Source organism: Stigmatopora nigra, chromosome 9, assembly GCF_051989575.1.
Source record: "Stigmatopora nigra isolate UIUO_SnigA chromosome 9, RoL_Snig_1.1, whole genome shotgun sequence".
In the NCBI taxonomy this organism is placed as follows: domain Eukaryota; kingdom Metazoa; phylum Chordata; class Actinopteri; order Syngnathiformes; family Syngnathidae; genus Stigmatopora; species Stigmatopora nigra.
The window spans coordinates 3,238,648-3,382,826 of record NC_135516.1 but is presented as its reverse complement, the minus strand read 5'-3'; the positions used below and the strand labels follow the sequence as shown (position 1 = coordinate 3,382,826).

At 37.3% G+C, this 144,179-nt stretch overlaps 1 protein-coding gene across 1 annotated transcript; it reads right to left on the bottom strand.

Moving 5' to 3' along the window:
• Window positions 1-56,585: 56,585 nt before the first annotated feature.
• brinp2 (bone morphogenetic protein/retinoic acid inducible neural-specific 2) lies at window positions 56,586-143,705 on the bottom strand. The gene is made up of 9 exons (XM_077724363.1): window positions 143,025-143,705; window positions 97,622-98,050; window positions 89,255-89,445; window positions 85,367-85,548; window positions 83,662-83,767; window positions 70,590-70,826; window positions 63,704-63,926; window positions 61,139-61,445; window positions 56,586-60,332 (listed from the first exon to the last, which is right to left on the bottom strand). The coding sequence occupies exons 2-9, from the start codon at window positions 97,981-97,983 to the stop codon at window positions 59,511-59,513; spliced, it is 2,430 nt and encodes an 809-aa protein (XP_077580489.1). The 5' UTR covers window positions 97,984-98,050; window positions 143,025-143,705; the 3' UTR covers window positions 56,586-59,510.
• Between the last annotated feature and the right edge of the window lie 474 nt (window positions 143,706-144,179).

The following is a 144,179-nucleotide window of genomic DNA, read 5'->3' as shown; positions in this document are numbered from 1 at the left end:
CGACATACGAGTGGAGTGACATACGAGAAATTCGGGGCAAATATTTATCTTGAGATATGAGACAAATTTTGATATGGGAGCAGACAGCGGACACGAGAGGTTGCTCATAAGGACATCATGGGTGCTGTCACTATCCCCGCAATGTAATGTCTCTGTGGTCGCAAATCCCTCTTTGTAATATCTCCGTGGTCGCAAGTCCCTCTTTGTAATGTCTCTGTGGTCGCAAGTCCCTCTTTGTAATGTCTCTGCGAGCACTGGGCGGAGCGTTGCATTTTTTTCAGTGTTTTTTTTCCCCTTTAGTCATTGCGAATGGCGCTAATACGAGTTATATATACTACTCGTTGAAAAGTGGTCGTGCGTTATCCTATTGTGAGGATATTTGTTTGCATAATTTTCGGAATATTTTGAAAGGAATACAAACGCAAACTACCATCGATAGGTTACATCTTAAAGTCAGGGTGGAGGCGGTGCAAACAGAGCCAACCCGGCCGGGAGAAGAAAGGTATAAAAATGTAAAACAAAATTAGAATTAAGTCTAGTATAACATTTGATTAAATCTATTTTGAGTCTGTCTTCATCGTAATCCAAGTTAATTTACATTTGTTTATGTTATATTCCGATTCACCAGTGCAAAAAGTCCTGGAACGAATTAAGCTCATATCTCAAGGTACAACTGTGCAGGAAAATACATTTTAGAAATAAATACATACATAGGTAATAAATAAGTTAATAAACGAACAAATATATACAAGGACAGCCATGTAAAAACTGGATCAAAAAATAATGCCAGATATTCTCAAATTAGTCTTTCAAAGAAGTAATAGAAAAATGTTTGCATAATGAAAATCCCCCACGCTGCAATTATTCAACCACATTCAGACAAAAAAATCCATGGCATCTTTGTGTGATAAAGACAACATGGTATACTGTACGACCACTCTCCCACCTAGACGCAGTAATTGCAGTAATTGCAATATAAATCTGTTTTTGATAGTCTAGCACAGTCAATTATTATTATTATTGTTGTCAAATTATGATACAATACCACATTGATATGAGAGGTGTGCAATTGTATATTTAGTTTAATAATGACCACTTGGACTTACAATATATTGCCTTCATGTCTGTAAATAACCATATCTACAACATTTTACTTTCATTATTACTCTATACATTTTATTTCTGATTGAGTAAACCAATTCAAGAAAATGTGGCATAGTGGTACACTCGCCTGACTTTGGTGGGGCAGGCGCTGGCTCAATTCCCACTGATGGCAGTGTGATTGGGGGTGTGGTTGGTCTTTTGTCTCTGTGTGCTCTACGACTGATTGTGGACCAGTCTAGGGTGTAGTCTGCCTTTTGCTGGGTAGGCTCCAGCAACCCCTTCGAGGATGGGCGATATGGAAGATGAATACATGAAGATGGATAAATCATCTCACTGGCAGAAAACACATCTGAATTTGACTTGATTTGGCATTGATGTACACATTATTTCCTGTTGGTGGCAGCGTTGCTTCTCACAATGTTAACCAGCTCTTGTTTTTCTCTTGCCCTTATCTGGAACAGTATGACATTAAGGGAAGTGGTTAAAGGTTAAGTACTTTTCTCAAGAGTGCTCCACACAATCCCTCATCATATGCTAAACTCCACATACAAAAAGCTGCAAGCTATAAGCTCAGAGATCGCCATTTTACAACACCATTATCAACTGGAATGCTGATGTTCAGCTTTAAGGCTATATGTTAATCACATGGCTCAGACTCAACTACAATTATTAAGCCAGCTATTCGAAATGTAAATAGATGTAATATTTTGGGGAATGAGGCTGGTTGGCCACTCTGTTTATTTCCGAGTGCACGTTCTTTTATATAACTGCTCCATAACAATATTCTAAGCTCAGTGGTGTGTAACAGATCCTCCTCAGCTATCACAACACTGCTAATTAAAGGAAGGCATTCATGAATTGAGTCTTTGTCGACAGATCCACAGTTAGTATGAATGAAACACCAGGACATATCTCCCATGTGTTTAATCTCTTATTGTCATCATTTTAAAAAGACGATGTGCTACTCGGTGAGTTTTACACAATTTAACAGCAGGATGTGTCAGTCAGCATTCACGTTGAGATAATATTCCTACCCAAGTGTTGCTCTGAAAATGCCTGTGGAGTTGAATTTTCTGAAAATTGAGATTCCATTAACAGACACATTCTAGCCGTGTTGATAGCTTCTGTTAGGCCATTTCCACACCAGGAACGATTCACAGGGGATGAAGAGGCCTTGGCAAAAAAGAAAAAAAATCTATAACGCTGCCAGACATGTCGGAGGCTACATTATAAGTGACCATGGCTTAAAACACAAGAAATGGGTGACTGCAGGTGAAGAACAAACAAAAGCTGAACATTTCTGACAGAATACGTGGATTCATTTATTGGTTGTGTAATCAAACGCTAAAGTACTAGACATACGCATATCAGTCTTTAATATTTGGTATTCAATGCAGTATTTTTTTAGGTCTACAGACATCCAATGTAATGATTTTGAATTAAAAACACGAGTATAAAAATAATAATAATAATAACAAAAAATGGATGTTTCCATTATAGTAAGCCAGTCAGATATTATGTTTGTGTTTAAAAAAAAAAGTTCATTCATTTTGTGAACCACTTATCCTCACAATGGTCATGGGAGGTGCTTGACCCTGTCCCAGCTAACTATGTGTACGAGGCAGGGGGATCCATGAATTGGTTGCCAGCCAATCGCAGGGCACAAGGAGACGGGCAGCCATTTATGCTCACAATCATACATAGAGGCAATTGCGTGTGTTTATCAAGCCAAAGATGCATGTTTTTGGAATGTGGTAAGAAACGAGAGTACCTGGAGAAAACATGCAAACTCCACCAAGTGAGGACTGACCTCAAATCGAACCCTCGGGTCCAGAACTGCGGAAGCAACGCGCTAGGCATTTCCCCCTCGGGCAGCAAGAAACATGCTCCACATATTAAGTATGAACAAATTGTCCTTCTATGATGTTTCATGCGTTTCACTTTGGATAGTTGACAGCAAAGACTTCCTGAACTGGAATGCCTGGAATTAACAACCATCAGCCAATCAGGGAAGATACAAATGTCAAATAAGAGGAACATTCCCAGTATTTGCATTTGCATTACATTAAAATGATCAATCAGAATAGCAAGGCCACTGATTCAGCTAGTCCCCCACCTCTTGCCCGAAGTTAGCTGGGATAGGCTCCAGCACCCCCCGCAACCCTAGTGAAGATAAAGCAGTTCAGAAAATGAAATGAGATTTATTTGGGACAATGTGTAAATTCTATTTCGGATTAATATATGTACATTGAGTCTTTTGGACAATGATGATATGTTTACTAGGGAATCATTTTCCATTTAAAGTTGGATGTAATGTTTAGAAACCAGTAAAAGAGTTAAGATGTTCTAATCTTGATTATACATGTGGTAGATACTTGGAGGAGCTTGCCATTCTAGTCTTGTTACTGCAACAGCATGAAGTATGCCAGGCTAACTGAGCAGCCATATTTAGGAATAGCAGCTGGTGAGCCTACAAACAGGCACAAATGCACACTTGCTTATCCCTGCTCAATTTGCATCACTTTCTCTCGTTTACTCTCTCACCCCATCAGATGTTCTCATCAAGAAGAGAAGAATCAGAAAAATCTTGAGAAGGAGCACTCCCAAATTCTCCCCAGGTTTGAATCACACAATTCAATGAGGCATTTGTACCAACTTGCACCAAAGCGCCGAATTGACAAAGAACTTCTGTGAGGCCATTTGTTATACTTTGAGGTATAAAAGCTAGGTCAAATGATTTATTATGCCGACCTGACAATAGATCATGTCAGTCATCACTCCTGTCCAGCAGTTCTCCTATATCGCTGTTGCGAGAATTCATCCATTTTCTTTACACCATGTCAGTATTGGGTCACAGGTCTAAATGTATAGACAGAATTGGTAGATTGTCTTTAAATTGGAAGAGCGACTCTGCATATTCTCTACCTCGGTCACAGCCTACAAAAGTTCTGCAGCGGTTCCAGTTTTTGCTCAACTTTACAGCGTCTTTTTGAGTCTATCCGTTTTTGCTACCGAAACCAAGATGGCGCCGTTCAAATGGCAGCCGGTGGCGGTAGCTCCGTCCACTCTTGCTCGTTTTGTGTTTTTACTGTTTTTCTGTCGTAATGATTTGATTTGGTGATTCTTAATGATCCCATTGAATTTGATTTGCTTTGTACTTTGTGCTTTTACTTTGTGCTTTTACTTTGTGCTTTTACTTTGTGCTTTTACTTTGTGCTTTTACTTTGTGCTTTTACTTTGTTGTTCTGCGGCCTTTGCGACTGTATTATCTAACTTACAACTATGCCTTTTCTTGCTACTGTCACAATGGCATTTCCCGAATACGGGATCAATAAAGTTATCCAATCCAATTCCTGGCAAGTAGAACATTGAAGAAATTATTTACATTTCAAGTGGTGTGAAAATACAGTATATTTTCTGTTAGGGTTGCTTGGTTTTATGCTTTTTTCCCCCTGGTGTTCTGTCTGAGTGATTGCCCGTCATGTTCAGCTGTCGTTTTTCCGCCACTGGTGTATTCCCCGCATGTGTTCCTAATTGCCTCGTCCATTTAAACCCCTCTGATTGTTATGTAATTTGTCGGATCACCTGCTTTCGTTCGTCCTCGCCACATTTCTTCGTTACCTCCATCCATGTTCCATCTGCCTTGTTCCTCGCTTTCCCGCATCCCCCCATGTCAGTTTGGTTTTGTGATTTGCTTTCTAAGTCTTTGTTCCTGATATCCTGCCTAACTTTCTAAAGTTTAGGTATGAGTACTACTTCCATCGTCCTGAAATGATATTTACCTCGCTGAATAAGTATGTTCCTGGACTACAAAAGAGTTATTTTTGTCTTTGTCCCTTTGGTGGTTGGTAGAGCTGTAATGCTCAAGCTCATGTTTTGAGTTGCTATTTAACAAAAAAGAAGTTCATTATTTAGTGCTATACATCCATTCATTCATCTTCCATACGTGCATCCTCGTAAGGGGGTTGCTGGAGCCTATCCCAGGTGACTTTGGAGGAATGGCAAACTACAGCCCAGATTGGTCGCCAGTCAGCTCGAAGGCACACAGAGAGACAGATGACCATTTGCATTCAACCATTGGGAATCAAGCCCGCGCCTGTCCGCGCCGAAGTCAGGTGGGTGAACCAGTACACCATCAGGCGACTCCATTAGGTGTATTTTTTTCTTATTTAATATCCTTCTTTATAAAGCAGGTCTGCAGTAAAAACTGAAAAATTGCTATAATTGTCTTTTAGTATAGCATTAAACGAATCGAATTCATTGAATTGAGTCATTACAGGTGAATCGTAATACAAATCAAGTCACCAAAATACTCATCAAATCGATTAGGCTTTAAAAATGTGTACATTAGCCATGCTAAACTATAAGATGTTGGATTCCAAGTGGAGGCTTGGGTTTGCAATTTATGGTCCAATTTTCTAACGACCAAATACTTCAGTTGTACAGTCCTAAAATAAATGAATCATTGTGAATTTTGCATTCTGATTTAGAAAATCTTATTTTCATTGGTAGTGTGATTAAGAAAATCATAGAAATACATATGCAGCATCACTCAATAGCCACGCCATAAGGGGTCAAATGTAAGAAAATGTGGGAGCTTTTAGAACAGAATTTACAGTAAATATTTTGACTGAAAAAATAGGCTTTGGATAATGTTAAGTATCAGTGAAAATAATCAAAAAATGCAACTGTAGACAAGGAAATGCATAGAAACCCAAACAGGGTTGTCTTTTCTCTGCTCTGAGGGGGAGGCAATGTGCAGAACATTTTGCCAACACTTATTGAATCCAGGATTGTGATGTACAGAAATATTCCTATCCTGGCTGCAGGCACGCTTCCCTTCATTTGTACATTCTGACAAGCGTCATCTCCCTGCTCATGTGACCTCAGGTCAGTGATTATTATATGAATTCGGAGACCTTCTTGGAGGAGGACAGGGGATGAATTCGTATACAGGAAATCACACTGAAAAGATCAAGAGGTCATGGAGAAGACAATGACACATTAAGCCATAGCGGTGAGTGAGCGAGTTCAAATAGCTTCCAGTCAATAATAAGGGGTGGACACAATTTCCTTCTGACCTGTGCAATCAAAGCCATTCATCCCCACAGTAAGCTCTGATTACAAGCTTTGAGTTTTTAAAGACTGAGTTTAAGAGGTGTATTTTTGAACTTTTAATGTTTAAGGAGGTGCCAAATGCAATCACTTCTTTTAACAATTAATTTAACAATTACTTCTAACAACAGCATTTAAATGATTATTTTTGACCATGCCCACCTTCAAGTAACATTCACCACAACGATAAACACAGCCTTCTCAGAAAGCAGTAGGCGGGCAGACATGAATATGATGTATATTCCGGATATGCAGGTGTACACAGATAAAGTCTACTAATGTTTTTTTTCCCCTTAATACTGCGGCAGAAAAAGTGTTGGTTTGTTTGTGCCTATAGAAATGCAATATGTTGTCCTCCGAGTGGAGACATGACCTCGAGGCCACCTACCCACAGGCAAACATACACCCACTCTGTGTTAGACAAGAGACTGTGCTGCCCATTTACAGCAAGTCACTCAACCTGCAAGGATGTTGAAATTGGTCTTGTGAAAAAATGTTATTAACTACTCAGTACAAAGTCTCAAAGTGAAGACCAACATCAGTAACTGAGCAACCGAAGCTACTGGGCATCAGTCATTAAATGGTCTATTCCAATAACTGATTTAAAAACATGCATTGTGGGTTGGTTGGACACTCTAAATTGTCCCTAGTAATGGGTATAGACATGAAGGGTTGTCTGGCAACTAATTCCCCGTGTCTCCCACCTGCTGCCCTTGGTTGGCTGGGATAGGCTCAAGCACCCCCCTATGACCCTTGGTATGGAAAATGAAATGAAATGAATTTGTAGGAGAGTCATTAATACTTACCATTATTCATCTCATCTCATTTTCGGAACCATTTATCCTCATTAGGATCGTGCGGGGTGCTGGACTATCTCAGCTGAGTCCGGGCCAGAGGAGGGCGATTATACATGTCAAATCAATTTGATAGCCCCTCTCATCTTGAAAATCCTGTTGACTTCACCAGAATAAACCTTTATTGTAAAGCATTTACCGAAAACACCCATTTATGCATTCTCTGTAACTCTTCTGTTCACACAGACACAAGTTTGTTCATTAATACAAACTAAGGCAGACAATCTTTCAAGCTCACACTCATACATAGGAGCAATTTAGATAGTAGCAGCCTATCAGGAAACCCTAAAAGAACTGGATTAAAAACCCTTAATATTCAGTTTTTATAGATCTAAAACAATATTTATTGTAGCTTTTTTCATTTATTTTTAGATTTTCCAAAATGATTTCTGAATTAAAAACACAGAAAAAAAATATAAAAATGACAATTATTAATTTAAAAGGGGGAAATCAGGAAATTTAATATACATCTATACTCTTCATTTTAATTTGATCCTAAAACAGAAAGTCGACACTCATGATTAACTTTCCCGGGCCACACAAAGTGATGCGGCGGGCCAGATTTGCCCGCCGGACCGCCACTTTGACACATGCGACTTAACTGCTGAGCTGCCTGCCTCTGTTCACTTATAGTAAAAGAATGACATGGGAAAAAATCATGTTTATCGAGGATATGATACATTACAAAGCCTTATATGTTTACATTTCAAACAGTGTGAAACGTGTGACAGCTGGATGTCTGTTATCCTGTCCTTGTGTTATGATTTATTTCAAGCCTGGCAGACATGAATTTTAAAACACAGTTTGCAGTGCTTATTCCAGGATTTTATGTTCATTTGGGGACTAATAATCCAGCTATGTACACTTTGAAATGAAAGGAGTTCTTAGTAAGAGTTCAAATGATAAACAGCACGGCACAGTCAGCTATTTATTGCTTCTCTCTGGTTCTTTCTTTGGAGTGTTACATGAACTGAAGGAAGGCTGCATGATATTTGTTGCTATGTGGGCGTAAATTGTAGTTTGTTGATCAAAGCTCTCTGAGGTTTCGAAGCAAAGCCAAATACTTTTTTTTAATGGTTGGAGCTTATTACAAAAGGGAAAAAAATGTTTACCTCATGCTGGTGAAACAGAAGGGTCATTCAAGTTTTGTTTTTTTCTTGTTGGTGGTTAGTGATCAGACTAAACATTGTCCATTAAACTTGTTGCATTTTGCTAATTAATATGGATATATTTTTCAAGATTTTAAAGGCGAAGCAATGGATGGACATGGTAAAACAACAACAAGGCCCCAAACTGAATCATTTGTAATGTAATTATTTATTAGCGATTGTTCCCTTTATTTTCTGGTCTTTATAATGAAGGGGAATACATTACCAAATACATACCAAATAGTGTATATGATTGTGATAACTTCATAATTTCAAATGTTAAATTACAAATAAACAACAACATTAATCAGGTTGGGCTTTTAGCTGCTAGTCAAACTGCTGATGGATGAGACACCATTACACAGATAAATTGCTTGATGCAGTCTTCTTCTCATGTCAACTGTTATATAAATGTCATCTTTTCTAATGGCTCTTTATGGATAGTTAGTTTTCCCATTGAACTACTGCACTCCAATAATTACTGCTGCAGCAGCATTTATTTTGGGATCTGAACCTCAAGGAAACTTCCCCCAAACATCCATTCGTTCACTTTCCGAACCGCTTATCCTCACAAGGGGTGCTGGAACCTGTTCCAGTGAACTACGGGCATCTGCTATTTCCACATAGTAAGGACCTACTGGGATCTAACCCTTGACCCCAGAACTGTGGGGCTACATGCCAACCTCTCTCCATCGGGAACCCTTTATCCCAACACAAATCTGTTTAAAAAATTGAAACATTTACCTCTGTACAGGCAGATATATTTAAAACTAATGTACTAATTTAGATGCTGCTGCACTTCAGTAAACAGCTCTAAGACTTGTGTTTGGCATTACTGGGTATCCTGTCTCCCTAGACAATGTGCCAATTCGTTTGTTTCACAATAACTTTCATGTTTTCTCATTGTAATATTCCATGTTCCCTATCTTTTCTGGCAATTAGTCTTCATCTGCCATGTTTTCTTTGTATCCTAGGCCAAGAAAGTCCCTGTATACACTTGCATTCTCCCCTTAGTGTCTCCTGTGAATTGCGAATGTTGTTTTCATTGGTCCCCTTATCTATCCTTTGTCTGACCTTCATTCGGTCAAGTAACTTCTATTATTAGTTTACCTTCTTTTTATTTAGTCTACTTTCATTCTTTATTTGGTTCGCCTGTTTAACCAGTCCTATCAATGCTCTTGCTATCTCAAACGATTCACGTCATGGCCTTTACTGAAGGTTGCATCTTGGGAAAGCCATCACCACATTTATGGGATTGCTACTATGAAAAATGAAAATTGAAAAAGTTGACTCCTTCCCTCTCTCTTTTACTAGAGAGACCAAGTCACTAAGTTACACTCATACCTATGGGCAATTTAGAGTTTTCAACCATCCTACCCTTTATATTTTTGGGATGTTGGAGAAAAACGGAATATCCAGAGAAAACCTACGCAAGCAAATGTTCAAACTCCATACAGACAGGATCAACCTGGGATTGAATCCACAACCCCAAAACAGTGAGGCCGAGTGGAGGTCATTTTATTTATTTATTTTTTCTTTTTACCATTCAGTAGCTGACCGAGATCACATGATAATGAAGCCCAATATTCTTCCATGCCGGTCACTGTCTTTTCTCTTTCGTTTTCCTTCACTTCAACTGTAGTTTGAACTTGGATGGTGAATTCTTCCGAGGATCGTGTTCTCCAAGACCTATTTTTTCTTCTGACCTGCTTTCAATTTCATATTGCCATATTGGTTTGCTGGAACCCTTACCTTTGATTACATAATTGGTTTCAACTATGCAGAGGCAAACTTACATACATATTTTTCTTGCACAATTTAAATGGTTATGGATCTTTGTATTGATAACTTATGTCTGAATTATCGTTGACAAGATTCTATCATTTATTAGTGTGTAAATTCTCATGATAGTGAAACTTTAAGGCCTGAAGAACAACAACACAGAGAAAACAACTGCGGGTCTCAGCAACTGCAGAGAAATCAGAACATTCTTTTACTCACTGCATGGTCTCGTGGTGTCAGTCAGACTGGCGATGAACAAAGCAACATCAAGCAGGCCAATGCCTTGAGCCTCCGGCTAGGTCATGGCCTTGTTGCGATGGAAGCGAGGTTGGTAGTAAGAAAAATGCAAGGAGTGGAAGAATCGTGATGTACATAAAGTAAAGACTCATCATATGTGATGCGGACCTAAATACAACTGAACAGAAAGCAGCAAACAATAGAGAACATCCATGAAAAGCTACAGGTGAAACTCATAGCGCGATGGTTGAGATAAGTGAGAAGTACCGCAATGGCGTGTAATTATACATTGTAACAACAAAAGTTCAAGAAGCGAACTTCAAATACAAAAGTTACAAAATGGCCTATTGTTAGAATTGTGTTTTTTGATCATGCAGATACAGTAAATGTGATAATAGATTGGCATGGTCATGCGTCACTGACCATGTTTCAAAAAATCATTGTTGATTAGATTCAGCACTAGGGTCAATTACTCGCTCAGATTAGATGCTTTAAATACCAACTTGAAATTCGATCAGTCTTTAGATTATAAGAGTGATGCCGTCAGCGCCATTTAATTAGGAAACCTCGAAAGCAGGTTTTCAGCTCTAATGACCAACTCCTGTGCAAATTTAAATGTTAGAATTACACGTGCACAATTTTTGTCATGAAACCCCTTCAAATTAACTCTAAGTTAACAAAATATCAATCTTATATTGATCAGGGCCTCTTTATCTACAACTGCTTTTACAGCACAAATCATTAGAGTTGATGAGAGTTGATGTACTACCTTGCTTTGGGACTTACTTATTTATTTTGGATAGTATTTAAACAATGCATACTTTTGTTTGCCGTTCTTAAATTGTTAATGAATAGTTTTCATGTCCAAATAATCAGAGCATCTAAAACCAAGTGATTTCAAATTGCATATGAAATAAATTTTCATTTCCATTTTACTATACATATTGTCATGTTTCAACATACGAAACACTCAAATGCCTAAAAAATAACTAATTAGATTGGAACTTTATTTCATCCTGTATTTGGGAAATTCCTTGGTTGCAGTAGCAAGACAGACACAAGACACACAAGACACTCTAGACCTAGGTAAATTTGAGAGAGATCCATTCTCCCCTTTACAGGACATCAGTTTATGGTTTTAAGCCAATTGCACTGGAAGCCAAAACCTAAAACAGGAATGTACATGTATTTCATATGATAGAGAGTGTTTGATATTGTCTGTACTCTAAACCAAAATTAAATGTAAGTAACTAAAATGCATATAGTCCATTTCACTTAAAGAGTTCAATTAATTTTAAATGAGTTACATACTAATAAGACTGGCAGTTGCCTGCATTCAGTACTGCTTTGCACTGTAGAAAAGTGAGGTCTGCAGAGATGAACCTGGATTTTAATGTTGAAAGAAAATTGGCAGAAAATGTGTATGCTATAATGTGGCTGAACAGTTAGCTGATGTCAGCATTGTGGTTTGGATTACTTGTGCTGGAGCTGGGCTAAAAAAACTGAATCTAAACTATGCTTTTGGAATTTTCGGTCCATAAATCAACATTATTGCTAAAATGTTGCAATGTGTAAAAAAAAGTTATTGGTAATTTTTTGACATCAGGTGCTGACTCCATAAGAACCACTTATTGTACCACTTGTTATAATAATTAATATAAAATACATTAGTGTAGTTAGCCCAAATTCTCAGGCGCAATGTGAACTAGATGTATATTTAGTCCGCTGAAATACTAAAATGCCCATGAATAACTACGTTTTAATTTGATTGAAGTATTTCAAGAAAATAAATCAGTTATATTGAGAAATTATTCTGGTAATTTGAACTATAGCTGAACTTTAACTTAATCACGTGAATTCCAACTTTTGATAAACATTTCCTTTCAAGGTCATTGACTTTTGCATCACCAAATACTACTCAAAAGCAATGTTCGGGAGTCTATGCTACAGTGCCAGACTGCTCTACTGTTCTTTTCTTCAACAGTTATCTAAATATTTGTAGACTTACTGAAATATGACCTAAAAGTAGGCTAATATAAAGACTACCAAGTAGTACTCATTGCATCCTTTGGGAATCAATATTTTACAGTACACTTATTGTAAATAACTGTAACTGTAATAAGCTGTCATCATAGATATTCTACTTCCCATACTGTATCGCCAACATATTCAGTATTTGATCAAATATGTACCATGGGAAAGAACATGTTTTATTCTGTTCATATTTGACTCTCTCTCTCAGAGTTGACGAGAATTTCCTTTTGCCAATTCCCTTTGCTAAATGCTAATGTATACAGTATATGATTCAGTGCAGTGACAAGTGTGTGTTATCTGATTACATTCCAGAGCAGATGATTAAAACATGCCTCTCCTTTCTGGATACTGCAAACTCTGTGTGAGGTTGGCAAGTGTCTTAGTGACCAATTTACATTTTATGTCCAGCTTTGCCCCCAACAGGAATTACTTTGACCTCCCTCATTGATTGGCTGGAATGTCATTTCCAGGCAGCTCGTAATTAGGATTGGAGTTAATCCCCTTCCTTCTTGTCCCTGTTGAATTTTTTTCTCGCTCAAACTGACCTCTGCCAAAGATAAGAAGCACACCTTCCTTGTCTTGTGCTTTGTTGCTTTTTCACCCCAAGACTTCTAAGCTGTGTTGATAAAGCTAGGCTTTTAAGGAACGCTTTTTCATTGGCGCCTGCTACCTCATTACCTACTGGAAAGTCAGCTCGCCCATTTAGTGTGACATCCAGGGCAGCATAAATGAAATTTACATGAATTGTATTTTGTATATAAAATAACCTCCAGAGCTTCCTATAAACGTATTGATAATTTAACAACCGAAAAAAAAATCTTCCACTAAAGTAATCATGATTTTAAAGATTTTAAATAGGCAGCATATACCTCATCTTATCTCATTTTCTGAACTGCTTTATCCTCATTAGGGTCACGGGGGTTGGGTTGCTGGAGCCTATCCCAGATGAGGCAGGGGACACCCTCAATTGGTGGGCAGCCGATCGCAAGGCACAAGGAGACAAAGGACAACCATGTACACTCACACTCAATTTAGCATGTCCAATCAGCATACCGTGCAGCATAAAACATTAAATTGAATAAAGAAGAAAATAGGTTCAGGGTTTGGACTCTGTCCTCCCATGTTTGCATATTCTCTGGGTACTCCCACAACTTCCCAAATGCGCATGAATCATCAACAATACATACAGTTATGATGCACAAGTGACATTTCTAGACATCATTGGCAGTGGATGATTATTCTAACACTATTTTTAAACTGGTGCGAAATTGTTCATGATATATGTGCCATAATTGATTGGTGAGCAAGCCTGACTCTTGCCCAGTGAGAACTAAAAGAAGGTCTTACTCAATCAAGACTCCCATAAAGACATTGGCACAAATTATTTAAATTTACATACTATCTTCTCTACACTCTCTATAAATCCACATTAGCCACCCATTGCATAAGTTTTGGCTCTGACCAAGCTAAATGTAGCTGAGGTTGAATTTAATTCCTGCCTCTTGAATCTCTCCTGATGTCCCCAGGCAGCCACAAGAGAGCCACTTTGAGAACTGCTTGGCGGGGTCATTAAAGTGATTACAGTTAAATAATAAAGCTTTTCAAACAGCTGACAATTAACATGTATCCATATTGTAGCACTAACTGCTGAACACTGCATTGCATTTCACGCTATATCCCATTAAATTCTCATGAGAAACTCCTCTATCAAGTCATGTGGATAAATAGAGGTAATGCAGCATCTTGCAGATTCAGGTCCATCATCTTATGACTGTAGTCTGCAGAGAGTTTTCATTTTCAAGCATTCAATAATGACATCTGAGATTTGATTCCCTCCACAATATCTGTGCTTCTTGTTCGTCAGTTCATAATCTATGTAACCATGGGAACTTCTATTTTTTCAGTGTGTCTGTGTTGAGTGTAATAAAGTCCAACACACTTAAACCTACTTCAGGTCAGTAGCATGGGAAAGGTAGGGGTACACAGTTGATTGCCATTGATGAAAATAACAAAAGATAAAATAAAATATGTACATATAAATCTGTTTAACGGTGGGCAACTAGTTAACATGTCTCCAGGTTCTCCTGTTTGAGCGTGAATGTGTGTTTTGACTGTTTGTGTCTTGCAATTGGCTGCCAACCAATTTAGTCCCCCACCTACTTTCCATAGTTGGCTGGCATAAGCTCCAGTAACGCTGCGAAACGTTATGGAAAATCAATGAATATTTAAAACCCATTTTTTTTCATAGAGTTGAGCCTAGCAATCTACAATATTTAGATATGGCAGAATGCCTGGAAGTTGAGTTTTTGAGCACTGTCTGTTTAGTTTTAGCACATATCAAATTGTATAAACAGTATCAAACTGAAAGCCAATGAATGTAATTGTTCTATGGGCAATGATACTCACTCCCTCCCCCTTTGAAGGGGCGGGGGCCGAAAAAGAGCCAAAGAAGCGAGCGAGCCGCGTCGATCTCGGAAGGCAGCCTGCCATTTCACCACTCCGGACGGCTGACAGAGTCTAAAACTATTCCGTGCTTGATGCTTCCTCTGCTTGAAGATTATTTTGATGTTGGGGATTAGCCTCCCAGACACCTTGGCCAGCCAATCACAGGGCACAAGGAGACGGACAACCATGAACACTCACCCATATCTCGAGGCAAATTTAATGTGTTCAATCAGCCTACCATGCATGTCACTGGAATGTGGGAGGAAACTAGAGTACCCGAAAGAAACCCACGCAGGGCACTGTCAGGGAGAACATGCAAATTCCACACAGATGGACGTGACCTGGATAATAACCCAGGACCCCAGAGTTGTGAGCTCTAACCACTCGCTCCACCGGGCTGCCTCACTTGGCGACATGTAATTGTAACTCTTGCTGTTTCTTTGCAGCACTCTACAAAGTTGAGTACATTATCTTTGTCACTCAGTTCATTGCAAACCCATAAGTACCGGTATGTTATTTTAATAGTCACAGTTACACCTTCTTTATTTTATACAGTAGTTTGAGTGTGCTGCCCCTGCTGCTGCTGCTATAAAAGATCAAGAATTTATGCATTGTTAAAGAAATCAATCAAAGTGTCACAGTGACTTGATGTTTTTTCCTTTTTGTGGGCTTGCTTATCTTGACAAGTCTCTGCGGGCTTTTGGTAATGTGCAAGTGAGATTGACTATATTCTTTGGGCCCGTAAAAATGCTTTGCACTTTGTTTAAACGAGTGCATGATTTCAACTTTTAACATGCTTTACTTGTGATGAATCTATCTGTATTTTAGGATGAAAAAATTACAAACGCGATAATCTAGCGAATGCTGTTGAATGACTCATTGGCTGCCATCTATAGCAGTGGTCTCAAACCGGTTCGACATAGGGCCGCAGTGGGTCCTGGTTTTTGTTCCAACCGATCCAGTGCCGACATTTCAACCAATCAGCTGTCTTTAAAATAAGTAGCACCTGACTCTAATTAACTAATTGCACTTGCAAAAGGTATCCTTGTTGAGTTGGAATGAAAACCTGCACCCACTGTGGCCCTTTGAGGACCGGTTTGAGACCACTGATCTATAGTGATGGAGGTCAAATCCATATTAAATCTGTTCTAATGGATTCGATTTATATTGCTGTGAGTAAGTGATTAATCATTCATTCATTTTCCATACCGCTGATCCTCACACGGGTCATAGGGGGTGCCGAAGCCTATCCCAGCCAAGCATGCACAGCAGTCGGGATACACCTGGAACTGGTTGGCAGCGAATTGCAGGGCCCACTCAAATCTGCTCACATTCATATCTAGGGTTCATTTAGTGTTCAACCAGCCTCCGGTGCACGTTTTAAAGGATTTAGGACAACACTTTTACTAAATAAACAAATACATTTACAGTGCCACTGATGGCTGGTAGACATCCAATCAATTAATTCAGCTGATACTCAAGGGAGTATTGGTACCTGGGAAGAATCTTCTTCTTTTTGGAAATTCTGTCAATCACTAATGCATGACTCTACTGTATTTCAACTGTTATCAATTAATTCTGATTTATTAAATCAGCAGTTACCCTTCAAATGCAATGGTTTACAGAAAATACTGATTGGGCCTATATTTACAGTGCCATGGCAGGATTTAAAAGGAAAAAATTACAGAAGAGGAAGGACTGCAACATAATAAAGGCGAGACGCGTGTTATCACTTTGTTTTCCTGAGGCAAACAACCTTGAATATCAATCATGCATTTTGAGCAATTGTTCAACACTGAATGTAAAATACAATTAAATTAAGCCTTGGTTGATAGAGTATATAAAAAAATTCAAAGTCATAACAGGGAGGTTTGTGGTGGTATCTTGTTATCTTGTCATTGACTGCTTGAAAAGAGTAACATCATTGGTAGGATACTAACCAAGAAGGATACAATACAACTAATGAAAGGACATTAATGATAAGCTATCTGACAACATAAAAAAATCTGAAGTGAAATTGAATGTACAGTATTTAAAGTAGACAAACTAATGTAAACTGGATTTACTGCATAATGGAACAAGGGAGGAAATTAATAATATTCTCAAAAGGAATGCAATTTTGTATGCGCTTGCCTCGGTATATCAAGATTTTTGTCTATATTTCAGATCTTATTTAATGGAAAAAAAGACTTCAAGTGTGACAGTAAGTCATGGTGTTGATTGTTTAATGCCTATTCCTGTTGTAGTACAGAAAGGCAAAGTAAACATTTTAATGAGAAAACATTTAGGCTGCTGGCAAATAGTTCCCTTTTGCAGGGTTGCTTTTTCTACCCTCTAAATTGTCTTTATTGCTGCTTTTCTTCCCTAGTAATTGCCATCGAGTAAATCAATTGTCCACAAATGAGTTGTTCAATAACAACATTCACACAAAATTAAATTCTCTGATTGCTTTGATCAAGATTTAACTTTTTCTTTGATGTTCCACTTTGCTCCCATACTTTGCATCAAAAGTGATGAACACAAAACAATAAAGACAATAGTCTTTATTGTTTTGTGTACATTTGTTTGTTATCAGGGCCATGCAGTTTAGGTGGCCTGGGATTTGCACAATGCAAGAACCAGAGTCAAATCATCACAAAGGAAATAAGCTAGTCGTATCATTTCTAAGAAAGGATGTATCCATTATCAACCTATATTATGCCTGAAAAGTAGGGTGCTTCAAACCTTTCCACAAATGACTTCACAGAGTGCAGGATTTTATTCCTAACAAGCGATTCACCAATCTGCCATTTTCAAGTGTAATAGATTGATTACAGTCATTCGCTGTCTGTTTTAGCCAAAAATAAATAAAATAAATAAAATAAATAAACCCAATTGGTTAAATTAGCTGTATTGGATTGGTTGAATAAAAAAAATCAAACCCCACAGCACCTGCTGAAAATGTGACAGTCCTCAAGTTCATGTTGCGTTGATTGGAAGTGTGCATCCTTTTGTCGGAGTACAGTCAGTAAGGACTAAATAGAAAATACTAGATAAACTATATACATGTGTAAGAGCCTTGTGGATGGAAGACATACAATGCATCAAGAATGTATTCATACTTTACAACTGAAAAACTGGTAGGTTGCCTCAAGCTGCTGAGCGCCTAGGATATTACTGATTTTTCATGTGAAATCACAGTAAGACACTCAATAAGATTGGCAGTAGAAACACACAGATTGTAGAAAAAGAAATAAAGTCTGTCGCCAATGCTCATTTAATAGCTTTATTGAACATGTGGTGATCAGACAAATGAGTTATTAAAACTGCGTCTGCCACCATCTGCTATATAACAATGATTTTAGAAACAACTGAATGGTTTTGGAGATCCAAAATCAGTTTTTCAACATCTATGCTGGCTGACTTGCGAATCTTGAGTTGAAAACTCGGCTTACTTTCACGGGAAGAAGAGGTCAAGGTATTGACTTGATTTAATTTTGAAAATCAACCGGCCATTTTACTCTCTAGCGCGATGTAACTTTTGCTGCTATCCGTGCTACGTTGTGCGGAATCGATGTTTGGCTTGCGGTGTACGACAAAAATAGATCTACCGTTTGTGTTTAGCGCACAACAATCATAGGACAGATGGACAGTTTACACACATTTGTTATAATAGATGCAAATTTATTCTAGCTGATATCAGAAGATACCATCATTTAACTTGTGTTATATTGAGACTTTAAGCTATGTTTACACTGCATATGAACATGCAGTATGATTATTCCAATTTTTTCCCCCAATCTGATCCCGGCCTCGTTTGTATGTGCTAGCACAGTATAAAAATGTAGGCAGTGCTCATCAAACCTGTTACGGTGGGAAACTGGGAGCCTGTTTGGTGAACAGAGACAGAACATAATAAGTTGAGGAACCAAACTTCAGATATGTGTTTATCTTTTTTCACTGCAAGTGATGTGGGTGTTGTCCGGGGGTGGCATTAGTCTTCTATTGGGCAAAAGGAGGTGGTGCATCCCTGTGGTCAGGGCAAAGCTGATCATCTTCTCTAAGCGTTCTTTGGGTGTGACTGGCTGTCTCGGAAATGTCATTTTTAATGTCATTCCCATTAATTATTATCTGTTTGCGTGGTTCTATAGTCTTTTAGCATACTGCAGAGCTGCCAACTACTCCGGAATTTTAGGAGTTTACCCAGAAATGCAATGCAAACTCACAAACAACCTCCCTATACGGCGGAAATCCCCAAAAAATTGTCTATTAATTTTTTTTGGAAGCAAGCATTTCCGAAAAGTACCATGTTTCCATTTCAAATGCCTCGAAATTCACATCATAGCTACGGCTTCCGCCATGTTTTTTTTTTTTTTTTTTTTTACCTGGGTCTGCAATGTCTTGTTTGTCTTGTGTCTGTCTTGCTCCTGCAACCAAGAAATTTCCCAAATAGGTGATGAAATAAAGTTTGAATCTAATTTTGATTCAACTGCACTGTAAACTGGTAGAATTTGGTAACACGAGGGCATTGTGAATCATCTGAGTTACAAGTTCTGACAAATGATTTGTCTTGTCCGACTTCAGCGCATATCGATTTTGCGTGAATCGCATTCACTCCGGATAAACTCCTGAAATGGGGTCGACACATTCGCATTGACTCACTTTATAGATATCCTTTATTGTAGGTTACAGTACAGTTTTAATATCTTTACTTTATTATGTACTAAAGTAATAGAAGCAGCCATGACAAAGTGTGATTACATTGATAAACTATGTTAGCCAGAGAGGAGGATGTTTGGCAAAGCTCATATCCACCATGAACAACAAGCCCTCTGTCTCTGCATGGGACTGTAGAAGCTACAGTCTCAGACTCCCACCCTGCAAGAAATAGCACTACCGCAGGTGATTTGTTCCATCTGAAACAAAACACTGGAACACCAGAATCACTAACTGATGCTTAGATAAATTGAACTTCTCTGCCTGTTCTGAAAACAATTGAATTATATTGTTTTTGCACATAATTATTATGAATACTTCTTTTAAAACTACCTATTATGTTATTGCTTTTTTATATATTCCATACATTATACTTTATTTATATTACTATATTTTTCTATGGAAAGTGAATTTGACCCACGGGAGATTTATAAAGAATTATTCTTAACAGAAATGCTACTTTTCTTTAGTTGTGATGCATAGGAAGAATCATATTATTATTATTAATGGAAAACAATGGCACTCTCGGGGTGATTTCTGCAGTTTCACAAGTGATACTTTGGTAAACTTCATTAAGCCATTTTGTAGGCATGAGCACAGAGGGAAGCTGTTTGAAGAAGCAATTACCACAAAAAGTGTGCTCCAATAGGGATTTCTAGTTCAGTTAATGTGCACTGAGGGGGACAAAAGAAGGAGGCTGTTTTGTGAAATACCCACTGAGGTATATGAAATTTATGAAGTTTGCCAACTCATTCAGCTATGCTGCCTCTGCAGGTGGTGCTCAACTTAACAAGGAGACGCATAACAACTTCTCAATTAAAACCAAACTGTTTACTGTCCATGCACTATTTTGATGTTGATGAATGATTATGACCGTCTGATCGTATAGAGGTTCCCTCGCCTGACTTTGGTGCAGGCTCAATTCCCACTGGTGGCTATATGATTCTGACTGTGTATCATTGTTTGTCTCTGTGTGCCCAACGGCTGACTGGTAACCAGTCTAGGGTGTATTCTGCCTGGGCTAGGCCTCCGGCAAGCCCTTATGGCAGTGCTTCTCAATTATTTTCTGTTAGGCCCCTCCTAGCAAGAAGAAAACTATGGTGGGTACAGGTGTTCCTGTGTGGAGTTTGCACGTTTTCACTGTTTTTCCTGGTATACTTAGATCTGCTACCACCTACCAAAATTATGCTTGGTAGGCTGTTTTAACACTCAAAATTCTCCTTAGGTATGAGCATTTGTGTACCCGATTGTTAGTCTTTGTGTGCTCTGCAATTGGCTGGCAACCCAATCAGGGTGTAGCCCTCCCGCTGCCCGTTGTTGCCTTGAATAGGCCTCTAAGCACCCACCCACGACCATTGTGAGGATAAGTGGATCAAAAAATGTATGCATGCTGACATGTATGATTGATACTTTTAGATTCTTTACCTGCATGCTAAGCAACAGGACCAAATCTTTCTGAAAAGGACAGTTGAAAACAAATTCCAGGCGTTGACCTGCTCAAGTGGAAATACTTCTTTACCCCTTGTGATCTTTCGGTAAAAAAACATTTTGAGGCAACACCTATATTTTTCATGGACTCACTGACTAACACCATGCACAAGCCCCCTAAAAAGTCAAAATGTCTACTATGTAGTATTTGAGGAGCTGTTGAAAGAGGTTGACTCATTTCACATCCCACACTGTTTTTTAATCCATTTAGGCAACAGTTTAACAATAAAATTTAACAGTGGGAATTATCCTATTTGCATCCGCTATAAGTATGATAAAACACCAAATATAAATCTTTATACAGAAAATATTTAAATATTCTTGTCATAAATAATAGTGAATGTGTTGATTTGAAATATTAGACTTTCTTAAACCTTGGTTAGTGTAACTCAAATAAGCAATTGCATATTTATCTTCTTAATCTTTACCTAACAATTGGCTTTCTTATTGTAGTCTATATTTTGAACAAAATAACATACGCAGTTGCTATTTTGTTATGTATCAACTACATTTGCAGATTTGTGATAATTGAGCCTTGAGAGTCTTTCATAAACGTAACGTCTGACTATCTATTTTTTGTTTTTTTAATTAATGGCTCCAATTTCGAGCATCAGGCGACCCGGTGGTCGAGTGGTTAGTGCATTGGCCTCAGCTCTGGGGTCCTGGGTTCAAATCCGCGTCAGTCCACCTGTGTGGAGTTTGCATGTTCATGCATGGGTTTCCTCCGGGTACTCCTGTTTCCACCCACATTCCAAAACCATGCACGGTAGGCTGATTGGACACTCTAAATTGCCCCTAAATATGAGTGTGAGCGTGAATGGTTGTCTGTCTCCGTGTGCCCTGCGATTGGCTGGCCACCAATTTAGGGTGTCCCCCGCCTCTGGCCCCAGTCAGCTGGGATAGGCTCCAGCAACCTCCGCGACCCTAATGAGGATAAAGCGGTTCAGAAAATGAATGAATGAATTTTGAGCATATTATTGAGTTTGAAATGCAGTATTTTTGTATACGATCCATAGTACAATTTATAATTTGCACAATGGCAATACATTTGAGAGATTCACAGAACTTTTATTTTAAGGAAAAATTACTGTTTGTTGATGTTTTTTATAGTCAGAAAGACGTTCCAAGAATCTATCATAAAAGTAACTTTAACTTTTTCCATATTGCAATGAAGCTCATGTCAGCGAGAAGACATTTCATATGCTGAAAAGTCAGCATTGTAGCAGCTTTCATCATCAGTCAGCATCAGTCGTCAGTTCTTTTAATGCTGAACCGACTGCCTAGAAGCACAAAACTGTGACAATGTATTCATTTATTTATGGTAACACGCCCGCTCGCTAAATTGCTCATTTTCTGCCTTTCCAAGCACAAGTAAATGCTACTGATTATTTGCAGCAGTGCAAGCAGACATGAAGAGTAAAGTGAGTATTGTGGAAGGAGCAACATTTTGAAATCTGTAATTGAGTGAGATAAATGTACTATGTACTGTTAGCTTCATGTGGGAAAGAATGCCAAAGCACGGTAGATGAGGTCATACATCACTTGTACTCATGTTTTTTTATTAGGCCTTTTCTTCCCACACTAATCAGTGCTTTGTTAGCAGTAAAATAACAATTTTCTATTTTTATATTGATGAATAGAATAGCATTTGGGTACTTAGTTTTTCTTCCAGTTTTGTCAGAAACAAAAATCAGTAAAACACAAAAACACTCATAAAACACAGGGTTTAAATACACAGATGTGGTTTATGACAATAACAAATCCCTAGGTCAGAAAAGGAGAGCCAGAAAAGACACAGCAAGTGATACTCAGACACAATCACTTGGACAGGACACACAAGGAAAAAAATACCTTACCACTAAACCCCAACAAAACATGACAGTTCTGCTCTTTAAATTTCCAGAGCAGGCTTGGAATTGGACTTGACACCCACTCCTTTAACTCAAAGAGTTCGGGTTGATTCATGCTCGTCTAAGAAATGGTTTGCATTCACATCTTCACCTTAGATTCTGTGTTGACAATGTTTGACCTTGTCAAAAAACAGGGGGTGTACAGTACAGTCATTATAAACCGAATGCAGTACTTTATGGCAGAGACTTTTTGATCCTTAAAGAGGGAAGGTGATAAACATGCACGGTATGCATGAAGTGCTGCAAAACTGAAACTTCATTCATTATTTATATCTTCAGCAAACTGACATGATCAGTCAGGGTCTAGTGGTAATTAATTTTCAGTGTTCTTCAGCTCATCAAAAGGTCACATGATTAGAGAGACTGCTTCCAGTCATTACAAACCTTTCTATGTATCCAGAAATACCCCTAAAGCAACTGCCACTTGAGATTTTAGCCAGAAATATCCTCTGACACAGGCGAGAGGATCATTAATTCATAGACCAGTAAAAAGCCTTTTACGTCATTCAGATCATTTTCCGCACAGATTACGCATTGTTAAACATTGTGGAATGCAATGGACATGTTATAGTTACACACTTCATTTCAAAAGGTAGAGTAAGCCTTCTTCAGTGTGCGTATGAGTGTTAAGATGATAGTTTTTTTACTCAAATTATGCAACAACCAAAGCTAAAAGAAGCCTGAAAGACATGTGGCGAATCAGGCAATTTCAAAGCGTCATCATTTGGTAGAATGGCTTTGTACCTCTAAAGTCCATTTTAAAAACAAACAAACTCTGTTTTGTTACTTTTCAAGACCGTCTTGATAAAATAACCAACCCTTTCTCAATTATGTTGTTCATGTCCCCACTCTGAATAAAGTGCTGTGAAACTTTCGCACAACTGACAATAAAACAAATTATATAAGGAAAACAGCAGTATTTTTTCTTCAAACAGACAAAACCAAAATAACAATCAGCTTGGTTAAACGAATGTTAAATTGCAGATCCTGCACAGGATAAATTCACATCGGTGGTCAGTAAGTAACAAAAGGCCGTTGTGCAACACCCTGTACTAACATTGCTACAGTAATTGTAATCAAGTACATCAGCCACGAAGAAATATGACTATAATAACTACATGGAAATTTAAAGATTTTTCAATGCAGTGAACAAGAACAATTTTTTTAGATGAGGTTGTTCTAGTACCTGGTTAACTCATAGTTAACTCCATGGTGAAATTCCCCTGTCGTGTTACCTTGGGAAGAAAAAGCAAAACACAATGGAGAACCAAAGAGCTCTGTTTTCCTAGGAAGGCAACTGTGATTGGGGTGCAAATGTTGCTGATTCTGTTTTCCGTTCCACTGCACAGCTCACTGTGTGTCTGCCAATTTGGCAGAGTGTCGCCGCAAAGCTGGGTATGCCAGTGCTGCAGAGGTAGTGTCATTGGAGAGGTCCTCAGAGCAAAGACAATTTGGTGGTAGAAAATGATCTAAAGTTACACCTGCTCTGACTATATCTGAGCATTGGCGCAGGGTAGACTGTTTGTCCAATGGGAATTGGATGAATTTGAATGACACACTCTTAAGTGTGTACAGTGGATAACAGATGTATTCCATTGAGAAATACATCTAGACTTGGCTGGAAACCAATTCATGGTGTCCACCGCCTTTTGCCCGTAGTTGACTGAGATTGGCTCTAGCATCCCCCGGGACCCTCGTGAGTATAAGAGGTATGGGAGATGAATGATTGATGAATCAAAACATATGGACAGCGGACACCTGCCTATTCGCATTCACTACATAACTCATTCGTGGCTTTTTATCGAGGATTATTTGCGCTTACGCATTGGGTACTTTGCTCATTAGTGGATTTTGCAAAAAAATATGTTCTATTCTGTATTCGCCTGAACTAAATGGTTCTTTGCATTTTTCAGAACTACTCATTTGCTGAACTACTCATTTGCTGAACTATCGTTAGCGTTATAGCATTCTGGGGCAAGCGTTTTGTTGGAGGGACAACGCATATGCATGTTTATTTTCCCACCTCTCTGTTACGACAACCGGTATGTGTTTTGGCTGATGAATAAATGTCAATAAAGCATTACTGCTTGGGGCCTTGCACCGCCAGTTGGTTCGCCTCCCACGCTATGCTGAAAGCCCAGGTTAGCAGTCCAGCTGCCAGCAGCATCTCCGAAAGGCACCAGGTGGGCGTTTCCACAACATAAAACGCACACAACGAACTGTAGCGCAAATGTCATATTCACTTCCTGAAACCTATTTGTCCCCCTAGTGCCATACCAGAAATCACAGCCGCGCCGAAGAGCACGATACTTGATCACGACTCCAAAGGCCCGGACTAGCTGCCATCGTCTTCTCTTAAAGGTATTGGGAAGTTTCTAAGGTATATGTTGGGAACTTTAATTTACAATTGTATGTTGTTGTATTTTACGAAATGGAAGTGCTAGTGCATTGGTTAAGTATATTAGCTTGTAAAAAGTTTTAAATAAAAGTGCTGGGTATCTACTATATATAAAAATAAATAAATATAAATGTATATATATATATATATATATATATATATATATATATATATATATATATATATAGATATATATATATATATATATATATATATATATATATATATATATATATATATATATATATATATATATATATATATATATATATATATATATATATATATATATATATATATATATAAATATATATATATATATATATATATATATATATATATATATATATATATATATATATATATATATATATATATATATAATTATATATATTATTATATATTTTTTGGGATATATTTATATATATTTATATTCAAATTTAGACAACAGACATAGGCAGTTGTTCCGACAAATTTAGCCTTGAGTTAAACCCACAGTTTTCATGCCTCACTCCCCGAGTGTCGAAATAAAACACTTTCTGTGTTAAAAGCCAATGCAATGTCATATGAGAACCATTTAATGAGCAGCATCCTGGAGGTTGCACGGACAGCAGGGGGTGTGAATTGCCTGTCTATTCTGACAGGTAAGTCATGCCTTCATGAAACAACAGCTGATGAAGACGCCTCACACATACACGAGTGACACTGATTAAGGAGGAGGTAATAAGTCAAAACATGTCAGGTAAGAAAACGACCGAAAAATCATTGTCTGTGAAAAAAGAACAAAAAACAGTCAACCATTAAATGTGCATGTGACTAACCTGTGTTGAAGAAAATTAAAAGTTTTGTTGTGCAACTCTGTTCACCCATGTTGCACACCTCTGTCACATCAAAAGCTGACATTAGAATATTTTAACTATCTACATATTGTTTAAAGGTGTATTTAAAGCCTTAAGATTCATTTCCCAGAGTGTAGAGAGTGTTTTAGATATCAAAATAAGCCATTGTGAACATTTTTAAGGATTCACGATATCGGCATATCCGCTAGGTCCCTAACCCCAACAAATTTGGAGGGTCGACTGTATTAAAACACGCACATTTAATTGATTGCATAATCATGATTATCATTGTTGTTGTTATTATGATTATTTTTTTTATTAGCAGTAAAGAAGATGACTGCCCCTGTCTGACACAATGCTTCCAAGATCAGTTGTGAGTTCACATGTATCCAAAAGGAAGTTAGATTGGAGTAAACAACAAATTTAAAAGAAAGAAAATATAGGAACTAATAAGGGTCGCGGGGGTGCTGGAGCCCACCCGAGCTGACTTTAGGCTGGAGGCAGGGGACACTTCTCTCTCTCTCGCTCTCTCTTTCTCTCTCTTGCTCTCTCACTGTCGCTCTCTCTCTTTCTTTCCCTCTCTTGCTCTCTCTTGCTCTCTCTTGCTCTCTCTTGCTCACTCTTTCGCTCTCTCGCTCTCTTGCTCTCTTGTTCTCTCTTGCTCTCTCTTGTTCTCTCTTGCTCTCTCTTGCTCTCTCTTGCTCTCTCTTTCGCTCTCTCGCTCTCTTGTTCTCTCTTGCTATTTCTTGCTCTTTCTTTTGCTCTCGCTCTCTCGCTCTTTTGCTCTACCTCCCAATTCAGGCTACTGGAAAAACCCTGCTAACCTGGTAAAGGATAACAGTACGGAAAATGAATGTCTGCATGTTCTCCCCAGGCTTGCGTGGGTTTCCTCCTACATTCCAAAGACATGCGTGGTAGGATGATTGGACAATCTAAATTGCCCCTAAGTATAAGTGTGAGTGTGCATGCTTGTCGATTCAGTTGGGGATAGTCTTCAGCACCCCCCGTGACCTCAATGAGGAGAAAGCGTTTCAGAAAATGAGATGAGATGAGATATTGATATGATATATAACACTCTTGAACACAAATGTCGGAAGTGGTAGGGAATAGATAGAAGACAAACAGAGGATTATCTCGCAAGTATTCCCAAAACTGGGCCGTGGCAAAAGACATTTATGTATTGTCACAACGGTGTTTTGACATTCTTTTGTTGTTGGATGAGCAAGGAAAACTGTTTCCATAACAGAGTTTATACTGTATTTACTGTATTGTCAACGTATTTGAAGTCACCAGGTTTAAACAATGTTTGTGAGGAACAGGTTGAAATGAACATTAATCAGAAGCAGATGTTCCTCATAGCAGACTGAGAGCAATCATCATCGAATTGAAATCATAATATTATGTATATTTGTTTTTGTTTTCATGAAAGGAATGTGTTCTATTATAGTAATGCTGGAGGAGTTTTCATATGCAAAGCCAAAATCCATTAAAAGCCTCCTGATAATTATGAAAAAAAGAGTCCAAAAGATTGGTTTGCCCCAGATCCTGACCTTCAATAACTCATTCGCTGTTCTTTGGTAGTTCTCTTTCCAAATTAAAACTGCTAGGGAAATTTCATAAAAACATGCTGTGCAGTTTCAAAAGATTTAACAGCATCTTTTTGTTGGCTCCTAATGCAATAGCGGTCAAAGTCGTTTTTTGTTTCATGGTTTGGGATTACTTTGTAGTGTGACGGCCAATCTGGCAACATAGTGCATCAGCAGGAACAATGCCAAGCCCACTCCAAAACTGGGGAGAAGAACAATTGCAAAGCCTCTATAAGGATACAATCATTTGTTAAAGGCTTTCAGAATGCCACAATCAAATATATGTGCCATATTCAATACGGTATAAAATTGAGCGTTTGGTCAGCAAGCAGACTTGTATTACATTTGGATTAAAAAAAAAAGTTGCAGGCGGGGATGGCCTGAGATTACTCGAGAGGTTTAGCCAATAAATTTAGAAGAAATGACATGTCATTTGTTAACGTTTGTTTGAACATCTATGCTGTTCCTTCTAATCTAAATGTACTTAATCAACCTTATATTCACATACAGGACAGATGATTGAACATTCAGTTTCCCACCATCGAATATCCAATAGGCGAACATTGCACTAAATGGTTCAAGGTGAAAAAAGTAATCATCATTTAATCATCATCAATTCTGGCTGTGATATGCTTCATGCTGATCAAAGAGTCGAAAAAGAACATGATCCACCTGAATTATTGTAATATGGGTGGCGTGGTTTGATCATTTCTTCTTCACTCCATTTTAATGAACCAAAATTAAATGGGAAAATAAATGACACATGAATAATGGTCTATCATAAAAAGCCTCTACATTTTGCCGAAATGAAAACTTACTTGCAAGAATCGTATTTTCTCACAGATACCGCCCAAAAAAATTATGAATGAATTAAGGTTATGGCTTATATGCGCACAAATTCGACTTGACATGCACGAAACAGCAAGGTGACCATAACACAAGACAATGCGGCCGGTACAATCATTTAGTTCAAAATTAATCAAAGATTTACATATGAAAAGATTTAGGTTACGAAAAGTTTTGATGTGAAACCCTTTGTTCCAAGATTTGAAAAACTTTCCACATTGCGAAAAATCAAACAAAATTAAACCCCCTAACCACAAATAGACTCCAGAACAGTGAGGTCAATTGGGTATATTATTACATTTATTATTTGTATACATATTGTAACGAATCTTGACCGCAACGTGTGAGTGACATGAAAGAGAGAGTGCGACAGTGCTAAAGAGCTGGATTTTCAGGTTAAAAACAAAACCTTAAGGAACCAATTAATTTCTTAAGGAGAGGTACCACTGTATGTCATAATAGACGTGTATTCAATTTATTAAGGTTTGGAAGGTCAATTTTCAATCAGGATATATTTGTGGGGTGGCCCGGCGGCTGAGTGGTTAGCGCGTCAGCCTCACAGTGGGAGACCTGGGTTCAAATCCAGGTCAGTCCACCTGTGGGGAGTTTGCATGTTCTCCCTGGGCCTCCGTGGGCTTTCTCCGGATACTCCCACAATTCCAAGACATGCATGCTAGGCTGAAACGGACACTTTAAATTGCCCCTAGGTATGAGTGTGAGCGTGCCCCGCGATTGGCTGGCCACCAATTCATGGTGTCCCCTGCCTCTTTCGAGAAGTCAGCTGATTGGCCCGAGCACCCCCCGCAACCCTAGTGAATGATAAAGAAAATGAGATGAGATGAGAGGCCATATTTGTGAAAATATCTTTCTAATGGGATTCTTCTATTTCATGACCTGGTTATCAAATGTTCATGTAGTTTTTAATTTCACGTTATGTATCCTATTTTTGGGGAAATTGATTATTTGGAATGCAGAGCTCAAAATATATGATCTATAAATGTTTGCCCCTACAGAGACTTTCCAAGTAGAGAAATAAAATAACAGTTTATAGATAATGATAAGATTCATATGCCAAATTAACTGGAGGGGTCATTTTGGAGTAGCAGGAGGTGGAGAGTTAATACGGTGATATAACTGGGTTGATTCAGAGCAGAAAACACATGCACAGATGAAAAAATTACATTTAGCATACAATATTCATATTTTCCCCCTTCACCTTGCCCTCCTATTTTTCATCTCTTTTTCATTTGAATTTATTTCTACTTCACACCCCTCTCCTCTGTACTCACATCCATGGGATGAGGTGATGTGCACCGGACAAGCCATTTTGATGTAGTGTGAAATAACTACTGGTTTTGGGTCGGCAGATGTGCAGACGAATACAAATTGTGTATGAACCGATGGAAGGCTCAAGGTCATTCCACAGGGTACTATCCAAAAGTAATTTCTTTGTTAATTCGGTAATCAGAACATGGACTTCCTTTACAATACAGAATGCATTTTTTTAACCTTTACACATTTGGGCTCTATCATTTACCTCATTATAACAATAATCAAGATTGATGCTCTAAAACAGGAGTGGATGCTTATTACGTAGATCGCCAAGGTACTATTGGACAATAACATTCTGATCCCCCCATCTGTGGGTTTCCTTCACTAGGCTCTTATGAATATTGCATGTCTGCAGTAAGCTTTAGCATGAATTAAGAGTGGATTGTCACCCCCATTACTACTTCCATATATATGTTGATAAAGTTGAATGCAAGGTATATCAACATAAATATTTGCTGAGTTTTGTCAGTGGCCTGGAAAAAAATGGTAGAGTGTGATAGGTTCACTCCTTGAGAAGTAGATCTTGAAGCAAAAAAGTTTTTCTTATCCATTTCTATATTTGTAGTTTTTTCATACCGTAAGCAATCACGCTGCCCTCAATGTTTTTCATATATTACAAACCAAGAGCAGCCGGGTCAAGGCTAAACCAATACATTATAGGTATGCAGTTAGTCTCAATGTGGTACTTGTGTAATAGCAATTTTGATGTTACATCCCAGCTAGATGAAAATCTAGACGAAATGGGCTTGGAAAAAAAGCCTAGCACAAATAGATTGCATTATAAATGGCATTTCAACATTCCATTAGTAACTCACACAGCAGTCCAATAAAAGAGATACAAGACCCTGCTTCCCTTTTTCAATAATGCGACAGTCCTAGGTGAGTGACACTGTTGACTGCTCGTCTTTCCTCCCAACCATTTTTTTCCCTTCCAGAACATCCACAGTTTACCCACTTACTCTTGCATGGAATGTAAATGTTTCATCTTACAATGCATGAAGAACTTAATACATTAATGTGAATTTTGCAGTGTAATGGAAAGTATACTAATCAGTTTGGAAACTCACATTTAAAAACTGAGTGTCCAGCACATCAAGAGTATTTAGGCCTTATTGAGGTAGTGTACAAAAGGATAATTTATTAGGATGTGTATTATAGATGTAAATGTAAAAGTAAATGTAAAAGCTGCAAGTTTCTTCTCATTACATGACCCATGTGAAAAATGTGTCTTAAATTTTTCATCTTGTTTACTTTTAATTTTAGATATACAGCCAATTATGGGACATTAGCGTTGGATCAACTCAACATTATATCAGCAGCAAATAGGGATACATTGCCAATAACTTTTTGCCGCTGTCAATACCCTATTCCCATTTTTTTTTAAATGAGATTTTACTCTGCACACCTGGGGGAAATGAATAGTATGATATCTGTCCTGATCAAATATAAATTACTTTTATTACAGACAAAAGCAACAATAGTAGAAATGCAGGTTTATTTCAAAAGTAATAAATATAACTCTAAGGTATATTTGAGTGCATGATTTAAAGATGAATGTTTTGTTCATTCAAGTAATTAAAAATAGACAGCTATGGACCAATGATTTGACATGCAGGAATGAAATCATAGAACACAATTGATCACCCTGTGGGTGGTCCTTTACTTTGATGAAATAATCCCTTTAGGTTTCTGTACAGGATGCACATGGCATCCACAAGCTGTTTTGAAAGGCTTCATAACGTGGTGTAACAAGGACTACACAATGAAAATGTGCATTGTATTCAAACTAATGCAGACCAAAAAAAAAAAATGAACATGGCAAAACCTGTACCCTGATGCCATGTAGACTTTAGTTCTTCTCTATGTGCACAGCTACATTAAGCATTTCAAAAGGAAATGAATGCATCCTGCAAATGCCTATAATGAGTCTAATCAACAGCCAAACAATTTTTCTCTCTATTACGATTTCAAGAATTTGACCTCATGTTATGTATTATCCTTGTGAAGCGTGATTTATGGGTGTGTGAGTGTTTGTGTATGTTAAGATTCTCTCGCTACGTTTGTTCAAACTGTGCAACATAGAGAGTTGAAATCTTTTATGGTGGCCAGAAACAGCTGTCGGATCCCAATAGACAAGTGATTGCATTTCCTTACCTTCTCTAAGTGTGTAAACTCAATCATTTATTTGTTAAACACCCATTTTTCAAGAGATTTTTTTAAATTGCGCTACAATTTACTTTGGTTCTAAGTGTTAAATATAAAGAAAATCTTTTATCAGGTTGCAAAAGAATTTTGGTCAGGAATACCCAGGATTCCTCTTTTTCGTTAAGTTATTCTATTTATTAATTTTTACTCTGCCATATCCCCAAAAGGTTCATATTGTAGGTCAGTTGAACACTCTAAAACTGTCTCTTGGTAGGTAGGATTTTACAATGTTTAAAAGTTATTTATGTATCCTGTGTAGTCAGCTGGTATATGTTCCAGCATGCCCTTGCAATGCTTATATAAAAGTGTGGCCAGGCAGAAGTCACTCCCGAGTAAAAGGCACATTTGAGCTTCCTTGGAGTTTGCCAAAAGGCACCTGAAGGACATTCGAATCATGAGAGAGAAAATTATCAGGTCTGATTAGACGAAGATTGAACTATTTGGCCTGGATGTCAAGCGTCAATGTTTGGAGCTTCCACCAAGCATCATTCATCACCTGACCAATACGAATCCAACAGTGAAAAATGATGGTGGCAGTATCATGCTCTGGAAGATTAAAAATAAATAAAAAAAATATGATAAAAAACATTAAACAAGATTTTCAATACATTTAGATAATGGAATTTTTACCTATTTATTAGATGAATTATTAGAGTTATCGATCGGATAATAGATTCTAAAAGTAGTCAATAATACACAGACACACACCAACCAAACAAGGTCTTTTGGGCAATAGCCAACTCATTATTTTTGCCAACAAAGAAGAGGACAAACTTGAATATTTAAACAGTGCTGATTGCACTTGGAACCTAGTGGTGCAATTATCCAGTGCTGACATGTCTCCCAGAGGAAGCAAAGCCTTAAGTTGCATAGTATATTAAGTTCTTCCCGTACAAATAATATGAAATAATAACTAACCAATGAAAGATCATTATATCATAATCAGTACTTTACTGTGAACTAATTAATTCTGACAAGTTTGATAATAATTCTATTGTCCAGCTGAATGTAGAAAATGTAATTTAATTTGCGCAATTCTTTGAGATAATGTATTCAGGTGATATGTCTCATTATTGCACTTCACAGTTCTCATATCAATTGAAAATACTGCGTCTGAATCCATTTTTTCACCTTTGTTTTTGGGGGGGAAATAAACAATAAGTTCTACTCCCATTGCGTCTACTATGCGGCAAAAGTCAGCCGCCTTACCCTGACATCTAATATCTAGATATCTTATCATGCTTAGATGCACAATGGCACCGTTACCCTTAGGACCTAAAGCTGGATGAGTTTTCAGAAAAAAATGTAATTAATGTATTTTTATGTCAAGTTTGATCTGTTTTTTCTAGTGATGTACAAGAGTAGCAATAATCGTCTTAAAGTGTTGTATCAGGACAAGCACATTATAGGGTCAATATCATTAGTAATTAATTCATCCAGTTATTGTTGTTTTGTTACTGCAAAACAGAAAATAACCAACAAATAGTAAATGTTACTTTGCCGACATCAACTAGTGAAAAAGCATAGCAAATCTTGTGCGCATATAAGCCATGAACTTGATTCAGTATTTTTTGTTACAAATACGGATTATATGCGAGAAAATACTGTCATATATTTTTTTACATTTAGTTTTCAAAACTAATTTGCGGGGACTTGTCTATCAGAGACCCTTGCATCCACTGGGAGTACACGCCGTTTTCTTTGCTTACTAAGTAGTATGCATTTTTGTGTAGATCAAAAACACAAATCCAGTGTTTAAAATAAATAAAACAGCTATCTTAAAAAACTTTGAACATAGACGTAGAAGCATCTTGACTGCTGCTTCTTTCATCTTTCTCTACCTTTATAATGGCTCATAGCACAAATTACATGTATAACGTATGGAACATTAGCCAGAAAAAACAGTGAGTATAAGTTTCAGTTGATACTTTCAAAGTACAGAGAATATTTTTTTAAAAACATAGCAGAAGCATTTTACCAAGTATGTGAATGTGTTGGCAGCACTTAATTTAATTCAGTCTTGAGCTCCTGCAGTCTCTTAGGCCAGGTTCACTTCTAATCTCCAAGGTCTACGTTTGTCAGGGGCTTGCCTGTCGTCAGATGTTCACTCCTCAATCGATCAACATTTGGTGCTCAATAGAGCAAAGCACACTGTTCTTTTTTTTCTCTTTTCAGCCACAAACTCAGTTTTCACTTAGAAATGGGCTAGTGGGTTTGTGGTGGTAGAACAGGGGAGAGAGGGAATGTGTAAGTGAAACAGGATTTGTGAAAGTCAAGTTGAATATATTTATATAGCTCTTTATCACAACTATAGTGTTCATTGTGTGGGTAGAATGTTTGAAGGGCTTCGCTATAACCATACGTATACCTATACCTGTACCGATACCTATACTATACGTATACCTATACTATACGTATACCTATACGTATACCTATATGTATACCTATACGTATACCTATACGTATACCTAAACGTATACCTATACGTATACCTATACTATACGTATACCTATACGTATACCTATATGTATACCTATACGTATACCTATACGTATACCTAAACGTATACCTATACGTATACCTATACGTATACCTACACGTATACCTATACGTATACCTATACGTATACCTATACGTATACCTATACGCATACCTATACGTATACCTATAGGTATAGATATACCTATACCTATAGGTATACCTATACGCATACCTATACGTATAGGTATACCTATACTTATAGGTATACCTATACGTATACCTATACGTATACCTATATGTATACCTATACGTATACCTATATGTATACCTATACGTATACCTATACATATACCTATACCTACACGTATACCTACACGTATACCTACACGTATACCTACACGTATACCTATAAGTATACCTATACATATACCTATACCTACACGTATACCTATAAGTATACCTATACGTATACCTGTATAAATTATTATAGTAAGTGGAACTAGTGTGTTGTACAGTTTTTGTCATGGTATTTGGAGCAGGTGTGGGTGATTAATCACGTAGTCGAGTTTGTTACATATTGGAATATTTGTAGATAGGTAGAGTGAATATAAGGTATATTCCCATTAAGGAAACTGTATTCATGGATCATGGATTTCACCAATTTGACCAATGTGGTATTGGAAGGAGGAACATGGAGCCTCCAAAATGAAACCAATGTTTTTGATCATTGGGGAGAGGTTGAATGTGCAACCACCAGTAGGGGGTATGAAATTCTTAGGGGAGAGAAGAGCCATTTAAGCCTAATGATGATAAATGTGGCTATATTGCCTTTTGAGTTGAGGAAGTTGATGGTTATTTATGATGATGTTGCAGTGAAGAAAGAGACTGTGTTTGTGTTGAGTTTAAATGTAGTTGCAGTTGTAGTAAAATTAATACAAATAAAATCCTAGCTTCATTCTGTGTGTATCAGAGCTTTGTGGGCGTCTTTTTGGTGTGTGTAACCTTGTCCCAGACTTTCTGTCTTTTGTGCTTGTGGATATTTCTTTTCATGCTGTATCTTCCAAGAATCAGAGGAAATAGTCGGTGAGTCACACATTAAAACACTGCAACTGAAGGGCTTTAACTGATGCAGGAAACAAATACAAAAGTAAATCAGAAAAACTTCAAGACTCTGGAGTCAATTCTGAGTAGACTGACTAAGTTAGTGTCTTATTTTTCAACATTGGAGTGCAAGGAAAGAAATAGTTTTGAAGTTTAATTGGGAGTCGGAGCAACAGTATGAGAGCAATGACAGTATCCGTCTTTTCGTATATTGTAGGCAAACGTTTGATTTTCACTCTATGAAATGGATAGAAATAGTTACTAGTCAATGATGTATATTGTTAGAGCTACTTGTTGAATACTGATGTGAAAATTTAAGACAATATTGGCCTTTAAATATTTTTTTGTAAATAATTAATAATATTAATTAACGAAGAAAATCTCGGACATAATTCATCCATCCATTTTCGTTTTTCCGAAGTCAAGTCTTCGGTAAGGAAGCCCAAGATAATATACCACTTCAACTAGCTACTCAAGTGTTCTCTTACATTGATGGTGTCTGTGAGCATCGTTTCTAACCTATCTTCTACTGCATGAAGCAAAAAATCAGTTTTATCTTCTAAAGCATACCACTCTTCAGTTTATTTACTTATTATAAATGGTGCAGTAATAGAATAAAAAGGGTATTAATTGAAGTTGAACTTTTTCTACTGTATTTTTACAAGCTATCAGTCTTTCCAACTAGAAATTAATAACAGGAGAATTGAATGACAGTACAATGCAAACATTAGCTTAGTGGTAACTTCAACTGAATATTTTATCACAAATGAGCAGCAGGAAGTATTTCCCCGTGTACTGGATTTGTGAGCTGCATGCATCATGTTTGCCTCTTGAGAAATTCTATAAGAATTTATCATTAGTATTCTGCTCTGGCAGCTGCATTCTCAACATGTGTCCCTACTCTCCCGTGTGCGAATATAGATCAGCTACTATGTTCATATGCACAATTCGAATGCTCCATCTCCCATGGTGCCTTTAAAACGTGACCTTCAAATGACATACTGTATGTTTTTTGCGTCCCGACAACCAAGATGAGGCTATTCCCTGAAAACACCTCAAATATTTCACCTAGGGATTAAGATGCGAATACACTACATTCTCACATTCAGTGACATATCTTTAAAGAAGGATACTGCTGGGAAAACAGAAACGAATGGCACCATTTTTATCACACATAAGTGGTGGGAATAAAAAAATAAGTCCTATTTAGTTTTGGGTGTTTGGCAGGTCTGAAAAGAAACAAGTACGAATAAAACTCATTTGATCAGTCATTTTTTATACATTATTGCTATGTTCAATTTCAGTGGTACCTCAAGACACGATCTTAATGTGTTCTGAGACTGAGCTTGGATATCGATTTTCTCGTAACTCAAATGAATGTTTCTAATAGAAATGAATTAAAAACAAATTAATTTGTTCCAAACACTCTGAAAAAACACCAAAAACAGATTTTTTTGTATTGGAAAAACATTTGTATTTGTTCTAATTTCGCCATCAAAGTAACAAATACCTAGTGGTTAAATAGCACTAAATTGTGTTTGATATTATTAAAATTAGACAGATTTCACAGAGGGGAGAGAGAGAGGGAGGCAGAGGGAGGATTTTTTGCACGACAACACGTTTGTAAAATAACATAAATACATTTAAATGAACTTGGATTACGATGCAGACACACTCAAAAATAATTTTAATGTAACCTTACACTAAGCGTAATTCCATTTTACTGGGTTGGCTCTATTTGCCCTGCCTCCACCCTGACTTTCAGATGCAACCTATCAAAGGTTGTTTGCTTTTGTATTTCTTCAAAATATTCAGAAAATGGTGCACACAAATGTCCTCACCATAGGATAACGCACGACCACTTGCCAATGAGAAGTAGTATATACGCCATTCGCACTGACTAACGGGAAAAATAACCCTAACAAAATGCAATGCTCCACCCAGTGCTTGCAGAGATATTGCACGAGGGAATTGCGGGGAGAGAGACAGTGCTCATGATGTTCTTATGAGCAGCCTCTCGAGTCAACTGTCTGCTCGTATATCAAAATATGTCTTGTATCTCAAGATAAACATTTGCTCAAAATTTTACTCGTATCTCAAATTGCTCATATGTCGGGGCACTCATATGGCGAGGTACCACTATATCATTATTTTCCAAACATGTCTTGTTGTTTGCCACAGAATGGTTACGGTCTTTATTTAAATTATACTGAGTCATTAACTTCAGGTGACTACAAAACTGAATCTGAAAGAAACAAGGTTTTTGGTATTAGAGGGTCAGTGTGTCTTTAGGGTTACTTTCTGCTTGCGAATTGTGTTCTGCTACTGCCATGTCATTCCCAGAAATATTTTAAAATATTCAAGAATGCATCATGAATAATATGGCAATTCAGGCGTATGCAGTATGTCATTAATTCCCCATCTGTAGAAATTGAATTCTTCACGTTAAATGAATTATATATTTGCAAGTCTAACTTCAATGTTAGTACAGAGTATTTCTGAATGGGTAAAAAGACTTTAGCAAAGCTGAAATAATTAAAATGTGTCTGGGGAAAAAAACAAACCCTCTTTTAATTTATCATGCAGATCTCAACACTCAAAATTAATATGCAACACAATAATGCAAACAAACAAAATTATCATATCTAATAAAGAGCAAATATTGTGACCATGATTAACTTGTCAAAGCTTACATTGACAATTATTCTTGTGTGTGTGTGTGAATTCAGTATCGCTATTTCATTTATTTTGTTTTTAGAAGCACGAAAGGCTAGACAACACGTAAGTAATAAAATAGAAACTTCCAAATAGTTAAGATTTAGATTAAGATTAATTTGCAAATTCTCAAGTTCTCTTAAGTACATTGTTATTTTTCCTGCTTTCTAACTCATTGATCATGTTACTGGTGAACTTCATTTTTAGTTGAATTAATTCGATCCAGTTTGTAATAATACCTGCATTTCTGAGTAAAGTTGAAATGATATATTGTCAGACTCCCAATGCCTTCAAAAGAGAGCACTGGCAATTTGGCAAACAACCAGGTGTTTTCCTCCATTGTTTACTCATTCCATTGCAGCGGCCTGGGTCCAGTAACCCCACAAAGCAAATGAGATTTAGTATATAGGGCGGCCCAATGGAAAGTGGTTGGGTTCTCTGCTCTACAGTTCTGAGATTGACGGTTCAATCCCCAGTGAATTCCCGACATTCTTATATAGAGTTGACATTTTTCCCCGGGCTTGTGTGGGTTTTCTCCGGGTTTCCTCCCATATTTCCAAAACATCCAGGGTATGCTGGTTCAACACTCTAAATTGCCATTAGGTATGACTGCGAGTTCAAAATGTTGTACCTCTCCTTGTACCCTGCGATTGGCTGGCAACCAATGCCGGAGGCCTCCCACCTGCTACTTATAGTTGGCCGGGATTGGATATTAAAAGAATGATTAAAGGAATCAGTGGCAAGCTGTCAATAAGAGGGCACAGAGAAAGATCACCTTTTAAAAGGGAGAAAAAATGAGAAAGCTAAATCAAAACAGGATTAAAGCACTTCAATTTTGGAATAGCTGGATGAATAGCATACATTTAATGATGAGTAAAGTTGGTTTGTTCAAACTTGCAAACCTCACCCCTCCAGTAGAATGATCAATTTCAAAACATGGAAAATGTCACCGTTGTCAACTCCCAGGCTTTGCTTGTTTGAATCATCAACTAAATATATGCAACTGAACCCTCTTCCATCATCATAAAAACATGGATTTTTAAAATGACTCTGTTACATGTTTTACCACCTGAATTACAGTGGTACCTCTACTTTCAAATGCTTCTACATAGAACAGGTTACGAAACACTTTGATGTGCAAATTACTGTTCCGATATACGAAAACCTGTCTAACTTATGGGAGATCAAGGGAAGGACAAGTCCAAATACTTTGATATATAGCAGCGTTTAAAAGTGTTTCTCTTTGAATGCCCTCTCTGGACTTGGCAAGCAAAACAGGCTCACTAGCTTCTCACCTCACTCACAAATTCCTTGCAGCATAGCCATCTTGACACTGATTTACAGTCATGGGCATCAGTAGCCATCAGCGCTTAGCACCTGTGAATGAATCACATCGTCACAGACAAGCGACATTACAATATACTTCCTGTATCTGCTTTTTTTTTCTTTTTGAATTGTCGTGCTTGGGTTTATTTTTCAGTTTTATTTCCCAACACCTTTCCTGCTTCCCATTTGCAGTAACTCTGAATATGTGAGGTTACAGGTGTGTAGCGGGTAACCAGTTTAGCAGAGGAGCCATCGCGTCAAAGAGTAATTAGTGAGTGAACTTATGATCCTCCTTGTCTCTATGGCGGTGAGTTCCAGATTCTATTGCTGCGCCTCGTTTGTCAGTGTGCCGAACATGATTTGAAGTTGTGGGTTAATTATTGAGTATAGTAGAGTTTATCCAGAGTAAAAGCGATTCACGCAAAATCGATATGCACTGTAGTCACGCAAGACAAATTATTTGTCAGAACTTGCAACTCTGATGATTCAAAGGGCACTCTTGTTAGCGAATTCTTCCACTGCAGTTGAATCAAGATGGTGGAAGCTGAAGCGATGGTGTCAATTTTGAGGCATTTACATTGGAAATTTGGTACCTTTCTGAAATGGTTGCTTAAAAAAAATGAAGTGACAATTATTGGAGATTTCTGGAGTTTAGAGAGGTTGTCCGGAGTCCAGGAGTTTGCATTGCATTTTCGGGTAAACTCCTGAAATTCCGCAGTAGTTGGCAGCTCTGCATATTGTAAAGAATGGTCGCCAGGGTGGTTCGATTAGTTAATGCGTTGGCATCACAGCTCTTAGGTCCTGGGTTCAAATCCAGGTCACGTCCACCTCCGTGGACTTTGCATGTTCTCCCCGGGCTTGCGCGGGTATCCTCCAGGTACTCTGGTTTCCTCCTGCATTCCAAAAAACATGCATGGTAGGCTGATTGGACACTCTACATTGCCCCTAGGTATGGATGTGTTTGTGTGGTTGTTTGCATCCTTGTGCCCTGCCACTGGCCACCAATTCAGGCTGTCTCCTGTTTCTGGGCCGGAGTCTGCTGAGATAGGCTCCAGGACCCCCTGTGATCCTAATGAGGATAACAAAGTGCAGAAAATGAGATGAGGTATTGTAAAGACTTGGGTTTTAATAGTGATTTAAATGGTGTTCTTGCTACTCTGTGTGAATGAGTGATTACCCCTAGAGGTACAAAACACAGTTTAATTTCATTGTTGGCCAAAAATGGCACAGTCAGTTACAAGAAGACTTTAGCTGTTGGCCCAGGCAGTGCCAAAAAAAGAAATCCAAGTTATAATATTTTCAGAACAGGAATTATTAATTTTTCGTCACTATGGTTACTTGTAGAGTTGAAAGGTGAAAATGTCAGCAAAGGAGCCTTATCCATTCGCTAGAGTGGGCTGAAGCTCAGGGCCTACGGTGGAGAGGGGGTCGTCTGCATAAAAGTTTCATTACTCCAGAATGCCTCAACTGTGGAAATTAGAGAGGCTCCCTCAATGAAAATGTTTTAAATCTAGCCTTAAGCCTTGCTTCTATACACTGGCTTGAAGTTCAAATCATATGCTGGCCACAGCGTTATTAATTCAATGCAATGTTATTGTCGCAAAGGCAAAATAATAACAACCAATTACATACTGAAAAATATTCTCAGAAATAGGCTAGGTGGCATCTGGTTGAGCTCTCGACTGAGTTGACATACAAACCCCTGGCTAGTATCGTACTGTATAAGGAAAAAGAAAAAGCCATCAAATTAATGAGCCAAACCTGTCACAGCTTACTCAACCAATGAAAATGATGCGCACATCCATAATGACAGTATGTTTTCTTTTTCTATGCAATTTACTGACAGCCAGTCGAGATTGCGTTGTGCTTTTTTTACTACGGTTTTTACTTTTTTTCTACTATGGTTACCAGCTCTCTACAATCCCAAACCGGAAAGGCACTGGAGCAGTTTATCAAAATGATAGGTGAATAAATAATGTATTATAAAATGAATATAAAAACTGAATTCGTCAATATACACCAATTAGTGATATTTATGTCGACTTTTTACTCCACGTTTATACACTGTGAATACCATAAATGCAATTGAGTGGAGGAAGCTTACAACCATTTTGTGTCAGGTGCACTTATGTTAATTTGTTGGATTGAGAATTGTCTTCCAAAGATAGAATAATTGGCGAAGAATTGAATAAACACATGCACAGGCTCGCACACACCTCCACACTCAATTTTAGACAATGTAGTTGTTTACATGACCGACCTGGAGTATGTGTTTAAATCCTGAATATGCCTATCTACTCCATATACACTTCTTCAGAATGATTGGCGACCAATCAAGAGTTCTGCCTGCCTTGCGCCCAGTCAGCTAAGATATGGTTCATCTTTTTCTTAGCCTGAATAGGATTAGCAGTTCAGTAAATGGATGGATGGACCAAGACCATTTTACCCATCCCAGCTCTTGATACTGCTTCATGATAATATACAATTTTCTCATTGCAGAAAAAAATGAAAGCACGGATTAAATGCACCTTCTGCCCTATAGTGAAGAGCATTTAATTGTTCTTTAAACGTTCGCAGCTGCCATGGCAAGATAAAGAAACGCAATCAGAATTTTTGGACTGATAAAGTAAAATTAAGGAACTTCCTATACCATTACCATATACTTATAATGTGACTGGGCATAAATATTTAAAACCTCTACATCAGACCAATATTGCTACATCCACACTACGATAGATACATACTTAAACTTTAACTTATTTCACCAATAATTCCTGTGTACACCATATCTATCGTTTAAGGATCCCTTCTTCAGATACTATATTTTTGTATAGGGTAGTTAGGCATCTAATTTTAGAGACTATGCAGCCATGTCTATTATACTGAAGTTTACCACCACCCAGTTCTACTTAAAATAAATGGTGTCATAAAACAGTACAGCAATCTTTCGGTTGGAATTACATAGTCAAGACAGATCGTCGAAAAGAACAATAGGCCACAAATTAGCCCAGATCGAAGAACACCTTCATACCACTATGGTACTGCTGCCAACTCATCGTGTTCAAATTGAAGTTCAGTGTTTTATCCAAGGGCATTTTGATGGTAGGAAGTCAAAGGGAGGAATCACACAATTTACTTTTCAGTACCTCCAACAACCATTGCCATACATGAAACAATCATTGGAGAGTTGCTCAACCATATGGTATCAAAATCCATGTTTAAAAAAACTGTTCTCTCAATTTAAAGGGGTGTTTGCATGCAAATTTCACTTTTTTATTTTTTATTTTTTTAGCTTTTAATCATGCTACATATAAATATACTCACTCCCTAGTTAAAACGTGGAAGGGGCACAGGAGACAACATGGAAACAAGCTGCACCACATGTATTCATGGTTTTATATGATAGTTTTTATGTGATATCTATTGTGTTTTTATATGAAAGGATTTACATTTTTACATAGTTGTTCTCAATTTGTTACATGTTTTTATATGATGGTATCATGTTAAAACATGATAACTATCATGTTAAAATGTGATACTGGATTTTTGGTGTTGTTGTTAGGGCAATATGCTTTTGTAGCATCATGATTGAATCCACTCAATATTTCATCACATATGTGGCAGGACTGCATAATTTCAACTGTCTGATTAGTTCGATGGCTTTGAAGCCATTTATGAAAACAAACCATGTAGCAGTATTATTTTTTGCACAGATACTAAATTTCCTTTAGGGAAGCTACGTATTTGTTTTTTTATTTCTTTAATAAAGTGTTGAGACATTGTTGTTGCAGTGAAAGCTAATGAAAATGCTTGTCAAGATTGGGTGAGGGATCAGGAGGCACACAAATGATTATCTGATATTTTTCTTGCTCCCCTGAAACACACTCTTGCAGACACTATTTTCCATCTTCTTCACAGCAATCCTTGCCTCTATGGAGATCTGATTGTCGATTCGCTAACCCCACTACCCAAGCCTCTAATTGCTTTGCTGGCCTTTCTGTGTAATGGCCCCTTCCAGAGTAAATTCTACAACTCGGCCATTGCTAAGTCCGTGACAAAAGATTGCTTTATTGATGGCTCCTCCTTTTTTTTTATTTCAAAACTTTCTTTTATGGGGGTTTTCCTTTACCTTCCTCTGAGCTCACTTCCCCTCATGCAATGAGTAGTAGGTGCCCTAGATCATTCTTTTCTGCACAAATATGCTTTACTTTTATTCTCGTTTCTTCCGATTTAACGATCCGGATACCCCATTTGCTTTTGTAAGAATGGATGCTTCCACGCTGCAAAATCTAAGCAGCAGTATTGATGCTCCTGACAAAGCTAGTACTGTAGTTTGTAGAATAATATAGCAGGATGGAGCAGTTAAAATAGGATTAAACACTTAAAGATATTTAGGAAATAAAGAAAAGATTTTGCGCACAAAATTACTGATAAACTCAGCAGTGCACAAAATATCTGTCCCAGGGTTTGGTTGAGAGACTAGAAGTTAGATGTTTTCACACCAAATGCACCGGACAATACCCTGATGTAGCCCTGTTCTCATATCCATTTCACAGTCATTTTAACAGCAAGATCCAGAAGGAAATCTTTTTTTTTTTTTTTTTAACCTCAATGTCGGCGGCCCAGCGGCTGATTGGTTAGCGTGCCGGCCTCACAATGGGAGACCTGGGTTCAAATCCGGGCCGGTCCTCCTGTGTAGAGTTTGCATGTTCTCCCCGAGCTTGTGTGGGTTTTTCCCGGGTCGTCTGGTTTGCTCCCACATTCCAAAGCTATGCATGGTAGGCAGATTGGACACTCTAAATTGCCCCTAGATATGAGTGTGAGCGTGAATGGTTGTTTGTCTCTTTGTTCCCTGCGATTGGCTGGCCACCAGTTCAGGTTGTCCCCCACCTCTGGCCTAAAGTCAGCTGGGATAGGCTCCAGCACCCCTCCCACCTTCTACCCTTGTGAGGATAAAGTGGTTCAGAAATTGAGATGAGACCTCAATCCCTTCAAGGGATGCCCAATATTTTTTTGTAATTTTAATTATATTCTTTAGTTTAATGGAGAGAAAACTACACTAATTGAGTGTGAAAACCATGTTTTCCATTCTGGGCTAAATAAATGCATTCATTGCTAAACTCTTCATGAATAAAACAGAATGTAAAAAAAAAAAAAAAGAAAGCACGCTGAGATGACGCCTGATTCACAGAATTACCTTAAAACAAAAAAATATCAAACATGCACAAAGCACATTAGCACCACCATCTTTACAACATGCATAAGACTTCAGTTTAATTGTCTGTTCCATATAAAAACACATGCGTACAACATGGAAAACAATTTGTAATTGTGCTTATAGTCAGAAAAGGCACAGCCAAACAAACCAAAAAGAAGGCAGGCGTAGGAGGTGTAGTGCTGTGTGGGAGGAAGGGGGAATAATGCCGAAGGTGGACCTTGCCCAGTGTGAGCGTGGCCGACATTGATGTAATCGAAATGGAAGTCAACATGGAGAGTTATCTGCAAAATTGCAGTTTTTAGTGGTTCAATTTCCAGGAGTGTGACTATGTACTAGAGGCTTCAGTGTTATGTAGTGATTATTGAAATTGAACATACCAAGGCCAGGCGTGTCCACTCTGTCCATATCTAATCCAGGCAGGATGTGATTGCGCACTCACCGATTCTACACATAACCACTACTTAACCCTAACCCAGTGTTTACATGCTCATAGGCATGTGTAAGAGGTTATCTGCCAAGTGATGCTCCTACAGATGAGTCTTTTTTCTTCATGTATTATAAATCAAATGTAAATGGTAAAGAGCTATATTTATGTCTTTAACTTAACTGTGTACAGTGGTACCCTGACATACGAATGCCCCGACACACAAGCAATTTGAGATACGAGTACAATTTTGAGCAAATATTTCTCTTGAAATATGAGACAAATTTTGATATAGGAGCATACAGAAGACACGAGGGGCTGCTCATAAGAACATCATGGGCACTGTCTCTCTCCCCGCAACTCCCTCGTGTAATGTCTCTACGAGCACTTTTTTTTCCGTTAGACATTGCGAATGGCGGATCGATTGCTAATACGAGAGCAGTAAATACTACTTCTTGTTGGTGTTGTACCCCTGAATTTAACACCTGCACTCATTTATAACTTCACTTACTTCACCTTGTCACATTGGCCGTGCGTTATCCAATTGTGAGAACTTTTGTGTGCATCATTTTGGGAATATTTTGAAAGGAATACAAAAGCAAACAACCCTCAATAGGTTGCATCTGAAAGTCAAGGTGGAGCCGGGGCAAATAGAGCCAAACCGGGAGAAGAAAGGTATCGAAATTTAAAACAAAATTAGAACTAAGTTTAGTGTAAGGTTAGATTAAATGTATTTTTGAGTGTGTCTGCATCGTAATCCAAGTTAATTTGAATTTGTTTAAGTTATTTTACGAGTGCCTTACCGTGCAAAAAGTCCCCCCCCCCTCTATGTCCACCCCTTTCCCCTCTACGAAATCTGTCTAATTTTAACAATATTAAACACATTTTAGTCCTATTAAACCACTAGTTTTTGTTGTTACTTTGTTGATAGAACTAGAACAAATAAAAATCCTTTTCCAATCCAATATCCTCTTATTGGTGTTTTTTCAGAGGGTTGGAACGAATTAATTTGTTTTCAATTAATTTCTATGTGAGACGTTCATTTGCGTTACGAGTAAATCATGATACGAGCTCAGTCCCAGAATGAAATAAGCTCTTATCTCGAGGTAGTATGGTAGTAATTTTAAGGATATTATTTATCCACTTTTTATTTCAGCCATTTTTCAAAACATTTCCCAAATGGAATTATGATCCATTTTTTTGGTACTTGCTTTGAATTTACAATTCTATAATTTCATGGTCCCATCCCACCCATTAATCTGGAAGGCTGGTTTTATTTTTCTTTGTTCCGATGGTATAGCTGGAAAACCTGCGCCGTTATCAAATTTTTCTGCTAATAAGGAAATGTATCTCTGTTAATTTAATTACATTTAATTCTGAGGAATGCAAATGTTAACCCTAGTCTTCTTGTAAAGGGATGTAGTGCGTTTAGTCAAAACTGCTGTTGTATGCATGGTGGTAATAAACATTAAGATGTTTTCTTGTGTGTGTAGGAGGGTAGAGTTAGTCCACTTGAACAATGTATTTGTCTGAGTATTTAGAAGAGAAACAATTCCACTTTGTATGTAGAATTCTAGTGCGTTCAAAAATAATACTTCACATGCATAACGACCACTTCAACCTCTCCAACTTTGTTTACATTGTGACAGAAATGGGAAAAAACCTTTCCTGTCAAGTTCTGCATTTTGCACAAAGTAGAGGAGTGTGATCCATTGACAAGTAGTGGCTTGAGAGGCATGTAGGCCACATTTCAAAGACTGGGTCTATATGTATACTAGTCATTTTGAATTCTGGTTAGTTACTGTTGGATTCATCAATAATTATACCTTAATATGATTATAAAACACTGCAGGCAGAAATCTGATTGAATTATTGACATTTAATTAAATTGGTATCTCTGATGATCAGCTTGATCAAGCGAGAACATTCCGACCTCGTCTCCGCCGCTAAATGGTTCTACCGTGCGGTCATTTCTCGTACAGATTTAAGGCCATGAATCAAAACAATTACAAGATTATTGATTAATCCACTGCGTAAGCAAAAACAACATCTGCAACAATCATAACATATCAGGTATTCAATAATAACAATTGAGGGGAAACTAAAAACAAACTCCAAAGGAATTTAAACAAACAAGCCTTCATTGGACAAAACAATTCCATATAGAAGCAAAAATGGCGTCACGCTGTAAGAACAATATGCAAGTATTCCCGGAGCTGATTGATAGCCATCTGATGGAATCAAGAGTCCTTCACGGCTTTTTATTGCAAACCCAGATCAACAGTCCTCGGAGCCCGGGACTGGGTGAGAGGTCAGGTCAATAGTTCTCGGAATAGGCTCGAATATGCCTGAAAATAATTAATAGCAAACATATAATAAAAACGGGGGAATATTTATATTATATAATAGTATCCCAGAATAACCCCAACAGTAACCCTTCAAGTCAGTACACGTTGTCATCCTTTGTGTGCCTAAATAACAGACAATTCAAAGAGCAATTACAGTGGGACCTTGACATACTAGTGGCCCGACATAACAAGCAATTTGAGATATGCTTAAAATTTTGAGCAAATATTTATCTTGAGATACGGACACATTTTGATATACGAGCATACAGCAAACGCGAAAGTTGGCAAGTGGTCGTGCGTTATCCTATTGTGAGGACATTTGTGTGCAGCATTTTTGGAATATTTTGAAGGGAATACAAAAGCAAACAACCCTCGATAGGTTGCATCTGAAAGTCAGGGTGAAGGCTGGGTCAAATAGAGCCAACCCGGGAGAAGGTATCAAAATTTAAAACAAAATTAGAATGAACTTTAGTGTGAGGTTAGGTTAAACTTATTTGTGAGTGTGTTTGCATTGTAACCCAAGTTCATTTAAATTAGTTTGTTACGTCACAAGCGCCTCACTCTCACTCTCCTCTCCGCCAAATCCATCTAATTTTAGTATACAGTGGTACCTCGACATACAATCACCCCGACATATGAACACTTCGAGATACGAGTAAAATTTCGAGCAAATAATTATCTCTAGATACGGGACACTTTTTTTCAGAGGGTTGGAACAAATTAATTAGTTTTTAGTTTATTTCTATGGTAAACGTTCGTTGGAGTTACGAGAAAATCGACGTACGAGCTCAGTCCCGGAACACATTAGGCTCATATCTCGAGGTACCACTGTATATATTAACTATTATAATCTTTTTACTTGGGTAGCCGCTCTCCACAAAGAAACGGGATAGTGTTAGTGTATCAGGAATTTTTTTTCATACACTGTCTATCAGGAGGCAACATGTTTCGTAGCATTTAAATTTCCAGGTAATTTGGAAGGTTTTTGTTGCAAATGGATGAAGCTTGGGCATAAATGAAACGTTCGTGACCAATTATCACTGTCAAAAATAGTTGACATGTTAGTCATATGTGTGCTGCAATGCTATCTTATTGTCAGGAGTGGCTGGACTGCCTCTCCTGGAATGACGTCACGATAATTATCAGCTGTGGCTAATTACGTGATTAGATTATTTTTGGTATTTAAGCATTATGGTTTTCTGTAGACGCTGTCGGATCGTCTGGTTTCGTTCCTGTTTTTCCTCGTAGTCATTGCCGTTTCCATTGACGCCACGCCGCATGTTCATTTCGTTTGTCAAGAGAGATCAAGCTAAGTTGCTATGTTATGTTACCACGTTTATTAAATCAACCTTCAAGAGCAACAGATCTGCCTTCCCATTCCCATTTACTTCGGCGACTCTGCATCTGGGTTCAGCTTTCCCTCCGATCGCGTCGCACTACGCGGCGCGATCAGAACAGCACGATCCGACCGCGTCTACAGAAAACCATAATGCTTAAATACCAAAAATAATCTAATCACGTAATTAGCCACAGCTGATAATTATCGTGACGTCATTCCAGGAGAGGCAATCCAGCCACTCCTGACACTTATCTTATTATTGCTGTTTCAGCTCAGTAATTCGCACCTCAATAATAGGTGGCGGTAACACTTCATGACGCTTCTTTTTTTATGCTCAGGGTTCTTTTCTTTCTTTTCCAGTGACTTTCTGTGTGTAAATTAAAGCACCTTTTCAGGCTTGTCACATACATTAGAGTTTTTGATGTCTTGCTGTGGATGCACAACATACCTTGGAAGGATTGGCGCTTACAAGTAACAACTCTGTCAATGACTGAAGCGTTTGGGGTGATGCGATGCGTGAAAATCCTCCTCTTTATCCTTTCGCTCTGGGAGAAATGATTGAACCTTAAATGCGAATCACATTGCAGTAACCAAAAGGTATAAAGAATGCCTACTGCGTCAAACAAAATGGAACAGAACAGGTGGCCTTCCAGAGATAACAGTAGCCAATGTTAAAGTGTAATCACTGCCCAACTAATTGTTCAACATTCACAACCATTTCTTTCATTACAATGTGGAATATTGTCAAGCCTCAAGTTGCCAAAGGTCAAGTATGTGGTCACTGAAGCATAGTGCGGTGCTTCATTTCAAATATAGAGTGAGATTAAGTGATTAAAAATAAGATTCAATTAACATTGTTTCATTTTGTAGTTGTGTTTTGTTCTTTTAAACCTACACCTTATTAATAATCTAACAACAGCTAAGTAATAACGGGCATACAGGCATAGGAAAAAAAAATAGTACATACTCTCATGAAAAGATTTATAGCGTAGCATTGCATTGATGAAAGGGCAAATGCGAGAAGAGTCTGGCCATTGTTAGAACAGAAACTTCCACTTTTTTTATCACTTAGCTATACTCTGACTTTTTTGTTCGTGCAGTTTGAATTTATTCTTCGCATATAGCATGACATTCTTTGTTATAAAGCTTGTGGTTACACAAAGAGCCCTGTGGAACATCAAGTGGTGACTTTCGAAGCGGGGTTACTTGACTGACCTCAATGGGGTTCTCTGATGCTTTCTTTGCTGTCAAAGAATCACTTCTATATTCTGCTTTTCTCCCCTTGGCTGTCTTCTTTTGCTTTGAATAAAAAAGGCAGCAACTATTGTCGAATATGCTTTCACACATCGCTTCTTTTTCTTCACTTTAGTCTCTTTCTCCCTCTTTTCATTTTCTTTTCTGACTTTTCTACTCATATCCTAGAATATATGTGCATACATTTTGATTTTATGAAAATAAACAGCATTAATTCCATCTTCTTCATCCTGCAGCAAATTTAGCAACAAAATGTATCTGTGACCAATGCACGCATTTTTTACCCTAAATGCAAAATTTAAGGTATCGTGTAGTATATTCTTTTTAGAAAACAAGCAAAAAGCAAAGTATATACTGGTCAGAACCTGTGATTCACTGCTAGACTCAATGCAATAAATTATATCAATTCAGATTCATTTCTGTATTAAAAAAAGAATAGGTTATGATAGAAGAATATGGTTCTATAACCAAGGGAATGTGAGGGGAATTTAATGTACACACTGTTGGCAGTCTACATTAATGCTTTCTTCATTAATATCATGTCGATTTTAAAAAGTACAGCCAAACTAAGCTAAATTCTCCAAATTCCATATTGCTTAGTCATACTGATTAAGGAGAGCTGCCTTTGAATTCATTCATTGAGTTCTTCACTTGGGGAATAACTATCTTGCACCATAGAATTAATAATGGATTGGTAATTGTTAAGCATATGTAGCAAACAGTTATGGCATTCTAGGTTGGAATCCATTCTACAGCCTCCTTATGTTGAGTTAGGATGTTCTCATCATTCGTGCCTGGATTTTGTGTTGCTCCATACTTAAAGACATGCATAGTAGATTCAAACATGAGTGTGAATTACTTGTCCTAATTTGTCCTGCAATCGGCTAGCATCCTTTATGTCGATGATCCTAAAGAATATACGTGGATTGGATAACAGATGTCCCTGATTACTAATATAGGTTCTATTGTCATCCATACGTATATGCACTTCCACCACCATGTTTCCCTGATGATTTAGTTTAGATGGCAGGTACATATGTATTAGGTCAAGGAACAAATTAACAAGATTGTTTTATTTGAGGTTCACAGTAACGGCCTGGTGAAATCTCAGTGGTTAGTGCGTCGGCCTCACAGCTCTCGGGTCCTGGGTTCAAATCCAGGTAATCTGTTACGAGTTTGCATGTTCTCCCCGGCCCTGCGTAGGTTTCCTCCAGGTACTTCGGTTTCCTCCCGCATTCCAAAAACATTCATAGTAGGCTAATTGGACACTAAAATGCGACTAGGAATGGGTGTGAGAGTGCATGGTTGTCCGTCTCCCTGTGCCTTACGATTGGGCCACTGATTCAGGGTGTTCCACTGTCTGGTCCGGAGTCAGCTGGGATTGGCTCAAACACCCCCTGCGATCCTAATGAGGATAAAGTGGTTCAGAAAATGAGATGAGATGAAGTTCACAGTATTTAGATCAGAATCAGGTGAACGTATAGGAATTACAACAGTTTGAGGCTCCCAGATTTAAACCGTACTAGTAAATGTAAACACAATTGGGCATTAATGAAGCGAAGTAGGATAGCTTACAAAAGCTGCAAGAATAATTCTGAATTGTTTGAGGCAATATTATTTGTGCATATTCAGTGAGATGCTTCAGAACAGATTGGTAGGTGCTTTCAAAAGGAATGCAGTGTTCCCTCGCTACTTCACGCTTCAGCTATCGCGGACTCAGAGCTTCGCAGATTTTTTTCAGGAAAAAAAAATAAAACGTTTAAAGATATTAAGTTAAAATTATAAATTACATCATTTTACAAGAGGTGGAAACAAAATATTCAATAAGAATTAGTAATTGCTTCAAAGAAATGGTCAATAACATGGTGAGAGTTCAGGAATCGCATTGATGACGTCATGGCTGTTTACAGGCGCATCTTCACCGCCCAAAAAAACAATGTTCACAACTCCCAATAACGAAGTTTCTTACGTGCAAAAAAACAGCAGAAGATCCACCATCCGGACTACTATGGTGTTTTTGCTTGGTGGTGCTTTTGTGCACGTGTTATACGTTTCTTTAAGCATTTTCGAAGGGGCACCCCTACTTCGCGGAAATGCACTTATTGTGGGGGGTCCCGGTCCCCATTAACCGCGATAAGCGAGGGAACACTGTAGTGGCCATCTAGTTTTTCAGGGTGAACAATAGACTACATGCAAAAAATGGGTAAAAGTGTGCTTTTAGAAGGGCAATTCGAGTACAAATTAGGAATTGTGTTTGTGATTATGTACAGCAAAACTGAATAAGGGGGTTGGTGCATGGTATTTTGGCTCCCAAACCAATGTACGCAATATACATCCCAGTCAATAAAGAAAAGTTACATACACAACAACAGAAGACTTTACTGTGTAGAACAATTACAAAACAACAATAGCAAAAAAATAAAACAAACAAAGCAAAAAATCATGCGGCATCCCATCTTCTTTAAAGTAATTTAACGTCTTTCTCTGAAACTCACCTCTCTTACTGTGTTTAGAATGTCGGCATCCATTGTTCTGGCTGAGCGACTGGAGGGGTTTGCACCAGTCAAATCAAAGTGCCACATTTTGGGCTAATGCCCACCCTAACATTTGCCAACAAAAGAAAATCTGTTACAACAGATATTCTCACTATATTAACAAGAACACAAGGAGCATCATATTTAAAGTTTTTTTTAAATTTTTTTTTAATCTTTAATTGAAGCAGGACAGCATGGTTTCATGAATTTCTTCAAACTAGAGCAGGGGTGTCAAACTCCCTTTGGTCTGCGGGCCGAATACAGCTTAATTTGAGATCAAGCAGGCCGGACCAGTAAACTCATTGCAAAATTACATAGAACTAACAATAAGCCCACTGTTTTTCCTTTGTATTAGTCACTAATACTAATATTTAGTGCAAAGAATGAGTACATTATCAAAATGTTTATTAACAGAATTGTTCTTTTACATTATGAACAATACATTATGGACAAGAGAATAACATAAGAACATAATTAAAGTATGTGCAATTTTAACAACACTTTTACACAGTTAAACATATATTTAAGTGTGTTGTACATAAAACTGATCACAGAAATAGTAACAATACCACCAGACGGGCCGGATCCGGCCCGCGGGCCGTATGTTTGACACCACTGAACTAAAGACTATTTTAAAAGGTATTGTGTTTTGTGTAAAAATAATCAAATTTAAATTGACAATTATATTGATTGATCTATTAGTTCTTTAGATTTACAACTAGTGTTAAAATTAAGAGCGTCCAGGCTACCGAATGGTCAGTGCATTGGCCTCACAGTGTGGAGTTCGCATGTTTTCTGCCGGCTTGTGTGGGTTTTCTCCGGGTACTCCGGTCTCCTCCCATCTTGCAAAAACATGCATGGTAGGCTGGTTGAACACTCTAAATTGCTCCTATAAAAGAATGCGAGCGTGAATGGATGTCCGTCTCCCATGCGCTATGATTGGCTGGGCACCAATTCAGGGTGTTTCCTCCCTTGTGCCTGAGGTCAGCTGGGATAGGCTCCAGAATCCTGGTTCAGAAAATGAATGAACATTCATATTGATTTGCTGTTCTGTGGGGTTCCAGTTTTTGTCCAACTCTACAACGTCTTTTTCAGTCCGATTCAGTTACCGCAACCAAAATGGCGCAGTTTGAGCGGCAGCCGGCGGCAGCGGTAGCTCCGTCCACTCTTGTTCGTTTTGTGTTTTTGCTGCTTTAATGTTTTAATGATTTGATGATTCCATTACATTGATTTGCTTTGTACCTAGGGCTTTTGTTTTGCAGTTCTGTCTAATCACCCTCTTGCTACTACCACAATGTAATTTCCCGAATACGGGATGAATAGTTATCCAATCCAATATTCACAATTGGACGATATGCTAATCAAAAAGTTACTTTGTTGCACATTTCACATTGTTTTCTTGGGCAAGTTGCTTGTAGAATGTGGCATCATCCTCGGTCAGACCAGCATGATAAACTAGCCTCATTGTTATATACACCATCCTCCTCCACTCAAGAACTCACAACACTGATAGGATTGCAAACACAACAGACAGCAAGTTCCACTTGAGAATATTTGCATCACAGTGGGCATGTCTACTTCTTTCTTGCTTTCAATTTGTCATGCTTTCATTAGCCCGCCTCCCCTCCAATCCCATTTTTATTTCATCCCACAAACCCTTTCTGGCACCTGGCTCCCCTTGGCCATGGATGAAAAGGGAAGGCCCTACTGAGTGAAATTAATGTAGAAATTGGTCATAATGTGATGTGAGCTTGATGAAAGTGGCAACATGCCTTTCACCGTCTAATTACCATGCATGGTGATGCATTAAATGCTGCAAGAAAAAAAACATTAAAGCTTATTTGTAATGATCATATTATTGGAAAATACACCCATTGTGCTTAAACCTCAACTTAAAGACTAAATGGGCTGTGCATGAATTATAAAAGCCCAGAAAATATATACTCTGAATATATTTTGGTGGACCGTCAGGGCCTGCAAGACCTTCTCTGCTGGCCTAAAAAATATCTGAATCACAGACCGATGTTAATTATACTTTGGCCATGAATACTTATTAAAGAAATACAAATTGTCTGTCAGATTCCTTTCATTGCTTTCCCCCTGGTTGTGCTGCTTTTAGATGTGTGCCTTCATATATAAGCATTTAACCAATCACATTTCAGCCATTATTTGTTGCTAGTGTCAGAAATCTACCCGAGGGGCTTCACAATCATTTCTACAGCATAAATCACGCGTCGATAAAACTGTTGCTTTAACCAATCAGATTTCGAGTTGGCGATACCAATCCACTCTCGCAGGTTTAGGGACATGTCACCGCTTTCACAAACTATGATTGGCTAGTGCTAGAGTGGACGGGTCAAAGCTACCAAACTGTATCTGTAGCGAGCTGCACAAGCAAATATATTGTGTTGATTTAATAGCGGTGCAGAAGAAATAGTTATGGTTTCAGATTTAAATACACGTTATCATGAAAACTATGTTCTTTGTGTTTATTTTTAATAAGCGTGGCCGAGGTCAGAGTTTAAATGGCCTTTAAAAAATGGTGGCTGAGCCAGGAGTCAGTACGGGAGTGGACTGGAGAGCAGCTCAGAAGTGACGATTTAACAAAGAAAGACCTGATAAAGCTCTCACAGGAAAATGCAGCACATTCGGTACGTTGTCAGTTGGGGATTTTGAACCTCCAGTTTTCATTTTAAGAGTGCTTATTTTTTGAAGCTAGCGTGCTTCTTTCGCATGCTGTAGTCCCATGTGGATGGAGACAGAAAAATGTTTGCTAACACATTGGCTACATTGCCTTAACTATAACCTTTATGTTTAAAAAAGAACAACTGGACGGACAACCATGCACACTCAAAACCATACCTAGGGGCAATTTAGAGTGTCCAATCAGCCTAACATGCATGCCTTAGGAATGTGGGAGGGAATAGAGTACCCAGAGAAAACTCACGCAAAAGAACAAGCACACACACTTTCATTTTCCGTACCGTTTATCCTCACTAGGGGCTTCTGCAAACAAAGCGATGTTGTAGCAGGGTTTGGGAACAACAGGCAATTGCTTGCAATACATTTTTGAGCTTTCATTCATAAATAAATAAAAATAAAATAATAATAATTAAAAAAAAAGATCTCAGCTACTCCAAAGTAACTAAGGAAAACTAATACACAAACTTTCCAAGTTCAAAATTGACCCAGTGAGCTGTTGGTCTACTGACTTAAACATAAATACAATACATTGTAGACTATATTAGTGTTCATTTAATAATAATAATCGGACCTAGGCTTTGTCATTATCATTGACTCAACAAAAGCCTAATTGTCATCATACCCAGCTGCGTTTGACAAAATTGGTAAAATAATTGTATTGATTGTATTTTTTTGCATTTTCAAGTGTGAAATGGCTGAGTATCTTGTGACCAAAATGAAAGAACTGGGCATTTAAGGGAATGTGCGCAATATAACAACGTTAGGGTAATTTTGTGTACGGGAAAAAAAAAAGAATGATAATAAAATAAAAAAGCCCCCCCCCAGAGCTAATTCCATGGTGATAAAAGATTCACTTTTTTATTATTTGACTCAATGGTGAAAGGCCAAAGTATAAACAACATACAATGTAGTTACAAGAGTATTTAGTGTCCAGTTCTATATAATGGGTATTTTGTATCACTTTTTATAGTTTAGCGTTTTATGTTAAATCTTCATTAATTTAAAAGAATGTTAGTAAATAAGTTAGACCACCCACAAACACCCTAAAAAAAGCTATGATGAACATAAAATGTTCCATATTATCAACATTGAAACATTTAATCCATTAAAAAAAATCTCACCAGTGGAAGTAATAACATTTATTGTAATAATATAACAAGAGAATTTGTTTGGGCAATAAGACATCAGTGTCATGTTGTAACATTATTAAAGAAGCTAAAAAAAAAGTGAAATAGAAACCCCCCTGGGCTGTCGGTGTTGGGGTAGAGCCAAGAGACGGACGGAGATGAAACGTTACAGTTGGTTTACCGAGGACCAATGAGATAAGCGATTGGCAGGGGGTGGAAAACATGAAGTCATGAAAATGAAAACATTGATATTAGAAGGAGAAAAAAAATGGGAGTGTGCTTGGCTCCAAGAATCCTGACAGACGGAGGACTAGACAGAAAATGTTTTTGGATAATGTAAGGGAACACAAGCGGTGATAAGACTGTGAAAATCCCAGCTGCCTCAGCTGTCCATATCCATAATGATGCCAAATGTTACAGCATACTTCTGCTTCATACTTCCGTCAGTCTTCTTTCAGGTCACCATTTCTTTTTAACTACCAATTTTATCAATTGTGGCACTAATTAGAATATGATTGTTTTTCTTTACTAGAAATGTTGTATAATTTGGATTAACAAACTAAACTTCCAACAATATGAACATTAACAGAAATTATGATTACTATTATTATTATTATTATTATTAATTCGGTGTACGTGTATTGTAATTCAAATGAAAAAAAAATCCCACAGTGAAGAAAAACGGCTAAGAAATAAAAATGTATCACTTATCTCAAAATATTAGCTCAAACATTCACTGTAGAAAAAATATCTGTTTAGATGTCCTCAGGGTTGTATAAAATACAAAATCAAATAATATCAACAATCCTACAAAAGGGTGTTTTTTTGCAGTTGATAGAGTCACACTATCACTGCCCTTCAGAAACCTTGAAAAACAAACATTTTCTGCTCATGGATAGTAATGGGTCCACACTTTTACAATCAATTAAAATGTCAACAGTATGGTTAAATATTTTGAAATATTCACCATATCAGCTAATGAGAGCATCTCAAATTGGCAGTACTGTAATGATGAATGAATGGAAGGTCATGAACTTATTCATATTTTAGATTAAACTGAATTACATGTATTTCTGCATGATAACAGCAAAACATGCTCATTCTGGCATCTGTTAACAATTTGAGAACAACAGTACATTTAGGTTCCTCGGCAAGCTCGGTTTCATGAGACTGCCAGGAAAAACTGCTAAATACACTGTAAACGAGCCGTCACGTACGAGGCGAGAAATACAGTATCTGGCAACCTCAACTAACGGAATCAGTTCCAAGGTTGCATAAATTACTAAATTGCAAGTAAGGAGTAGAAAATAGCAACAAAACACTTGCATGCAACTCAAACCAGCATCCTTCCCTTTGCCTCTGCAAATGATAAGTTACATAAAGATTTATTGATCATATTTGAATGTTTTGAGGCACATCTTTAGTTTCCTACTATAGCCTGTTTGCTTTCTCAAATTATGTCTGTTTTGCACATTACATCTCTTGTCTTCTATGTTTTATTAATCTATTTATGTATTTTTTTTATAAATTAAAATTAAAATTATTTCCTCTAACTTGACATGACTGTAGTGTGTTGGGTAGGAGTATAGCTGGGTTCTAATATGGATAAATGTATGGCAACAGTGGGGTAAGTAGTATTTTTATTATGATTTACTTAAAAAAAAAGAATTATATATTAACAGAACTGAGCAATCTCACATTTAAAATAACAAAACAAAAGAACAAAACTTACTTTCCCACCACTACCAGTTGGACCGAGAGGGACTTTGCTGAATAATTACATTGCGTTATGTACTGGTGAGGACTGTAAACAGTTTCACATCACCACTCTGAAGCAAATGTTGTATTGTGACCCGCATTTACATGGAAAAGCTACATTTTGTGAAGAATGTTTTTTTTTTCTTTTTTTTTTTTTAGAAAATTTTGAAATCTTAACAGCGATATATCACCTGCCAGTAAATGAAACACCAAAGCTCAATGTGCTTCTCACAACACTGACTCCATATAAGGCATGAATTGTAATAAACATTTCTGTCTTTTTTTTTTGGTCTTTGCAGTTAGATATTTAAAAAGCAATGTACATATCTTCACATCTCAAGTTAGATGGTGCGTTATTTACAGCACTATACCGCAAATCTTTATTTTTAGAATCACTTCAGAATTTCCTTCAGGTTTTATCTCAAACAAATCAACAAAAAAAGAAACATCTAAGCTATTTTGCTCTTTGCTTTGCCAATGTGTTCAACTTTTTTTTGGTTAAGACACACCACCAAGTACAGAGATAACACTAATAGACTCATCAGATTTTTAGCATAAATAAATTATCAAACATAAGAAAAGAAATGAAGGGAGTGATTGAAAAGAAATATTCAATGATCGAAGCAACTTTGGGGTTATCAAAATTGAAGCATAACATCAGTCAAAGCACATTTAATTGTCTCTATTATTTTCGTCTCTAGATTTTTCTGTAACCAAAGAAGAATTATAAAAGGACAATCTTTCTCTATTTAAGGGTGATCCTTCAAGACTTCCTCTATACACGTTTAATCACATTTCTCTTTGCAAGACAGGGTCATTGGTACCTTGATGAATCCCCCAGATGTTATCCAGTTTGCAAAAAGAAAGGCAGTTATAGCAAAACTAAGCCTGTGGGCAAGTTCAGTTGAGCACTTGAGCAGAGCTTCATGTTCTCCAATAGTTCTAAACATTCCTTAAATTATGGCCTCAAATAGTCAATATGTTCATAATAATAATGACACTTGAAGAAACAGCAAGAGATTTTGTCATTTCCATTGGTCAGTCTTGTAAAATATTGATCCAGAAAGGAGCCAAGGTTTACTGAGAGAAATGTTCCTTAAGCCTATATTGTTCCTTAATCTCATTTCAGCGGACATTTCAGGTATTTATGGAGTGCTAATCCAGTTAGCTGCAGAGCTGAGCTAACTCGGGTTCAGGAGGGGCATTGGGGAGTTTTGAGTTGAAGATCTGAAGGGCTTCCTTGATGCGCATCACTTCACCAGCTGACAGCTTGAGTCGGTGCCGCAGAAGGCAAGAAAACAGGTCAAGCGGCTGTGGAGCTGGTGGTGCCAGTCTGTTAACGCGGTCCCTCATTTCCAATAACATCAAAAAGGCAGAATCTTGTGTACCCTGTGTATATGGATAGTCGAGCTGGAGTATCAAATCCTTAATACCCTCGGGGTCAAAGTGCATGCTGTAACCAAAAACTTTGATAGTATTGATCTTCATGTACCCCAGGTTGGAAGTCTGTTCATCCATCTCTAATGGCTCATAAAAGAGCGTTTCATTAACTGTAGGATCATCTGTGACAATGCGGCTTCGCAGGTAGATGTGTACGGTTTCAAAAAAGGATTTCCATGTGTTACCAAGGGTTAATGTCCAGTTGTAACATTGTGCAGTAGTCACAGCGTCCAGTCGAGTTCTCTCCCAGATGGGGAAGTCAGGCTGGTTTACAGGCATGAACCAGCTCTCCGAGTGACTTCCCCCAAAAGGGTTAACGTAAATTGCCGGCACAGGTTCCAGTGTTGAATTCTTAGTTAAGCATATCTGGAAAGTCATACCCATCAACATGTGGATAAGATTGGACTTATTTTTATTACTCTTGAGGGTAAGCAGCATCCTCTTTCTCCAAGCAGGATTGAACCAACTTCCCAGACGGACGTCATTGCTAATGTAAATGGCATGGACCTCAATTCTGCTGTCAAGCTGTTGAAGTAGGTACTTCACCTACAAAAATGACAACAGTTACTTTTACAGGTAAATGAAAGGACAATCATTTTACATAGACAATGGTTCTCAAACCCAGACGTAGACCAAGAGTGAATGTACAGACTTTCTACCAGACATAAACTATTGTTTTTGAAGGGGTCTGAACAATTATTAGCCCCATGTCCCAAATTTTATTGGTAATGTGAATTTTTTTGTCTTTCCTTTTTATACTGGGTCAGGCACCCTTTCAATTCCCTCTAAATGGCAGTGTTAATGTACATCTGAATGTCTGTGCGTCTTCACTTGATACCTACTCGATACTTTGGTAACTATCATAAAGCCCAATATTAAAATCATTTAAAAATATTCTAGTAGAGTATACCCTTTAAACCTACGCACCCTAACCCCCAGGGGGACATGTTCAAATTTCATACGCAGTCACTTTTCTCTGATTGGTTGAATCTTTGAAATGTCTTTATTCTTCAAAGGTCAGTGGTTGTTGTCAAACCAAACAAAGAGTCTGTTATCGATTCCTCCAACTTGTTTAATTAATGAGCATTGAGTGCCACAGTGACAAAAGAACAACATTGATGCTAAGCCATTTGACGGCCAAAACTGTAGGGCTTCAACTTCGATTTAGGGTGTCCTCCACCTCTGCCCCAAATTCAGCTGGGATAGGCTTCAGCAACCCTAGTGAGGATGAAGTGGTTCGGAAAAGGAATGAATGAAAATGTTAATATGTGGGCTTCAGTAATTCATTAATATTAATATCTATGACCACTCAAGGTTGAGAACCACTGAAATGTTCAAAAAGCTTTAGATACTTCAGCATCTGGAATGTCGAGATCGAAGTTGAGATAGTGGTCCAGGGATGTTGCGACGCTTGGTCGACAAGAACCAAGGTGAAGGAGATTGCCATGGTGACAGGATCCACAACGTGTTACATTGTCAGCAGCACAGGCAGAGCATGAGGTGAACGAGGAACCAACAACACAGGGAATGGCACCCTGACAACTTGGCTGTTCTAAAGGGCAGCTGCAACTCTTAACTTCTTCAGAGAAATATCCCAGTACCCCATGGTCATTGCAGTAGAGGAATGACTGAGACTTGCTCAACCAAAAGGAAATCGGCCTGCAAAAAGATCAAACACATTTTCTTGGCAAAGACACAGAACAGTGACATTCGGTAAGCTATATCGGAACAATCCATTTCAATTCCTTCATTTTTGTTTTCATTTTTTAAAATACATTTTTCATAAAATCTGAACAGTGATTGTCCAATTATAGAGACTGTAGTTAAGGGTTAGGGTTGATTCATTTGATGTTTTGGAGATTTTTAACTTCCATAAAACTCACCCACCGGGTCACTAGAATTTTATAGAAAAATATTTTTATATATTTTGGTTTTCAACAGAAAATAATTGAGAAGGACTGTATTAAGGTAAGATTGACAATAAAATTAAGTGTAGGCTTTTTCCTTGATAGGCTGCAACAATTTCAATATAACCGCCACTGCATATTGTAAACCTTTTTGCCTCAACAAAATAAATCACCTAAAACAATATGGTGTACGTCTGCCTACAATCACTGTGCCGTCAAAAAAGCGTGTCAGCTTAGTAACTACAACTCAGTGAGGCTTTTGCAAAAGGTCCATTTAATTTTCTGCTAGTCCATATGAGGTTTACAGATGAGATAGAGTGAATTTCAGATTTCTCTGGGACGAAGATTATGGCTACTTTATTTGCACCTTCTTTCATAATTTGTCTTGGCTTCGATGTCTGAAAAAACTTTGGTAATTGCAAGTCAGATAAGTTTCACAAGTTAGTATTTAATGCAGGTCAGCCCAGTCAAATAAGGTACATGATACAATTGTTCATTCTGCCTTCGTGCTTCTCAGACTAAAATTTGTTGGTCTGAATACATTGCCCATTTCTACAAAGAAATTATTGTAGGTTTTGTAAATAACAATACAAAATGGTTACTATTTCATGTTAAATACTGTGCATTTATGGGTCTTATGTTTAACCTGTTTTCCCATTGTCAAAACATTTCCACACGATATGAGCTTTTATGTACTGCAAATTTGAACTAGAACCGGCTCCCAACTGGCTATGTTTTCCTTTGAGGCATGTTTGCTGTTTGACTGCAGATGGAAATTCATTTTTTTGCGGTACAATGGATTGCAAGGGGATCAGTTATAAAACTGGCTTTGTAGCATTTCTAACCCCAGACTAAATTCTGCAAATTGCAAACAGCATTGACGGGAACCTACAACAATTCCATCACCCGAGGTCTCTATGAATACACAGAAATAAGTGACAAAAGAGAAAATAGAGAATATGGAACTTTTGGTGGCTGTTTATGTGAGCAAGATTTAGACTGAGTGATGGTCTGAGACAAAGGCGGAAACAAAGGTGAGAGTGGGAGGAGGGGGAAAGACAAGAGGCAAGAGATAAGCGAAAGGAGACGGAGTGATTGGTAGTGGCAAATGACTGTCGGGAAATTAAAGTTCTCTGTAAACAAGGGCCAGAATGTCTGTGCAGGAAAAGACTTGATTAGAGATTACCACATATAGAGTGGCTCCTTTCACAGCCTATAACTATACCCTTCGTCTGTCTTCCACATTCTGGAGAATTCTGTCTTTTCTCATTTCGTCTTAGCTCATCTTCTTTTGACTCTTTCTAATGCTTATTTGCTTTTCTTGACACAATGACTTGCTCTGGCCTCCAGCACACCAGTAAGGATTCCATGCAAATGTAGAATGAGTGATAAATATTGAACATCAGATATCAATCATAAGCCTCAATGAATATCAGTCAGTTAGCTTTTTTCAATAATTCTTGACATAGCATCTTTACTATTGTCAACACTAAATAACTACAAAGCCATGATTCGTGAAGTTCCCAGTATTAGTTGCACAGAATCTGATTGAGCGTGGGGCCCATTTAATATTTTACCTAAATATTGTTTTGGTATTCAAAAAAAAGCTCAAGTAATGCAATGTATTGAATATTAATTACAAATCTAACATTTGGCAGATTTGCAGCTTTCAATGTTTTATTCAAACCCTTTTTATGGATAACAGTTAAATACATAAACTGTGAGAAAATGTGGTTGCTCCTTCTATCATATCTCTGCTACATCACATGTATAGCTCAGCATTTTAAATCAAATAATGACATCTTATCATGATCAGTTTTCCACAATCGTACTCTTAAGAGGAGGGTTTTGGAAAATACGATTGGGTGGCATGGTGTATTTTCCTTCCACTTAGTTACACATGGAAAATACATTTCCAGTTCAATTATTTTGTCATGATCACCGTTTCATAAGACGTCAAACATATTCGTTAGTATTCAATTCTTAAATGTTAATGTATAGAAGGCTTACCTTTCTCGGGGGAGACTGATTTGAGATTGTTTTGGACATCGTTTACTCAAAGTGAACAATTTCCTTATGATCTTCTGAGCTTTGCCGAGGATCAAGGCTGTGCTGGACTCTAAATGAGCATATCGCTTCTGGAGTGATACGTCAGCTGACCAGTACTTGGCAATCATTGAAACATTCAAGAATTGGTCAGTGGGCAAGCGTTTCAGGAAGGATTTGAATTCATCTGCAACAAGAGACAACGAGAAAATAAAAGGAAGTATTACTTCTCAATGATACGGATGATGATTGCTATTTTTCTCCAATTATTCATAAAAAACAAGGTATCATATTTGGTAGTTTTCTCTGTAGTGCCTGTGATAATAGCTTCAGTAATCATATATTTTCCTTTGTGACCATAATTCCGATGTGATCGTGATAGAAAACAAGATTGGATTTGGGATGTCTTCCGGCAAGTGTGGCAGCACATGGATTCCATTTACGGTGATGCCAGCTGGGAAAGATGGTGCAGAAAACAAAGAGGGAACAGAGCTGTCGAGGAAGCTGCCAGCTTCATGACATACAAAGCCCTTTCAATGTGCCACCCGTCATGTTTACGTTATAGTTAAACGGGAAATTTGACTCTTGACGGTCTCTTCGTCGAATGTCCATATTAAACAAACCTAATTTGTTATTAGTCAATTACCAGTATTTTCAGGCAGGAAGTCTCTGCATTTTCTCTATTTGAATCCTGCGGCTTTCATAACAAAGCAAAAGAACACTCTTCGAGGTTTCTCATTGAAAAATTAATGAATCAATTTGCTGTATCATGCTAATGGATTATTATACAGCTCAACTGCTACTTAAACACACTCCTTGACCATGTGTGCATTGTGCTTTTCCGATTCCTGACAATTACTACATTCACATGCTTGCTCTTCATTGTACCAATTGCACATTTTAGCAAGACTTCTGTAGATTCACTTTTAACTGCATTTACTGATCTAATTTCAAATATGCTAAAGAAGCACAACTACTTATTATTATGATTACATAGCAGAAATGCAAACATGCATTATGAGCTATAAATTATGGCCCTGAAAGGATTACTTTGATAACTTAAGATGTGATGAAGATCATGTGATCCTAGTCTCAAGACGGAGAGTCGTTAAGTTGAGTAAAGTTGATTCACCATCCTTACTCTATGGAATTTTCATGTTCTCGCCGTGCCAATGTGTGTTCGCTTCGGGTACTAGTTTTCTCCCAAATCCAAAATAAAGGCACGCTCAGATTTTATTGTGAGTGTTAATGGATGTTTGTCAACATGTTTCCAGCCATTGGCTGGTAGCCAGTGCAGGCTGTAATCTTTCCTCGTTTAGCAGCGATGTCCAGCACTCCCCACAACCCTCATGAGGATAAGCAGTACGGAAAATTAACAAATGAATGCTTTTCAATGTTTATGGTGAGACAATAATCCCCATACAAAATGTGATTAAAAAAAACTTCTCAAGTTTTTGGTTAAAAGATGAAGCATTAGCTCATAAGCAATTGGCTAATAGGTAAAACCTTTCTCTTGACGTCTGAAATCCATAGATATTTTACTCATGCAACCCGAGTTCAACTTAAATGCAGATGTAAACAAAACAAAACTACAAAAACTATCAAATCCAGCACAAAATCAGCACTCTGGACTGCTTTGCAATATTAGTGTTTACAAAGGCAGGCTTCTCCGATAAGGATTCCACTTTAGCCATCCCTTGGCGGAGAAAAAAGAAAACAGAAAAACAGGCAGAAAAAAATCTATTGTCTCGAGTAGTCTGGGTAAAACCGCTATCGCTGATCACTACTTAAATAGTCTGCTTACCATTCAGCAGTCAGCAATGCACTATTGGCAAAGCAGCCTGAACACTGGCCCATAGTCAGCTGGGATAGGCTCCAGCACCCCTGCGACCTGAGTGAGGATAAAACGGTTCGTAATGAATGAGAAATAATATCTCAATGTTGGCTCATTAATGAGTACCTCATTAACGCGGTTTTCTAAACTCTGCAGCTGCTAACACACACATGCACTTGCAATAAGGACACACATGCCGTGGTGACATTTGATAGGCTCTATGTTCTAATTGATTCTCCAGAGGATGATATTGACACTTGGCAATAGAGGAAGGTGCTGTCCAGCCAAACAGCAGCTGGAAACCCACTGCTAAGATGAGTGAGAGTTCATAGCAACACACTCCTTTGCCAATCATGTCACCTACTTATTTACAGTCCCCTAAAAGTTCAAGAGCTACTCTATTTACTTCACTTAATTCTTCTTCTAACTTAATCCTTAATGTTTTTGTAAATAATAATAATAATGTTAGTTTATTACTTTACCTCAGCTATTACCAGCGCGACAGGGAATAGGTGATGCAATCATTGCCAACAAATTCAGGAACTTCCCAAGCAAAGAATATGAACAACAAAACACCTTTTGAAGAAAAAATAATCAAATAAATGCTTTAGCGAAAATGCCAAAATAAGGTCTTTATGAAGAAAATACCAATAATAATTTTTATGTTACCAACAAATTAAATTGTTACACATAACCGCGAAAACTACAGCCTGTCACATGCCGTACAAAAGCTATTCTTTATCTGTACTTTATATTTTCTGTTTAATTCTAAAACTTTAAAACATGCTTGTGGATTATCAAGGTCTAAAATTGCACATCTTAAAAAGTAACCTTACTGAGCATATACCATCTATCGTTTTGCAGCCATTAACCATCATGAACCCGTGACAAGTTTTATGATTTTCTTCTTGGAACATGTCCAGTGTTAGACATTAATGACCCAAAAAGACATGGCAAAGAAAGCCTCAAGATCCAAATAATGCCAGCTTCTCAGAACATTCAGTGTACTAGTTGTTATGGCAACAAAACCTACAAAATGAACCCTTTGATACTTAATTTCTCTGCGTTACAAATCCATCAGCATCAAATATCCCCATTGCCTCTGCGAGCAGGAATGTCTCCTGTATTGCATTAAAGGAGGCAATGCTTGATACAAAACAAACCTGAATGCATAGCGGTTAGAGAGTGGATGGAGCATAAGTGAAACAAACAAGAGAGATGAGTGAACACAGCAACAGACAGCAGTGTGGGTACCTTATATTATGTAAAGCTTTTCACTATAGTATATCAGCGTGTGTTGACATATGAACCTCTAAGGGAAAAACATACACTTCTATCAATTGGTGTTATCCTCCAATTCTCTAATCCTTCACTCTTCTTATCCTTAGCTGCCAAGACCTCTCCACTCTTTAGCAAGGTTGGATTTTATTTATTGTTAATATATATTTTTTTAACGATACATGTGTTACCTTATAGGAGCATTGGAATATCCAAAGTATATTACTTGAAAAATATGAACTAAATATATCAATTTATGAAAGTACTGTATTTTCTCTTACAATTATCATCTTTATATCCACAATGACTATTACATTTTCGCTTTTGGAATACAGTCATACCTTGAGATTCAAGCTTAATAAGTTCCGGGTAGGAGTTTTCCCATAGAAATGAACTAAATACAAATTAATTCGTTCAGACCCTCTGGAAAGAACACCAAAAAAAAAAAAAAAAAAAAGAAATTACGATGGAAAAATATATTTTTATTGGTTGTAATTCACCCTCTACTAACAGAGTAACAAATAATCAGTGGTTATGATTTTTAATAATAAAATGAGACATTATTAAATACAACGCAGAGTTCACTGATGGGAGAGAGAGACTTGACAGATGCGCTCATAACATAGCAAACTTTAAATTTAACATTAAAAAAGTTTTTATCTTGCGTTACACTAAATTTAAACCTTCTTGTTCAATAACCCCGGTACAGAGGTTAATGAATTCGACCACGCCGTTCGAGGCAAACTTCTTGCTTCTCCATACGTATTAGTGAGCCAGCTCAGTCACGGTACACTAATGTTTTTCGATTATTTCGTGCTTAATATCAATTGTCCTCATACACCTTTTCTTCCCACTATCCTTCCTTGCGCCGGCTTGCTTTGGACCCAGTGCTCGTAGAGATCTTTACACGAGGGAGATGCGGCGAGAAAGAATCATTAGCCTCTCGCGTCTCGGCTACTTGGCTGTCTTATATGCTCGTATCTCAAAGCAAATATTTGTTCGGAATTGTATCCGTATTTCAAATTCCTCGTATGTCGGGGGACTCGTATGTCAAGGTATTACAGAGGTTTATGAGTGTAAATTGCAGCAAATCAACATATTGAGTGACCAAACTAGTTACACAGAAAAGCCTAGCTAGTTCGACCTTAAGGTTTTTATTTTTTTTATAGATAATTCATAATAGTTATATTTGAAAACCAAATCAAAGTAAATACTTAGACCTGACTAACACAAAAGGGCAACAAATGGAATTATCTGCTACCAAAACTTTCACATAGTATATGCAAAATGCCTCCAAGTTTGGTTATGATAAAACTCTGAAAATCACACAGCATTAGTCCACCCCCAACCCCTACCATTCATTTTTCATTTGAACTTGTTACTTGTGTGTATTTCGAAATTCCACTAGACTTGTTCTTCAAATTTAATAAAAGTTTCATAATTCCCTGAATACATGCCTCCGGGTGAACAGAATATTTGCCTTTCTGGGTTGAGACGCATATAATTAACTGCAATATTTTGAGCAAATGTGGGAAAACACTGCAAAGTTAATCTCCTTACTAAACATATGACATAAATGGAAAATTTAACAAGTTGAAATGTTAAATTACATTTTCTTTCTCTGTTTAGTAGTTGCTCAATACACTTTTTAAATGATTTAATATGCAAAAAAACATTCAGATGCTGTCAAAAAGAGTCAAATAACAAAGGAAAACAATTTCTGCTACTATAATGTGACTCGCATAACAATTCCCTATAAATGGTGTATCTGAATCCCATTGAGTCAAACAGAATGCACAGCCTACCCACCATTAACAGATGAATCTACCAAAAACGTACGTCCAATTAAGTCATGTCTATATCTTTCAAGTTGTAAACAGTAACCCTGCGTGAAAGCAAATGAAAAAGAAAAATGGTAATTTGGCTTCACTTTCCAATTTACTAAAAGAGCAGTATTGTTCAGCATCATTACCACCATTATATCACACACCTGAGCCCTTCTCACCATGTGATAAATATCCCAGCTTGGTGGAAATCCATTTTAAAACAACAAGATTGTGAACTCAAATGGCCTCTTTCAGTTTGGCTCAGTATACCACAAGACAATTTTTGCTGTCAGTATGAATTGCTGTCATAGCTCTATAATCTGTATGAAAATATAAAAATACAATATTATACATTCAAATTTTTTGGGGGTGTTAAAAGAGAAAAATCCCTGGTTGCACAAGATGAAAAATATGACTAAGCAGCACAAATGTTTCTAATAGTGGTTTTCTTGTTGCAATGACTTGTACTATAAACAGCAGAAGAATATAAAGGAGCAGAACACACTAGGGCTGCCAAGGTTACTCTAGTAGACATGATACAATTCATTTAATAGGCTGCTGTCTGAAACAGCGCCAGCCTGTCTTTTTGGCACATGTGCAGCAGTGGTGATTCACATTATGTGTGGTCAGACACATGCATAGAAATGTTCATTCGTGTTGGAAACTGAAGCGCTAACAGCTACAGTATCATTCACAACCAATGGGACTGTAACACACAAACAAACAAACACACACACACACAGTGGCCCGGAGTCAGCTTGGATGGGCTCTAGCACCCCCCGCGACCCTAATAAGGATAATGTGGTTCAGAAAATGATGTGTGTGTGTGTGTGTATATATATATATATATATATATATATATAGATATATATATATATATATATATATATATATATATATATATATATATATATATATATATATATATATATGTGTATATGTATATGTATATGCATATGTATGTGTATATATATATATATATATATATATATATATATATATATATATATATATATATATATATATATATATATATATATATATATATATATATATATATATATATATATATATATATATATATATATATATATATATATATATATATATATATATATATATATATATATATATATATATATATATATATATATACACACACACACACACACACACATCATTTTCTGAACCACATTATCCTCATTAGGGTCGCGGGAGCTGCTAGAGCCCAACCATGCACACTCGCACTCATTGCCTATAGGCAATTTAGAATGGCACCAGCTCGACCAGAAAACCGGTCGCTCAAGGCAGTCCTGGTCGGGAAAGCAGTCACGGCCGGAGTATGACCATGACTGTCTGACCAAAAGCGTTCTTTGGGGGCACTTTATCCAGGTGCATGGCTGATCAGCTTGGGCCTGTGGTGTTTCCTGATTTGTATGCCTTTGACACTTGTTCATTACCGAGTTGTTTCTTGAGTCTTTCTGAGTGTGTGTATCATAATTTTAAGTTTCTATGTTGTGAGTTTACTTGTCTTTGTACATATTTTTACTGAGCTGCCAAACGTTTGCCTTTTTGCCCCCACCTACCCACTTACGAACTCACCTCACTGGGAAATGTCTGCAGTTTTCATTTATCTTAATGATTAAATACATATTATATTCTGTTTTTTTATATTGCATATTTTATACAAAACTGGTTTACTTTGATCATTTTTAAATGGTTTATGGGGTAGTATTAAAGATCATAGAACAAATTATGTAAACTCAAAGTAAACTCTGCTTCTACTTATGAAATATCCAAAGTACGAAACCAATTAGAACCCATTAGTTTCGTGAGTAGAGGTGCCACTGAATGTTTTTCAAGCATACTAATGAGAACAGATATATATCATCACAAGATCTTATGCTCATACCTGAGTCAATGAAATCTTGGTTTAAACTCTTCCAGGCTGCTTTGCTTTTTTCCAAATTATCCTCCATGACTTTGATATCAGCAAAGGGACAGTTGCATTCTGGAAAGCGAGGAGAACATCGGCACCAGCAGTCGTTGTTACGACAAAGTAACTCTCCCTCTGAGTTACATGCCACATAGCTGAGAGCTGCTTCCACAAATCGCCCACGGAGAAACTCTGGCAGTACATCTTGCAGACCTAAATGAATAATACAATGAAATGATTTTTAAAGTTCATTCTACTTGTGCCAAATATGAATTATTAATCAATGGGGTTGGGGGTTATCAACCATTCACAAAAAAACAAATCTATTTAGATAGCATATTTGTGAATTAGCTAGAAATTATTGCTTTACATACGATGCCCATTAAGGATTCAATAAATAAACATTTTCAAATATACTTTTTAATTAGCCTGCCATTGGGCTATTTCAAAATACACGGAGAAAAATGCATTGGGAATTGATATACTATTTTGGGCAACTCTGACACAATTTGACAGTTTTGAAAGTTACTGTTTTGATTAATTTTCAGTTTACCATCTGGATGTTCAGCTTCATTGATTTCTTAGAACAGCAACTTCTTTGCTCTAATAATATTTGGCAATTTAGCCCCACGGCAGGTGAAGCTGTGAACTGAATATAATTTCTGATTTGAAGATGCACAGTCAAATTCAACAAAAATAATTCTAAAAATGCTTCGAATGCGTTACATGCCTTTTTTTTTAGTATTTGTATTCGTTACTTTTGACTCAAATTAAAGAAATACATCTCCCACTATGCTAATCAGTGAAACCTCACTGATTCCTCTACAATGTATCTCAGACTGCTGACTTTCATTGTTTTAATATAGAAAGAAATATAGATTGAGAGGCGGCCCAATGGAGCCAGTGGTGAGCCTCACAGCTCTGGGGTCCTGGGTTCAAATCCAGGAGTCAGCTGGGATAAGCTCCAGCACCCCCAGTAACCCTAATAAGAAATAAAGCGGTTCAGAAAATGAGATGAGATATAGATTGAGGTACGTGTGAGGGGATTTCGTAACTTGGATTTTCACAAGGAATGATGTTTTTCCTACAATACTAATGCAAGTTCACATCATTTCTGTGGAGTAATACCACAATGGAACTGGTCTGCACGCTTCCTCTGTGAATACTCTCTTTGCTTCTGCTGTCCCACTGTATCCTACTGTTTTAATATTCCTTGTGTTCCCTTTCTCGATGTATTTCCCCCATTGTGAATTGACAATATTTCTTTCTTTTGCCACGGATCTGATGACCTTTCCACCCTTGACATCAATGGCTGCTTGCCCATCACATCATGGGGTGTTGAGACCCAGCGTATTTTACTAGCAAGTTCAAGGCATGCTATATTTTATACTATTCAACAACTACCAAATACACCAATCTCTGAGAGTAACATCAGGTTAAATAGTATTTTAATTGTTAGACAGACAAAATCTTTTATCTGTGCTCTAGAGGGGTTAAATTGACCCACTTTATTACCATATAGCCATGGGCTGAATTTATATGTTACAAAATGATCAACATCATGATGGAATTTGAGTTGTTTTTTTTAAATAAAACATGCACTTATTTTTATCTCGTGTGCTTCTCTTGAAGAAAACATGATAGAAAAGAATCTTGATGAATTCGTAGTCACATAGCAAAACTAGTCTAGTTACCTAGATACAGGGAGTGGGTTATTTTACTCCCTAGCTCACCTTACCGCACTCAGTACTATACTCATCCTCAGTTTTGAAAAATAGATCTTTGAGTTCTGACAGTAAAACCAGGTCACCTATATCTTTTGTGTGAGATTGTAAGGCCATACGTTGAGTTTGTAATTATGGGATATACATTTCCACTTTTCTAAAACTCTATTATAAATACAAATGGCAAATGTGCCCATTTATGTTTTTCTGATTAACTTTATGCCCTTCAAAAGTTGAAATTTAGTTTGGACACTTTCTTCTACATGACGGAATGACTAAAAGATTCTCTACTAATGACTAAGTTTATCTTTATACAAACAAGGACACTTCAACCAAATGAAAACAGGTAGAAAATGCACTACAGATTTGCGTTTGCATGACCCTAGATCGATTTGATGAACGACAATGGGCATCTGTGATTATCAATCATCTAAAGCACCTACTTCCTTGACAACATCGGCCTCAGCTCAGTCTCTCAGTGAGGACATTTTTTACTTGAAAAGCTGATGGATAAAATTGTCTGGTCGGTAAAGTACAATTATTGCATTGCGTTACACTTCATTTAAAAAAAATACAAACACACACACCTCAGGACTATTTCAAGTAAATACCCACTGGGGAAAATGTTTCAACCCAATTTTATATAGCACTTAAACAATAGTTTAATAAAAACAAGCATAAATGTACACAAAATCCAGACATAAAAGAAACAATCAAGAAAAATCCATACACTAAGACAATAAAATAACTGTACGTAGAACAAAAAGAAACAGGCAAATAAAATAAAAACAAAGAGCCAAATAAAACAAACAGTAAAACAAGAGTAGCTTCTGTGTTCAGAGCCAAGAAATGAAAATGGGCTTTAAAATGAGTTTTTGAATAGAGAGTGAAGTAGCTTTTCTGATGAGCGAAGGGAAATAATTCAAGAATTTAGGAGTAGCAACACTATCACCTCGAAACTTCCGCAATGACCAAGGTACTTCCATATTGAGCAGCTAAGGGATGTAAGGTGGTGCGTAGGTTTCTTCCGAGTACTCCGGTATCCTCCCACATTCCAAAAACATGCATGGTCGACTAACTGGACACTCTAAATTGCCCCTAGGTATGGGTGTGAATGTGCATGGTTGTCCGTCTCCTAGTGCCCCACGATAAGCTGGCTACCGATTCAGGGTGTCCCCCGACTCTGCCCTGGAGTCGGCTAGGAGAGGCTCCAGCACCCTTCGCGACCCTAATAAGGATAAATGCTTCTCCTCCGACAACATAAAATTCAAGCTTCTGTTATAAGTGTAAAGAAACACGACCAAATTTTACAGGACACAAAAGAAAAGAAGAACGCGATTATTGATCACTTCATATACCCAAAATGACGTGCAATATTTTGTGATGTATTCACAGAAAATGAATGAAAAGATTATGTCTTAGTTGTTCATGTTCCCTCTGTATAAAAGCAAGGCAAATCCGTAACGCAATCCAAGCAAAATGCTGTTCCAGCATCTTCCTGTAAACACACCCCAATTCTGAAGTCAATTGGGCATTCTTGATCGAGTGCTAGAGTGATCATGAGCAGCAGGCTTGCTCAACAGAAACTGTTTCCTTACTCGAATTCTCACAAGTGTGTTAACAGGATTATCCAAAATGCAAATTTGACCTGCCATACCTGCACAATTGAATTACTCAAATAATAAGTCACTGTCTGATCCCAAAAATGTATCATTGTCTTCTGGAAGCCAAAAAAAGAGACTTTAAGATGTGTTTTTTTGTGGTGTCATCAATGATCCGATATGTTTGTTTCTATGTCTGGTAATTAGCTATTTTTTTTTTTGTTAACAGGCAACCCTGCAGTGCATTGCAATGAATAAGGTTGTCTGTTCTTTGGTACTTGCACCTTCAATGGTTTGCATGGGAGACATAATTAGTTCCCCCCGTTCTATGCCACGGCAGGTGCGCTGTAGTGCGTGCGTGTGTGTGTGTGTGTGTGTGTGTGTGTGTACGTGAGTGTTTATAGCTACAAAATTGAGTGTACTTATGCAATTGCAAATCTGGCAGGGTGACATCGGGATCTCGCTGGGTGTTCTCTTTCTTGCAACTTTGATTCTGTATTTCCAGAATTCTCTAACACTAAGTTAACTTCTGTTACTACTTTAAACACTGCAAACACCTGTATAAGTAAGATATGCAATACAAAACCATTTTCTTAGTTATTAGTTACATTGATGTGTAATGTCTGTCTACTTTTTTCTTTTTTTTTTACATAATGGTTGTAACATTACTAGGTTTGAGGACGGTTTGATACCAAGGAATTGAGGAATGCATAGAATTGCATTTAACATTCTAGCCCTAGTCTGATTTGTTAAAACTTTGTTTTCCATAGGGAAGGGTTCCCATTTCTACGGAAGAATGCGTGAACACTAACAAAGAAAGCATTTGGTTTTTGGTCACAACTCAGACAAAGCCCCCCCATACCTGGATCACTACTTTTAGGCAGGATGTTAGCTGTATGACAGTGAATAGCACTAGTAACTAGTTTATACCCAAACCTAGATCTGCGCCTCGAGTAAATCCTGTCTCACGTATCTACAGGCAGGCCTTCTGACTTAAAACTTGGTTTGTACATGATATTTGTTAAATAAAATCGTGGGAACTTAAATAGACAGATCCGTATATTTCCAAAACTAGAAAAATAATCTCACAGGCGGTGCATGAAATTAACATGATCCAAGATCAATTTTGAATAAAGTTTCTGAATATTTGTACTTGTGATCTTTCTTTATATTTTAGCCCGTAAAGAATTTTGGTCAGTGGCTTCTTCGGCAGTTGCTGCATATTAATGAGAACACAACTCTGCTTTTCGATGCGTGCTTACTAGGTTAATACATAATATCCTTCCTTCTATTATAGCTACGTATGTACAGACTGCTAGTGTCACTACTAACAACGTGAAATGGTTCCAGAATTTGTTTTCTAACTAGGATTCTTCGTGAGTAGAGAAGCTTTTAATCATTTATTTAGAATAACTTATTCTATAATGTTTAATACTAGCCACTATCAACCATTTAAAAAGATAAAGGTATTTAAGGTAGCAATTTTGTATACAATATGTATGAAAAACTGTGAAAAAATATATTTATAAATGCATATTTTTTTCAGTCATTATTTTTAAACATTTTAAAGGATAAACAACACTCAGATCATGTGATTGTTTTTCTCTTGTATTTTTGTTTTTTGAATTGTTTTGCTTCACTGGCTATAATTGTGTTTAGCGGTGCACATTTATGAAGTCGTTTATTTCCTTCCTGGTTTCAGTAGGCTGATTTTATATTTTCTGTTTGTAAACTTTAGCATTATACCTGCTTTCTGAATTTTGCTTGTCTTGGGTAGAGATTGGCAGGTTTGAATTCTATTGTGGTCCAACTCGATTCCCTTGGACCATAGCATCTCAGCCACCTGTTTCTCTGTGAACCCAAATTTGCCCACTTGGCAAAATCTTCATGTCAGATACCAAAGATGAAGACTTTAATGAGTTTGAGGATGATTGATCAAAAAGTAACTTACGTTATGAAAATGAAGCACAACCAAACTCAGTTTTCCTCCCGAATAAAGCACAACCAAACTCAGTTTTTCTCCTAAATAAAGCAAAACCATACTGGGTTTTTCTCCTGAATAAAGCACAACCAAGCTCATTTTTTCTCCTGAATAAAGCACAACCAAACTCAGTTTTTATACCGAATAAAGCACAACCAAACTCGTTTTTTCTACCGAATAAAGCACAACCAAACTCGTTTTTTCTACCGAATAAAGCACAACCAAACTCGTTTTTTCTACCGAATAAAGCACAACCAAACTCAGATTTGCTCTTGCTACTTTCTAAAACTATAAGGTTACATCCATGCTCACTCAGAATGGACAAAAAGAGCGCTTGAGTTGGTTATGCAGAGATTCTGTGTGTTTGAAGATTGCACCACACCATAGGGCACATGAAATGCCATGCCACAGTAGTATATACATCTTACCTTGGCTGGGGAAAGAGCACTGACACATCCTGTAATTGAATTTACATTTGGCAGGCAAAGGAATATAAAACAGGATCCAGTACCTTGTGATTGTCAACATCTTTACTATCTGGTAGTTATTCTTTATTTCATGATCACTTCCTCATTCACTGACCAATCAAATCCTAACCCCATTTCATCTAATTTTCGGAACTACTTTATCCTCACTAGGGTCGCAGGGGGTGCTGGAACTGAATTGGTGGCCAGCCAATCGCAGGGCAGAAGGACACAGACAACCATTCATGTTCATACCAAGGGGCAATTTAGAGCGTCCAATCAGCCTACCATGCATGTCTTTGGAATCAGAGTACCCAGAGAAAACCCACGGAGGCTCGAGGAGAACATGCAAACTCCCCACAGGTGGACCAAACTGGATTTGAACCCAGGACTCCCACTGTGTGCCCGACACGCTAACCAGTCAGCCGCCGGGCCGCTTGAAATCATAATATAATATAATTAACCTAGTTTTTCGTTAGTGCACATGGACGTCCAGTGAAAGCCAATTGTCCAACAGTTTCATGCTAACATGTCATGTTTTAGCATGCATAGGTGCTACCGTATGTTGCACTTAATAATATGGTTAACCTTAGGGATGTATTCAATACAGAAATTGCACCCGCGACTGTGAAAGTTCCTTGTTAAAAGGAGTTTTAATTAACTCATTTAGTTTTTTCCCTTTTTAATTTTTTCCCTGCTTGTTTAATAAAATATACTCTTGGTTTTGCTGTTGTTTATAAGCCTAGGTAGCACTTACATGTAGCTACTTGATGAAAGTGATTGCCAAAAGCGAATGTATGAGTAAAAGTGATTTTACCAAGCCATAGATATGGAAATTTACAGGCAGCTCGTGCTTCAACAAATCTGTTGTTGTAGTAAAAGGAACAAAGACGAATGTAAACAAATGATGACATGACAAACGGAGCCTCTCTGCTGGCAGAACAGGCGTTTACAGTTGCACTGTTTGCCTCCGCCTTATTTGGCTGGCATCCTCATCATTTAACAATTCTCCTGGAAAGATATATTGAAACATTACAGCAAAAAGTGGCGACTAAATAATGTAGTCCAGAAAATATATATTTTTTTCTTCAATAAGAGCTCACATACGTAAGTTACCCTCCGTGTTTAGATAATATTCTGTTGGCCTTGAAACAAGAGTCAAAATGCTTGAAATGAATCTGGTACCAGTTTGCAGGTTTTTTTTTAAACGCTGGACACTAAAAGAGTTGAAATGGTGTAGTTGGTATTTTAATGGCTATTATGTTACATGATGTGGATTTATAGATGAGTAGTAATCCCCATAAAAAAGCCATTTATGATTTTTTTTATTTATTGACTTATTTATTACCTATTTATTTATGTCTAAAATGTATATTCAAGTGTCTGTATTCTCACCCTCTTGCTATTGTGACAGTCAAATTTCCCAAATACGGGATGTATAAAGTAATCTAATCTAATACAAATCAGATGGCAACTTAAAGTAAAATAAAAATACAAAAAAAAAAAAAAAAAACGTTAAAAGGTTTCAGACATCACAACTCAAAATACTTATTTGTTGTATATTTTATGTTGTGGCAGAAGAGCTTTTTCCCCATTTCCTGTTCACGTAGGCGTCCCTCACTGTCCATCTGTTGATGTTAAAGAAATACTGCACTTTTCGTTTTGGGCAATTTGAAGCTATACTCAGCCTCCTTTGTGACAATGACTACTCTGATATGAGTGTCTGTAGGAGTGCTTATCTTAACATATAATGATGCTTTCACACTGTACTTTGCTTTCATGTTGTCCACTGCAGTTCAGGTTTGGAAGTAGGATGGAAAGCCTGGTGCCCTTTCTACTGACTCGGTTGGGTGTCAAGTCATTAGCAGCTTGGCAATAAGCCTTCATTAAAAATATGAAGAATGCATTGCTTTACACATAAATTATGATACTGGGTAGAGGGAGCCTTTAAACACTTAGCAATGTCTTGCTTTATTTTAAGTTTCATATTATCTAAAGAGATGGACTCTCTGTTAAATTCCAGCACCCCGTAGACAATGACAATCTGGTCTGTACTTTCTGGGTGTGGTGTGTAGCTAAGGATTAACATTGAAATTTTGATGCTGTAATATATTTATTTGTCTGTGTGTTTTGTTTCATTTTAACACGCTCACATTTAGGTTTAGCGTGTCGGCCTCACAGCTTTGGGGTCCTGGGTTCAAATCCAGGTCATGTCCATCTTTGTGGAGTTTGCATGTTCTCCCGGGGCCTGTGTGGGTTTCTCCTGGGTACTCCGGTTTCCTCCCACAATCCAAAAACATGCATGCTAAGATGATTGGACACTCTAAATTACCCCGAGGAATGGGTGTGAGTGTGCACGGTTGTCCTTTGTCTCCTTGTGCCCTGCGATTGGCTAGCCACCTATTCAGGGTGTCCCCCCGCCTCTGGCCCGGAGACAGCTGGGATTGGCTCCAGCTCCCCCCACGACCCTAATGAGGATACAGTGGTTCATAAAGATGAGATGAGACATTTAGATGACTTCAGTTACAATCATATTTGCCAATTAGCATTGACTTTTACGCAGGTATGGCTGTGACAAATCTTTAACTGATGAACCACGCACTAGGGAACGCACTAGGGGCACTTGTTACAAAATTGTTAGATGTTGAAAATATATTTGATTGCTGTATCCAAAATGCATAATCAGAATGCAGGAATACATTTGTCCTCTTAGATTTATAGAAGGCTTTTGGTATTCTATTTAAAATTATAATTTCTTACGGGCATAAGGTATCATCCTCATGTGTGCCTCAACATTTCTACTCCTCTTCAACACTTCTTTTCTTACAAGTCTATATCTATACACACACACACATTTTGCAGGAAGAGCTTCAGGTCATTGATGGCAACAATATGCAAAGAGCCAGTAATAAGAAGTAATTGAATGTAAACTATATTTACTCCATTTTCTTTCAGCTACATTCCCTGGGCTTGTTCGTAGTGCGCTAATAATTGATTCTGCTCCTCACTGGTACTGACACTACCTAACACGCCACTTACTCTTTTATGAACGCTTGGCCAAAATTTCACCAATGACCAATCAGAGCAAAGCATTTTTTTGTATTTCATTTGATAAAATCAGAGCAAGGGTTATTTGCATGCTGCATATTAATGTGAAATCTGGCTTTTATAACAGCCAGGCAAAATAATTTGGAAAAGTTTGAAAAGGAAGATTCTAGATATTTTTAAGACTTTCATGCAGACCTCATAAAATATCATCGTACATTATATAGCTCCCTACTTACCCACATAGAGTACATTTTCCTGCCTAATCTCCCAAACCATCCCATCATAGCCCATCGATTGAACCCATGCATGACCTACATCACGTCAAGTGTTTCTGTACACAGCTTACATACTCAAAATTTTATTACAACAAGCAGGGATGTAGCCATAACCTTTGTCATGCTTGTTTCTTTTTCTCATTGTATGTCAAGAATACAATTTTCAAACACTTATATGGACAAGATTGCCACTCGATGTTACAATAGTTCTTTTGATGGTGTACTGGTGGGTGGTGTGTGGGTTTGATTCCCATTAGGTGAAAGTGGGGTTGCCTTCTGTCTCTATGTGAGCCCTGTGACTGACTGCTGACCATTCTAGGGTGCAGTCTGCCTTTCACCCAAAGCATGCTGGAATAGGCCCAAAGCCTTCCACGATTCTGACTAGGATTAGCGGTGTTGAGAGTGACTAAATTGACTTTTTTTTTTAAAGAGAAAACTTGAATCCTTGGTTAAAAAAATAGACATGGTTAAAATGAGGAATAAATAAATAAATAAAACAGCCCTCAGACATCAAACAACAATAATTGTGTTGCTCAGAGTTGGTGTTCATCTCTAAACTGTGCTAGAACAAATAGGTACAGAAATTAAATATTAAGTAGAACAATCCAGACAAAATCCTTTCATTCAAATAGTTTCATTAGTGTTGACAGAGTTGTACAACAATGTAACTATGTTAAAATTAGATAAACACACGCAGAAACAATCAGACATCCCCTTAAGGTGTACAACAGGCACGGAATCAGAGTCAAAGATTAGAAAAAAGTGGGAACGATGGTGAGGCAGCACAAAGGAAATAAAAAAAATAATGTTATTTCTTTCCTGCTCAAAGAACGTGATGCAAAGACATCCAATTTTTAACCCCACAGAAGAACATAAGATTCATAGACTTTCTTTTCCATCTTTTATGATTTATCAGTAGGGCAGAGTATGTGTGAAGTGTCACATGATTAATTCTGCTACAAATGATAGAATTGGGAATTAAGAGATGTACGGATCTCAATATTTTTTCATAAATTGTACTTTTGCTTTTGCACACTTATGTGTTTCTTGCTTATGATTGTTTATGTAACCTAGAACTGACTGATCTGTCAGGTGTTGCGGTTACTCTTGTGAGTCATGTGGTCCTGTTTCAGAATAGAAAGGCAGAGTAATGTCATGTCAATATTATTTGGTATACATAAGGTAGATTTGGGTATTTTTGTTAGGAAAACAAAAACACTGTAATAGAGTCGCCATATTTTCTGCACAATAGGGCGCACCGTATTATAAGGCGTACCTTCAATGAGTGGGCTATTTTAAAATTTGTTTAATTTAAGGGGCAATGCAGTAGTATAAAACGCATTAGTAGTAATGGTGGTGGAAGTAGTGGGAGTGGTAGTAGTAGTAGTAGTAGTAGTAAGAGTATGGCAGCAGTAGTAGTAGTAGGGGATTGTGTTATTTATCCACTAGATGGAGCTGGAATACTAGCATAGTAGTATAGCAGCAGTAGTAATAGTGGTAGTAGTATAGCAGCAGTAGTAAAAGTGGTAGTATTACAGCAGCAGTAGTAATAGTGGTAGTAGTATAGCAGCATTAGTAATAGTGGTAGTAGTATAGTAGCATTAGTAATAGTGGTAGTAGTATAGCAGCAGTAGTAATAGTGGTAGTAGTATAGCAGCAGTTGTAATAGTGGTAGTAGTATAGCAGCAGTAGTATAAGTGGTAGTAGTATAGCAGCAGTAGTAATAGTAGTAGTAGTATAGCAGCAGTCGTAATAGTAGTAGTAGTATAGCAGCAGTAGTAATAGTAGTAGTAGTATAGCAGCAGTAGTATAGCAGCAGTAGTAATAGTAGTAGTAGTATAGCAGCAGTAGTAATAGTAGTAGTAGTATAGCAGCAGTAGTAATAGTAGTAGTAGTATAGCAGCAGTAGTAATAGTAGTAGTAGTATAGCAGCAGTCGTAATAGTAGTAGTAGTATAGCAGCAGTCGTAATAGTAGTAGGGGATTATGATTCATCCACTAGATGGAGCTGTAATACTAGAAGAGTAGAAGGGGATTTTGTTATACATCCACTAGGCGGAGCTGTAGTAGTAGTAGTAATAGTAGTACTGTCATCCTTCACAACATTGCAGTTACAGTGCATCATGTTTTTTATATCAGTCTTTTCGTATGGTTATAGCTGTAATATTTAATAAATACACTTCTTGATAATCTTACTTGTGTCCTTGTATTTGTGTATATACATGTACATGTAGTATGGTATTACTAAAAGGGTGTTTTTCTATAATCACGGCCATGTCTGGTCTACATTATCCACAATATTCTAGGGGTTACTGTAGTGGTTACGAGTTGCATTATATATCAACTAGATGGAGCTGTGCTAAAGAGAATTTGATAGAATGATTAACCAATATTTATCCATATACAAGGTGGAAAAGATTAGAAACGGGCAATATAGGCTCAATATAGCAATATAGGGACTGTTTATAAAATTGTCTTTTAGTTGTGTCTTATAGTGTGGAAAATGCAGCAATTGCCGATAAGACTGGGGTATTACCGTTGTTGAGGAAATTAAGTTTTACAGTAACTTTGTGTGATGAATTAGGATTGTGTTCTTTTTGTCTGTTTTAATTGCCCTATATCCCATTGTTTCAGTCAATTTCGTTGCTGTTAAGGTATGAAAGTCTTGTTAACGCTTGGAAGCACAATACATTGAGAGGGCAGGACAACCCACATTAAGTACATTTTGTTAATTGGGCCACAACCTTGAGTGCTCCAAATCATGTAATTAATTATAGAGTGTGCTTTTATTTTCATCCTATTGTTTGCATGCATTTACTTCAGGCAATTACCCTGGGGGGAAGTATGGGTGTATTTTGAATGGAGTCATTAGACTATAACCTTTGGTTCCCCTTTAGTTAAAATGAGACTGAGAAGAGGAATGAATATGGAAAATACATTTGATAAATTTCAAAATATTTTTAAAAAACATGAAGCCCTCTGGAAGAAATAAGAAAAAAAACCATAATGTTTTAAGCGCAAAGTTGAATGTATACACATTTCATTTTGCAGTAGAAAAAAGTACACGGTTGGTTTATAGATAATATACTAGGTATGTAGCTATTATTTATTTTCTATTTAGGCATTTATTAAATTTGTGGTTTGCGAGTTAATTACTCTATCATTTGTTATAACCAAATTTCAGAGAGTTTTCAGTCGGTTTTGGTATATGCAGCTCCTTTTGTTTAGTAGTTCCTTTCTTCTCAACACTTCCTGCTCCCCCAATAATATGGACACAGGGGAAATGAAGAAAAGTGGGAAACCCCTGCGCTACACTGTGTTATTTTGCCCCCAGCGAACTAAAACTGCCTGCCATTTGGCACGGATACAACAATTGTTATTGCAATGTGAAATGAGTGTCTCAGATATTCTGTGCAATAAAAATGATGTTAATCTAAAGCAGAAATACACAATTTAGAGTTTTCATTCCCATATCATCAAAATATCAGCTTTGCATTTCTAGAATTCTGAGTCTATAATGCCCACACCTGGTTCAAATATTTCATTAAATAAAATTCAAATCCCTTTATTCATCCATGAGTGCTCGATATGTAACTCCAGAGGTTGTGATAGGGTCAATGTTGCAGGACACGATCCATCTTCACAATGCTAAAATAGCAGATTGCCCATGAGACTATGAGTCAGCGAAGCAGAACAGACATATGAACTACTGCACCGTAAAATAAAGGGTCATCCTGGTCGAGTACAGCACAGGACACCTCCTGCGTATGGACTGTAAGTGATATCAGTGTCTGGAATATGTGCCTATAAGTCAGTCGAAGAAGGAAAAATGTGTGTCCAGTAAGTAGTCTTTGGCTCTTCTGAAGTTGTTGTCCATTTAAATCATGAATTTAAAATGAATAGAGGTGCATGTTTGTTTCCTTAGAAGTGTGTGGGTGAGTGTCACTCAACAATACCTTTTAGATGGATCTTATTTTCTGGACTGTGCACCAACACTGAGCTAACTGAATCCAAGCTGTCATAGTTACTGCAGCCAAGAGGACCTGTCCTTGTTTCAGTTACCTAGGAAACAGGAAATATAGATCTCGTTACCACATGTATATATATGAAAAATATCTGAAAAATACATACAATAAAAAAAATTAACAGCAAAAAATTAACATACATCTCTGTATGTGTGAATTTCAACAGAACACTGAACAAACTGATATTACATTGTCTTACTATATTGAAAACTACTATGAAGAACTAAAGAGTAATATAGTTTTGGATACAACGTGCCTACTCGTTTTAGGTAAATGGCAATTGTAACGTACAAATAATAGAAGGATCTTAGTTGGCATACTTGTATTTCCAGTGCATGTACAATTGGTTGGAGGCCAAAAATAGTATATATATATTATATATATAATGGCTAGCAATGAAGATGACCAGTTATTCAAATGTCTTATATGTACAATAGATAATGTATTAAAGATTAAGAAAAACAACCAAAAACAAGTGAAAAAAATATGTTTATAACGTAACATTCTGTGCTTTGTAGAAAATGTTCAACCATCTTCCTGAGGAGTCTTGTGGGGTGCTCAGGGAGTATGCTGTGTTAGATTTTTGTCTGTGTAGCCACAGATCAGACAGATTCATTTCCATTACAAGTTATACTCAGCCAAGGGTGCTTTGAATGAAAGATTCAGTTCACAACTTTTTAGACAGAATAGGCGAATATGAGAGCAGCAGCTGATACTGAGCGTGTCCGGTTTAGTGGTCTTTGTATTGCAGCTCTACTTTTTGCAGACTATCATCTTACAGCTTCACTCCCACCAAGTGTTAAGCGATCAGGATGAGAATGAGCACCTCCAAATCTGGGATCATGGTCCTCTGTCGGAAAAAGATGGCATTGGACAATTCAAAGTGGGGATGAGGTCTTTCCCCAAGTGAAGGTGTTTAAGTATATTGGGTTATCGTACACAAGAAAGGAAAGAATTGAGGGGGAGATTGGCGGATTGGTGTGTCGTCTGAAAAGATGTGGACTTTGCATCGGTCTGTCATGATGAAGAAGCTGAGCCAAAGGGGCAAGCTTTCTATTTACTGCTTGATCTATGTTCCAACCCATACTTATGGTCATGAATTGTGGTTCGAGACTAAAAGACCCAAAAACTTGTGTAAAATCGGCCAAAATAGCTCTCGCTTAGAGATAGGGTGATGCGCTCGGAGATACGGGGAGGGGTCAGAGTAGAGCCACTGCGCCATCGCATTGAGAGAAGCCACATGAGCTTGGTACCTGATTTGCCTGTCTCCCGGATGCCTCTCTGAGGAAATGTTCCAGGCACGTCCCACTGGGTGGAGCCCACAGGGATCGACATAGGACATGTTTGGGAGACTATGTCTCTATGTCTTGCTGTTTCTGTTTTTAGATTTTTAGGGTGTTTGTTATGAGCAAGACAGCACAGTACCTGGACAGCATTTTATAGGACAACATTATTCATAGGACTGGTATTTCATGTTGGTTTGCCTGATGAGAAAGTTTTAAATAGTGTCATATAGAAAACTATTATGCCAAACACTGGGAATCTGAGTGAAGTAAACATCCAGGATGGTAAAGCCAAACTGTGTAGCTGTTAAAAGTGGAGCTCACAAAGGATGAGTGAGCATCAAATAGATTACCTTAATTGCTGATGTGGCAATTTGCAGGTGGTGCAGTCTCCTTAGGGTGCTTTCTCGATCTGTGAAGTATGAAGCGGCTAGCTGATGGAGCAGCTCCAAAGACACCACAGTGGTATTGCTGTTGCCTTCTGACTTCTTATTTAGTTTCTGCTTGTCCAGGAAAATTGTCAATGATTCCTCACCTGCGGATAAAACACTCAATCAGACAAGCAAAATAAGTAACAGGACATGCAGTTTTCATTATTCATTGACATTATTTACATAATTTATTAACAGCTTTGATATACTACATCTGTATCCATCTCAATATGACTACTCTTAACAAGAGGACACCCTTTGGGGAGAGGACACTGAAGGATAAAAAGGTCAGATAGGATTGTCATTGAGTGAGGTTAGTGCATGAACAATGTTAGTAATGTGTAATAGAGAAAGAATCCAGCATAGAGACAAATAACCCCTGAGAATTATTTAGTCAACATTCTACTTTTATCTAGATAATAACTAATTTTTGCACCATTAGTTTTATTTACTGGTATGTGTTTATAGGTAATTAGTTTTGCCTTCACCCACCATTATCATGGTTGCCAGCAACCATTAAGACAACACTGAAAAGCGATTGTTAGGGTAGAGTAATACAGTCCACAGGTAAAAATAGGATAGCATGGTCTGGACAGCAAAAGAGAACCGCGTAAGAGTATGGTGTATGTGGTGCATTAATAGATACATAGGTGATATTGGACAGGCGGCAGGCAGGCACTTGACCAGATGCCACCCTCTGCTGACCCCAACCCCACACACTGTCAGATGTATGATGCAGTGAACTTAGGGTGTCAGGGACAATACAATTCTAGTCACCCCAAAAATGAAAATGTTAGTACCCACAGTCATTCCAATATGTTTTCGAAATTTACAAATTGTTTGGTAATAATTCCATAATTTTAGCTGCTGCCAAAATCAGCATTCCAAATGCAGCATTCCAAATGCAGCATATCATATTGATATTCTAATGTATAGTATCTCTTCATATAATACAGCCGTTGAAATTGCATCTGCCTAATGGAGAACGGTGTCTGAGTCAGCATTAGCAGTTTTTTTCTAACCATTTTATCTTATACTATCATTTAAAATGATTGTTTAGTCCTAGCTAAGAGAAAATGTTTCCTAATAATTTTGTGAAAAACGGGTAAAAAGAAAAAATATTCAATATTAAAGTGTATTTTTAACTCAAGGAAGAAAAAAATCATTTTGTAGACATTAGTTGGTAATGGTGCCAAAAAGAATTTCTGGAGTTGATTAACTGTTGAAAAAAATACACCACACATTATTTATAAGTAAATTAGTTTTAAAACAAATAAAACTAGAAACTATTTTTAAATTATGTTTTTATAAATATTCGAAATTGACTTTTCGTACAATTACAATACAGACAACCGGAGCCAAGCTTGTTAATTACATCTAGAGTCTAACTATCAGTCAGAGGCTACATCAGTCTTCTTCGGCTCTGATGCTGAAGCTCCACAGGAGAGTTGTCCATTAAATGGAAAACAAGTGATGGTTGTTTGGATGCAAAGAGGCCGCAAGGCACGAGTATCGGACATGGAGAGAGATAGTGTTTTTAATTTAAAATACCTACTTTCTCTTCCTATCAACCTTTTTATCCAATACACAAAAAGAGGCATACACACAAATAAAAAATGAATAAAAGAGACCATCGAGTGCCATATACTAGGTCTAGAGGTAAAGGTTTCCATGTTGCTGCTTATTGCCTAAACACAGGATGCAAAATTGTACATTTCAATTTTACATGAGGGAAACCTATTGATTTAATGTCACTATCAATATTTTGTGAAACTGAACAATACATATTTAGAATGATCTGAAAATAGTGGCCTAGTAAATCTGTGCCCTGTGAAGGCGTTATCAATCTGGAGCATTATGAAAAACAATAGTCATCAATCAATTCCCTCTTTATACCAACAGCAAAATTATTTTATAGTAAATGCCAAGCAGGATCTGCAATGTGTTAATATTATGAGAATGTCACTACAAACGTAGAATGCCTTGATTTGTGAGGTGTCCAAAATCAATGCCGAGGCAATTTGGTTTTGTGAGTTATTTCAATGCCTAAGAGGGGTGAAGAGGGTAAAAAGAAATCCAATGAGGTAAAACAGTGTTAGAAAGGGGTCAATTCTAAACCTTATCTGCTCTGCCCAGCATTTCTAGCTACTAATGTTTATTTAGATTTAGGATTATAGAACAATTAAAGGGGCGTCATGGCCGTTGAGTGGTTAGCGTGTCGGCCTCAAAGTTCTGGGATCCTGGTTTATAATCCAGGTCGATCTTACTGTGTGGAGTTTGCATGGGTTTTCTCTGGGTTCTCTGGTTTCAGCCCACATTTCAAAGACATGCCGTTGCTTTATTGAATTCAATAGATCAAACTCTTCTGAGCCATAACATGCTAATTATTTTTGTGAAACAAATCAAAAAGTTCAAAACACAGTTTTAATCACATTTGGGCATTCGCCTATAAGGCAGTCATTAAACCAGAAGTGAGATGCAGCCAAGCTTTAAGTTGTTTCTTCCAATAAATTCAATCATATTTATCAGTAAAATTGTTAATACAAGCCATATACAAAACACAGTTTGAAAGCTGTTTTGTAAGAAACAAAACAAACACTGCCAATATAAGCTTGAAGTTTTATTTTGCCTGACAAAGTGGTGTGAGCTGAGTGGATTGAGCACAAGGCAGTGGCCATGCTGGTAAGTGTTCTGTTGTTTTGATCAAAACATTTTACTGAAGACTGCTTTGATCATGTGGCAAATGTGTGTGCTGCCAATGTGTGCTGTTGTTAACAGAGACATGGGAATCGAAAAACAAAGCTTTAACTGGTGTTGTCTGCAAAAAGGACACCAATAAAGAAAAGATCCCTGGTTTAATATATTCAAGTTTTTTCAGTTATTCATTCATTTTCTGAACCACTCATCCTCACAAGGGTCTCAGGGGGTGCTGTAGCCTATCACAGTTGAGTTTGGGCACTGGTTAGGAGACACCCTGAATTCGAGGCAAGCCAATTGCAGAACACAAGGAGACGGACAACTATTCACACTCACTCATTAATATGGACAATTTAAAGTGTTCAATGAGCCGACCCTGCATAATTTTTTTGGGGAGGATGTGAGAGGAAACCAGAGTACCTGGAACGAATATACAAACTCCACACAGGTACGACCCACCTGGGATCGAACTCTCGACCCCAGGACTGTGAGTCCAGTGCGCTAATCAATGCCAATCAAGTTTTTATTTATTCAATTTCTATGCTTACTTTCGGAGCTGAGAAGAGTAAATGTAAGATAATAACCATTCTGTTCAGAGATCCAATTTTATTGGAGTCCCAGATGATTCGATGTCAGCCAGCTTTCTGTGTCTCACTTCCTCATACCAACTGTTTTTGATTATATTTACTCTGCCGCAATCTTTGCCCTTGAATATGTCGGTAGTTTCCACTATGCAGAGGTAAACTATTTTTGCCTACTGTTTTTGGTTATATTTACTCTGCTGCAATCTTTGCCCTTGAATGTGTCATTGGTTACCACTATGCAGAGGTAAACTGTTACAAAAATATTTTATTGCAATTTAAATACACTGACAAGATTCAATTAATTCATTACTTATTGTGTAAAATTAATCATATTGGGACATTAATCCTGGGAAGATTTACCGTGCCACTAGGGAGTATGAATTCACTGGAGTTGATTATATTATAGTGTTCAACAATATTGCTGGGCACAAAATGTTTTAAGCACAGTCACCAGTATTACTTCAGCAATAAGAATTGAACAGTCAAGTCAGTCAGTCTAATGTAATGTATACCTAAACTATATCCTTACCGCCGAGGGTAGCAGACACCAGAAAGTGGGTTCCATACTTCTTGATGAGGTTTTCGTTGATTTGCTGCAAGGTTGGTCGTCGCCCCAGTAATCGCAGGTTGCGTAGGAACTCTGGTGCTAAAGGCAACGGAGCTTTAAAGAAGTCTCTCTTCTCCGTTGCCAGGCTGTTTACCTTCCAGTGGCTGAATTCCCTTCCAAAAAAAAACAATCAAAAAAATGAATAAATGGACTCTTCATTAAGGACTCTTATATTAAAATATGACTAAAGTGATTCAGGAAACGTTTTAGACTTCTTAAGAGTTTGCCTTTCAAAATTTTTGGAATTAATATTTCAATAGGCGGCCCAGCAGATGAGTGGTTAGCGCGTCGGCCTCACAGGTGTGGGGTCCAGGTCGGACCTGCTGTGTGGAGTTTGCATGTTTCCTCCCACATTCTCAAAACATGCAACGTAGGCGGGTTGAACACTAAATTTCCCCTAGGTATGAGTGTGAATGGTTGTTGTCCTTTTCCTTTAGCCCTATGATTGGCTGGCCACCGTATCTGGGTGTCTTCAGCCTCTGCCCCGAAGTTAGCTGGGATTGGTAGCAGCACCCCGCGACCATTGTGAGGATAAGCGGTTCAGAAAATGAATGGATGCAAATGTTTAAAAAAAAATAATGCGACCGAGAGCAACATTATAACATTTCTAAGATTGTAGAACAGACTATATTGTATATTATTACAATTTTGTACCCAACTAATTTATAATATAGCACACAGAATATAGAGCCAGTAGGCATTTGAGTTTTGTGAGATCTTACAAAATGACAGAATATTCTGGAATTAAACTATTTAAATAATTGAATCAATTATTTTATTCTCTTTTATTATTATTATGATATTATTAAATTATTTAAATTTTAATTGTGTATAAACAATCGCAAACTAAATTATTTTGCACTTTAGACCATTGATCTAATTGAAATGTAACAGTTCTGGTTGCTTATATTAAAAACTAAGCAGAAAAAGAAAAATCTGAATACATTTTTCAAAATGACCTGACACTCATAAATACGCATTCCAACAAATTTGAATGACAACCATTTCAATTTAAGTAATAATGCAATGCTTAGCATTTTTATACAATCCCTAATTCAGTGAGTTTGCTGTAGCCCAGGGGTGGCCAACCCGCGGCTCGCGAGCCGCATGCGGCTCTTACGTCCATATCAAAGTTTGTATTTGTGTTTTATTTTTATTTGCGTGTGCGCTTCGCTTGAGTTCAATACGGTATTTTCGTCCAATGCGCATGTGCTTGGGATGAAAATACCTCAAAGTTTCCCAGCAGGAGCAAGGTCATTTGAGTAAACGTTTTTAACAGAGTGGGAGAGCTCCCGTGAACCAGAAGCAACAATGAACGGCGTCGCGCACACAAAAAGTATCCCAAAGCTCGAGCGTCGGCTGAAAAAGCCACACCCCCTGCGAGGCAGACCAAGGCGAGAGTGCTTAGCCGGGAGCAGCCAATAGGAGAGCGAGGTGTACACCCACGTGGTGGGCGCGCTAGTTAAAAGCCATTCATAATAAATGACAGCTCACAAGGAGCGAATGTTGCGCAAAAATAGGCTCTGATTTTATGACAGAAGTCCCACTAAGTAACATGCATAGTAAAAGAAAAACACTATTGTAAATTATTATATTTTTGTTTGTGGACTTGGTTGAACTGAGAGTTTGTCTGTGTGAGACAGTGCACACAATGTTCATTGTTGATAATGACTGGCTTGTGCTGTTAGTACTGTAGGAGTCAATTTATGTCATTACTATGCTGGTGTGTGACATTTACAATAAATCTGGCTGAGCAAAGGTATGTGTGTGATGTGGCTCTTTGCGGTAACACAGTAAAAAATGTGGCTCTTTGCGGTAACACAGTAAAAAATGTGGCTCTTGGTCTCTGACTGGTTGGCCACCCCTGCTGTAGCCCCTCAGCTGACATTGATAAGAAACTTGCTACAAATTTTCACACACATTCACAACTATGGAAAATGTAATCTTAAATTGACATATCATGTACATCTTGGGGGAAAAGGCAAAAAATGTGCAAGCCACACAGGCAGGCTGGAGTTTGGATTTGAACCCACAACCTGTCAACCATGTCCCAGATGTACAGCTATTATTTTGCTATCATTATCGACAGGACTATCTGTTGTCTTAATCAATTATGACTAACCTGATATCAAATTAGGTATCACTTGCCTCACTGAGCAATGGTTGCAGATTAATGTTTAATCCAAGAAAAATGGCAGGCATTGGTTGTACATTAGTTCGATGGGGTTGATTTTGACTGATGTGTCTGCCAGGGTTCTCCACAGTGACTGCATTATGGCAGGGAGGCTGGATGAGATGGAGATACATTTAAATGTGATGTGCATCATTTTCTTACCTTCGCTCTGAGCTTTCCAAGAGTTAACAGGCAGACTGTTGTCTGACTATTTGGCTAATGATGACAGATGATGTTAATAAAACTGTTATAGCACAGTGGTGATTACACCTGCAGCCCTGGCATTTAATTTTGCTGAAACAGTTAAAATTTAGTTTCTAAAATAGAAAAAGAAAGGAACTCTGTTGACGATGCAGAGTAGTTCCTTGGAGGTTTTTGCTGGCAACATGTTTGACAATACCACCTGGATACTATTTGCCTTTGGAAAAAAGACTGAAAATTTCGGATGGCTTCCTGGGTGGATATAACAATCACTTGACACCTTTTTTTTTTTTTTGCTTTTTTTTTTTTTTTCATCTGAGTTTTGGCATTGTGTAACCAATCATGGGAATTTGTTTAATCAAAAGGCCTCGTGGTGTAGTGTTTCACTCGCCTGACTTGGGTAGGTACGGGCTGAATTTGCGTTGGTATGATTGGGGCCTAAGAATGGTCCTTTTTCTTTCTGTGTGCCTTACAGCTGACTGGTAACCAGTCTAGGGTGTAGTCTGCCTTTCGCTCGAAGTCAGCTGGGTTAGGCTCCAGCAACCCCTGCAACCCTTTTGAGGATGTGAGGTATGGAATAAAAATGAATGAGAACATTTTTTTTATATAAAAGATTTGATGCAGCCCAGTTGTACCCACGTTTCAGCGCCCTTTAGATACGTGAACTTTCGAAATGATGCACTCAAGAACTTCAGTTTGAGAAAGTATGGTGGAAAGAAATACAAATTTCAGACTCTTGCATTTCTTTTTACCAGTAGCCTATTTGTTCCAAGCTGTGGGTTATTATGTGAGCTTTGTGAGTTGAACGTGAGCAGACCTAAAACTTTATAATGAGCAGTTGGTTGCACCTGAATCATATACAGCTTCCCCATATGAATAATAATTGACCTAAATACACATGGTGGCAATTTTCAGAGTGGAGGGTTGGTTGAGTATACAACCTTCAAGTGACAGCATGGAAATTGTTTTCCACTGCTCACAATCCATCCTCCATGGCATTGCTTCGCAATTACTTTCTGTTCCACCCTATGTAGGAAGAATTAAACGTTTCACGCCTCCCCCCAAATGAAAAATAGTGTTTTTCTATAGAATTCTAAGAACACCTCACCATAATTCCCTAATTTTCCTGAGTCACAAGCTCCCAGGTATCGCTTCACGCACCCCCTTAGGCTGCTCGCCCCGCTATTTGCTCAGTGGTAATATGCATTAATACAGAAGGACAGATATTTTCTAAACACGTCATTCAAATGTTTTATTTTCAAAGGAATCACTCCTTTAATGGAGACTACTGTGCAAAGTGCTTGATCAGTAAGCAACGTCCCAAACAATTCTGAGATCCATGGTTCAACCCAGGCTAAGGCCTTCCCGTTGTTGAGTTTGAGTGTTTTAACTGTGCCTGCCTGAGTTTTATCCATATACACTGCACTTCTTCCTACAGCCTTCAAAACATCCAAGCTTTGTTGTTTGAACACTCCATATATTCCATAGGTATACGTGCAGGTGAAGGTTATTTTTTCATTTTTTATAAGTGCTCTGCAATTAGCTGGCAGGTCAGGTGTACCCCGCCTTCGGGCTATAGTCAACTGGGATAGATTATGATCAACCAGTGACCCGGGTGGGACTAAGTATTATGTAAAATAAATTAAATGAATGGGGTTCAGTCATAATTACCATATTTTCTGCACTGTAAGATTTTATTCCGCTTTGAACTGTGATACTCATATACCAGTGCGGCTAAGTGATGGATTTTTGCTAGCCAACATACATGCCTGTTAGTATGAATATCCAAAAAAGAACTGCATATGTAGTTTAGAGTCATGTTTGTCTTATTCATTTTATTTCAAAAAGTATACAGTAATACCTCGACATACGAGTGCCCCGACGTACGAGCAATTTGAGACACGAGTAAAATTTTGAGCAAATATTTATTTTGAGATACGAGACACATTTTGGTATATGAGCATACAGTGGTCGCGAGAGAATGCTCATAAAAACATCATGGACACTCTCTCTCTGGTCGCAACTCCCTCGTGTAATGTCTCTACAAGCACTGGGCGGAGCGTTGCATTTCTTTCAGTGTATATTTTCCCGTTAGTCAGTGCGAATGGCGGATCAATTGCTAATACGAGAGCAGTATATACTACATCTCATTGGCAAGTGGCCGTGTGTTATCCTAATGTGAAGACATTTGTGTGCGTCATTTTGGAAATCATTTGAAGAGAAGACAAAAGCAAACAACCGTTGATAGGTTGCATCTGAAAGTCGAGGTGGAGGAGTGGCAAATAGAGCCAACCCGGGAGAAGAAAGGTATAAAAATCAAAAACTAAATTTAAATTAAATTTCAAAGTTAAATTTTGTGCAAGGTTAGATTAAATTTATTTTTGAGTGTGTCTGCATCGTAATCCAAGTCAATTTAAAGTTGTTTGTTATGTTACGAGCGTGTTGCCGTGCAAAATCCATTGAATTTTAGTACTGTTAAAATCATTTTAGTACTATTAAACCACTGGTTATTTGTTACTTTGTTAATAGATGGCGAATTAGAGCAAATACAAATGTTTTTCCAACTCCAATATCCTGTTTTTGGTGTTTTTTCAGAGGGTTGGAACAAATTAATTAATTTTAAGTCAATTTCTATGAGAAACGTTCGTTTTAGTTACGAGTAAATCGACATACGAGCTCAGTCCCGGAACACTTTATCCTCATATCTCAAGATACCACTGTAATTTAATTTAAAAAAATTATAAATGCGACATTTAGATGTATTATATATGGTCAAAAGACACCGTAGTTGTTGATTAGCTTAAAATTGATAAAGAAAATGGACCAGACCTTTCTCAGTGCAGACATCTGCTTGGTTATCGTCAAGGCAGATAAACATAGGATTTCAGGTCATGATGTTTAACGTTCATTGAACTGTGTGGGTGTAACCCATACACTAAGCTCTGCTGCTCAACCTTAATTAATATGCGGTCTTCATAAAAGGTGCCACTATTTAAAAAACAATATATATTATCAAACAATAAACATTCCATCACTATTCAATTTGTTGCCACAAAGCATCGTTACATGAAAGTATTTATCCAAACTGCAATTCCTTAATTTCTATGCCATTTAAAGGACAATTCTGTAAAGTCTGAACTGTATTTTTATGAAAAATGTCCCAACCTGTGCATACTGTTTGTATTTGAATCGTGTCCTAAATAAGTTAGGTGTCACCTGTCTAGTTAGGAGACTACAAAATCTAAAGCGCAAATTTATGTCAGCTATTTTTAAGTGCTGTCATGCTTTGGCAGAATCTTTTTCCGATTAGACTCCACAACAAAGCCAATACACACCAATGTGCAGTCCAATGATATGAAAACAGCAAAATAGGCTAAAGCACATATCTTTAAAAAATAAATAAAATAATAATTAAGCATTTATTCAACTATGTGTAGAGAACAAGTAAATGGTAAGATACTATAGGTTGGGGAGAAAAAAAAGAAGCAACACTAACTGTCAAATTTGCCATTAAACAACATAAACATGCATTTATAAAAAGAGAGAAACTTGCAAGGAGGGCAACCGCTGTCCAACTATGTTCTCACCTCACAAATGTTTTCTTCTGATTTATTACATTCGGTAGCCCTGATTACATCGACGTTTTAACGTTTGAGTTTGATTTCTTTTATAAAGGGGCAATACATATATATGTAAATATGGAAGATTATAGCCTCAGGCTAATTTTCATTTTTAGTCCCTTCTGCAAGTTGAATTTAAAAACCCAAGATAAAACCATTAAGGCAATAGTCGGGAGGAGGAGAAAAAATAGGACAAAAGACTAAAAATTGGCATAGAAACAATGAGACATACGCAAGTAGCACAGGTCAAGGGAGTGTTGTGATCACAATGTTGTTTATTTTTTCTTTCTTTTTTCTTTTGCTGTGTCATGTATTCTAACCCTCTGGCTACTGTGACAATTATATTTCCCGAATACGGGATGAAGAATGTTATTTAATCTAATTCCGCAGCCAGGCTTTATATGCTTTATATTGATTTGCCAAATACTTTCCATTCCATACTCAATGAGGAATGCATTACACAGGCAAGCCATTTAATGTCCAAAACGGATGTACTTTTCTGTTGGATTTTTTTGTGTTTAAATACAAACTAATTTTGACTTCTATACCAGAAACCCTTAAAAATACAGGAGGGCATGATTGTTACATAATTTTTTTTTGACAATTTATGGATATTTAGGAATGTGGATAATAATTAATAAATAACCTAAGTACTGGAAATCCTTAAATATATAGGATGAACATAATTGTTACATAACTTTTTTTTTACTTGATGGATATTTAAGAACTGTGGATATTAATAAACTTCTGTCAAATTCTCTTGTCTGCAATGACTCGATTTCTTTTCATCAGCTGATTAAGACGAAGTGGCTGGGCTGTGGAAAACAACTGCAAAGAATTGGTGCACCCAGTTTATAAGGACAACGGCAACAATCAGATCATTGTCAGAGTAACTTACCACTGTGTGTGCCCGACATGCCTTTGCTGGGTTGTATTTGTCTTTTTGATTATTTGGTACTTTGCATTTCTTAGTTTTATTTTCGACTCGGCCTTGCTGTTTTTTGGTGTGGTTGTTATTGTATCTTATTATTCCAAATAGATCAAGTGCCAGTTTAATTTGGAGTTTCCTGGCTGTGATTGAATTTTCCTTAGTTTTCTCGCAGACTTGGTCATGTTACCTTTGTTGTACTTTGTTATACTCTTGTTGTTTTTTAAGCATGCTCTTTTTGTTAAATAAATATTATTGTGCATTTTATTCCCTGCAGCTGAATTTGTATTTGGATCATTCAACGGCTTGGCATGTACAACACTTTTATGTAGAATTTATTAGCATTCATGCTTGATGTATTTATTTGAATGCAAGATTGGAGGGATTTTTTTAAATAGATGTACAATAATAATAATAAAAATGATAATAATACAAATTCTCACCAAGTGTGAGATGAAGTAAGGCATGGAAGAAGACACCAATTGTTGGTTCACTTCCACATCAATGTGTCGCATCAAAGTTTATATCAATGTTTTTGTAATTTGTATAACGACAAAAAATGTGCGTATTTCCTTTTTCCCTACTTTGGACTTTAAAAAATTACTTGAGGTTTAAAGAAAAAAAACGAAAAAGGTCATTTGAAATATAGGAAGCTTTACAATCTCAGGGTTTGTGGACATATGGGATTGCATGCCAAAGTATATTTGTGTCTCATAGACGCCTATTTATACAGCTTCCACGAAGATCCAAAGCAGACTCTCAACTTAATATTAATAATGCATATAAACTATGTATCGTGTCTGGGATAAAAGATTGTCTTTCTATTCTTTTTTTAAACAATAAGTCAATGTAGTAACTATTGTGGCAGGCCTTATTACATGTGGATATACTGTATATTGACAGTTTGACAGTGCTTTTTTAAGAATGTATACACTGTATACGATTCCCCAATCATATGGTGAACAACAAAATTGCAATATCCTAATTAACCATCAGTGTTTGTCATTCGCTTTAAAGATATCTGGCCCAATCTATCGTCGCGAATGGGTATAATGTCTAAACCCCGAAAATAAGTGGCTTGCTTTGGTTTTGACTCATACCAAACTCCTACCATCCTCCATTCATTGCCTCAGTTACCCTCTGTTTTTTTAGATCATTGTTTACCAGATTCCAAAGACTTTTGTGTTTGTGTATTTTTGGGGTATAATAAACATTGTAACATGTCTCCTTCTGTTTTAGTCGTCTGCTTCAGGATTCAAACTTACTTCTCCATGGATCCTAACACTTATTTGACCTTTTCATAGTACAAACACTTCCAGGGTTTATCAGATCCAGACAAAATACTTTTACTTCATCCATCTTCTCACCTGTAAATCTTGTATCTGGTAGAAAATCCCTGCTGGAACCGCTCTCTGAACTCCGTGTACTCAGGGCAACGGTGGAAAGGTCCCTTTTCTGACAGAAGCCAGTCCAGTTGTCCTCCACTTTGTCTCGTGCTAAAACCCCATGCTGAGGATAAAGAGGAAGATGACGAGGGGGACGACAGGGAACCAGACAGGGATTTTCCCAAATGCCCCTCGCTGGCCACTTGTTCAGCTCGGATGGGCCAAAGCAGCCATAAGAACACCCACGTCAACCATACAAGCATCAAGGATGATGCTGACCATCTAATAGGAGAGGCAGTTCCATGGGAGCACTCTTCTTTTTTGATAGGCCAATGAGTTGCCATGGTCCTGGTGATGATGTACTAGGGCACCTAGGACCGGCATTTCTTCTGGCAGACACCTACCACTGACCTGTAACAAAAATAAATAAAATAAATAAGACTATGCAGGTTCTTGGTCTTCCTAACACACATTGAATCACATTCAATTTCTATTTTCAACAGTTCTTTCTCAACAAATACTTCTTGAAAATGAAAGACTGCTGTACATTTTCAATAGTTTGCAAAAAAAACAAATATTTCAAATAATGTAAAAACATGATAATAACAGTTTGATTTATTTTATATAGATTTTGCATAAATTGATTTCACTCTGGAAAAATTCTGGAAATGGGACAGGGGTACTCCTGTAATGGGGTCAAGGGAGGTTGGAAGCTCTGCTTATGTTTATTGGATATTATTTTCAACAAGTTTTAATTGAATGCTATTCAACAAATAATGCAACCGTGCCTGTAAAAAGGAAGGATATAATGAAATGCAGTGTACCAACATACATTTCTGCCAACTTCCCACTGAGTCACTAATGCCAAAGGCTAGTGTAAATGTGGCTTGACTTCTTGGCTCATTTGAGTAATCCTTTCCTTTCATCAACTCATGAGAGAAAACATTAGGTGATGAAGATACAATTGCAATTGAAGTCTTCATGAGTTCATCAACTGTGCACTGAAATTTACCCAACCACCGAGTCACTATTGGATTTTATACAACTGGGAGTCACACGTTGCAGTGTATGTGTGCAGTACAACACTTAGTGTGGTGCTTGGCAAACACCAGAACAGGGGGAGGTTTCTCTGTCCAAAAAGGCAAGCTCTGTTCTTCCACAAAAATCTGGTTGCCACTCACCGCTTTGTATTTCTACAATTCAGCAGCATACATTACGGGCGAACACCTATCTGAAATTCTCTGTAATGCAATTATACCCCCTGCAAAGTGATGCTTCAGTTATGAGGGGAGATGTCCTCGAGGGATTATAAATCTTTGGTAGAATGCAAAGGTTTCAAGTTTGCTTCAGTAAATTTGAATTGTTGGTAGAGGTAAGAGCATGTTTTCTTATATTTAAGATAAGCTTTACAGGCAAAAATGTTTTTCACTGACTCATCTATACTGAATCTGAAACCCTAAGCTGGAATATGTAATTGAGATATAAAACTATTTTTTAATAATGTGATTTGAAATTGTATTGTTTCCTTTTAAAACATTCATTCATTCATTTTCCATACCGCACATCCTGGTAAGGGTGACAGAGGGTGCTGGAGCGTACCCCAGGCGACTTCTGGCGGAAGGCAGAGTACACATTGACTAGACTGGTCGCCTGTCAGTCGTAGAACATAAAGAGGGACAAACGACCACTTACATTTGCAATCATACCGCCACCAGCGGGAATCAAGCCAGCCCTTGCCCGCATCAAAGTCAAGCGAGTGAACCTGTACAGTTCACGCCATCAGGTTTCCAATTTAAAACATTGAAATGAAAATTGAATATGAAGAACTTCATTTGAAATTTATATTTCCCCTTCACCAAAAAATTGACTCCTTCAATTTTTACTATTTTGGTCTCACAAGACAAAATCAGTTTCAAATACAAATTCAAGTTGTAATATTCACATTCAAATTTTATGCATGCATATACTTAGGGAAAACATCAATTACACGTAACAAATATACGCCATTGGCAAATTTGGACATATTTTTCCCATATTATTTTTGGAATAAAACATGTTTACATATTTTTGTACATCATATAAGGGAGAAAAGGTAACAGGACTTGAAGGATGTGTGATTTGGATTTTGTTACGTCTTGTAGACGCAGCTGGGGCAATGTTTTCCTGAGATGCGGATTTGATTTCATTCATTCATTCATTTTTCAGTCCTCTGTCTTACCCAACTATCTTCTAGCGAAACGCAGACTACCCCCTAGACAGGTCGCCAGTCAGTCGTAGGATACACAGAGAGACAGACAACCGGCCAGTGAGTGGGAATCGAACCCACACTGCCTACACCAAGGTCAGGCAGAAGAACCACTGCAACCTTATAGTGACGATTTGATTTCAGTTTCCAATAAATGTATCTAAATCCAATAATAACAATTCAAATTACATTGTTCAGAAACAATATTCCAATTTCCACTATTCAATGAAGTATTCAAATCCACATTCAGCATTTTTAATTCAGTTTATATCTAAGATTCAGTTTGTCATGGGAGAAATATGAGCCCATAAATCCTCAACAGATATGAGTTTATTTAAATCATGTATAACCTACCATTATGAATCATCAAATCAGTGATTGAATTTTGCAGCATAATGCAGACACTGTTGGAAGAAGTGCACTACACAGATGGGTAGTGGCTGAAAACTGCTTGCTCTGTGTGCGTGAGTACATATTGAACGCATGTGCACTGCAGCCTTATTGGTGCTGTCTTTGGCTGCTCTCCAGTTGGACAAACAAACAGCCATATGGTCAATTAAGGCCTATCAATACTGTTCCTCTGTAAACATCTTTACAGCTGGTAATATACAACAACATGTCAGCAGTATGCTCAGCCGGGAGTTATTTTATCTAACCTACTGTACTCCTATTCAAAATCTGTTATTTGCACATAACCTGTAAAGTAGCAATTTGTTACCTTTAGTAATTTGCCATTGATTGTATAGAATACAGTAATACCTCATTTATTGTGGTATATAGGTTCCAAGACCTGCCAGAATAGGTGAATAACAGTGATACACTTATCTTACTTGCTTTATGTCTATTAAAACTATTTGGACTTAAAACCATCTCTGTACTAATATATAACTTACACATTGCAATACTGTTCACTATCCCTGCACTAACAAGAACAATTGCTAAAAAATAATAATAATAATTAAAATATTGTACTGTCCTTCGTTGTGGCTAGATTCGGATACCAGGCTATGTTCTTCCTTTTGCGGCCAGCTATCTATATGGCCAAAGTAACTTCCATTCAGACGATAATCTTTTTACGAGACATAACAACTCTCTGCTATATTCTTAAACTGATGGAAGACGTCTTCAAAGATGAAATGCTATGTTAGCCTATGGAAGGTAGATACTGTCACCCAGGAGCCGGTGAAATACTCTCCTATTTGCTTATTATTGTTCCTACACTATAACCTCATATATATTTGACAGATTCAAACCAGCATGTGGTGAATACACAATAGTCGGTCCCACTCCTCTGGCCCAAAGTCAGATGGAATAGGCTCTAGGGATTAGCGTCAGTCTACCTGTATTGAGTTTGCATGTTTTCCCCAGTTCTGCATGGGTTTTCTCCGGGTACTCCGGTTTCCTCCCGCATTCCAAAGACATGCATGGTAGGCTGATTGGACACTTCAAATTGCCCCTAGGTATGAGTGTGAGCGTGAATTATTATTTGTCTCCTTGTGCCCTGCGATTGGCTAGCCATCAATTCAGAGTGTCCCCTACCTTTGGCCTGAAGTAGCTGGAATAGGCTCCAGACCCCCCGTGATCCTAGTGAGGATAAAGCAGTTCAAAAATGAGATGAGAGAGATCTTTTTGCGATAATTCAATCAAAGCCCTTATGAAGCATATGTATACAGTACTTGGCTGATTTATTAAACCATGTAATGTTTACAGTTTGAGTCAAGCTGCAAGTCAAAACTCTTTTTCAAAGTGTTTTTTCAGCTTCCATCTGAAATGAAAAATGTAATCCTATCCCCTCTGTCTCATCTGAGCTCACTTTTATTGCCACTGATAACGTGCACAAACACTAGGTAAGGCTGCAAGAAATATTGCTGGTGCTGATACATGGTCCAATAAAAAACACATCATAATAGAGTATAAATGTGGAGAGGGTGTCCTATTTGTTCTAATTCTGTGAAAGGTTGTGCCAGTTGCTCACCAGGGGCAAGAGCTGTTCCATTTCAGCATTACATTCGCAAATGACTGTGGCACTCGGGGAGGCCACGACCCTGTCATCTCAGAAATATGTTCTTTATTGTAAAGTTGTTGCCGGTAGTGGTGATGCTTAATCAGGGCAAGACCATTATTTTATGCTTCTTGAAGGCAAACCGTGTTGACACCTGTCATTCTTCTGTGATTGCTCAAATAATCCAATAAAAAATCAATGGCAGATAAAAAAATGTTGTCAGTGACATGCAGTGACACAAAAATTAATGTTTGATTTCTTAAACAATCAAATTGGAAAAAAAGTCAACTGTTTTCAGGGTGTTTCTTTGTCAACAATGCAATATTAAGATAATTACGTTGAAGAGAGAGATTTGATCTTGCAGATAATGATTTGAATCAGCGCTATTAAATCCTGGTATGAAGATCTTTCAGCGATCTTCCACCTACAGGAGAACCAACAGTAAACCATTTAGTCACACCGTTTTGTTCTTGCGCATGGTTAAATAAACACTGTCTTATTGGTGTCCTCATGCAGCCTGAAGTGACAATACAGTGTAAATGAGACCAAGATAATTAGGGAAAACAAATGTTACAAGGAAAGAATTAATTTCCCTCAGAGCCATCATGGCAATATATGGGTTGACTGAGTTGGACATCTAGCCTGCGGAGGCTTTGTTCCCTGAATGCTTAAGATTTGAAATGATGAGTCCATACATAATAACCTGAAAAATAATTTAGAGTATTGCACATTTTTTGACATATGATTAAGCCTTTTAAATCAAAGACTGTCATCAAATTGTGGGATTACTTTGATTTGTTAATAGTAACACTACTACAAAAGCAAAAATAATACATTTAATTTGAAGGACTCTTTCTTGGCACTCAATGATATCATCCAAAATATATAAAAAAAATGATTAGAAGAAAGAACTAAAATGACAAAATAGGTAGGAATAGTGCAAAGTTAAAAGGAGGATCACATGATTTTAGCCTTGGATAGGCACATACCGTTGTACTTTCATTTGTGATTTTCAATTTTATATAGAAAAAATAAGTTTAAAAAAATAGCAAAAAAATGCCATACATTCTTATGCCATACATTACATGTAATCAAAATCTCATGGCTATTGAATCAAGGCAATCATTATATCACATATTTTTTTAGGGTTAAATAGCCCATTCCAAACCACCATTTGGTTCAGTAAAATGTCGATTTCAAATAACCTAGCCATATAATCCACATTGAAGTGCACCAGACTGGCATTTCTTTGCATAGTTTCCCATAATCATTTATCTAATAGAAACAAAGGTAAATAATAGTATCTGTGGCGTTCTTATTACTTACATATTGCCTGTGATTTTGTATGTTGTTAAGCATGGATGAAGAAAAATCGGAAAGTGAACTAGGAGCGGTATGATACCATCTGACCAGTGTAAAAAAAGAAAAATCACAATTGATCACAAACCTTTGGTCAAAAAAGTGCTAGGCTTAATGACTCTTCAGTAAAACTCATGATGATGGAGAATGATAATTACAGGTTAATCAATAACTTGAATCAAAATGCATCAAACTCCAGCAACTTTTAAACACAGTCATAGTAAATGGCATCACTTATTGATGTTCATTCATTCATTCATCTTCCATAACACTCATCCTCGAAAGGGTTGCGGGGGTTGCTCGAGCCTAACCCAGCTGTCTTTGAGCGACAGGCAGACCACAACCTAGACTGGCCGCCAGTCAGTTGTAGGGCATAAGGATGACCACCCACCCTCCCAATTATACCGCCACCAGCTGGAATTGAGCCCACGGCTCCCCGCATCGAAGTCAGGCGAATAAACCTCTATACCACGAGGTGGCCAACTAATTGATGTTCTACACAAAAATAAATGTTCTCTTATTTTTGAGTTCATGAAAAAATGAATTCAACATGAATAAACTATTTAATTGAGGGTTGTTAGATTGAGAATCATTCAGTGGTGAATTGCTCTTCAGGATTTTATTCAGGATGACCTAATGTGGGATCATTTCATGGGTTTATTGACCGGCCTTCACTGCTTAAGCGCAGTCAATTGCTATTCAGTGTAATTGCATCCTCCTTATTCATAACTTTGCCTTCAATCTACGCCTACAGTTTTGAACTCCTCCAAAATACATATTTCCTCAGGTATTCACATTTTACATGATTTGAGCTGTGTGTAATAACACACAGTCAAGCATCAGAGTGGTTGCAAGCAGCGATGCAGCGTAGGAGGAGAGCAGAAAGGGGAAAAAATCATTGAGCACCACCAGAAAGCCTCAGAGTCCAACAGTGCATTGAGCAGAAATGGTCAACACTATATGCGTCATGGTCGGTTACAATTCCACAAAGAATTCCAACTAAGGCAGTTTCTGCCAAAGGTTCAGTTTCTCCTGCCTGGCCGATATACAGTTGGAATCTAGCCGTTAGGCCATTCATTCAATACCCATACTGGTTTTGCTCAGAAGGGTCGCATTGGGTGCTAGAGCCTATCCCATCTTACTAAGGGGACCATGTGGGAGAGACCATATATTGGTGGCCGGCCAATGTACAACTAGCCTAGTATGCATGTCTTTGGAATTTGGGAAGAAACTGGAGTACCCAAGAAAACCTGTGAATGCTCGAGGAGTACATCCAAACTCCACACAGCAAAGTCCGAAGCTGGGATTGAACCCTCGATCTGAAATGTGAGGCTGAAGCGAGCCTTTGAAACGAGTATTTATTCAATAATAGCAAGGCCCATTTATGATGCACTGTGAGGAAATAGGTGGCGAATAATGTCTATTAAATTCTTGCATTACTTTCGTTAGGTCGCATTAAAATGTGACCGAGAGAAGCGGTTTTCCGTGGGCACATATTCGTGACGACTCGACAACATACAAGTGGGAATTTGCCAACAAACAAGTCTTTACTTTGGCCTGTCAAAATGTTTATTGATGCTGACTTGAAAGGGATTTGAGCTCCGGGAATGAAGTGATTTAGTGAAACACCATCTCACACAGTCTTTAAATCCAGAGCAAAAACACATAAAAGTAGAAGAGGCAATAATAATTTCAAATGTGAAATGACAAAACTGTCCCTCCATAAGAGACATAAGAGTCTGTCATCTTGTCTTAAAGTTTTGGGTGCTTATATTAATATATTCCTTTTCAGAATCAGGTTTTCATTTTGTGCTAACAGAAATAAATATAGATTAAATAAATATAAATAGGCAGTCGATGACCCTAACATATATAAAAGGGTAATTACTGAACTACTGAACTGTTGGAAGACATCTGTTGTTAAAGTCCATAGTTTTAGGCCTGGAATATTTACCTTTACCTGTGCACTGACTGCTCGGGGCATCATTTTATTTTATTTGAATTATTTTATTCTAAATATTAGGGAAACAATTCTAGGGCTGAAATTAAGATCTTCTTAGAAACCAAGAGTCCATGACTGGGATGCATAGCCATTGTGCAGGAAAGTAGATTTTTAAGAAATGTAGTTCATATCACTCTCAATCTATTAGTAAATGTTAAATATGATGCACTTTTTCTTACTCCTTTCAACACAATTTCCATTTTACAATGAAGCCATATTCTAGGGCAGGGGTAGGGAACCTGTGCCTCGGGAGCCACATGTGGCTGTTTTGATGGGTGCATCTGGCCCTTCGGAGCTTAGGAGGATCTAGATAAGGAAGATGATCTTTAAAACCTCCAGACTACTGAGGGACTGTGATAACCTCAGTCTGAGTCTGCAGAAGGTCCCCATCTTGTGGACTTCCTGTGTGTGGCTCTGGTTTCTTACCTAGGTCTACAATGTCTTGTGTCTGTCTGTCTTGCTACTGCAACTAATACATTTCCCAAATACGGGATGAATTAGAGTTCTAACCTAACCTAATCTAACCTAACCTGTGAGCTAAAATGTGGAAATTGCTGGTGACAAGGCTGAGATACTATGTCTAGAGCTGCCTTAATCTTCATTTTCTTTTGCATTAGACTCTTCTGGAATGCATACCATCATTGATTGGCAACTGCATAAGAATTTTGTCAAAATAATTCCGTTTTTTCCACTTTAAATGTGCTGGAATTACTACAAAAAATGTACATGTAGTATTTTGACTTGTCAATTCGGAATATGGCTCTCAAGGAATAAGATTAGAAAATATGAATTGTTAATGGCTTTCACTTTCTCAAATGGTCCCCGACCTCTCTTCTAGGGTTCGGTTGCCAAATAATAAAATGTATCCTGCTTATATTGGAGCTTGCCATCTTGTTCGATATTATGTATGACATGTAATCCAATCAATTTTTCAATAGTTATCCTTCCGTTTCTCTTTGCTATAGGTGTGTGGTTTTCAGCAGACGCTGCAACACACTGCAGAACAGTTCAAGACCCCATAGACGGCTGTAAATATCAAGCATGTTTGATTTTCTCTAAGCCTCGAGTGAATTCCTTGCAGTGGTTGTGATTGAATCTCAACTGCAAATGTCTCCCAAATGTTAGTACTTTGCTATCTTTCACTTGTTGACCTTTTTCATGTCTTTGCGTTACATCAACCACCTTTATGACATTGCCACCAACAGGAACACAATGTGTATCCCTGTCCTAACTTACAACAATATTTCTAAAGATGCCAAATGTCAAAAATCATATTTTATCGTCAGCAAAGAGAATTTTCAGATTTTGTGACCCAACAATTTGGTCCAGAAAAAAATGATAAAATCAATGTCATGATCAATGACGATAAACGATAGTAAAACCTAGAAAGACTACGTTTAATTGTCAACAACAACATTTACACAAATAATGCAAATGAAAAACAACCACTTTATTAAGCAGTGTCCCTCATATTTATGGCCCAGTAGAAATCACATACATTTCTTGATAGTGTGCAACACAAACAAATCCTGAAAGTAGTGTGTATTAACCAATTCAATGCCAGTATATGGAATTAAGAGTAAGGCAACAAAAATAAGTAGAAAATTGTTTCTTCTTTCACAGGAAAATATAAAATCAACATAACATTTAGCCGTGATAGATACCAATAAAAACAAATAAATGCAAGCAAATCAATAGTGTTTTTTTTTCTGCATCTGCACCCCCCCTCCTTATTGCTACTGTTACAATGAAATTTCCCGAATACTGGATGAATAAAGTAGCCCAATCCAATCCAATCCAAATCAAAGAAATTTTGCCCACGACAAAAGTGGTTATAAAAAGAATAGCATTTTTTAAAAATAAAAGCAGCTGGAATAATAGCCATGATAATTTAGTTTGATATTAATCAGAGTAGTTAAAAATCTATCAAAAAAATAGTGTGTTAAGAATGGTTTGGTGGAGAAGATCCCTTAACTTACTTCTTCTACCAAAGAGCCCACCATAAAAAAAACCCGGCTGTAAAGATTTTCACTGAGTTAAATATGTTTGCAGTAAATTACTTACAATCACTGCAGCAGACACCTGCCAGAGAAGTCCATTGTTTTAAGATTGCTACCAACCTTGCCGATTCCATCTTTCCGGATTATAAATTGTTTACTGCAGTGTACAAGGAGCATAAGCCTGTAAGTAATGTTTTCAAATTTAAATACTGCAATTCGATATTTTTCACTGGCGTGTAAAAGGCATTTATGTCGCTGTTTCCCAACCCATAGGTTGTGGATTTGATTCCGTGACCTGGTGAACTTGTATTCTTGCAATAAATATTGAACTCCATGTTGCGCCAGATTCTGCATCATCCTTACATAAAAGAGCCTAGCTAATGTCAATGCGCTTTGAGTAAATGTAGCATCATACAAGGGGAAGTGTATTTACCCTTTTAAATTTGTAAATTTGCAATAATCTTATAATTTATTTTATTTTTTTGTGCAACAAGGGAAAGCAAAGTGTATTTGAATGCATGATATATGTAATTATATATTTATATGTATTCTGTGATAATGTCGACCTCAACTAAATTGTAAAACATCCAAATTTGACTCTTTTAACGGAACTGATTGGTATCTGAGAAACTAGTCAGACAGCATGTCCACCACATTTGATCAAAAATACTGATCACTAAAATGCACCAATTTATGCATTCATTGGGTGGGGGATTATGATCTTGATCTTAAATCACGGAGCCCTACCAGTATGAGGGCAAACAAGATTTGGTGCACATTTATATGCATAGAAGATAATCAATTGCCTGCTTAATTAAAACTATATTACAAATTAATGTCATCTAATCTCATTTTCTGAACCGGTTTAGCCTCACTAGAATCACGGGGGTTCTGGAGTCTCTCCCTGTCGACTTCGTGCCAGAGGTAGGGGACACCCTGAATCATTGGCCAGCCCATTACAGGGCATAAGGAGACAAACAACCAATCAAGCTCACCCTTATACCTAGGGGCAATTTAGAGTGTCCAATCAGCCTACTATGAATGTCTTTGGAATGTAGGAGGAAACTGCAGTACCCGCTGGGCTGCCCTTCCAAATTAATTAAACACAATAAATGGAATGGGTGTGTTAAAATACTGTCTGCAAAGAACCTCAATTCCTTCAGAAAATAGAGGAAATACAAAAAAAATATTTTAATTCACTGGCACTACCACCTCCCCAATTTATGCATACACATCAGAAGTCTTAAGTTGCTTTTTTCAGTTTTAGCAAATATGACAGGAAGGAATAAAAATCACCTTCCCTATCCCGTTCTCTCATTTAGAGGGCTTAAAAAGCGAAGGTTTTTCATCACACTCCTTTAATCCAAACATTGAAAAATCCTCCCCTGGCTGTTTAGAATTGCTAAATCCATTTTATGAATCATTTTTCCAGAGTGGTATGAGTGTGAAGTGGCTGTGTACATGTGATTTCATTCCACTCTAATAGCTCTGAGATGGAATAAACTGGATGGGAATGAAACGGCAAAAAATTGAGCGGAGGTGTGTGATAGCCTTAAAGATACAAATAGGTAACATTGAAGAGGGGAAACATGAGAAAAAATCGTTAAGACATGCACTCCATAGAAACAAACCAATCTATTGCAACTATCATAACAATAGACATGGAGCTGTTTTATGAGGTTTTGAAACATAATGATAAGCAAAATGTTACAAGGAGGCCTCACCCTTTGTAACAAATTTCATCAGCACACTGTGTTTGCCATTTTCCACTAATTAATTAGTGTAAACTGCCTTCCTTGTTTCTAGTGTCACACAAAGACAGAAAAGACCATCTGTTTACTGTGCAGCTGCATTAGTTGAGATTCAGGTGTTCTTCATTTATTTATTTTCAATGCTTGTGTAGAATGGCAACACTAACTGCCAGGAGTCTTGCATAGAATACAGATATTTCCAGTCCCAGAGAAGCAGAAGACTTAAAGGAGGTCAGATTCTCAGGCACCAGCAAACAGATATTGATTTCATCAGAAAAAGTGTTAGAAAAGGTAGGACACTGTGAAATTGTTTTTAAATTGAATGTCCACATATCCATGTGACTCACCACAGTAAAATGAGTAACAGTGGTCGAAAACAAAGGTTTTTGGTTTAATTAAAAAGAGAATAATCTAAACTTTCTATTCATTCAACATTCTTATAATGAAAATTAGTTTGAGCAATATATCTGAGTAGTAATATGTAATTTAGAGGGTCCATATTCAAAACTGAAAGTCCATAAATAGGAGTGGTCGATAAAGGCTAATAAAATCAGCTTCATGACGTTGATCTATTGTCAACATCAATCCTCTTTGTGTCACTGAAACCTGGACTGGCTGACTTTAGGTGAAAGCACCCACCCAGCCCCATCTGGCTGCCATTCAGTCAAGGCACAGATACAGACATTCCGACTCACATCACACCATCACTGAGACGGAAGCGATCCTGCACTCTTTGCGACAATGTAAAACTACAATATCAGTGAGGTCAGTTGACTGTTATCTATGATACTATATCTGAACTACAATTGCAAAATAAATTGGAAGCACCTAAACCACATGTGTCAAAGTGGCGGCCCGTGGGCCAAATCTGGCCCGCCGCAACATTTTGTGTGGCCCAGGAAAGTAAATCATGAGTGCCGACTTTCTGTTTTAGGATCAAATTAAAATGTATAGATGTATAGATATATATTAAATTTCCTGATTTTCCTCCTTTTAAATCAATAATTGTATTTTTTAAATATTTTTTTATGTGTTTTTAGTTCAAAAATAATTTTGTAAAATCTAAAAATATACAAAATACAATCTAAAAAAACATTGTTTTAGATCTATTGAAACTGAATATTCAGGGCTTTTAATCCAGGTCTTCTAATCCATTTATTAAAAAAAAACATATATATATAAATATTATATCTAAAATGATCCGGCCCAAGTAAAATCATGTTGATGTTAAAGCGGCCCGCGAACCAAACCAAGTCTGACACCCTTGACTTAGACAGATAATGAAATAAAAGACAATAACAGGTCAGTCGAAAGTGTTGTTGTAATTCCCTCGTTAGTACTTTATTGAAGATTTTAAAACAATTACGTGCGCTAAACTTTTAGCAAATACAATTACATACACTGAATATTTTAATACAAAACCCATCACTATTTATTTGTTCTCGAAAAAGAAAAATGCCAATGTTAATACACAATGAATGACTCCATTGAAGCCCTAATCAAAATTAGCATTGGGCTTGCTGTATTTTCCCCCTCCCGGAAATTAGATACCTACATATGAACAAAGCAGGAGGTTTTCACAGCCAAGTAGGAGTGGGAGACATACTATAACCTCAAAATGTTATGATATTTCATTGACATTTACCCTGACAATTCATGAAATTTATGACAATATGGGAACATAATATTATTTCAAACAAAATTGGGACAATTTTAAAAGGTTTTAAGGGTTTTAGGTTTTTTTAAGGACCGTGGAACGGATTAGCAAATTTACATAAGTACACCTGTACTTTGAAAAATTTCAACAAGTTACAAAAAAAAACAATTATTTTAGTAAGCAGAGGTACGATTGTACAAAACAATATGAAATTGATTCTTGTTAATGGCTATTTTTATCGTAAAAAAAACATTTACCCTTGTTCTCCAATGTCTAACTGACAGTTTGAGATGTAAACAAAAATGAAAACAAATGGTAAAAGTAGTCCTTGCCTTGATAAGCCAAACAGTTTAAAATTTGAACATGTTTGATGCCTTAGCATATTACAATCAGTCAAACATTTAATTAGGGTTTCTAAATGCAGTGCGTGTTTTAACATTCACTTGCATCACAAACCCAAGTACTATATTTGGCATATTTCTTCAAATATTCACAAATGCAATGCTCTAAAATGTATTGGCTTTCCAAAGATCATATTTGAGCTAATTTATTCCATTTAATTTCATCATCATCACATCATTGTTGCAAAAGGCCTTCTCCACTCATTACCAAAATATGAACCGTGCCATCTTAGTGTAAGCGCAATCCTTTTTCAACCTACACTGATTTAAAGCTGCTGAAGCTCATCTGCGAAGCTTTACTCTTAGCTTTAAACCAGCCTGACAGACCGTACTGGTTTAGGGCTTAAATGGAGGTTATCAGGACCACAACATGTGTAAACTTTTTCAATTGTACTCTCGGAGCTCCCATAAACTCAACCAACCACAGAGCATTCACAATACATGTGAATAATCGGAATGGAATTAACAGTAGGCTACACTAATTATTTCAAGTGTTTACAGAGTTATTTTAATCCCCTAATTGGGGCAGAAAAAATGTACATTTATTGTAACTCTGTGGGAAAAAGACTACTTGAAACAGTCACAGTTTATTTTACTCTTGGGCAAAACTGGATAGCTGCATCATTGAAGTCATTCTAAATGCATTTTAGATGTTGAAACGCTGTGCTCTATTTCCAGCACTGACAAACTGCGGTATTAATTAATGATGAACAGTTGGTTGGAAGCCAAAGCTTGATGCACACCTACTACTGAGCAAAAGTGCATTGCCATCTATTGGTCCAAAAGTAAATGAGGGGAAATATATGATGGGGTTAGCGGCTTTTAAAAGAAAAGTCCCCTATCTTAAGTTAAACCAAATATGAAAACTGCTAAATATCTCGGGAGACAGATCTGAGAACAGAAATATTTAAATTATTGCCATGGGGATACTGCACACCTCTTAGCGTAGGCTTTGACGCTCAAGGCACAGCACCCGTGGCAGGACTGCCATGCCAACTCTAATTATGCTGTCTACAAAACTGCAGACTCCCACGGGAGGATGCAATGCAGCCAACAGCTAACAAGAAACAAACACTTTCCTTTCTTGATTCTCAGGAAACGATGCAGATGCAAAGAGCATCTCAGACTCACAGAATGATACGGCCAAAATAATCTTAGAGGGGCAATTTGCAGTCCTACCAACCAGCCTAACCTGCAAGTTATTGGAATGAGGGAGGAAACAAAAGTACGTGGAGAAAACCCACTCTAGCCGTTGGAAAAGTCCATACAGTAAGTCAGAACATGAGATTGAACCAGGGTGGGCGAACTATTCCACAAAGGGCTGTGGTGGGTGCGTGTTTTCATTCCAACCCATAAAGAGGACACCTTTTCACCAATCTGATGTCCTACAAGTGCAATCGTGGGATTGCAGTTAGGTGCTTCTTGTTTTCTGCAGAAATTTCATTGGTTAAAGTTTCTGTGCTGGATTGGATTGGTAGGAACAAAAACATGCACCCACAGCGGCCCTCGAGCACCGGATTGATCTCAGAACTCAGAGGCCAATGCACGAAACGGAATGTTTACCAATTTATCATCCAATAAAATTTTTGAGGTATAATTTTGGAGATAAATGTATTGCCGTTTAGCTGGTTTATGCTTAGCAGATAATTTGGGTCTGTCTGTTGGGACTTAGCAAATTTAAATTAAGCTTTTATCAACAAACACTATCTTCAGAATTATAGAATCTATTAATACAGAAACTAAATGAAATATAACAGCATCATTTGGTCACAGCACATCATCATTGATTGAAAGTAGTATAAAAGTAAAGTATAAGATTAAAACAACATTCACGCCTCCTTGATGATATTGGCAGGTACATTTATGTTCAGGGAAAACCACAAAGGCATTTTAAAACGGTTTTAAGGTTAATTATCTAATTTTCTTATAAATGCTCAGAATCCCCTGTATTAAGTATTTAAAAAAAAAACAAGCCCTGTTTGCAAAGATACAATTTCTGCTGGAACGTAAGTCTGTTACTGAAAACAGATATTTTGGGAAAAAGGATTGTGTTTGTAAATAATTGACTGAGACATAAATGGTAACACTCAAAAAATATAACTCTGGAAACGTGAATACATTAATTTAGGGTGTGATAGTCAACTCCCGCCGGGTATTTAATTTTCTGTGTGATAATGTTGCAAATGCAAAATATATAAAATAAAGAAGGTTGGTAACACATGCAGGGCGCCCGATCACTGAAAAAAAAGGACTTGTGAATAACCATCATTTTTTTTTATTATGAGTGTGTCTGAAACTACATTTTAATTCAAATTGTGAAATTGTATTTAGTAAATAGTTTAGGTGGACATAACAAAATTATTGCAATGAAATAAATGACATAAGTAAAAATTGTCAAATGAACTATTAAAATATATTATTGACCCTCTCATGTATGAATTAAGACAATTAATGGTGAAGTGGTTTACTCGAATGACTTCAATGCATGCAAGCGTGGGGTCGATTCCCTCTCAGTGGTAGTGTGATTGTGAGTGTGATTAGTTATCTGTCTCAATGTGTGCCTTGTGGCTGACTGGCGACCAGTCTATGGTGGAATCCGCCTTTCGCCAGGTGTTTGCTTGGAGACTCCAGCACCCCTGAGGACCCTTAAGACAGTGTTTCCCAACCACTGTGCCGCGGCACACTGGTGTGCCGTGAGCAATGGTCAGGTGTGCCGTGGGAAATTGCAAGAAGTCATACAATGTGATATTGAGAGAGAAAAATTAATATGAATATAAGGAGATTAAAATGGAACTATTGCAAGGTTCAAATCAAAATATGATGGACGTTAAATTGTAGATTATACTATTATTTTAATTCAAGTTGTGAAACAGTAATTTTGTTGCTTATTTTTCTCTAAGTCGAAACGGAAGTTGTCTGGTTTCTAGCGCATCAACTTTTGCCGACGTAAAATCTGTGTGAGCACAATTTTTTTTGCGGAATATTAGGAGATTTAAGTAATATTTAGAGAAAAATCATAAAATGATGCAATCAATAACTTTACTTGGTTATTTGCATCACTCAAACTGGAAGTTGTTCAGAGTCCACAGGCCAAATTTCCGTGACATTAGGTCATTGTGAAAAATTAGATTTTGGAATAATTTTGGATTTCTGCTGATAAAACTTCAATGAGAATAACTATTATAAATATAGGCGACAAAGATTTTCAGATGGTGGTGTCCCTTGAGATTTTTTTCAATGCAAAAAGTGTGCCACGGCTCAAAAAGGTAGGGATACACTGCCTTAAGATACATTACATAGATTGATTATTTTGTTTTATTACATTTGTGACAACAGGTTTTTCAAACCGGACAATATATTCACACAAAAATACACATTTATACATATATGTAAGAAGTTGAGGAAATGAATGGATGAAGGGATGAAAAAAAGTATGGCTAAAAGGCAGACTGTCTCTTCTATCATGGTATTCAAACTCACACTATAATACTTTTTGACATATGAGATGAGCAAACCAACCATGAAATATTCAGGCAGTCTTCCACGGTCAGTTTTATTTTTTTTAATTACAACAAAATATGTTTAGTCTGTAGGAGCATATTTATGGGCTAAAAATATAACATTAAATATTATTGTTATTATCCTTTTGAACATAATGTAAGCATGAAACCTTAGAGTCAACCCACGAAAAAGAAAAAAAATGAAAGTAGAAATCTGAACTTTTAAGTTAGGGAGATAGTTAAGGTGTCATTATTTTTTTATTTATATTTTTACCAATTTAAAAGACAAAAGCAAATGTTAAATTATTTATTTTTTGTTCTGTTAATTTCAGTTAAATGATAAAACAAAAGACAACTTCTAAGAATGTACCACACCAATAAATGCATTGCATTGTTTGGATTTTTCCAAAAACAATTACAGGTGTTGTTAATGGTAGTAGTGAGTGAGAATGGACAAAATGGTAGTATATGTAGAGCATGTACTGTATGTATGCACCTGACAGTTGACTGTCAATGGACACAAGCATCCCTTCAACTCTATCAAGGAGATAAACAATGTGAAATAAATAATGTCAATTACAGAATTTACCATAAAAAATTACTGTGGCCAAACCAAAATTATTTCCAAAATGTCCAATCAAATTTATATGCTCCCAGCGTTCATTTATATTTCAATGGTATTACTAATAGGGAAAGTCTAGAAAGAATGTTGAATATTTCAGGTCGACTTTAGCAAAGTAGGAGAATAATTCATTCGGATAGTCACTTCCAGGGGAGATGGGCATCAGCAATATAACCTAGCTCATCAGGGAGTATTTCTAGCATAGGACTGCTGACAAAGCTCCCACCAGAAATAGAGCAAGACTTGCAATTTAGCGCCAGTTCCGACTGATGATTGCTTTAGCCTAACACCAAAAATTGATACATACATAAAGTATATATATATATATATATATAAATATAAATATAAATATATATATATATATATATATATATATATATATATATATATATATATATATATATATATATATATATATATATATATATATATATATATATATATATATATATATATATATATATATATATATATATATATATATATATATATATATATACATACATACACAGACATACATACACATACACACATACACAAGTATAATAACTGAATTTCAGCTTACCCTGCTTGATTCTTGTAACACACTAATGATTCCAGATGACCTATGTTTCATAGGAACACGCAAATGCGACATGTATTTTGGTCCAATTCCATTAAGTGTTTTGCATACTATCCTTAAGATGTTATTGTCTATCCTTTGATTTACTGGATGTCAGCCCAGTGATTTCATGTAGACTGAAATATGTTCCATTTTACATGTTGTTTGTGATAGAACTCTGGTAGCAGAATTTGTGTTAAGACCTGAATATGGCATTGTAATAGTCCTATCAGCTAAAAATGATTGCATGGATAAGTTTTCTTAAAAAGACATATCCTATAGTTGTATATTTTTTGGGTGAAAATATCAATTTTAGTAATAAAGTTTAGCTTGCGGTATAAATTGTTGAAGATATGATGAAATTGCCTGCGAATGGACCCTTGAGGAACACCATGTGTGATATTGGTTTGTTCAGACTAATTTGTGCCAGGTCTAGGCTGTGACCTCAATATCTCATCTCATTTCATTTTCTGAGCTGCTTTATCCTCTTTAGGGTTGCGAGGGGTGCTGGAATCTATCCCAGGTGATTCTGGGCTAGAGGCTTAATCGGTGGCCAGCCGATCGCAGGGCACAAGGAGACAACCATGCACACTCAAACCCAGACTTCGGGGCAATTTAGAGTATCCTATCAGCCTACCATGCATGTTTTTGGAATGTAGGAGGAAACCAGAGTACCCGGAGGAAACCCCCGCAGACCTGGGAAGAACACGCAAACTCCACTCAGGTGGATGTGACCTGGATTTGAACCCAGGTATTGAATGTCATCTGAAAAAATTACCACTAACTCAAGTTTATACGTACCTCTTTTAAATATCAAATCTCTAGTTGGAAAATCTTTCTTAATCAGTGATTTTATCTGTATACACCACCTTCTGAAGGTGTTCTTAACATTACCTTGGTTAGGTCTATGATAAGCAGCAAGATCACATAAGAGAGGCTGTGGGGTCGCCCATCAACGACAGTTTTCAATACATAAGCGTGTCATGGAGAATTAGACTCCTTTGAATATGTTGCCATTTTGTTCATTAGCCCTTGCCGAGCTGTCCCGTAACAACCAACCCACCCAAATACAATGCAAGGTTTCACAATGTGTTGATTTATACTATTTTACTAGTTTAATTATAGTCTTTTTTTCTACATGATTTGCTTGTGTCGATTTAGTGTGTGACATTCATGTTAATAATCGTGAAGGATATTATAAAGAACATTTTAATATTTTGGATACATTAGGCAGATCTTAGCATATCATTGTTCCAACAAAATCCTAATTAACACGACAACACAATTAAATCCAAAGTTCATAACATCTATTAGGTTAGGGTGAAAAGCATTGATCTTCCCGATGATTACTTTATTTAATTTTAAATGATCACCCTTATCAATTTTACAAAAGACTAAAAGGGGTGATTAAGTAGCGTTAAATTAAAGATAACACGTACATTATTCACCCATGGTTTTGCAACATAATTAACCCTGCCCTCAGCCGCAGTTGAATACTATGCATAAAAGTGGAGTGGAGACGGCAAAAGAAAACAAAGCTTTGGTATATTACAATATCTAAAAAGAGTCTTTGCAACTACAGTGTAATCAAGAACTGGAAGATTCAAGGTAGTCATATTTTTCTTTTATAGAAACCGGTGTAAAAAGCTAAGTGAAAAAATTTAGAGCAAAATATTACAGATAAGACAAGCGTTGTAAAGGTCAAGTTCAACAAGAAATCGATCTTTCCATCTCATTCCAATGCAGTTACTCTTGTACATTTTAGTCTTTTTGACCATGCAGCTCTAACAAAAAGTTTGCCCAAAACGTTCTGCCTTGTAATTCTTCCTTCCTATTTTTAATTCTTTTTTGTCTTTTCCATTTTATAGTTCTAAAGATACTACTCTCCAAACAGGATTGTTAACAAGAAATTTTAAAACTGCAAACATAAAACCTCTTCTAAACATGTAATCTGTGAGTTATATATAAATTACTAATTTCAAGGACAATGTGTGGTGAATATCAAAACACCCAAAATCATTGAAGGGATCGGTTGTCAGGAAATATACACACCGCCCCATCAAGACTATTCTTAGTTTCTAATAAACATTATCATAACAATTATGATGGCAAATATTTTGTTCTTGTATAACTGGATCTCAGTTCTCCTTTTGACATGGTTGTTCATAACATACTACTCAGGAGACTAAAACCATTTGGTAACGGTAATGGTATTCAAATGGTATTTACAAGATTAAAATTCCTTTTGCATCAATACGAAACCTTGATTCTGAAGGAACAAAAATCCCATGTGGGTTTCCTCAAAGGTCCATTTTCAGAGTTCTGTTCACATCTACCTGCTTCCTCTAGAACATTACAAAATCATTCTTTCTATCCGATCGTACTTTGGCATATGACACACAACTTCAGTGTCCACACAGGTCTAGTTTAGTAGTGACACAATCCCGTCAGCAAATCAGTAAATGAACATGCCAGAAATTTTTCTAGCTAAATGCAGGTATGAAAATTGATATTTTTTAGCCCAACAACACGAAAGGTAGTCGTGGCTTAATGTCATTGACACCTTAAATCAAGCCAGAGCCTGAAGTCTGACAGCAATGGCGTATTTACAGGTTTAATAAAATACAAAGCAATCAGAAAGGTTCAGAAAATTCAGAATTTGAAGTACTGAAAAGTCCAAGGAGACTGATCCATATTACAGCAAGATGAAATCATTACACAGGCTTCCTCGGAATCAAACGACCAAATATAAAATCTCAATGCTGCTTTACAAAATGCTAAACACTATTTATTTCACCCCTATGAAGCATCTACACTACTTTGGCATTGTGAAACCAGTTTGGTCTGTGTTAGGTGAGTTCGGTTATTATGTCTTTCACTACTTAAACAAATGTTCTGCTTTGCTAAGTGCCCAAGTAGTATACCCAATTTAATAACCTTTTTATCCATATATGTTTCCATTTATTGTACTTTCACACCTATAAGTAAGTAAGTCAGTAAAAACAGTGTAGATAGGAATTTTGCTAAACAGTATTGGTTTGACCACCGAAAATGGTACCTGTATAGAGACATGTTTACGAGGCAGTTCAAACTGGAAGCTATCTGCTACCCAAAGTGTGTCAAACTCGAGTTGGTATGCCCTAAATATTCGGTTTTTAATAGATTTAAAACAATGTGTTTTGAGCTTTTTTTTCTTTGAAGGGGAAATGTTTTTCAATCACTTGTTTTTTAATTATTATTAGAATTTACTAAAGGTTTTTTGAACTAAAAGCAAAGAAAAAATGGTTAAAAGAATTGAAATTGTTGATTTAAAAAGGGGAAAAAACAGGAAGTATACATCTATAATCATTTGAATTTGATCCTAAAACAGATACTCGACACTCATGATTTACTTTATCGGGCCACACAAAAATATGCAGTGGGCCAGATTTGGCCCTTTGACCGTAACTTTGACACCTATGTGCTACACGGATGAAAGTTGCACCAAGGCATCTAAAAATAAATGATTATATACTTTGTGGGAAGAGGAGGAAGCTGGAAAATCAGCTTCGTCAAGTAAAAAAGACAATGCTGATTTTCTGCGGCTGTTACGGAATGGGAGAAAATGAAGTACGATGGCAAACACCATTATACAAAGACTGCCAGGCAGAATTAGATGAGTTATGCAGCAAATTGTGAATGAATTGTGGATGCTTGGGCTAAAGTGTCGGCTAGCATTGTAGTTTGAGTTTTCGGACAGCCAGCATCAATTCTAGGGAACAGCATTGGCGAGAACTCTGACAATAAAATGGAACCCAGCGCCAGACCCAAAGCGCCTTGTAATAGGCAAAATACAGAAATTGCACCCGCAAATGTGACTCTGCCCTTTTAGTCGGCGTGCCGTATAGGCCTGAAAATACGGTGTATTCCCTGTTTTGTTTTTAATGGTTTTACTAATTTACAGTGACTTTTTCCCCATTATTTGTGTTTTTATTTCTACAGGCGGTCGGTGACTTACGACCGGTGGGAGTTACGTCTATTCAATTTTACGACCATAAAAGTCGGGAACCATGATTCATAACAGTGCAGTGCGAGTGTTGGGTGCGACTGTTGTCTGTGCTGCCGGAAGTGCCAACATCTTAAAAGGCGACCCTAATGAGGATAAAGCGGGATTCAAGTTTTTTTTTCCATTTTGTGACTATATAGTTCTTAAATAGACAATAGGAACATTGCAGTGAAAGAAAGTGTTACAAGAATGTGACAGCAAAGAAAAGAATCAGCAATGAGACATTTCGGGTGAGTAAAAAACCACAAATGTGTAGTGTCATCAAGGCACAGTGAAATCACTCATGGCACTCTGCCTCAACTCCTAGCAGAATATCTTCCATTTTGGCTCGTCTTGGATAAACAGACCTTTTTGTACAATACACAGCAGGGCTTGCAGGCAAGAAACATGTGACAGATACTAAACAAAGAACAGAAGAAAACAATGTACAAAACAGTAGCACATTCAATGTTTGACTTGTTTTTCATTTTACTTCTAGGTAAAATATAATTTCAAAAGGGACTTAATCATTCGCCTTCAGAATAAGAAAATGGAATTAAAAGATCAACTGTCGAAGGTACCTAAATGCTATTAATGGGCAATTGAATGTGGCATAAGAAAAGATATCCATGCTTGATAGAAGGATGAAATCTTTTGGTTCAAATATTGGTTTTATTTTTTAGAATCATTTAACATTAGCATAATATTATTCATGGAATGTATTATTGATGTTATGAGTCAGTGGTAGAGCAGTGGATTCAATCCCCCGATCATGTCTAACTATCCTTGCATGCAATAACCCATTGCTGATCTGAATCTGCATCATCAGTGGTTGAATGAGAGGACAGTGTCAAAATGCTTTAAAGCAAGTACTTTGAGGGTAGAAAATAATTATATAACCCAGGCCTATCCCAAACCCCGACTTAATACATTCCTTTTTACTTTACTTTGTACTTTATACTTTTTACTTTAATGATGAGAGATGAGTTTGTTAATACTTTAGTCCTTTTTTTCCTGTTTATGTTTCATATGTACTGTTAACGGATGCAGTTTTTTATGTGTATGTGTTGACCCGGCCCATCTGTCAAATTTTTAAAGTCAATGTGGCTCCCGGGCAAAAAAGTTTGCCCACCTCTGCTCTACACAGTGATTCGCTGTACTGGTGATGTCCAATTTCACTCAGGGATATTTTATTATATTCTTCTATTTTCAGTTTAAGAAATGTACTACGTAATGGACATACTTACATGAGTGTTTTCTAAACCTTAATCCAAGAAAAACATTATCCACTAATTATGTGGAATACTCTCTTAATAAGATGGGTCTCTGACAATAAGATATTCTTTAAGAACAGTTAAAAGTGAAAAAGCAATTAAGACCTTGGGGCTTTTCTCTTAGCTGGAAACAATTTTTCTGACCTTTCTGTCTGCTAATTTCATACAATGGCCTAACCTTTAAGCAAGTCTGTCTAACAGACGTGTGGAGTTAAGAGATTTCCTAGATTTCACACGATCTTCCCGATAATTACAATGACAATTGGTTATGTTTCAAATTAGCTGAATTGAATGCCTTTATTGTCATTATACAAGTGCAATGGATTTAAAGCTGCACCATAAAGCATGAAGTGAGGTAAAAAAGAGTGACTTATAAGTGATAAGCAGGATGTGAGGTAGCTATAGAATTTTAGTGCAAGTTTCAAAGTGAAGAATAAAAATGTACAGTGCTAAGATTGAAGTAAAAGTCTGAGAGTATTCCTTATTGATATGCATCTGGCAGTGTAATGATATTACATATGCAGTGACAGTACTTCATTGATATTCGTCCTCCTAGGTGCAAAACTTGAGTTGAGTATGGTGACTGCTCCTGGGAAGAAACTGTCCCTGAGTCTGTTTTTTGGCTGTTATGGTTAAGTTACTTAACAGTTTCTCCTGAAGTCCAAGATCTTCTCTCCAGTCGGGGTTCAGATAAAAATTGGGTTGCTCAAACCTTGAGTAGTGATTTTTTTTATGGTGCAAGTGGTTGGTGTATTCCTTCAGTCTCACGTACTTCTTTATGTCTGGCAAGGAGCTGAACATCTATTTGCAAGTGGCGGGAGAGACACTATGATAAAAGAGCTTGGAGAAGATGATAGTGATGGTGTTCAATGCAGAGCTGAAGTCTAAAACAGATTCATGTGTGGATGTCTGTTCGGTTTAGGGGTAGTAGGACAAATTGACAATATTGGCCACGGGTCCATCAGGGGTCCTATCCACCACAATGCATTTGAGGCATTCATTTAATGACTCCAGATATCAGTGTGACTGTCCTATAGTGATTTAGTCCCAAAAATCCATGTATTATCACATTCGCTCAATTATGCTTACCAAAACACGACACCTATCGATAATTTGGAGTGCCCAATAATACTACTATGCATGTTTTCGGAATGTGGGAGGGAACTGGAATACTTGGATAACACCCACACAGTCAGCGGGAGAACATGCAACTCTACACAGGGAGGCTGGAACCCACCAGGGATTGAAAACTCCATCTCAGAACTATAAAACGGTCATGCCAATCACTCTACCGCCATGACACTGCTGTAATTTATTCTCAACTTATTCAGCCACAACCAACACCATACAGGTAAAGAGCACTTTAAAGGAGTTTTGCATTCTGTTTCTTTTCACTTTTTTTAAGCATGCAAGATGTTTCAGCATACATCACACAATTCACCAGTGATTGGCTCCCATTCAAACAAAAGCGATCCTAACTCAACTAACTGTGCAGTCAATTAATTAGATTAAATACAGGGTAAACTAAAACTAAAATAGTCAAAGAGCAAAATCATTCTGACTAAAACACTGCCCAAGCAAGTTTGCCAATAATTTGACTGGTATCAGCTTTCACAATCATTAAACAATTGTAGTTCTCTTTAACAAAAACAATCTCCTGAAGCTTTCCAAGGATTGCTTTTTTAAAATTTATTTATAACAACAAACAAAGTTTACGCAATCATGTTTATGCACTACATTTGTCCTTTTCACTTTTTCCCTCAACACTCTTGTCACTTGAGTCCCCCAAAGCAGCTTCTTCACAGGAACAGAATAGAGGCTTAAGGATGAGTATAAACTGAGCCCCTTTTCCTCCACAGCTTCATTTAATTGGACTAATCTGCTCTGTCCTGCCCGTGAGCGCAATAAGCTAGTTGTCGACTCTAAGAGGCCCCTCTCTTCAGATAAATGAAAGTAAAAAAAGAAAACATCCAACACTGGAGCCGGATTTAGCCTTAAACAAGGAGGGAAAGGACTTGTGAATTCTATTAAGATATGCAAGAAGACAGTTGCCAAAGTTGTTTAATCACATTTCTGTTTGGCTTAATCTTGGCCTGGCAGATGGGCGCCTATAGGTTAAAAAAGGATGGGGAAATGATGAGTAATGCAGCAAATCAATGTTGTAGAACATGAACCTAGGAAAAGAGATGACAAAATACATTTTCCTTGTTTCATCTTTCCAACATAAGAAAAATTTGCATTCGGTTGACAAGCGGATGGGCTTATTTGTACATTATATTGCGCTCTTTTAAACAGCTGTCTGGGTGAAATATGTGCACCACTCCAAAGGTTGTGTGGGTGGCTGTTTGACGTGTTTGGCCCTAAATTTAGCTAGGGAAATTCACTGTCGCCACTGTTGGAGGCATCCTATCTTTGACTTTATCTCTTTTGTTCTTTATCTCAATTCAGTCATTATAATTGGCAATAAAATGAGGTATATAAATCACAGAAGAGACTTTTACGGGGGGCAATCTGTGCAGCACTCTTGACATGATGGAAGAAGCAGTAGTTTCAGAGGGAGAGGCCGGGCTCAGAGGAAAGCAGGTTAAACTGTTGAAACATTTACCCTAGCCCATTTTATCGGTACACCAGTACCGCTACCACTACTGGTGTACAGAATAAAAGGGGTCAACCATGTTTACCAAAGGAATGCTTCGAAAACAACTGTTTGGCATTAGCAGTGTAGCAGAGTGAAAGCATAACTTGCATGAAAATAAATAAAAACAAAGACCATATATTAAAAGTTACAAATAATTCATTATTAATAGGACTGAATTTTAAAACAAGAAGATAATAAGGGCTGAGAAAAAATATCGCTAATAAGACCAAGACTAAAACATCAGCTATGCTCATGATCACTAGTCAGCAAGCTGATTTGTCAATATCTATTATTATTGTTTCTGATTTTTAAAAATATCTAGTCAATTGCATTTTTAATCAATTTTTGAAGTGGTAAAGTGACTTTATGGACACCCTTTATATTAGACAGATTGTTTCTAAATGCGGCATAATTATCCAAAACACATTGCTGACGTAATTGAAAAGACTAAAATGTTTTAGTTTGGCCAAATTAACTCCAAGCCTGAAACCTCATTTAGCACAAATTGTGTAAAATATAACATGTTAAGTAAATTGTCGTGTTCGAGTGTCATAGACTTTATGGCAGTGGTCTCCTGTGCCCCTGTGGGTCCTTGAGTTTTTGTTCCAATAAAACCAGCACAGGTAGTTTAACCAGTGAGGTTTCTGCTAAAACAAGCAGAACCTAACTACTGCAATTATCTCTTAATGATTAAATCGTATGTCATACAAGTGTCAAAGAATAATAATAATTTAAGACTAGGCCAGATGATTTTTGAGTAGTGAGCTCATCTACCTCCACGTTCTGAGATTAAATTTACACTTCTGTACTGAGGCCTTCCAATTCAATATTCTCCCTGTACTTGCGGGGTACTCTTGTTTCCTTCAAAATCCCCAAAACATGCATGTCAGACTGATTGAACAATCCAACTACTCTGGTGGTTTCAGTGTGTGCATGAATGGTTGTTTGTCTCATTATGCTTTATGATTGGCTGGCAACCATTTCAGCATGTGCCCTACCATCTGCCCATAGTTAGCTGGAATAGGATCCCACGACCTTTGTGAGTAGAAATGGCACAGCAGATGAATAAATAATACAAGCCCTTGTTTTCTACCAAAAAAAATGAAAATGCCATTTAAAGTTTGGAGCAGGAGCATATCTTTTTAGTAACCAAGGTGGCGTACAGGAGGGAATCTATTCAGACGTCCGTGACACCTTAATGCGGATGAGCTCAAGTCCCAGTTGACCAAGGTTCTCACCCTCTCTCTAACGGTTAACCTAGGCATTCTGCAGAGGAAATTCATTTTGTCCGGTTAGAGCCAAGATCTTGTTCTTTCGGTCACGACCAACAAGTCATGACCATTGTCGATATTGAGAATGTAGATCGTGTAGATCGTGATATTTTTTTAAAATTATTAATTTTATTTTTAACCATCTCCTTCCTTAGTGGTCCAGGATGTTTGGAGAAATATTCAATTAAAAAAAAAGTTTTAATTTATATTTTACTAAATTCTGCAAGTTATAATCTCAGAATAAAATAATGTTCGTTGTGTTTATTGGAACCCACGGTTTGGCAAAACCTAAATTCTATCACTGTTCTGAGACCTTAAAATTTTTGAGGCCACAAATTTAGTGACACAAAGCACCCCTATTTTCGTCAACATTTCATTCAGTTTATCTGCAAAATACATGTCCATATAAGGAAAACTCCCAGCATTGCAAAATACATGTCCATATAAGGACAACTCAATTGAGGTTTTCCATATTTTATTATACCTTTGGAAAACTTGAGTACACCACACAAATGATGAAGCATTACTTGAGCAGTCCAGAAAATAGATAAGGGCCAGAAAGAGATAACACTAATCCCTAAGTACTGCTGGGTGGAAAGTAAAATCTACTGAGTAATGATAAAAGTAACGAAGCACCCAAGGCTGGTGCAAATACAGCAATAAAAAGAGGCGAGCAGAAACTCAATGTAAAGAAAGATCAAATATGTAGCGGTAGGCCAGATAGAAAGCAACAGATACAATAGATGTGAATGTTACAAGAATGGTGAGAGCGCCACAAGGTATATACACATAGAATGTGTCAAAAGAGTACAAAATACCAATCAATCTTGTAAAGACATTTAATCATCAATGTCTAAATATAAAAGGTACACCTAATGGTTTGTGACCTCTGAGCAATCACATAGCTCAATTTAGAGTCATCTAAAATAATAAATGAGACATGTTTTGAAGATGATTGTTAGTATATGACAAATGTGAAGAAAGCAGCAAAAAAGGTTTATGATTTGCCTTTCATCCTCTTTGTCATGCTTGGTCCTTACCATGACTTCATTTAACTATTCGTTTCAAATTTCACTATGGTGCTAAATTGCTAGTCAAATTACCATAGTTCAATATGGCTGTAATCTGCACCGAACATTTTTTACAAAAAAAACTGTTGTTCACATATAAACGAAAGGTGTCCACATTGTATTTTAATATGCTAGTTTACTGCAAAAAAAAAAAAAAAAACATGCAGCTCACTTGCCTGCAAAATCCGTAAATAAACCCCTTTGGACTTTAATCCATAAAGTTTAAAGTGAGGGGGGACAAATAGCAACGTATTGTCTGAAAATTATGTAAAAGGGAAATTTTGAGTGCATTGCTAACTAAACACGCAGAAATCTCTTGAATAACAGTAGACCCCCCCTAAATAATCACTTTGAAAGAAGTGTTATCCATCCACCTGCTCAACAATATACCTTTATAGACATTTTTCTAAGTATCAAAGACGTTCATAAAGACCACTGAGCAACTTGCTGATATTTATCCAAGGTCTAAAAATGAGGATACATCAGAAGACATAACAATAATTAAAACAACTGTATCCTAACTCCTTTTCGCCAGGAAGTATGAAGGAAAATTTAACAACTGTTTTTTAACAACTGTTTTTTTTAAAAGGTTGATCAGGTTTTTCTAACAAACTTGAAAATGGATTGTTTAATATTGAGAGACTTGAGCGTTTATTCACTTTTGATTATATGTGAATAAATTTGTATTAATTTGTAATACAATAATCATATGTTCTCTTGGGACTCATGCATGAGGAAAATAGAAAATAAATAAATAAAAAACCTCTATCCTAGCAGCCTCTTGCCAGGGAACAAAGACTGGGATGAGGGCTAAATAAAGCCGCCAGGATAGACTTTCTCCAGACCTGCCAACAGAAGTCAGCGCAAGCAATGTATTCGTTCACTCATTTCTACCACAAGTATTGATATTTAATGCATAGATGTCACAAGTAGTGATGGACAGAAATAAAAGTTGAATCTGACAAGTTCCTAGCAAAATGCGAAGTCGCCAAAACATACCACTGTGAGACATTCCACGAGTACAGACAGGGATTTTGGCAAATTGGTGAGCAGGATGCACAATGGTGGTGAGAAATGTCACACTGATTGGGAGACAAATAGAAAAGACAAAAAAAAAGTAACAAAAATTCCCAAAGAGAATGAAATTGAAAAAGTGACTTCAGAACATTTATGCATTCTTTCTACCACCACAAATGTACTTATGGACAAATGGAGATTAGTCTGAACACATAAATGATTGGAAAAAATACATTAGTAAACTTTTCAGACTTTTCAAATGCAATTTTAAAAGCAGACCAAGGCAAAGTATGAATCACAAGCAATGCAGACAGAAAGACTTATTTAAGGGGAGGATGTGTTTTGAACTTGAGGGGAAAAATGTATTCACAATATAAATGAGAACATTGTTCTCTGGTGTGGAGGAAGCTTGTCTATGCAGTGATTTGTTAGATATAACAGCATATGCTGTGCGTGTATCAGGGCCTGGAAAATATAAATTTTTGTGTCAGAAATAAATTTGTCTAGCAAAATAAATTTATTTTAGGCCACAGAAAATAAATATTAAAATGTTCCCCTTAGTAATTACTAATTGAAAATTTTTGCAATATATTTCTAAATCCTGATTTTTTAAGTATTTTGCACATTTACGAAATAAAATCAAATTTCTAGGAAATGTATCACATTTGGCTACCTTCATAATTGAGTTCTGACATTGAGGCGGCACACCGTCGACATATTCCTGGGTGCGCCACTTGAAGGAATTAATCAAAATAAATTTCAATAAGTTCCCCTCCTCAATCAAGAAGAAAATTGCATTTTTTTGGGCTTGCGGCTGTAGATTTATATGAAAAATTTAAAACTATGGGGATCCTTTTGAAACAATACAAGAGATGAACTCGTGATCCCAAAATGGAGTCTCACCAGCGCTTCGTTCTTGGACACGTTGAGTCAATGTCGAGTATGGTATTTTGTCTGCACTTAAGGGTGTGTAGCTCAAAGCATCTGGTCACCGTGGGTAAATGCATGAGCCGTTCAACTAGCTCGGAGTGTCCCGACCAATAATTAGCCGAGTTGTGATCACGCGGATGAAGCATACACAAGCAATACTAACATGTGCGTGCACTGTTCACAGCGTACACAGCATTTGAACTTGAAAGCATAGAGAAATGCAAGCAATATGCGTGCATTTGCGAATTTCTTGCATGCTACGGAAGATGGTCGAAGAAAATTGTAAATGATTTTGGTGCGGCGACCAATAATTGATACTTTTTCAGCGTAAACAAATATATTTACATCGTGAAAACCCAATTGAAAATATATTTATGGCAATATACTGCAAGAATTTTCTACCAATTATTTATTGCCGACCCCTGGCGTATATAATAAAATCTCAAAATTATCAGTATAAATAGAGAAAACTCACATCACTTCATCTAAACTAAGCAACCTCTAAGTATCAAAGAAACACTGCCAATAACCCTAAAACTGTTCTTGCTGAAAAGAAAACCTATTTTATTATAAAATAAAATTGGGTTCCTGTTGAGCTAGTTCACTATTTGAACATAAAATGGTAATTTTAACGTTGTATTCATAACACCTAACAATCGTCTAAATCTTGTAAGTGTCATGTAATTTCCTACTCATCTCATACTGGAACTAAAACAACGGATGAAAGTTTTTCTTCATTATCAGAGACGTACGTTGTTTCAAATCAAGTCGCTTCAATCCCAAAGTTGGGTGTAAGAATGATAAACAATTGTTACATTTGAATCAAATGTATGACAGTTAAAACATTTCTTAACTGTGATTTTGTTGTTATGGTTTCCCACTGCCTCAAAGACCAGAAGTGGAACTTGTGTTGTCAGGCCACCCAAGTGAAAAAAGTTTGTACATGAATGAGGACACAACGCTGTTTGCTGATGTTAATTTGTTCAATACATGTATTTTTGCTCAATCAAAATGTTTCTATGTAACAACTCTCTATGTAAATATCCTGTATTAGGAAATGGACTCCTTTGACTCAGTCAAGTGCGGTATACTGAATTTTATTTCTTACATTTTGTGAAATTTGGTTAGTGTGGCTTAGTAGGGCATCTGTATAGCTGGTCAAATTTTGTTAAATAAAAATTGTCATTGGTGCAAGAATCCTGCAAATCTGCCCCTTAAAAATGCAATCGGTACTTGATATAGTGAAATGTTTAAAAGTCATTAGGAGTCAAACATGGAGAACCATCAATCAATTCTTATTAAGAGGCAGTATTTTCTTCCATCCATGTGTTAGTACTCCATCTGCCTTGAGAGCTCTAATGATCAATTACTTGGTCATACTATAACTTAAATCCCTTCGTAAACTTTATTGATGTATTAAGTTGACAGAGCCATCACCCTGTTCAAGGAGACGACAAACTAGCATATATTATGATCATTACTTGAGAGGTAAGGGCCCACGCAATCACTGCAGCAATATAGCATCATTTTGGCCTTCTTGAGCAGTCTCATATTTTGAGACACATTCATCATTACATCTACACATTTTCAACAAGCTCACTGTTCTGGAGAATGTAATCGATATCTCTGACAGCCTTTGCCTGAGAGAGGTCACTGGACACCTAGCGAACAGAGAAAGCTGATAAATAATGGCAAGCATCCATCTTCAAGTAGAGCAGGCAGTTGAAGAGACATGAAAGCACCCAGGTCCATCATACGTTGTGATGTGTTGAACTAGACATGTATGTTGCTGTCACACAGCAACTCCCATGTTGGGAGCATTTTTCCTATCTTTCACACTACTTCATAGCTAGAATTGGTGTAGAATTGCAAGTGTACCGTTGCTGATGGATAACCACATCATTGACAGCGAGGTTGCAATGCCTTCCAGCTAGCTACAAGCAAGGTTAATGTAGCTATGATCACTAGAGGATTGCTGAAGAATTTAGTATTGTTTTTGAGACACTGAAACAAAACTTAATTGAATGCTGTCTTGATAGGATTGCATTTAAGTTTTTCAATATTTATTAATTCATTTAGTTTATTCATTCTTTTTCTGAACCGCATTATCCTCACAATGTTGCGGGGATGCTGGAGGGTATCCCATGGCACATCTGAATTGGTGGCCAGCCAATCGCAGGGCACAAGGAGACAAATAACTATTCACTCTCACACTCATACCAAAAGGCAATTTAGTCCAACCAGCCTACCATGCATTTTTTTGGAATGTGGGAGGAAACAAGAGTACCCAGAGAAAACCCACTGGGGAGACCATGCAAGCTCCACTGAGGTGGACCGACTTGGATTAAAACCCAAGATCCCAGAACAGTGGGGTCGATGCACTCACCACTCATCCGCCAGGCTGACCTATTTATTTTGTTATTTTTCATCAATTGAATACTATGTTTGTAAGGCTATGCAACCGACAAACCTAAACTTTTGTAGTAGCCATTACAGTTTCCATAAAAACAAAAATAAATCAATCATTAAATACAATTCCAAATCCACAAACCTCAAACACAGACACCAATTGAAATCATACTGATGGGCGATTTGCACAAAAACCCTTCACTGACAAAATGGAGCACGGTCTTTTACAATCTTAAAAAAATTAAGAAAATAAAGCGTTATTCCTAATGCCATGTTTCCAGGTCTTGGGCTAACTATCAAAATCGTTTTAACTTCCCAACCCACTGATCCCAACCTCTTACTTAGAAAAGGTTAAAATATACACACTCATCCATACATCGACCAATATGTACGTGAGTATGTTTACAGATGTGAAAACAACCAAGTTATGGCATAGAGACAAATGTATTCTTATCTTTGTACGGTTGCTTTCATCCATCATCATTCACTAGTCTGTACCGACCTGATGTAACACAGACCTGTTTTTACACATATTAACGAATCTGCACCTCAAAAGAAAATGCAGTCACTGTAATTGGTCGGTAAGCAGCACAGAGCATTGTCGTTGATGGCCCAAGTCTAGGGAGTTAATGTATTGATTGTGTACCACTAGAGTGTATGTACTCAGAAATGTTTGGGAAGCATTACAGCGTAGCATTGGATGAAAAAATAGGATTAGGGTGGGATTTTCTTTTGAAAGAAATACCACCTCTGGGATTGATGTGCAAATCGTTTTCATTCCTGCACCGAAGCAAAGGTGAATGTTATCCAAATAGTCAGCCCAAAGATTAATACAAAGCCTGTTACGATCTTAAAACTATACAAGTCTAAGAGAGCTAGAACAATAACAGTGGCTTCATGCTTACTTAATGAGCCCCAAATTCTGGAAAAATAACATACAGTGGAGGAGGTTTTTTTAGGCAATATTGTGGAACAAAGCTCAAGTCCCTGAGTCTCGCTTATTGAGAGAAATTGCTTAAGCAGCTGACAACTTTTGGATGGTTTCAACATTAAAATTACAATTAGGAAAGAATGTTTTACACAGAACAGGGCTCTCTATATGGTCACACATGGTTTCCCTGTATGATAGGGATTCAATCAACTAGGAACATTTCAATTTTCCCACCATTAGTTTCTGAAGATTTTAATTAGGCGGAAGCCATAAATCTCAATTTCCCAACAATGTCTCTCCTGTCTTAAGACTGGCCTTAGCGTCCACAATGTAAAAACTACTGCTCGGGGGACATGCAAGCAATCATATTGTATTCCACTGTTGACGGAATGGCGCCCCGGTGGTTTGAGTGTTTAGCACGTCAGACTCACAGCTCTGGGTTGAAACCCAGGTCAGTCCACCTGTGTTTGCATGTTCTCCCCGGGCCTCTGTGGGTTTTCTCCGGGTACCCTGATTTCCTCCCACATTCCAAAGACATGCAAGGTAGGCTGATTGCACACTCTAAATTTCCCATGGGTATAGGTGCAAGTGTGAATGGTTGTCTGTCTGCTTGTACCCTGTCATCGGCTAGCCACCAATTCAGGATGTCCCCCCGCCTCGGTCCAGAGTCAGCTTGGATCGACTCAAGCACCCTCTGTGACCTAGTGAGGATAAAGCGGTTCAGAAAATAAATGAATGGATGTTGACGGAATGAACGCAGAATATGGCGATAATTAAAAGGCTCGGCTGGTGTATTTATTCTAAATACGATAAAAGATCATTCAAATTTCCAAATTGTACAGAACCCTTTGTCAGATTAATTTTATGCTAAGCATATTGAAATTGAATGTCTACACCCACGCGTTTCTATTGCATATTGATTCATAACCAGCATGTGCTTAAACCTATTAAACAGCCACAGAGGAGCCAAAGAAGTGTTTTACAACCATTCATACATAGTCACACTGAATGAAAGAATTATGTGTCAAAATACCTCAATGGTCATAAGTTTGCGATTTCACCATTCTTCACAAACTCCATGATCTTCAATGGAACTCCTTTGTGGTCAAATCATTACACCTTCTCTATCGTTCTACCTCCTTCTTGAGTAATGACACTCAACCAAAGCACCCTCCAGCCTGTATATCTCTATCCATTACTATTCTCGACCTCCTCTCTCTCAGTGACCAATTAGGAATACAGCGGCAACAGTGACAAGGTTCCCACTGGCACCAGTGAATGGAACTAGAGCCAACCATCTCAGAGCCCAAGGGTTACAAAGGCAGCTCATCTGTCTTTTTTTATCTCAACAGACACACCCGCCACAGTAAATAATTTTTCACCCTACACTTTCTGAAACCAAGACCAAATTATTTAACATGATATTAAATATCTATCAAGAAATCGAGCACAATGCCAATTCTTAGAGGATCAAAATTGGGTAAAAGATGGCATTTGAATCGCTTGACCAAAGAAATCTCCAAAGATTATGGTTTCAGGCAATTCCAAACACTTGTTACAGTTGCTTCATTCTAGTATACAATGAAATTGTCGTGCTAGCAAAAATCAGTAACAAATCAACACAATGAATATTCACTACACAAACGTTTCAGACACATTTACTGTTCAAATATTTAATTTGTGGTTGCACAAAGTTCAATCTGCTTAATATGCTTCCTTTCACCAGCCATAGATCATAAAATTTGCACTTATCCATGGCTAAAAGTACTGGAGTTCAGTTCAATTTTCGACTGTTACAAATTTTTGTTAGAGTGGTGATCTTTCATTTCTGTAGTTTTTTCTAATCAATCTAGATCAGTCATTTATATTTACTCCTGGTCATGTAATGATTTATAGTACAGTATAATAATAAAACAGTTCATATAGATGATGTCCTGAGAGAAAGAAATCCCACTGTTCACAAAAAAAAAAAAAACAGACAACAGTCACTCATTGCTTGCTTATTTTCACAATATCCTTTTCACTGAATACTTCTTAAGATGGATTTCATTATTTTTTGGGAAGTGATAATACTTTTTAACTTCTAATACAGGTTATTTTGAAGTAATGTTTCTCTCACTTAAGTGAAAAGTTTTGTCCTCTGAACATTGGGCTACATTTTTGTATGCCGTGACAACACAGAACAGTGCACTTCTACGCCCATAGAAACAGTGACCACGTTTTGATCATAAGTAGGAATGTGATTTCTTCCATGAAACTGATTTGCAGTGAACGCAGTGCTAAGTCGCTACTCAGAGACCAGTCTAAATCACAGAACAGTGTAGCGCTTTTTTCCCCACAGGATATGTAAATTCAAGGGCATTGCGTCTGTGAAAATTGGGTTCACGGTGTTGAATGGTGAGCTGAACGATATTGGGAATAAAAGAATGCATTTCAACTTTTGGAGGTTTGTGTTATAAGGGACATTTTTTTTACCAGCTGAATGAATAGCTTTGTTAAGGAAAACTTTGATTGGTTCACCATAACCGCATTGTATATTTATATACTATGGTTTATTTTGAGCTAAGGGAGTTCATCTGTAAATGAAAAGGTATGAATGTTAAGCAAAAGAAAAGAAAAACAAAAAACAAATTGCATGTTGTGGGATGGGAATTATTACCTTCTGTTGGTAATGTCCAAACGATATATTGTGCAGTATAACAGTTTGTATTGTTGTAATGTTTATAAAAATCCTTGTAAATCAGTTTGCGGAATTAAATTGCTGTGAACAAGCAACAAAATATGTATTCACTTTGAGAATTATGGTGGGTTTTTTTTTTTTTATAGTCCCCTCCACCTTTCCCTTTGCCACTTAACTTTACTGTTAAAATAACTCACATTATCTATTACAAGGAAATGTGACCTGGTGACAAGACACCTTTTCAAGTGACTGGCGCATTTCAAAAGTAAGAACGAAAAACCCAACACCAAGAAATTTGTAATTAATGAATTGAATGTGAGCGAGAGTACAGAACTTTATGACACAATATTCGTGTATAAATGTATATAAATGAACTTTGACTTAACAGGTTAGAATTACCAAATTTTTTTTAAATCGTTGAAACAGCTTAGCTAAACAACCCAGTCGTCCATCATTCACAAGACAGCTGAGAAGCCCAACTGACATGAAAATTTGATGGAAAATGCTTTTGCAATCTTTCTTTTTTTCATGGTCCCCTGAGTTGCGCCTGTTGTGCTCCAAACCCTAATGCCTCCACATCTCCATATAAGTAAGTTATTGCAATTACATTATAAAGTAAAAATATTTGTCAGTTGAAGTTAGTTAATTTTAGTTTAAAAAAAATCCTTAAAGTAGTCTACAAGTTAGGAATGCCTCATGCTTTAAATGCACCGTTATTGCATCACCACATAGCAGAAAGGTAATTGACCTCCTTCCTGATGACTGTATCTGCCCATGCACGCACAAACAGAGTATATAGGCACTAAGAATTATTTCCTACATTTTCTTGCTCAGTTTGTTTGATGATTATGATAATGATGAGTACACTTATGCAAACGTGCACAAATGTGACGTGTTCGAACATCCAATAAACTATGAATACTTGGATTGAAATATTTATGGATTTTCATTTCAAAATAATTGGCTCAACCATCTTTAAATGCTTCGATTGAATTTTATCAATAGTCACGTAGACATCACAGTTTTCCATGACTATTAGAATTTAGTTAATGGATCCTCTAACACACTATAATCTCGATGAAGCCTCTAATTGAGCCATATGTTAAATGTGATTCAAAACCTCATTAATGAATTAATTGTGACCTTGAATGAACTTCTGCATCATAGCTGAGGTAAATGTTTTTGTTAGAGGTATTCAATATTATTGAGTACATTATTAAGTGTAAACGAAATCAATTGATGGGCATTGTTGAAGATGGTAGTATTTAGAACTCTAAGGGTTCCTGAACCACCATGGAAAGCCCCATGTTCCTACAATTGAGTACTTACTGTATTTCTTTCAGCCACCGTATGAGGAAATTCAGACATCCAAACAAAAATACTCACTCAAGAACACTCGTGATTCTCCTGTGTGCACACACAAAGCTTCATACTATTTTACAATTTTCTGCAATACGTAGGTCCGTCGCGACATACAATAAGTCAATTGCTCTGTCATTTTTCTGGCTGTGAATTAATGCAGCATGTGCTTCATGCATTCAGCACGTGCGTGTTAAAATTTCACCTTTTGTTTGCATGTGAGACTCGAGCTCCTGTAGTGATGTGTCCTTACAGTCAGGTTGTATCATATCCTTCCAGTTGTTTTGGCTGTATCTCCCGGGATGATTCATTTTCCTGATAGGTTTTTAATTAGTTGTCTTGGCCATTCTACTCAATTCCACTCAGCAGCAATTTGTTCAATTGGGGCAGAATGTGAACCTCGTGTTTTTGCGGTAAAATGTATTCCAGGGGCATAAGATGTCTGACTGATTTGCATGTCAAGGTGGAGTCAAGTCGTTTGGCCCTCATTCAAGTTAAATGAATATGAATAAAGTGGACTCAGTCTGTCCACTGTCATTCTGGGATTACTGTCTTGTTATTTAGTTGAAACATGAACCTAGGGAAAAGTTTGTCATATAGAGATTTACTTGAGTGATCATATGCAAAACATGAAGAGAATCAAGAAAATACAAGTTTGTGGAGAAAATAGAGTATAATTCCATGGACAACATAAGCTACCATATATTAAAAACAAAATTAAAATAGATCTGTATTCAATATTAAAATGAGCTTCAACTTAGTGACGTGCTATGTGGGAAAATTATGATATAGTTCATGGAATATTGCAATATGATGTCTCAAAAAATACAACATGCTATGACAGTTTTCCCCTTCACATTATGTTTAAATCTGAACCAAAAGCACTGCCATGCTGAAAATCCAAAGGCAGATCATTAAATATGACACATTAAAAAATAAAAAATTACATAGAAGGACAAGGCTAACATTAGTAAGACGTATTTCATCATGTTTAGCAAGATGGCAAAGAGGGTAGTTAGGTATCATAATAACACTATCGTTTGTGTAAGCTACTTTGGCCATATGGCCAAAGACGAACATAGCCCGGGATCTTGGTCTCCGGTACATTCCTAAATAAGTGGTTGGGAACATATGGCAGGCGAGGCACATCTGGCTATTCATCGACACCAACTGCACCCGACATCTTATGGCTGGCTCGCCAGAAATGAACGAGCTGTGACCAGCTGATCTTTTATTGACACATCCATCTTGGACACTTCAAGCATATGCTGCAATGACATGTTTCAATTTACAGCACATATTTGGAAAGCTCTTTTACAAGCATCAGGGCTCACCTTCCCAAGGCTCAGAGCTGTTTGGCAAGCAAAGGCAGGGTAAACGATTGAGTATTTTAAAATTTGTAAGAAAAATTAAACCACGAAAATGGACTACACTGTCACTCACACCTGTAGGAGTTTAATCGCTTACCCATACATGAACCCTACTATTTGATGATTGCCATTGCTTTGTGTGTGCATCATATTTAATATTATGACCAAATTTTCTGGGAAAAAAAGATCATCCTATCATGTGTTTTGGCTGTATGTGAGGTGACATTTGTCAGTCAGATTGGATTGGATAACTTTATTCATCCCATATTCGGGAAATTTCATTGTCGCAGTAGCAAGAGGGTGAGGATACAGAAATAGGAAGTTGGAAAAGGTGTCATGGAATGACTTCAACAACTGTTTCAAATACTTCTACCCTGATCGTTCATATTGACAGAAAAATCATATCTTTTGTCAAGCAGTTTCACTGGCTTTCGTAGCTGCAATTATTAGTTGGAAAGTTCCGCAATGTCTTTGTGGACCAAGGAAAATTAAATAGATATACTAGTTGCTGAAGAGACACCATTGCCAATGTTGATGATGTCACAACCTATTTACTTACCTGTGTGTGGTTAAAAATCATGTACTATACACACTAACAAAGCAGCAAAATAAATAATCCTGCCTAAATCACTCACTCTTTTGCACAACATGAACAACCAATTATGATATATTGAAGCTTTAAAAGTTCATTACAATGATGACGATGATATTCGCTGCACTATTGTACAAAGCTGCATCTGTGGCCGGGAAAAGGTTACATCAGAGAGGGGTCTCAAGATCCACCAGGGCAGGAAAAAGTGCCTGGAAAAGCTTAGCGAGGGGCCTCGCATTGACCACTACTTCCTCAGAGGTAGGACAAATAAGTCGAGTGAAGCCCAGTGGCGGGACACTCACCACAGTCCACAGGGTATCAGAACCCCAGACGAAGCTCAACCAAGCGCGGATCCACCAACGGACATGAGTCCACCGACACAGACCTTGTCCATCTTGAAGGCCTGAAAGGGAGCTATGGTTCGGAGGGATTTGGGGTGTGACCGCGTGGTTCCACCTTGCGCCACACACCTGGGGCTGATCATCCTGTGGTGGGCCAACCTCTGCAGAGGGTGTCTTGTTATAAGTGGCTGAAACACCCAATGACGTGTGGGGCTAACAACTGATGATGTGGTGTGCAGGTGGCACCGCGTGATCCTAGCCAAATCCCACCCCATGTAAGACGTTATCTCCAATCTCTGTCAATCGATGTGCTGAACATTAGGGATATTTAACACCTAGTCCTATAAAGAAACCTACACATGTAAAAAATCACCATCAGATATTACCATGCCAAAAAAAGACATTTGTTGATGCTGATTCTGAAATGCTAAATTTATTGTATCTTATACTCATAGTTTTTTTTTTTTATCCCCAAAACTTCACATTACTGTTGTCTTATGTACTGTTAAAAAAACAGTGTGTTATGCAAACATGTCAAATTCAGTATTTGGATTAGAACAATTGATAGTGTCAATCTAATGCAGTAATGGATTCCAACACAAATTTTATTTATGGCTCGGATCAGGCTAACCTGTGAAAATTTCAAAACCATAAGTGATATCTCAGGCCTTATCCTTCAAGGTACATTAATGTGCTTGCGCTCTATGCACTGTCAAATGTGAATTGTGGATCGTAATGTTCCAATCCGATGTGGAATATCGGTAGCGCCGCCCGATACAGCTATTTTGGTTACAAGATTGGATCCGATCCAGTGGTTGCATGTGTTTTCAGTCCTGTCATACTTTTCAGATGCGGTAAATCAGACCCCGGAAACCATGTCCACTGACTAGGACTACTTCTCTTTAGAAACAATTGAAAGTAACAGGATATTAAGTAATATTTCTCATCTCATTTCTGAACCGCTTTATCCTCACTAGGGTGGCGGTGGGTTGTGGAGCATAAACCAGCTGACTTGGGGCCAGAAACAAAAGACACCACGAATTGGTGGCCAGCCAATCGCAGGGCACAGGGAGACGAACAGGCTCACACTCATACATAGGATCAATTTAGATTGTCCAATTGGCCTACCATGCATGTCTTTGGAATGTGGAATGAAACCGGAGTACCCGGAGAAAACCCACGCAGGCCCAGAGAGAATATACAAATTCCACACAGGAGGACCGACCTGGATTTGAACCCAGTGAGGCCAACCCGCAAACCACTCACCCGCCGGGTTGCCCAATATGTAATAGTCTTTGTAAAAAAAAAAAAAAAAAAAAAAAAATACATATATATATATATATATATATATATATATATATATATATATATATATATATATATATATATATATATATATATATATATATATATATATATATATATATATATATATATATATATATATATATATATATATATATATATATATATATATATATATATATATATATATATATATATATATATATATATATATATATATATATATATATATATATATATATATATATATATATATATATATATATATATATATAATAAAAGGTAATACGTTAATAGAAAATAAAATAATAAAATGATATGCCATTTTTTGGTTACATTACTTTTACTTCTCTAAAAATATATATTTATAATCCACATTTAATTTATTATTACAACATGTCTGCCAGTAGTGCATGGGATATTTATTGCCCTACGGTGTAATTATTTTCAGGATGGTGTCTTTGTAGGTGCACATATTAATTGCCTTGCCCATGAGGTTTGGATTTTTTGATATACTTAAGGCAAGTACTGGGTCATGTCAAATACATCTTTTCAATTTCTGTTCTCAACCTGGAGATGGAATGCCCACATGCTGCTGACCTATATCAGCTTGGAGGGTTCACAATTTCAGGGTTATTAGTTGGACAAGCCATGTTTACGCCAGTCTACTTTGCAAAGTCAAACTAGAATTAGCTCCTGTTCACATAACCTCAGGCAAATGTTTGTCACCAGAAAAAAAGGAGTCATCTCAGTGGTCAGCAGTGGCATATTTGATTGGTTACAGGCAATTGCGTCTTGTTTACGAGATATTGGACTGTCCCTCAAAAGAATCATTGCTGAACATCTTAAACATTGTTTTTAGCATGTACTAAGACATCTGTACTCCAATTAAAATTAATGATAGAATTACAAAATTTTGGATAAAAAACATTCACAATCTGTTGTATGGAAAAGAAATGTTTAAAAACACATTTGATGTAGAGATTAAAGTACATTGGAATCATACCTTCTGACAAGGGAAAAAAGCAAGTCCCTTTCTTGTTTCACCATTTTCTCAATTACACATTCCTCATATTGCTAATCAAATATTGCATACCGTGTATTCCTTCTGTGCTCTTCAAGTTATGTCATCCTTTTCCTTTTGGGGATAGTTTATTTGGCAATTTCCCATTAATCTTAGAATGTTTTTGTTTGTGCTTTCTAAAAAGTTCTTTCCAAAGCTATGGGCAAAAAACACGACTGAAAGAGAACATGAATCAAAGAGGGCAAAGTGGGACGATGCTAGCAGTTTAAAGGTAAAATTATAATTTTTATTCTTCACATCATGTACAACTATTGTTCTATGTTTATTGTTCAGTAATCTCATTTTTATATGCAAGTGTTACATGTTGGGATACATTTTTGTGATTTATAAAGAATGCATGTCTGAATTTTGGGGGATTTAGAAAGGTTGGGATTTTTTGTTGATAAATCTCTATAGATTCTTCTGGTAACGAAACTACTTCCGGAAACAATTAATTTCATAAATGGAAGTAAAAATGTATTAGGTAAGAAATGATAGCTTGGAAATTTATGTTTATAAGTACACAAAACGGACCCATGCAAGATTACAACAATTATATTAGTTACTTATATTGCATATGGGTAACATAATTAACAAATCCAAAATCATTACCCTCCAGCTTTTGATCAAAATTGATCACATTTTCCTCAGCAATCAGGACTAAATAATCTGAAACACATTCCCAAAGGTGGGAAAACCATATATTTCGTCAGCGGGGCTGGGTGGTGGCCGGATTGAAGCACGTTTCAAATTCCAGAACGGGCACAGTGCATCGTTCACTGGGCGGATCGTTGGTGCGAATGATGTTGACATTATATAGTGGGTTTTTTGCTGTTGTGGTTGTTGTAATTGTTTTTTCGTAAATAAGTATTAGTAGTTGCTAAGGATTTTGTAATTGAGCTGACCAGTTCCTCATACACTAAATATTTATGAATAATAAACAATCTTTTCGCCATTGACTGTTTTATGCTGCTTCTCCCCCAATTGCTAGTAATTCGACTCATTTGGCGGAGAATTGCGACTTTTTTTTAACCTTTTGAACAATTCTAAGAAAGATGAGCACCCAAAAAACAATTACATTAGATACAAAAAGTACAGTCCATTTAATTGTAGACTGGGTTGGATTAGTACAAAAAGAAAAATCGGAATTTAATAGTTCATATTAAATGAACAAAAAACAGGTACATGCAATATTTTTTTTTAATTTTGAATGAAAACTAGAAGATTTTCGACTTAATGTTTACCAGCAGAGAAAAACGACAGTTGTGTCCAGAAACATACTCTCATCATAATAATCCTAACTAAATATACATATAGTGCATTTTACCTTGTTGGGTCTTGGGTTTTTTTCCAGGACAACCCTTGTCAGCATGAGTCCAATTATGTTTTTTGCCATACCAACAGAGACACTGTTGTGCTGTTGCATTTCTTTATTTAGTTGCATATTTTCTCAGGGTTGTCATAGTTCTTTTTTTTTCTTCAAGAAAACATCAGTTTAGAACAGGAGTTAAAGTGGCGGCCCGGGGGCCAAATCTGGCCCGCCGCATCATTTAGTGTGGCCCGGGAAAGTAAATCATGAGTGCTGACTTTCTGTTTTATGATCAAATTAAAAAGATTATAGATGTATATTATATTTACTGATTTTCCCCCTTTTAAATCAATAATTGTCATTTTTTAATCATTTCTTCTGTATTTTTAGTTCAAAAATCATTTTGTAAAATCTAAAAATATATTTAAAAAAAGCTCAAATAAACATTGTTTTAGATCTATAAAAACTGAATATCCAGTTCTTTTAATCCTTTTATAAAAAAAAAAAAAAAACATATCTAAATATTCTATATAAAATGGTCTGGCCCACGTGAAATCAAGTTGACGTTAAAGCGGATTGCTAACCAACCCAAGTCTGACACCCTTGGTTTAGAACATTTTAGTTTAAAACGCAGTTTCTTTCTTTTTTGTTTTGCTTTTTTCTCCTGTTTCCCTTGCCAGCTTCTTTTATCGCGGCCTCCATATGGTTTTGTCAAGCTTCCTCCACTTTCGTTAGCTGCAATTTCCTAGTTTCTATAAAGTTGTTTATAGTTTGATTAATATTTTTTTATCCCTACCTCACCCCAAAGAGATCTGGCTTCCTTTCCACCAAACTGATATTTTGCTTCTGTTTTATCATTGTTATTATTTGTCTTTGCTGAAGTGTTGTTTGTACCCAGTGGCTATTTAGAAGTGCATTATAAAATATTTTTTGTAATTATTGCACAGTTCAGGTTGCTATTGAAAGTATACTAAAGAAGATAAAACAGCAGCGGGAGCTGCACAGAGCCTTATACTTAATAATACATGGGTAATAGAAGCAAAATAGCATATGGAAATACAGGTAGTGAAAAAATATGGACTTGAGTAGAACTAAGTATGGATCCATTCAGACCTCAAGTTACACAAGACTTAATTCATTCTTTTTCCTCTGCGCTTATCCTCACAGGGGTCGCGGGGGTGCTCGACAACCGGCACTAGGGGGGGGGGGGAATTGGGGAGGGGGGGGGCACCCTGTATTGGTAACTCGAGGATTGACGGGGGAAAAATATACAGTAATGTTCCAAATACCCTGACGCAAAAATATGGGTGTGTTCGCTATACCACACTTGAATCAAAACATGCATACACTCCACGCAAAGAGAAATTAAAATATGCAAACCAACTGGTATATTAGACTTTTTCTCAGAGATATTGACAAAGGGGTTGCCATCCCCCCGTCGTATTGCTTCAATACTGTGCAAGAGTGCCTAGAAGCAATCGTTAGTAGATGTATGATTCCAACACCGTCATGGACACACCCTGTGCAGACGGACAGGTACTTATTTTGTAAAATTGTGATGTAAACCATGAATATAAAGATGAGTAGTGCGTAAATATACGCACAGAGTGTTACCATTACGCGGAACTTAGTTCATCAATGCTCCAAAATTGCCAAACTCACCTAGTTTTTGACCGCACATCCTCCCGGTTGACGTCTTGATTTGTTGCCCTCAATTGTCGGATTGAACACGGGAAAATCACCAGAACTATAAAACGGCAGGTGGACGCCACCGACTCGGTTTCCTCTTCTTTTTTTTTACTCGTCGCCTCTCGCTCCGGACAAATGTAACGGCGTTTGTACGTATCCAGTCATTTTTGTCAACACGTGCAGGGCACGGAATTGATGGAGTTCAAGGAAATTTGTCCGAGTCCAACGCCTTATTTTCTAGTTGTAAATTCCGCGTTTCTGAAGCACAACAAATGCAACGCTGTTAAAGTTTGTTTCGTTGAAGCAGTGAATAAATAATCCAGAGTAGGACGTTTTTCCTCACTTCGCTTTCGTAGCAATCCGTCTTCCTGATTAAGGCATTTTCAGCGCACCTGCTTTCAATGCGGAGGATTAACAAGCGCCTTCTTTCTCAATTTACGTGTTGTCTTGGTCTTCAGATCTCCTGTGTATTATTTCTATTTTATCAAATGGCCGTCAGTGGACGTCAAATCTGGGGATGTTGCTCCAAAAAATGCTCAATAGGCGCCTCTTTACGCCACAGTTTTCCTCCCGTCTCTCCATCTCTCTCTCCCCCTCTCTCTCTCTCTTTCAGTCGCTCTCTCTCTCCCCCTCTCTCTCTCTTTCAGTCGCTCTCTCTCTTTCAGTCGCTCTCTCTCTCTCTCTCTCTCTCTCTCTCTCTCTCTCTCTCTCTCTCTCTGTCGCGTGCGCGCGCTCTCTCTCTTGCTTGCGCGCTCTCTCTCTTTTGCGTGCGCGCTCTCTCTCTCTCTTTTGCGTGCGCCCTCTCTCCCCTCTCTCACTTGCTCTCTCCCCCCTCTCTCACTCGCTCTCTCTCTCCCACCTCTCTCACTCGCGCTCTCTCTCACCCTCTCTCTCACTCGCCCTCTCACTATTGCATGCTCTCTCTCTCCCTCTCTCTCTTTCTCTCTCTCTCTCTCTCTCTCTCTCGTTCTCTCTCTCGTTCTCTCTCTCTTTCTCTCTTTCTCTCTCTCTCTTTCTCTCTCTCACTTTCTTTCTCTCACTTTCTCTCTCTCTTTCTCTCTGCCTCTTTCTCTCACTCACTCTGCCTCTCACTCCCTCGGTCGCTCATTCTATCTCACTCCCTCGGTC

Coding starts and splice junctions, on each gene's coding strand:
- brinp2 (XM_077724363.1), bottom strand. CDS start 97,983: ATGGCAACTCATTGGCCTATCAAAAAAGAAGAGTGCTCCCATGGAACT. Junction 83,768..85,366: donor TTGCCACATCAGCAATTAAG/GTAATCTATTTG, acceptor CCTGTTTCCTAG/GTAACTGAAACAAGGACAGG. Junction 63,927..70,589: donor CCAAGATTTCATTGACTCAG/GTATGAGCATAA, acceptor CTCTTGTTGCAG/ATGAATTCAAATCCTTCCTG.